Here is a 127926-nt window from a genome sequence, read left to right as displayed (position 1 = left end):
ATCCTGGGATGAATCCAAGCCAAGCACCCCTCCCTCCCTTCGTCCACTCATCTCTGAACTCGTCTTTTTTTCATTTTATTTTTCTAACAAGGAACCCCCCCCCAGCCCATTCGTCTGAAACGCAGGAATCCTACCTGGTGTGCAACAGACACCAGTCTCCTCCACATCCCTTAAGTGCATTGTTTTGATACCTCTTTTCTGAAAGCCGTTTTGTACCGTTTGTTTTTGTTTTTGACGGAAGCACTTTATGTATTTCTATGTGTACGGTTCAAAGTCTGCCTTTCCCCCCTGTAACACAGGGTACAAGGATCACATTTCGCATATCAAATAGCGATAAATTAATCTCCCATAACTTTATTGCGACAGCATAAGCGGTGTGTGATTGTACGAGCAGTTTCCAGAACACAAGCGGAAAACGAAGAAAAGAAAGCTGTCACTTTTGCACCGTGTTCAGTTTTGACCCATCTTGCATGCACATCTGGTCTGTAAACGTATGAATGTGAGAAGAAACATAACTGTGAAGATTTGTATTATTATTTATTCTTTAACCTGTTAGTTGTTTTTTGTTTTTTTTTATTGTGGAATAATTGTCGTATTGTTGCATGAAGCTGGAATCTTTCTACTGATTATCTTATTATCCACTTATGAGTCCCATAAATGACTGTCATTGTGATCTGAAGGGTGCAAACGTGTATTCAGAGGACTTCTGTAGGTCCCGTGTCAGGTGATGGAATTGTAAAAAGCCTTTTTTTATATTGCAGTCACTAACTTTAGATTATTGTAACCCCAGTGCCGGTTTTGAGTGTGTTTTACAGGCCAAATTTACAGTGTGCCTGTTAATGTGTTAGGCTACATCAAATAAGGTTTGGGTTTTCTCAATTGCATCCTGCCAGTGTAACCTCTGTGAAGATGTCTCCTGGCTAAATGAATCTCTCGGGGCTGGTCAGGCTTGTGGTAACAGCAGGTTTATTCCACATCTGCATTTATGACAAAGGACAACATGGAAGAATGGGTCATCTTGCGGACAACTGCGCATGCTCTGTCTTCAGTAAATCCTCCGTCACGTTCAGGATTACCCATAGTTGACATTGATACAGTGATCGTATAGTGGGTTTAATTTCATTTAAATAAAATAGCCGAAATAGAACATAAATTGTCTCTCTTAAATGTATGAGGAGAATTACAAAAGTATATATAACCAAAACTATATTTATACAGATTTCTCACACTGAACTGTTACCTTTTTCATTTTATAATAACAATTGTATAACTGAGTAAACATGTAGACGATAGAACATACTGTAACATACCTGCATTTATGACAAAGGACAACATGGAAGAATGGGTCATCTTGCGGACAACTGCGCATGCTCTGTCTAGAAAGACGGCATCAAGTTAGTATTAGCTAACGTTAGCTGTATTGGCAACCTTTTTACTGGCAATAAAACACATAAAAAACATATAGTTAACTTAATAAAAACATGGCGAATATTATCTAAGACAAATAATATTCAACAAAATAAAGCCAGCTCAACTCTTGTGTACTTTTAAAGTTAGTTAACATTATATTGTCCACGGACATTCACGGACCCGTTACCTTCAGTAAATCCTCCGTCACGTTCAGGATTACCCATAGTCCCTTGCGTCTAGATTACCTCATAGTCCTTTGGGGATATTCAGTGCAGGTACACATTTATAACAGCAGGTGGCGGACTTTTCCCATTTAGCGGGATTTAACCTGAACCTCTTCAACTATGTTACATACACCCCCCTTAAATCCTACTAAATTGGGGCACATTGAATGAGAGAAAAAAAAAAAAAGATACAATTGACAAAACTCCAATTGCGTAGACATAAGAGCATAACCAGTTCAGTCAGTTAGAAACTTTTCACTTGGAATTAAGTCAGCAAGGGATTGGCCAATCCCCCTACCAACATAGACACAAAAAGATGCCGTGTACACCTCTCATTTTGTAAACCCTGCTCTATGACATAGGCAACTGTAAGATACCTCAGTTAAGTGTAAAAAAAACTCAAAATAGTCAGCATTCTAACCAGAAAACATGTTCCTCACAAAAGAAACCAAAGAATCAACTGATGACACTGAGTCATCTACAATCTGTTCATTCACTTCACAAATGAGTCGAACTGGAGGTTTTACAGGTCTACCTGCCCTAGTGCAAAGTGGAGGTGGCTGTGCGCAAACTACATGGTCCTGCGTGAGTGCACCTAGCTGTGTGTCAGTTGCCTGTTTAGGGGAGGGGATATGTAGAGCTTCCTCTGCTGAAGGCTGGGAAGGTACTTCCTGGGACACCACACATCCAGCAGGTGGACCAGGGGAAGGCAACTGTGCAGCTTGAACTGAAGGATCCGAGGTATTCAAAACCTCACACACAGTATGTGGGACCACAGTCACTCCAGTCTCCGAGGGCGGAGCGCTCACAGCCACAACAAGAGAACAATCGGGTTGGCTGGCTGTAGTGTCCCCATCACTTGCATCATCCATTTGTAGGAGCCAGTCAATTGTCTTTGCCACACCGTCCTGTACAGCAACAGGAACCACTGGATCACATTGTCCACTTCCAGCAACTGAAGAGCAGCTTGACTCCAAGGCGTCGTCACCTTCCATCGGGAGAAAACTCACAGGGAGTAGGAGGTTTCTATGAACAACTTTTTCTCTTGATGTCGCAGGATCTTTGATGCTGTACACATTGATTCCAGGCCTCACAGATGCCACTTCATAAACTGTGGACTCCCATTTGTCTGCAATTTTCCTCTTGCCTCTCTCGCCGCGATTTGCAAGCAAGACTCTGTCGCCAACAGTGAGGGGTGACCCTTTTGCTTTGCGGTTGTAGTTCTTCGCCTGTCGAGCCTGTTCTGTCCGACTGTTCAGCCGGGCAATTCGTGCAGCTTCAGACAGGTCATGTTTCAAGCGAGAGACAAACTCATGGTGGTCAACAACAGCACCATGAGGGAGGGCATGCTGGAACACAACATCGACAGGCAGACGCGGAATCCTCCCAAACATGAGAAAGAAAGGCGCAAAACCTGTTGTCTCGTGTTCAGTGCAGTTGTAGCAAAACGTCAGCATCTCAAGCATTTGTGGCCACCTGGCTTTGGACTGGGGCGGTAGAGCCCTTATCATGTTCCCAAGAGTCCTGTTGTATCGCTCGACAACTCCATTCCCCATAGGATGGTACGGGGTGGTATGTGATTTTTGAATGCCAGCCATCTCCAGGAGCTCCTTAATGAGATGACTCTCAAAATTGGCTCCCTGATCCGAATGGATGCGTTTAGGGAAACCATATATGCAGAAAAAGTCATTCCAGAGACGGCGGGCAACCTGCTTCGCTGACTGATTTTTGCATGGGAATGCGTGCGACAGTTTGGTAAAGTGATCCGTGACAACTAAAACATCCACACTCTTCTTGTCAGTCTGTTCAGCAGTCCAGAAGTCAATACACACTAGTTCCATTGGTTCAGAGGTGCAAATGCTTTCAAGAGGAGCACGGCCGTTAGGCTCTGGGGTCTTCCCAACCACACAGCGAAAGCAGTTTTTCACGTGATTGATGATGTCACGTTCCATCCCTATCCAAAAGAACCTCTGCCTGGCGAGAGAAAGTGTGCGTGCCTGCCCCTGATGACCAGATGAGTCGTGGAGGCCATGGAGGACTTGGGTCTTCAGGGAGTCTGGAACAACAACCTGGTGAATTGACATGTTCATTTGTCTGTCTTTCTTTACCTTGTACAACATGCCATCCTTTATGGAGAGCTTGGGCCATTGTCTCAACAGTTTCATCACTGCACGAGACTCACCAGCACGTTCACGCCTAGAGGGTCTCCTGCGACGCCGGACGTAAAAGAATACTCTGCTTAAGACATCATCCTGCTCTTGCAGATTAACCAGTTCACTCTTTGGTAGCGAATCAATCTGGTTGACATCGGCAAGCTGGAGAATAGCTGGTCCTGTGCCTCTCACTTGACTGACACCTCCAGAGTCATGTGCATCCAACACAGCCGAGACATCCTGTGAAGAGAGAGACCCCTGCGGCGGAGGCGGTGGAGTGACAACAGCTCCCTCTTCGGACTGATCAACAACCAACTGGCAGTTAGTAGTACATCTGAATGCATCTTGTACTGTCCTATCCACCATTCCATTTACATTGTTCAGTAATGAGGCATACGGTTCAGTCACAAGACGGTGGCCTATGCATGACTGGACAAATGGCTCCCTACTCAGTGCATCGGCAACCACATTCTTTGTGCCAGGGACATAGTTTAGGTCAAAACTGTATGCTGCAAGCCTTGAAACCCATCTTTGTTCACATGCATCTAACCTAGGCTTAGTTAAGATGTATGTCAATGGATTATTATCCGTCCAGACTGAGAAACATCGCCCTTTTAGCCAATGGCTAAATTTGTCACAGACCGCCCATTTAAGAGCGAGAAACTCCAGCCGATGTGCTGGATAGTTCAGCTGGGAGTGTGACAGTGTCTTGCTGGCAAACGCCACTGGTCTGGCAATCTTTCCATCAGGAGGCAACTGCGAGAGTACAGCTCCTAGGCCATCAAAGGAGGCGTCAACAGCGAGGATGAATGGTGCATCAAAATCTGGATGGGCCAACGCGACACTGTGCACAAGCTCATGTTTCAAAGTTCTGAATGCTTCCCTGCACTCATCAGTCCAGTCAGTCGGGGACAGTTTAACATGGCCTCTTTTGAATTTTGGTTTATGGCCTCTTCCTCTTTTGTGTGGTGTGGGAGGCTCAGCCACAAGGTTGAACAGTGGCTTAGCTTTAGCTGAACATCCCTCAATAAAATGATGGTAGTAGAGAACCATTCCCAAGAAAGATCTGATTTTCTTAGCACAAGGTGTTTTCCCATCAGAGTCCATCAGATCAGCTTCCTGCACATCATTTATAGCCTGTACTTTACTTGGATCCGTCCTAACACCATCTCCACATATGATGTGTCCCAGAAACTTGACAGACCGGCGAAGAAAGTGGCACTTCTTAGGTGCGAGCTTCAGGTTGTTAGCAGCAAGGCGTGAGAAAACCATCTGCAGACGCTCAAGTGCAACCTGTTCAGATGGAGCAAACACCATAAGGTCATCCAGGTAGCATAACAGACTTGTGAAGTTCTCATCGCCAAAGATGGACATCATCATTCGCATAAAAGTGGCAGGACTGTTTGTCAGGCCCTGAGGCATCCTGTTATACTCATGGAGACCGAATGGGGAGGAAAACGCTGTGTATTTCTTGTCGTCCTCGTGCAGCCTGACATTGTAGAACCCTGATGTTAGGTCCATTGTGGAGAAGAACACATTGCCACCAAGTGCAGCAAGGGAGTCTGTCTGATGAGGCAACGGATGTGCGTCCTTCACTGTTCTTGCGTTCAACCACCTGAAGTCATTACAGATGCGAAGATCCTTTGTCGGCTTGACAACCAGGACGAGGGGAGATGAATACTCGCTCTGAGATTTACGAATTATTCCCAATTCCTCCATCTCATTCAGAGCTGTACGAAGCTTGTCATAATGGCACGGTGAGACCCGCCTGAATGGAAGTCTGAAGGGCTTGTCATCCACTAAGCGGATTCTGTGGACAAAATCTGCCGCCTCACCACAGTCCATTTTGTGCCTCGAAAAGGTGGACTCATACTGCTCAATGAGCTGCAGCAGCTTATCCTTCCATTCGAGGGAAACTTCACAAGATGAGAGGTCCACGTCCTGCAGGCCCATGTCATTTAGGATGCGCGATATCTCCTCTTCCGACCTTGGTGCAGGTGGTGCGCTCTGTGTGTATTGCGCACTGCATTGGATGCGATCGGGTTCAGGTAAGTCCTGCACAGAAAGACAGGGGGACACATCTGCAACCTTTGCATTTCTTTTAATGGTGAGAGGCTTGTCAGTGGGATTTACTATTTTGACTGGAACCCAACCATCTCCCCATAAGAGAGTAACAACCCTCCCCACCATAATTTGAGCAGGCCTGGCTTTGGACTGGGTGGGTTCGATGATGACCGTACTCCCCACTCCAGTGATGTCAGATGCAGGCAATTTAGCCCACACTAAATGTTCAGACATCGGCTGTAGAGTGACACATCTTTTGAGTTTAGCTGTGCCGATTCTGTTTGGCATTGCACCGCCTTCCCATTCATCCGAGTAGGACAGCAGGGATGCCAAATGGGGCAACTTATCATTTGGAGCACTGTTCACTGGAGACGTAATGTTTTGGCCACTAACAGCTTCTTTCATCCGTGGTATGAGCCACTTGATGGCATTGCTGCCGAGAATCATTTCATCAGTTTGGCCTGGCACAACTAGAACAGGAATTATCACCTTATAGCCATAAACTGATGCAGTGAGGTCATACATGGCAGAAGGTGTGATGAGGTGACCCCCACAGCCAACAATAACAAAGTCCTCAGCTGATTTCTTTTCAATGTTAGGGATGGACTGTGAAAGTTTTGTGGCAGCTGCCTCACTTACAGTGCATGCCATAGATCCACTGTCTATTAATGCTCTGAGAACATGCTCTCCATCAGTGGTGACATCTGTGTAGAATAGGCTGTCAGTCTTTGAGAGTCTCTGCAAGCCTTGCACAATCAGTGTTTTTTGTGATGGCACTATGCTGCTGTAGGTGTGATACAATGTTTCATAATCATCAATGTCTGTCAAATCCAAGGTGGGAGGTTCACTCACTTGATCTGCGCTGTCCTCCCCTGCACGCAGATCATTCAGTTTCCCTGCTGACCATAGTCAGAAGGACGTCTTCCCTCTGGGCAGTTGCGTCTTGGGTGGCCAGGTAAGTGGCACAGGAAACAGAGCCTGTTCTCTCGACAGTGTGTGAGGGCAGAGTGAGAACCGTCTTTACAAATGGAACATGGTGTCTCATTTAATCCCTCAACTCTCGGAAGCCTGTTGTTGGAATGTGGCTTTTTGTTGGCTTGAGCATAACCCGGGCCCTGGAGCAACACTTTCTCTAGCATTCCAATTAACCTCTCCAGAGTGGAGGTCTCTTGACTCACAGCCTTTTTCTGTTCGGGGATGTCTGAAACTGAAGTAGCATTAGCACTAACCTCAACTTTATTCATGTTGATTTTGCTACCCCTCTCTGTAGAAGACCTGAGTCCCTTCTCTAGATGGTATTCATCTAACACTTCCTGAACTTCACGAGCCGACCATTTATCCATTGTCTTGGACCTAAAGGTAAGAGCTAGATCTTTACTGGGGCAGTGTCTGATGAACATCCGTGTAACTTCAACACTGGGGTTGTCAAACATTTTACCCTGCTCTTCAAGACCACTTGCAGCAACATCAGCTGCTCGGTTCAGTCTAAGCCAATACTCATATGGATCCTCCTGTTCTTTTGCCGTGGTGGAATAAAAGTCAGCCAGAGGCACAGAGGAGCAGTGGCTCGTACTGAAATGTCTGCGCAGGAGTCCATAGATGGCCTGTGGGTTATGCCGGACATCAACTTCACCGTTTCTTATTCCAAATCTCACAACGTCCTTTGCTCTGCCTCTCAGGTGGCTGAGAATTTCCTCAGCCTGATTCTCAAGCTGAACACCACTCTTTCTGATGTAATTCTTCATTGATTCTTCCCATTCGTTAACAGCCAGCGTATCCGAACTCTCCCCTCGGAATACAGGTGGGTCCTTGACTCCTCTCTGAGTTACCAGCTGGACTTGGGAGAGATCCAGTGTGCGGCTGGAGTCTCTCTTTTGGAATGTTTCTTCAGGACTTGTATGCACAGAAGCTGCAGGGCTTGATGTGTTGAGGTGTGACATAATGCTATCAGCTAGCTGCTGCCCTATCTGCTGCACAATAGTGCTCATTTGGTCAACTAGTCTCACATCATCAAGGGGAGGGTCTGGAACTGATGTACTAGTGCACTGTGGTGGATGTAACGCAACTATTGGCTGACTCTGAGGTGTCACTACTTCCCTACGTCTGAAAGGACTGTGCACCAAATCCTCACCATAAGCTGTTCTATCCCCCACCTGACGGTCACCTAGTGAAAATGGAACAGGTGTGGTACGCAGCCCCCTACCCCTGCCAAAACTGATAGGAGTCATATCGGAGGTACCAAATTCATTGAGACTCATACTTAATAGCAAAATACTCACTCAGTCTCACACAGTCTCAAGGGAATATGGCTGTAGTTAGCTACATAAACCTGACAGTTAGATACAGTGAAGAAAGAATTGCAGCCCCAACATGATGCAGTGGTGAGAAGACATCTGCCCGGTCCGGCGTAGTCATGGACGGGTCACGGCACCAATGTAACCTCTGTGAAGATGTCTCCTGGCTAAATGAATCTCTCGGGGCTGGTCAGGCTTGTGGTAACAGCAGGTTTATTCCACATCTGCATTTATGACAAAGGACAACATGGAAGAATGGGTCATCTTGCGGACAACTGCGCATGCTCTGTCTTCAGTAAATCCTCCGTCACGTTCAGGATTACCCATAGTTGACATTGATACAGTGATCGTATAGTGGGTTTAATTTCATTTAAATAAAATAGCCGAAATAGAACATAAATTGTCTCTCTTAAATGTATGAGGAGAATTACAAAAGTATATATAACCAAAACTATATTTATACAGATTTCTCACACTGAACTGTTACCTTTTTCATTTTATAATAACAATTGTATAACTGAGTAAACATGTAGACGATAGAACATACTGTAACATACCTGCATTTATGACAAAGGACAACATGGAAGAATGGGTCATCTTGCGGACAACTGCGCATGCTCTGTCTAGAAAGACGGCATCAAGTTAGTATTAGCTAACGTTAGCTGTATTGGCAACCTTTTTACTGGCAATAAAACACATAAAAAACATATAGTTAACTTAATAAAAACATGGCGAATATTATCTAAGACAAATAATATTCAACAAAATAAAGCCAGCTCAACTCTTGTGTACTTTTAAAGTTAGTTAACATTATATTGTCCACGGACATTCACGGACCCGTTACCTTCAGTAAATCCTCCGTCACGTTCAGGATTACCCATAGTCCCTTGCGTCTAGATTACCTCATAGTCCTTTGGGGATATTCAGTGCAGGTACACATTTATAACAGCAGGTGGCGGACTTTTCCCATTTAGCGGGATTTAACCTGAACCTCTTCAACTATGTTACACCAGCAAGAAGGTGCCCTGAGCTTCTCTATTGCCAGTCAATGGAATGTTGTTGGTCCTGAAGTGTTGGTAAACCCATCCTAGATTTGACAAGTGACCTTATGACAGCTCAGCCTTTTTTGCGATGTGTTTACTCCCCCCCCCCCCCTCCCCTCCCCACCTTCTACATGTGTTCATCATCCTGCTCACTAGAAAGATACAACAGCCTTTTTGTACATGTCATCGTCGCATTATTTAAAAACCAAAAGTTAAACTCCCTCCTGCTTCTGTCTTGTTGAGTCGTGTGCGGCGACTGCAGCCGTCACGGAGGAAGAACAACATTTCTGAAATATAGCTCTTGTGGTGTCTTGTTTCTGAAAGTGTTGTGATGCAAAGACGCGTCTGTTTTGCATCCTATGCCAATTCCCGTCGCTGGATGTTGAGTTGCTGCAGAAATTTGAAATCATGAAAAATGGCACAAAGTGGAAGTGAATATTAAAAATCAATTTTGACCATGAGTCCATGTCTTTGCTGTGTGTATGTGTGTGTTCATGGGGGAAAAAACACAGAGGAAATGTTTTACTAAAAAGATAAGTTTGTAACTGGAAGATATCTTCCATATTTTAAAAACTTTTAAACATTTGAATACTCTTTTGCACAAAACTGGATTTTTCGCCCTCGTGATTTACATTGAAAATTAATTTCATGGCCAGTATGAACATAATTTATTTTTTAAGTGTCCATATGGGCACCGTACTATTATTTTATGAACAGACTTCAAACAAATGTGAACCTATCCTTCGTGTATTTTCAGAGAGAAAAAAGTAGTAAATCCTACCGTGAGCATTTAAACGTTGACTAATTCTCAAGGCAAGGCAAGTTTATTTGTATACTCGCTCAGTGAGTTTGCCTTGGTTCCGTACACGCAGCACAGCCAATCACATAATTCCACTGACTCAAACTGAAAGTGAAAGTAAGAAGTAACTAGACACTCCATGTCCAGCCGAGAGTCAAATATTTCTTCCAACACTGGAGAGACGTCGCCTTGTCGAGGAGCGTGTACGGTGAGTTTGACATGACACATTATTGTGGTGTGGGCAGCGTGGCGTGACACGTTGGCAGTCTACGTGTTGCGTGTTTGTGTTAGTGAGCGGTGACACAGGGCAGATGTACGGTGGCTCAAACTGACCTACATGCGGTATGTCCAGTTTAATATGGCGTTATGTGCGTCTATTTTATCTTGTTACAGTTACTGAAGCGGCAGTGGAAGGAGGCGAACTTTCAATGTATCTAATTGTCGAACTTTCAATGTATCTCATTCTCGAACTTTCAATGTATCTCATTATTTTTTTGTTAAGTCACGAAGAGGAAATGGCTCGACTCGCGTTTATTAAAATAACGTCGCGAGCTCGACCTCGCTCCAAATATAGCTCCAGAAGTGTCGTGAAGGGAGTTTTTTCAGCGCCTTCTCTTTCGAAACGCTGGGCTTGAGGTGTGTGCAGATAAAGTGTACACGACAGTATCTGGGGCATAGATCATCGACAAGACAATAACACTGACTGTGTGGTTGTAGAGTTCTGACTGAGTGGAAGTTGCACAAGGGCATCATGATGAAAGTGAGGACATGACTCACTTGACCGACATGTTGATATCTTTTTTCATGACTTTAAAACACTCCTCAGCCAGAAGAGGAAAAGAGTTCGTTGGAAAAAGACAAGAGACCGACTTTATGTTGATGCCAACGTTCCCAAAGGCTCTCCACCAACTCCTCTGTCAGATTCAGGGATTCCTAAAAGTGGATGGGGTTGTCAGCTAGTGTCATGTCAGCCGGGCCGCTGTATCAGCTCATATTATTTTATCACAGTTAGACTGGTATTGTCATGTTTTTTGGGCTAATAAGCAACAAGAAATAGCAACAACAAAAAAAGAAAAGCCAAAGATATATTTGAGGTATTTTACAAGCAGTGACGATATTGCATTGACAGGTTTACTCTGTAGCCTACATGTCTTGGTCACAATTCTTTAAGAGATTTCTAAATATAATTGTGCAGGGAGTCCTGGTGGTTATGTGCTTCAGATTTATGTCATATAGCCGGTTTGTCATACTCCTGTCTTTCCCCTCGTAATAATACATAACATATATATATATATATATATATATATATATATATATATATATATATATATATATATATGTTTAATTAAGTCAGATTCTGATACTGTTCATTAGAAATCAAGGTCGGAAGCTGATAACCGGTATTTGGAAGTGAAAAAATGTAAATGTTGGTGTTAATATAAAATTTTGAATGTCACAAACTCCAACACAACACTTTGTGTAAATGGAGATAGACGCACACTAAGTATGCATTCTTTTCCTCGCGGCAAACTGACATCCTGAAACTTCTCCATTTTCTTGGCCCATCCTCGTCTGCATAGTCAGAAAACGTTGGATGTGCACGTACAGGTGAAAATCTGCACACAACGCACATAATTGCAATGGATGGCGGCATGTGACCGGTCCCCCATGTGTATCCACAACCCCAGGGTTTGATGAGATGATCTGTTCAGTCTGTTAACAATTCCTGGCGTGGTTTTGTGGGGGAGTGCAGATGTTTACTCGACTGTGTCCCAAGAGTTTCAGACACGCATCCGCCACCCCCACAGCTGCAGTGGCTCGATTATCCTTTTGGGGAAAGCACTTGCGTGTGATATATACTCGTACTGTGCTCCTCTTTTCAACTCATTGTCCAGGTGGAATGTCGGAATTCCCCAATCACGTCCACAAAGACAAGTTTTTCAGGCAGAAGGAGTGAGTTCACACAGGTGAGGGGAAGGGATCAAAATAAACTGAAGTAAAGTCAGCAAATAGTTTAGAAACGGCAGTGTGTGTGTGTGTGTGTGTGGGAGTGTGCTACAATCATTCTGAAAGGAAAGAAAAAGGAGTGCCGGGGATTCTCAGAAGTATTTGAAAATCCGGAGGACATTGCCAAATCTCTGGCGATCTCAGAAACTCTTCAAGCGGTTAGACAAAACAATCTCTCTGCTTTCTCTTTCAGTATGACCCCTTGTCTGTTTTAATGTGCGGGCTGAAGCGTCAGTTCAAGTGCAAGTAAATACACACACACACTTTAAACACGCAGGGTTCATGTCAGACCGCCAGTTACAATATGAGAAACGACGAGCAGTAAAGTGTGATCAGAGGTTTTAACTGAGGCTCTCGTTTCCTTTTATTTGATTCGGTATCAAACCACCTTCAGGATCAAATGTTTCAAATAAGCATATAGGCGTTGTTGCCAGGTGTGGGCAACGCATACTCTCTCTCTCTCTCTCGACGCATGCATGCAAAGTCTTCACCGGGTCGGCACGATGAGGTCAAGTTACAAAAAGGAACAAAAGTGAAAATGAAGATCTCGAGATCAAATTAGGAGAAGCTTTCCAAACTGCCGGAGGGTATAAGGAAACCGTAATCCAATTTGAACTAGAAACCCTAATCTCGGTGCTGTGATAAAGTATCCCAGTGTTTCCGTTGTAGACATTTTGCCGACAGAGTGAAAGCCAGGCTTAATGCTGATGGTGTCATTATTCTTTAGAGACGAAAGTGACAACGAGGGCTGCACTTTGCCTCCGTCCTTTGTTTGCTCTGGTCCGAATCAGCTGGTGAGTTTGTAAACCCCTTTTGTTTCGGTTCCATTTCACACAGAGAAAGATCCAACTGAACCAAAATGCATCACTACAAACCACTTGAGAACAGTGAACGAGTCCTGTTTTAATCACTTTCAATACTTGAAGGCCAACAAGTAACACAAATCCCCTTTTTTCATGCACATTTAGCTTATTTGTTCTACCTTTATCGTACCTTCTTCAACAAGTAGACATTTGCAATCGCATTGAAAAAAATGCAATCTCTCAGCATCTCTCACAACAAAACAGCTAAAGGCCACACAGTCATAATAAGGGCGGCAGTTAAAGGTTCCTGATGCAGAGTTACCCGCATTGTAAAACCACCACAGCGCCTGTAAAATCCTCTGGTAAACGTAATCAATCTTGTGCAACCAGCACAGGATTGTTGCAAAACAAATATGTAAGTAAGGCAAGGCAAGGCAAGTTTATTTGTATAGCACATTTCAACAACAAGGTAATTCAAAGTGCTTCACATAAAACCATTAAAAGCATCAAAACATAAGGCAAAAGAAAAGGAGATTTTAAAACAATTAAAGAAACAGTGTAAGAAATAAAATTCAGTAGTAAAAAGTAAAGGAGATTTAAAGCATACATTGAAACAATAATCGATGTCTCCCTGAGACATTACGCTGCACGCAATCAACCATACACTGCCGCAATTCTGCAATTACTCGCACACAAACCACGTCTGGAAAAGATCTCTGCCGATCTGCGTTTTATAGTGTACGCCTTGCACGAACTCGGTCCCGGAGGAAATGGCGATATATTGTGCAGTCCTTTTAAAACCATTAAAAGCATCAAAACATAAGGCAAAAGAAAAGGAGATTTAACAGCAATTAAGAACAGTGTAAGAAATTAAATACAGTAGTAAAATGCAGAAATGCAGGAAATTGATTAATATATTAATTGAATGTGGTTCAACAAACGTTGTTCCAGATATGTGGAGCAGAAAAACTGAACTGAACGCTGTGTAAGTAAGTACATCCTGGAGCAGCACACTTTTAAATTGCTATTATCATTGATGTGATGAATGTACTAATCAGACGTCTTTGGTGGTTACATTTGTCTTGATCAACGCATAAAGAACTGTTTATTCTGTCATTTCAGGGAAATGAACATGGCCTCAATGGGTATCCTCCTTATTTTCACTGTCATCTCAATCGGCGTAGGAAACGCAAAGACAGGTAAATTCTGCCTAAATCAGAGAATTTGAATTATGAAAGACTGCTTCCTACTGATGTAACTTCTCATCCTCATATTTTCTTCTACAGACGGATTTATAAGTCTGAAATGCAAGGCTGAAATGCTGGGACAGTATGGCCAGCAGTCGCTGCTGGAGTGTGTCATCGACCCCCCAGACGAGAACACGGATATCCGGGTGGTCACCTGGAAGAAAGCCTCGACGCGAGGCTTTCTTCCAGCCTTACTGGTCTTTCACGATGGGGAGTTTCCAGGGGAGCAGCCAGGCTATTCATTTGCTGAGCCGGCCTGGAATAACAGAAACATGAACGTGTCCCTGCTCATCAGCAACACTGCAGTGGAGCACGATGGACTTTATGAATGCATGGTGACGACAACCAGCGGTATTCAAACTCAAACCACCAGCCTTAAAGTCACAGGTGAGCGCCTCCAGCCTCGTGGTCGAAACATTTCGAAGTATTCGGCACGGAGAGGTGACCGATTTGAGTGTCGTGTTCATCTTCAAAACTAATCCCGACTCATTTCACAGTAAACCGTGAGTCAAGTTGATTCTGTGAACATTAAAACAGAAAATGTGCTTGAAGAATTGTAATTGAGATCCAGGGGACTTTCCTGACCTATCACATTGGTATTTCACTTTCTGTCTTTATGTACTTTTAGTTTCAGTTTTACAAATAATCACAGCCAGTGCAGGGGCCAGTTTCTTTATTTGTCTTTCTTCACACATAATGGTCAACTTCATTTTGTGACACTTAATCGGTGTCGTTTGTTTGACGTCCCGGTGCAACGTTCAGCTTAATGATCGCGTGTTTTTTTCTCGTTTACTCTTTGCAGCCAAATACAGCAAGCCAGCTATCCTCTCCAACCCTGAGGCAATAACTCTGGATACAGGCGGTACCCTGACGTGCGAGTCTGATCGCGGCTACCCAGAAGGAAAACTTCGCTGGTTCGATGAGCTCGACAGGGAGCTGACAAAGGACTCTCAAATGGAGGCGAAGGCGACCAAAAGCGGTCTGTTTCAGCTCTCCAGCAAGCTGGTTTTGGAGCAAGGATCCAACGTCTCCGATTACACCTGCGGTGTGTTCAATGCCAGCGGAGGCAAAGAGCAAGAGGCCACATTCAAAGTGCTAAACACACCAAAATCTGCAGGTATTTGCTTCACGCAATAAAAATGTCACACAGCGATTTCGGCCACTGTCACATGTGAGGTCATGCTTTACCTGAAATTTAAATGATAATAAACTGACCGAGCGCGTGTACGGAAGCGCATGTTTTGTGTTGGCGCAGGAGGTCGTTCCCGGCAGAAACAAAAGAGAAAAAATTGTAGTTGAATGGAGCTTGTTGGTCATGAAAGAAGAAAGAAAAGAAACATCTCGGCATGTCTGTTTACAAGCCGTGTAAATAGTGAACGCTGAGAAACCGAGAGGAAACAGGCTATAAATACTAAAGACGTGGAAACCAGTGATAACATCAACAAGCAAGACTGCAAGGAAAGTTCTGCCGATCGCTCGTTTGAAGGTCCTGTCTGGTGCATGATATTATATAATGTACCGTCAATATAATTTAACTTCAAGACTCTACAACAAGACAGCAAGTTGTGTAGTGTGGGCAGCACAGCGATCTTTGACAGTGGGAACTTGGCTTGAATCTGAAATCTTTTTCAAAACAATGCTCCTCACAAGGGAAGAAGGCTACGCAGCCCTGATGAGATGTCTTCAGTTCCTTGCGTTCTCGTTGACGGGAAAACTTTGTCAACAGTGCACACCTCATTTGAATCAAGTGCACTTCCATCTTTACTCTTTTTGGTCTCGACCTGAAGTACGAGAGCGTTGAAACGATCTGTTTTTGTTCAATTTGATTCATTCAGAAACGGCGTTTCGGAAGGAGTTGGATCCAGCCACCAAAATAGCGGCTCCCGTGGTGGTCATCGGATCGCTGATCGCAGGGTTGCTGCTTGCGCTGCTGGTTTACAGAAGGCGATCTCAACGTGAGTACCTACACAGACCCTCGTTGGGCTCAAAATGAACCCGACACATATATTATTGAGTATTAGCACAAACTACGAAAGGTAGAAAGGAGATTCACAAACTGTGCTGATTTCATTTATTACAAGATTGCATCACAGTCACCGTTTCAGACTTACAGACACATCATTAGCTGCAGTTTTCTTAATACTTTAAAAAAAAAATAAAATCACTGAGATATTCCAGAAGGGACGGTTTAAGTCCGTCTTAAAACAATAATCAGGTTCTCTCTAACATTGAAAGAGGTTTCGGGTTATTCTTCCTGTTCATACTTCCTTTAAACTCCGATAAACAGTGGTGCGTAGTGACTCGCAGCATTACTGATGTACAACTGCAGACATACTCTCGCACTATTGCTATGATACTCTCGCACTATTGCTATGATACTCTCGCACTATTGCTATGATACTCTCGCACTATTGCTATGATACTCTCGCACTATTGCTATGATATCTGATCGGGAAATTTGAAGACTAACGCTCTCAAATGTTGCGTGGGATTTCATCAGTTAGGGGTGCAACCCATCACTGAACTTGTGGTTCCGATCTTTTCGGGGTTTTGAGTCACGGATCGGACCAGCAGAGGAAAGAAAGGCAAAAAAAGGAGCAAATATAACTTGAAGAGATGCCGCAGGCTGAGAGCTAATGTTAGGAGGTTTAGCAGCTCATAATTCCCTCTTAAATATCTATTTCATGTCGCTGTGAGAACATACCCAACTGCATGTATTCCGGTGTCTTTCCAACAAACAACAACGTACTGGATTACACTTGACGTCACAATAGTAGGAAGTGGACAAACCTGTAGAACACCTGGCAAGTAGCCAATACTATTCAGGACGGGAAAGTACATGCTGCTACGTTGTTCAGTCAAATCAAGTAGTGTGGGTGCTATAAACCTATCATGAGGCCAAAACACAAAATGGATGACAAAGATTGGTTTGGTAGGACACGAGTAGATGTCTGATTTTCATTCTCCCGTCGTTTTCTTCACAGAGGCCCGAAGACACTCCACAACACCCCTTATGGGTACGTCCACCTTTGGACAGACTATTGCTGCTGTTTTTGTTCCACATGTGTCTCTTTTGAGAGGTGTAAATGAAAGGTTCTACCTGTTGATTCTTCTACCTATCGACTCGTTTTAGCTGCCTGAAACACTACATATCTACGACAGACCTTCTGACGCAATAATGAGTGGTTTAATCAGCTAAAATGAATCGTCAAAACTACTTTGACTCAGTCGCCTCCGGGACAACATGAAAGCAGACTCACTCCCCGCGTACACACACATTTCCGACACATATATTATTGAGTATTAGCACAAACTACGAAAGGTAGAAGGGAGATTAACAAACTGTGCTGATTTCATTTATTACAAGATTGCATCACAGTCACCGTTTCAGACTTACAGACACATCATTAGCTGCAGTTTTCTTAATACTTTAAAAAAAAAAAAAAATCACTGAGATATTCCAGAAGGGACGGTTTAAGTCCGTCTTAAAACAATAATCAGGTTCTCCCTAACATTGAAAGAGGTTTCGGGTTATTCTTCCTGTTCATACTTCCTTTAAACTCCGATAAACAGTGGTGCGTAGTGACTCGCAGCATTACTGATGTACAACTGCAGACATACTCTCGCACTATTGCTATGATACTCTCGCACTATTGCTATGATACTCTCGCACTATTGCTATGATACTCTCGCACTATTGCTATGATACTCTCGCACTATTGCTATGATACTCTCGCACTATTGCTATGATATCTGATCGGGAAATTTGAAGACTAACGCTCTCAAATGTTGCGTGGGATTTCATCAGTTAGGGGTGCAACCCATCACTGAACTTGTGGTTCCGATCTTTTCGGGGTTTTGAGTCACGGATCGGACCAGCAGAGGAAAGAAAGGCAAAAAAAGGAGCAAATATAACTTGAAGAGATGCCGCAGGCTGAGAGCTAATGTTAGGAGGTTTAGCAGCTCATAATTCCCTCTTAAATATCTATTTCATGTCGCTGTGTGAACATACCCAACTGCATGTATTCCGTTGTCTTTCCAACAAACAACAACGTACTGGATTACACTTGACGTCACAATAGTAGGAAGTGGACAAACCTGTAGAACACCTGGCAAGTAGCCAATACTATTCAGGACGGGAAAGTACATGCTGCTACGTTGTTCAGTCAAATCAAGTAGTGTGGGTGCTATAAACCTATCATGAGGCCAAAACACAAAATGGATGACAAAGATTGGTTTGGTAGGACACGAGTAGATGTCTGATTTTCATTCTCCCGTCGTTTTCTTCACAGAGGCCCGAAGACACTCCACAACACCCCTTATGGGTACGTCCACCTTTGGACAGACTATTGCTGCTGTTTTTGTTCCACATGTGTCTCTTTTGAGAGGTGTAAATGAAAGGTTCTACCTGTTGATTCTTCTACCTATCGACTCGTTTTAGCTGCCTGAAACACTACATATCTACGACAGACCTTCTGACGCAATAATGAGTGGTTTAATCAGCTAAAATGAATCGTCAAAACTACTTTGACTCAGTCGCCTCCGGGACAACATGAAAGCAGACTCACTCCCCGTGTACACACACATTTCTGATCTCATTCCAAGCCTGTTGAGGCATGTACTCCCGCTGTGTTTTAAACGTCAACTCAGTGGGAGCACATGTTGATCACTGACCAAAGAACTTGACTGTTCCTGCACTGACTGGGTATCAACACATCTAAACTTCTCACTGGGCTTCCTCTGACTTTAAAGATGTCTGGGGAAGCACAGTGATAATAACTAGGATATAGATTACAGCCTTTTTTCCGTGGCTTGTGGGGAAACATGGTGCTCGGTCACGAATCACTTTTTAGAATCTAACCTGACTCTTGTTTCGGACGCTCTCACCGTACGGGACCTGCCTCTGCTTGCTTGTCACAAACTTTCTCAATGTGGTGATGGTTTGACGCCCTCCCATTGGAAACCACGTTAACACCTTCTGATTTCTTCCAGGTGAGCATCACAAGATCGGCACATCAGATGGCGAGGAAGGTATGTCAGAATGGCAGTATTTTGACTCAGTGTGTCTCACTAATAAAACTTCAAATACACTCGATAACAACTTTGATGTTAAATCTTTTTGCAGGTGATGAGAAATGCTAAAGAAACTTGCCGATAAAGAAACTTGGCCTGAGGTAATTATAATGCTCTCTATAATATTTGCAGTCTTCAATACAATATCAGACATCTGAAAGCTCTCTCTCTCTCTCTCTCTCTCTCCCACACACACAGAGTCAGATCACATGTGCAAATTTACTGGCAGCCTCCGAAATCAACACTTCCTTGTATGCTAATCTCCACCCTATCGTTGTACTTTGCCGATTGCAAACAGCTCCGTATATATAACCAGGGATAACTTGTATTACTGTGATTCATCAGAGGAATTGTAAGTGCTTCATTCATATAAACGTACTAAGAAAACACTCTTAAATCAATTGAAAGAAGGATCTCGACGGACTTAAAACTCTTGACAACCACATCGGGAGCAATGTGTAACATCACCGAAAACCAACCTGATAGTTTGGATGGCGTTGGATCTCGTTTTGGTTGTTGGAGGAAGTGTTTTGTTTTATTGTGCCCATGCATTAACTGTAGCCGTTGGCAGCTTGGCAGAAGTGGCCCTCCCTCTTACTTCCTCTTGTCATGTCAATGTTACGAGGAAAACTTTGAATCATGTTAATGTGATGGGGCAGGGGGGTGTGTGTGTGTGTGTGTGTGTGTGTGTGGTGTGTGTGTGTGTGTGTGTTCTGGGGAAATGTAACCGAAGTTGCTAGTTTAGTAGTCTGATTTTACAGATTTTTTATTTTTTGCCTTTTTCACGTTCCACAACTTGACAAGTAGCCCTAGTTTTGTGATTGTGCTAAAAGAAGAGAGTTCAACGATATTTTTCTTACTGTCAACAAATCCCATGAAGAAAACGACAACAGTGGCATTGACTCAAAGTATACACTGTTAGAAATAAAGGTGCTAATTAGAACCTGAAAGGATCTTCAGCGTGTCCTCATAAAAGCACTGTTTTGGGTTGCTGGAAGAACCTTTTATACCTGTGTCGGCTCTGGTTTCGACAATCCTTGAAGAACTCTTTATTTGAATAAAGGGTTCTTTGCATGAAAAGGGTTCTTGGAGAATATCACCAGCCTTTTCCTTTTTAAGAGTCCTTGTTCAGAAGTGCCTCATTGTTTGTGTCCTGCTTAAAGACTTACAAGATCAACTGGCCAACTTTGAGTGCGGTGTTGCCCCTCACTGCCTGAGAACAGTCAACCCCAGCAAATCTCATATCCTTATTCTAACCACTGAGGAAGTACACAAGATAGAAGCTGGACGCACGTCACATGATCTTCACTTACTTTCTGTTGGAAAATAGCGTGAGGTGGAAGAAAACCAAAAACACATGTTTATGTTCCTCTGGCTCTCTCAGACAAAACTGTTTATGTAACTTTTGGCAGCAGCGAGCAACTTTATTGACAAATCAACCCTTGTCTTCAGGCAGGTTTCTTGTTTCATTCTTCTTTTCATCTGACACCAGCTCTCATAGAAATGTAAAGTTGGCAAAAGTTGAGAGTTAACAACAGAAAAGCACCTTATCAGGTACAAAGTGGAGAAGTAATCGTGTTCCCTGACAGAGTTAATCATTGACTTTTTGGATCGAGAAAAATGCCATTAAGCTTTTCATTTGAAAGATCATTCTGGAAATTAAAAAAAAAACTGAACAGAAGAGCATTGTTGTCTTTGTTTTTTGTATATAACTGTTTTTATAAATCTGTGAAATTGTAATGCTGTGTGTTTGTAATGACTTTTCACTGCTGTGTTTTAATGATTAACATTCACCGTCACAACTGATCTGTGATTTATTTCCGTGTAATTAAACACATTTTGAATTGAAAAAGAGATCCGTGTGAATGATTTTTTTGTTTGTTGCTGTGCACTCATGTAGATTATATTTCAGACATGGCTGTACTTGTCAACAATGTATTGATATGATGAAAACCAACGGCACTTTTCTGGTAATTCTCCTCCCGCCGTTTCATGTGAACACAGATATTATGACATCATTTCTGATGTCAAATGTTAACACGTTGACATGTCCAGATGCATTGGCTGGTATTCAAGTTCATCTTAATGATTTGATAACGGTGCCGTATTCTCATCCTCGTATCTCCTTCTCTTCTTCTATTAAAAATAATCTGTTGCATCTTTGCATGTCTACGAAAAGAAATGAAGAAATTCTGGCACACGTTCAAAAATGTTTTTATTCCAGCCTTATTGTTCTCTCTCTGCTGATGAATGTTGTGTCTTTTGTATCATTTTTGGAACAGAACTAAAAAATGGCTTATTGTGATACTTTATTCTGAAAGCCTTTGACTCTATAGTCATTTTCACCCACATTTAAGGCGAATATTGGAGAATTTGTTCCATCTCAATCCTGCCATCTATTGGACAAATAGCATTACAACATGTTTGGGGCAGAGCAGCACAGATGAACGGCATTTCCACATTTGACTTTTTCAAATCACAGCCAACACATTAGAAAAAATGGATAAAATGCTGAACAAACAAACAAAAACATTGCACTGACACAGAACAAACTGGCAATGAAATATTACATTGTATTTTTATAGAGGCTGCAGTTTACGGTGCTGTTGAATTCCATTCTTTATACATACATGTATATATATATATATATGTTTTCATAAGAAGATATTCCAAGTTGAGTTGTTATAGTTGGGGGCTGACTGTAGAGGGAGTTTGATGAGCCCTAGATCTGAAAATGAAATCTGTTTCTGCTGCTTTTCTGAATAAGTGCCAGATAAGCTCTCTTGTACACTGAGAGGAACGCACTTTCAATGAGTTCCTCATTGTGAATCGGATTGCAGTGCAATAGGCAGAAGCAAGATGTTTTTAATGGGTTGTTCCATGCAGATGACATCAGGGCCCAGAGAGAGTCTACTTCTGCTTGTCTATAGGCCCACAGCCTTCAGTGTTTTTGGCCTGGGTTTTAATGTGGATGTGCAGATTGTCCATCCAAACCCACGTACATCACATGTAAGTCCACGACGGCTTTCAAATCTGCAGGCTACATCCAGCCAAGATCACTTCTGACCGTCACTATAGGCTCAGCACAGGGTCAGAATTCTGTTATCTTTTCAAGGCAACATTTAAAAAGTCCGCCCAGTGAACGTATGACCGTAGACTTCCAAGTGTGGTCTGGAGAAAGATGTTTGTCGAAGGCCACTGCTGACCATTTGTGGGAGTTCAGAGCAGAGTCGGGGGCGTTGATTACAGGTTGAGCAATAGATTAGTCGTTGATTGTTGTTTATTTTTTAATGTAACGGGGTTGGGTTCTGTCAGTGGCTACAGAACTTAATTCTGTTGGAATTGTGATGTATTGCAGTATACTGTAAGGTGTTCCTGTTATTTTGTCCACCACCATTATGTTGAAAGATTTTGTTGACGTTGCTGTTTTTTTACATTTTTTTAAAGTTGTAAACCCTCCACCAGGGGGTGATCTCACCTCATTCCTTTAAATCAGGGGTGCCCAATACGTCGATCGCGATCGACCGGTCGATCGCGGAGGTAGTGCGGGTAGATCGCATGCCATTCAAAAAAAATTTGATTTCCTCATGGCATTTGCCACTTGATTTTCTAACACATGGGTCACCACGTATGCGTGGTCAACCGCAAAACTCCGGTGAGCTCATTCGTTAGCCTTCCAATTTATTTCTACTAAAGAATCTAAAGCTGCAGCGCCATGATTTGGGAAACTTCCAAAACCTGGCGTCAGAACTGGAGACTCAGCGGAAGGCGTGTGCGTAACTCGACAGCGCGCGCTACACAGAGCAGGTTGACAAGTGTCTGTCAGAGTTTGACAAACGCTTTCCAGACTTTGCTTTACTCGAGCCAGTTGCTACACTTATGTGCTGCACATTTGGGGAAGATATTGAGGTTGATTCACTCGCATCAAAAATGTCAACGCTGTTTCACCTGAACTCGTCTGGAGTGGAGGATGAGATCCTGACACTGCAAGCTGACATTCAGCTGAAGTCCAGGGCTCATTCAATTCATATATTAATCAATTTCCTGCATTTCTGCATTTTACTACTGTATTTTATTTCTTACACTGTTTAAAAAAAAAATGTTTAATGCAATGAATGTTCTTAATTGTTCTTAAATCTCCTTTTTCACCTTATGTTTTGATGCTTTTAATGGTTTTATGTGAAGCACTTTGAATTCCCTTGTTGAAATGTGCTATACAAATAAACTTGCCTTGCCTATATATATATATATATATATAAATAGATATTCAGCATTTTTAATGTAGGTAGATCATTTTGACTTCGTCATTTTAAAAGTAGCTCGCAAGCCGAAAAAGTGTGGGCACCCCTGCTTTAAATCAACGAGACAGATGCATGCCATATTATGACTGGCAGTCAGTAGCAGCATAAAAACAGGCAATAAAAGGTGTTTTAAGAAAGCGGGTGTCACCGCAACCACGAGAGGTCCTTGAGCAGAACTGGCCACCCAAAAATATTATGCAGTTTGCTGCAGCAGAATGTGAGTTTAGCCATGGACAGACACACGGAAACACGCACACATGCTACCGACCGCATGATCCTCTGGACGGAGAAAATAATCTCTATATCTATCGATATCAATGTTCAAATAATACGAGTTACCGGTAAGGTAGATATACTGTGGGGTTAATGAGGCAATGGGCCTTTTTTCACAGCAGACATCTTGACTTGTCACTGCGGGAGAAGCACAGATTGATAATAGTGTCTCAGTAGCATCAAGTATCCCAGTACTCCTGTCCTATTACCAAAGTAGCGCAACACATGCCTTTGCTATCATAGCCCAGAATTCTGACTGTAACAATATGGACATTTCCCCAGAACTGTTTCAGGACACGACCAAAGTACCTGTGAATGGTCTACATTGACCACCCCACATTCCCTCCAACATTGAACAACAGACAGATATTTGCTTCTAATTTGGGAGGTAATAAAGAATCATATTAAATTCTTCTAACAATGTTCTCTCAAAGTACGCGAGGAGGTTGAAGACTGTTGTGTTCTCCAAATATACAACCATTCATCTTCTGTCATATTCACACCTAGTTCTTTTTCCCATTTCAGTTTTGCATGAAATGTTTGTGTTTCCAAATGTTCCATTCGGCGGTTGTTTTCAATGCTTTTCCTGCTCTGAAAAGCCTAAATGCCTGCTGTGACAAAGGTCTGTGGACAGTGGGAGGAGTAGGTGACTGGGAACGGCAGGAAGACTGTGAGGACCACTGGTGGGGAGGAATGGATCTAAAATGAGAGCAAAGTTAATGCACTGGTAGGGGTAATTCATCAGAGGCAGGTGACGTCGATATTTATCTACAGTCAAAATATACCCAATTAAAAGACCCTTTTCCACAGCAGACATTTTGACTTAAGTGTTGACTGACACATGTGTCAACCAGTGTGACACATCACACCACATCAAGCAGGAAAGGAAGCACTGTTTGCCGCACTTTCTATATGTGAGAGACAAAAACAGCGTGCAGTCAGTGCTGCAAGATGAAGCTCCTCCGTTGGTGCTCTCTGTTGCTCTGTGTTTGTGCCAATGCAGGTACACGACCATTTCATTCCCTTAAAACATTTAAAGAATTATTTTAAAGCTGTAAAAGTTTATGTGCCGGCTTCCGACAGTTTGTCTCCCTTTTTTTTTTACGACAGAGAACAACGGAGTGTGGCGAGAGTCTGGCGAGAAGGTCACCTTGAGCTGTTCCTCCGCGGGATGTTCCAGCAGCATCGAAGGGTATGACGGGATGTATCTGTATCACAACCGCCCGAAGCGGAGACAGGTGCTTTACTACTACCTCATTCGAGGGGCAACTGATAAAATCACACTGGCTCCAAGCTTCAGAGACAGGATTCAGACGGAGGGATCTCTGAAGAACCTCACCGTCACCATCAGCAAGCTGACTGTGAAGGACTCTGGCTTCTACAGCTGTGTCTTCGTCAAGTTTAAAGGCCCTGAGGTGCAATGCAGCGTCTGCACACTTTTTGTTAGAGGTGCGTCTTTTTCTTTCATCTTCTTAAAAACTAAACGAAATTAACTTTTTACTCCACCAACAGCCAAGTGTGATGGCTCATGAAGATACATACAAAACATATATTTATAAAATATGATAAGTTCATAAAGATATTAAACTGGATGGGTGTTGTATTTGGGTTTTGTTGACCCCACTTCTGTATGTGTGAAAATATTGATATTTGCCAATCTTGTTCCGTTTTTATTCAATGTTTTCTCTCCTTTTCTTTGGAGCTGATAAATAGCCAAGACGTAGAAAAGTATGGCAGTGGTAACCCTTCCCTTTTCCACAAACTCAGCTTTGCACGTTGGAGGAAGGGGATGAAATACAGAAATGTACCGTATATTATCCTACAACCCCCTCAATAGTCCTCTAAGCCAAAAGAATACACATAATGAGAGACTATTTAAAATAGAGAGCATATGAAAAAACTTTATATTATTCATGTAGATACATATTGCTGATATTTCCATTGTGTTATCATTGAGTAAAGGATCTGAATTCTAAATACTTCTGAATACGCAACCACTGGAGACCATGTATGTTGTTGTCCTGAGCTGTTTCCCACGTGCTCGTCTATCTATACAAGTAGAATATCGATCTACTTTTAGTTTCAGAGGCCCACCCACGCCCAGCTAGCACAACACCTTTTCCTCCTTTTCACACAGGAGCAGGACAGTGTTCCAATTCAACAGAAGCGCCTTGCGCCCTCGCCGATGAGAGAAGTCCACCGCTGGTGTTGATCATCCTCGCCGCCTGCACCATCGGTACGCTGACCATCATCTTCCTCCTGCTGGTCGTCCCGAGGGTGAGTTCAGGTCTCTCACATAAAAACATAAAAAATCGAGCGTAATTTGTAAGACAATTTTTAATTCGAGTAATTTTGTATTCAAAATACTCAAAATACTTTCTCCACGAATCAATAAACAGTTCACGAGTTCAGTCTTCAGATATTCAAGTTCAACGGATTGTCTGGCAACGTAAATATTTGATCTGAGTTTGACAGATGTCAACTCGCTTGATGTATAATTTATGTCTGGGTCTGGCTACATAGCCTATTGTACATGTGATGGTTATAATATCAAGCTAGCGACAAGTTATGCTGTATCTTCTCAATGTGAATGTCATAATGCCATATCAATTACTGGCAGATAATATAGTTCACAGTTAGCCAGGCTATGACAGTAGATGTCCATTTGTTAAAAAACAACAAAAAAACATTAAATATCCAATTTATTTTATTTAAAAGGCATATTATGAAAGCATTCTTAGTTTTATTACTTCAGACATTTTACAGTTGGCCAGGTGGACAGCATGTCTCAGCAAGATGATGTTCAAGAAGGACCATCAACAAGCACAGATGTGCTGAGTTACACTGACGTGTCTGTGACTGTTCTTCCTTTCTGTGGGCTTCACCAGAGCTTTGTGTACATTATATATAATTATATTACATTATATAGCCCAAACCTGAATGCTCATACCAAATTGTGAGAAAAAGGAAAATCCAGAAAAAAAAGTGTTTCCTATATTTTAAATACAGAATACATGTATTGTATTTTGTTACATTTTCTGGCACCAGTATTTTGTATTTTAGATACTTTGATTTGAGGGGTATTTTGTCTCAAAATACATTTTGATGTATTTTTGCCCATCTCTGCTGATGGCGACGTCCAGAGCCGCCCACTTTGACCCGGTTACTCAGACCTTGTGTGTTGTGTAGAAACTAGTACCGCTAATCTCGAGCGACCGAGTCATGATTTCTGGAAAGACACATGGCTGTTGAGCTTTTCAAATTTTTATTTATTTTTTTCAAATTCCGAGCACCACATATAGTCCCATAGTATTAGAGAGAGGGCAGACATCTCTACTGCCGATTCCTCCAGAACGAGGCAACTCACACCAAAACAATCTCGATTGATAAATAGCACTGCAGGTAAAAGGAAAAATATAGGTTTTTCATTTTAGGTGGAACTATCCACTATAAAAATTGAACATTTTAATTCAGGAGACCTGTAAGCTGTAATTTCAAAATGAAACGTTTCTCTGATCCGATTGCATTTTATTACTTTTTTCAAACAACATACATATAAGGACAAGTTTTATACACATTTACATGACAGCACATTTTCACCAGTGACACAGTGACACAGCCAGAGCCCTTGAGTTGGTTCCTTTTAACTCATTTCAGTCTGTAAAGCAGGATTTCTTGTATTGTTAACATTTGCACAAAAAAAGTTCAGTCTTCAGTTTCCCAAAATGTGGTCTTCAGAAGGTCTTTAAAATAATGACTGTAATTCTCTGTTATCTGTACATACCGTCACACTATCAGACAATTTCAACAGTGATATTTGACCACCAACAGGTGAGACGACGGACTGGCAGCAGCAGAAGCACGACAGGTGTCCCGCAGCAGGTCCCCAATGATAATGTGTATGAAGTTATGACCAACAACGCCGCTTGATTGTTCTTAGCATTGCTTACCTTGCCCATCTTCTTCTCGAGGGCTGGTTTATTTTTTTGGACTGATTTCATCAACACACGTGAGACAAAATGTGAAATACATGTTTAAACAATGGATCAATATTCAACCATTTATATTTGTGTGTTTATTTTCTTTAATAGCATTCTGATTAAATGCTTTAATGAGGTTATTCATGGTCTCATACCTTTTGTATGCAAAACAGTTTATTCACTGAAATGATACAAACCGAGCGAGCGCTATAACAGTAAACGATGGACACGTAAGAGAGGCAAAAGGAAGTATGAGTGATAGTGAGAGCAAATGTAGCTTCTGAAAAACAAATTTGGGCAGATATGTTTGAAGGTTGTGTTCGAAGGCTGTGCGAAAGCACACGTGGGCACAAACCACGTACTTGGGGGTGGCGGGGGGGATGTTTGTGTGGTTGGTTTGCAGGTGTCGAGTTCTCACATAAGTTATGAATACATATCTAATGTAATCCACATATTCATAATGGGGTAAATAAGACACAGATATGATATAGTGTTATTATAAAAAGGAGAATGATGATGGTAAAGATGGTGATGATGCTAATGGTTGTTGTAAATCAGTTTTAATGTTAATTTGAATTGTATATCACCATCAGAATGGTAATGAATAACGTGATTTTCATAAATTGTGATAAATCTGGTTTCTGGTTGTTTCTGTTGGTGGGTTTTGTATTTTTTTTTTATCTTGCTTTATCTCATTTCTAACTTACGGAGACTCACGTGTTTGTCAGTAGAGGGCAGGAAGTGCATGTCAAACGAAACCACAGGCATCAAAGAAACAAGATCTGACAGATATACTTACAATACAGTTCCACAGCTTAAAGTTGAGCAAATGAATAAAGACAAACTTGTTCCACTGTACAGTTGGTAACCTCTACAAAGCACTCGTCGTGCTCACCTCTTATCGTTGACGTGGATTCAGTTAGTCAGTTAGCCTGTGTACCTTCAGCTTGTTTAGCCTCTGCCTTTGTTGGATTACAAAAAGAAGCATTGCTTTGATAAAGTTGCAAAAATTGAATAAATCACAATATAACAAAGCAACTAGAAAAGTAGCTGGAAAACAAAAACTAAAAACGAATGAAACTAAAACTTCAGCATAATGAAACTTACAAATGACACACAAACATGGACGAGCCCTTCACAGAGACGAGGGGAAACTTGACCGACAACAACATTAAACATCCAACACACTTAAAGATATTGTAAGAAATGATCTACGCAGAAAGTACTAGTTTCCAGCTTATGTAAACAAATCCAAACAAAAAGAGACTCTTTTGATATTTCTAAACTCAAGTGTAGACACAGGTATAAAAGGTTCTTCCAGCAAGTCCCCCTCTTTTCCGTCTCCACTTCCTGTGGGCGGTCCTTAAAAGGCCTTCTCGCAGTATTCAAACCTTTTGCCAGATGAGTTCGATAAACTACAAAACAAAAGTAAATTAAAGAAGCATGTGACAATGTTAACCAACGTGTGTGCACCCTTAATAGAAAACAAAGCAAGTTGAAATTGAATAAAGTGTGTAACATATCAACACAAAGGACTGTGTGTAGTGTAGTTTCTTTGGGAAATTTTCTGTGTTAAAATGTGACCAAATTTAAAGAAACACTGCTGCCACCGCCACACACAAATCACAGTAACACCAGATAAATGCTCATAAATGCCAAAGCTGACATTTTTCAAGCTCGCTTCATCATATAAACGGGCTCAGAATGACAAAATGAAATCATTAAATCAAATAATTAAAGGTGCAGTGTGTAGGATCTGGTGACATCTAGCGGTGAGATAGCAGATTGCAACCAACTGAAATTTAGAATGTAGAATGTAGATATAGACGATGCATTAAGGTAAGAAAAACACGAATCTTATATTCAGGTGATTATACACAAGAGAAAACATACTCATTCATATTATATTCCTTTTCTGCCAATAGATCCCTCTAAATGATACACAATGTTCCACTTTGAGGTTGCTTTCTGACGTGGTTAATGTCACACTTGTCTAAAGATGGCACCATTTCACGAAAATAAATCTGATTTGTAGCCATCAAACTCTTGGATATGATGCTTGTGGCATCGGACGCAGTTGTAAAATCACCCCCCATCAATTTTCTTTTGCCTTTTGCAACTTATTATGAAGAGCTCGTGCTTCATACCAGAAGGTGGCAGCAATAGCCCAACTGACTCTGGACCAAAGGGTCTACAAGACTATGAGGAGTTGGATTATCTAAAATATAGCTGATCCATCGGGGTAAGAAATGTATTCTGTTTTATCTTTTAAAACCATTTACTCCGGGCATTTATGCTGTGTGCTCGCTGTGACTGCTCACTTGTTACAGCCTATTATTTGACCAGCTAAAGCTTGTTTTAGCCTGATTTGAATCCTTTACTAAATTACCTTTTGAACCTGAACGCATCATTCGTGTTATCAGTTCCATGCGTGCGTTTCCTGCTACAACAGATGGCCTGAGTGTTAGCCTAACATTGCTGTAGCACGACATCCATGTCCCCCCCCCCCTTTCTTGCCTCAGAGTGAAACATATTGAAAGTATTGCCAGTCTCACTTTTAACCAGAAGAGGGCAGCATCGGACAGTCGTTTTACTGCAACATACTAGAAACAACGTGTCACTGATCATCTGATAGTCATTGCATTCAATCACAGGTGTGCACGGTTACAATTAGCAACAAAGTCCATCTGTCCACTGTCCACATCTGACCACAGAGAATATTAGCATGTGCTGAGCTGAATGCGAGTCTGCTTAGGTGTGTGTATCAAAGTAATGATGAAGGATGAACGACCATACGGAGTGGAGGTCTCTGACCGATACTCATGAATTTGGAGCGGTTTCCATCGTTATTCGGTGCTTGAGTCCTCCCCCACATCACATCATCAAAGTCGCTAGCACACTTATTTATAACAAGTTTACCACAGACATATTGAATAATCCAGAGTTAGGGATGTTATTGCAAAATATTCCTCTGATCAGTCGATAGCAATTCATTCTTATTTCAAGGCAGTGGCTGAATAAAACTTGTTTTTAATAGTTATTGTTTTTCTTTGCCTAAAACACTGTGCCCCAACACTGGTTATAATCTGTGCGATCTCCAATTGGTATCCGTGCGTAAAAGCGCGTCAGGGAACTCCCCCCTCCACCACCCCCCTGTGCGCACACATGGTCGTGCGGTCTCGGGACACACAACTTAAGTGCACATCGTTAAACTGAGCGGATCACACGGCATTTCTGCATCTGCTCTGCCCGCAGTCGCACAGTGTCGTCACGCACTGGGAGAGGGCCGCGCAAAAAACAAGTGCAGGGGAAAACCGACACAACAGAGTCGACTCCGGCTTCCTGGGACGACGGAACCGCACGAGTGAATAAGACAGTTGCAGGTTTCCTCTGAGGACCAAAGCGCTGCGCTTGACTGACGACCGAGAGAACTGGACCAGCAGCAAACCCGGAGCATGAAGAAGACTCCAAATTCAGGTACAGAGGTTTAAAAAAAAAAAAAAAAAAACTATGCTAGAATACACTTAATTATGGGAACTAATTTAGTCAGATATCAAGTGATCTAAACTCCACAGAAGAATAATTGTAATCAATTGTGCATAAACATGTGACCTACTTTCGATACAGGCTTAAATCTAATTTTTAAAATACTTTTGATATGTTTGCATGTCAAAGTATCGCACACAAGCTTTGTCACAAAATGTCTTTCTGTGTCAAAAAAAAAAGCACTGCTGAATTTTTTTTTTATCTCAACTTTATTTATCTGTTTTCTTTTTTTTATATCACTTTCCAACTTGCCAAACTCTGTCACTTAGTCGTCGCCCCCTCTGTTGTTTTGGGCCAGTTTTTTTGGCTGAGTGTGCAGCACCCAGGGGAGCACCTCGGGGTCCCCTGGCTATTAAAGTCTGATGTGCATCATCATCTGTCCTTCTCAGCCTGACCTTCTGTATGGATGCACTGGCCCCTTCAGGCTGTGCTCTCTGCATGGACTCATAGTGCTGAGAGTGCTTTAACAAACGTTTTTGTCCGTTTGCTCGCTCACAATATCATTGTGAATGCTTTTTGCCTGCTCGTGTGTGCTTCTGCCTTGTACATGCGTGGCACAACATGCAAGTGGGTGTCATACAACACACATCTCTGGCTTTGCTCAGGCCCCATCTGTGCGTGCCCTCCCCCTCAACATTTGGAAACACTGGATGGGCTCTGGGGAGAAAAATAAAAGTGCTCGAGATTAAACAGACACAAAAATGTGGCACAAGCCGATGCTACCGGCCTGTGCTATTATCATGCAAGGTTTGGGCCACGGGCTACAAGGTGGCGTTCACCATGCAGTTTCGGCAGGACGGGAAATGCCAGGGCCGGCGCTCAGTGACTGCCATGGGCGTCGGTTGGGAAGGCAGGCTGCTGTTCATCCGGGACGACGTTTCCGGGCGGCGCTTTCTCTGCGACACGGGGGCGCAGAGGAGCGTTGTGCCTGCATCGCGGGTGGACATGCTGACGAACGGGCAGGGCCCCCCGCTGGAAGCCGCGAACGGTACCCCCATACGCACTTTTGGGACACGGTGCCTGGAGCTATGTTTTATGGGGCAGCGTTTCAGCTGGGACTTTGTTACTGCCAAAATTGCCATTCCCCTGCTTGGCGCGGATTTCCTATGCGCTTATGGACTATTGGTGGACGTCAAGGGCCGCCGCCTGATAAATGCTGTGACTTTTTGCTCTTACCCATGTACACTAAGTGGAGCGGGCTCTACCAGGTTGACTAACATGCTTGCAGCGGCTGATGAGTTTCTGCATCTGCTGGCCGAGTTCCCAGACCTCTCGCAGCCCACCTTCTCCTCCTCCACGGTCAAGCATGGGGTGGAGCATCACATCTCTACCACCGGCCCACCGGTACATGCCCGGGCCCGGCGCCTAGATCCGGCAAAGCTCACCATCGATCGATAGAGTTTGAAAACATGGAGCACCTGGGCATCATTCGCCGCTCCGACAGTCCATGGGCTTCACCCCTGCACATGGCCCCGAAGCCTGGGGGCGGGTGGCGCCCGTGTGGAGATTATCGCCGGCTCAACGAGGCAACAATCCCGGACCGCTATCCGGTTCCACATATCCAAGACTTTTCTACCCACTTGTCGGAGAGCGTGGTGTTTTCGAAAGTGGACCTGGTACGAGGTTACCATCAAGTGCCCGTTCACCTGCTGGACATTCCCAAGACTGCGCTGATCACTCCGTTCGGCCTGTTTGAGTTCTTGAGGATGCCGTTTGGCCTAAAAAACGCAGCGCAGACGTTCCAGCGTCTAATGGACACGGTGCTGAGGGACCTGCCTTTCCTGTTCGTCTACCTGGATGACATCCTGGTTCAGGGAATAGAAATATGGGAAAGATCATATAGAGGCCAGAGACCGGCCTGTTGAAGAAGTCTTATCACTAACTGACAGTTTCTATATCTGGAGATCCTCACGCAGCACCCTCAATCTATTTGCTGCTGTCTTTATAAAGTGGTAGATTAGTAGCTTAGCAGATGGACAGACTGCTGGGGAGACTGGCAGAGGGCAACGACAGTGGCCTCGTCCCTTTTAGGTGAGTGATGAGAACAGTTTTCAGGGAACAAAGAAAGTCCAAATGCGACTAGAAAGGTGCAGTCTGCAGATCTTTACCGGGTGTGCCTGCAAAGACCACTGCTGTATTGTTTGATTGAATAAATACAACCTGCATTCAGTAATCCCTGTCTAGACATAGACTGTAAGCGTTGTAAAACACTCTTCATTCAAACACAAAAACAAGCAGCGATGTGTGCAGACAGACACACAGGTGCACACTCACTCACGGTCACAGTTGTGCAGAGGTGTAATCGAGAGCAGCTATCATCTGCTTATAAAGAGCTGGAGCCGTGGTGTGAAAAACCCTTTTCAAATTAAATCCCTATCAGCTTATGTTGTTGTAATGTCCTACTATCTGAATTGTTAAAGATATACCGTAAAAGCAGCACAATACCTCAATGTGTCAAAAAAAACCTACAACTTCAAAGCTCTGTTTTTACCCCAAATGCTTTTTGGGAAGAATGCATTCGATTCATCTTCTCTCCAGTCGCACGCGCTTGATTTCACTCTCCCGAGTGGGAGCATTGTGTCGTCCCTCGGATCACTGACAAAAAAATATGTTGGAAAGTCCAGTGAGACCTGGAGCTTGTTGGGCTTAATGAACTAGACGTACCCACGTTGTTCTGTAGTTTCAAGTAATGTGACCCTGAATGAACAGGGAGAGCCAGTGGAGTAAATGCACTGTTCCTTTTTCTCTCTCTGTCTTCCCACGCATGAGAGATCCCAGTCCGCTCTGCTATATATTCTCATGGCTGGGTCATTTTTCAAAACAGGCTCGTCCTCAGCTTGAATAGACTCCTTTGTGGTGAACACTTGCTGGAGGCTGGTTAATAAGTGGCTTTGTTGGATTCATTTTTTTAATAGACTATTTGATAAAAACTCAGGGAAGCGTTCTTGATGTTGACTCCGCGGAGGGAGTTGACGGATGTGCTATTTTTAGGGTGGCCATGTTAGAACCGTTGACTTCACATAGAACATGGACTGACTACCACAATGTCTTTGGGAAACATACTCATCTCTGTCAGCTTTACAAGGAAATGGCTAATTATTACAATGACTCAACGTCTCAGCGCTGTGCAGCACACTAGAGGGGGCGATGGCCAGGATTTAGCCTGCCGGATTAGATGTGCTGTAGTGGGGGACATGTGCAGACTTTGGCCCACATACTACGATATTTGACTCGACTGAATTTTGTTCGGGCACGTTAAACTGGGAATGTACTTCTCATGAGAACATGTCACTTATATAATACAGGTCTGGAACTGAAAAGTGAAGCCAATGCTAAAGTGCCTTGAACTTGCATTCTTTCTAATGGCCATCAGGGGGCGACTCTTGACCCACCTTCGTTGTGTGGACTTTTAGGAATTTGTATGCATTGGGAGTAAGTACGAGTTGAAAGGCTTCAGCGTGGGCCAAAGAAGAACCCACAACATTTTAGAGTTTTGGAGGAATCTTCTCGTTGATTTTTCAAATTGTTGTCAATCAGTTTCTATCTACAGACTAACTGTGCGATGGATTCATTGCTTCACAGCTTAATTCAAGCAGGTCATAAGAGTAGAAATACTAATCGATGCCCACTGCCCATCACTGTAAAAGTTACAACAACACATGACTGAGCTCCAGCTGGTCACAGATCAGCGCAGTCATTCAGTTGGACGAGCTACCTCTGGGTCATCATGTCATCCATCCTCCCACTGAAACACACCAGTAAGGTCCCACAGAGAACGAGCAGATGAGGGGAGTCAATGCAGCTCTTTCTTTCCCTCCAACAATGGCTCTTCAGTGACAGCTGAGGTAGATTCCCCTCAGTCATGAGTCATATATTGGCCCCGGACTGCCACCACATTCATCACGACTCCCTGGGATGATACAGCGTTGCTATTCATCGGTGAGCGTCTCATTTAATTCACTACCTTAAGAGTCAAGCTGCCAAGCACTCCGGTTCATATAATCCTCATCACATTAAAACCCCTGCTCGAAAGCCTCCATGAGTATAATACTACCTTTTTATCAGACTTCTTTCGTGAGTGCCAAGTACAAAAGCTCCCCGTCTGAGCCCCCGAGGGCTGCCTTGGATACCGGTTACTCTGCAGAAGTTTCTCTCATTGAAAGGACTGAACTTCTTTCCCCTTTGATCAACTTTCCTGCAGCTATCAGCCAAATCTTTTTCTCTCCAACTACAGGAAGTGACACATCCGTCTCACGTGGTTTTATCTCTCTCCTCGCAGCTGTAATTCCTATCTGATTAAAACTTTGGGCTCTGAACAGCTGACCCATGCTTCATCGATGCAGGCGTGCCATGCAGGAGACCTCTCTCCCTGCTGAATAGTCCCGTAGACCCCTCGTGCTGCACACAAATGCAAGTATGGCATCATCTGCCACTGTGTCAGAGTCTGGCTATAAATAGAGATGGCCGATGATGACTTCAGCCGAACAAAGCCCCTTGTGAGTAACATAAGGATGAAAACGGGCACATGTCACTGCTGCTCAGCGTGATGAGCAGCAGGCCAGCCGTGAATGATTGCGCCCCGTGTTCATGAAGAGAAAACACCTGATGTTACAAGCAGACGCCATTAGTAAAGCATCGGCTGATCACAGCGAGAGCGTTTGTGTGTCAGTGATGACATGATGTCGTAAAAAGAATAACATGTGTGCGTTCTGTCTCGTGTCAGAGAGGTTTTGTTTGTGTATGGATATGGATGTACAAAGATGGAAAAGGATCCAGAGCAAAATAAAGCTTTCTAACTCTTTTCCCAACCTTAACACTGAAGCCACTCGTACCATTTCAATTCTAGACGTTAGTTCACTGTACTCTTCCAACAATTTTGCCGAGGATTTCTACTTGAGCTTTTTGCATTCATTAAAGTGACTCACTTACTGGACTCCTTCAAAGTCATCCAGAGCGAAGCTGAGGGAAAATCCAGAGTCCTGGAGATACTGTAACGACAAAAGATTATGAAAATATGAAATTCATCGTCGGTGAGGATTCGCCATCTTCTCCTAGTTTGTACATTTCGAGTGATGCTCCCAGTGAACGTATACGTTTCGGTTAACTGAGGGCTGCAGCGACATATCAGATATTGTCTCGCCGGCTTATTAACCAGGTGGAGAATTATGCTCAGAAATGGGGGAAATACCTGGACTTAGTGGAAGGTCACATAACAAAGGCCGTGAGCTCGACCCCTCTCAGATGCCGGACCGTCTGTGATGACCCAATCGTTATGATGTATTTGGATGTATGACCACGGCCAGTGTGACCTTATGTATGTTTCCTTTATTATAAAATCAGGATCTATTATTGTCATATTGAATATTAGTTATGTATCTATCATAATAAATCAAATTGGTCTGTATTATTGGCTGGTATTAACTTTATCTCAGATTTTATCTCAGATTTTTTCTCAGATGTCAATATCTGTATTTGCTGTAAAATAAAAAAAAAAGCCAGTGTTAGTCGGGCCCTGCCAACAAGTTATCTGTTTGTTTTTTAACACTACAAGAGAATAAAGCTCATAAAATAGAAAAGAAACATTCTGTCCCCCATTCATTTTCTATGGAGCAGCTCCGGACTTTATACTCTCTTCTCTGATTTTTGGCTTTTGGAGAGTGAGTAGCTCATCTTCACAAATATTGAGCTAAGATTCCCAGGGCATGGAAATAACATGTTCTTCAGCTCAGTCGTCTAATTAGGAAATCAGTTGCTCGTGAATTATTCACGCTATTGCGTCATGGATCAGTGTAACGCTGCATAGAGGCAGCATGTTTTTCCACACTCGGCCGTCCATTTATTTGGGACGTGCACTCCGTCGCCAAACTCCACATGCACAGAGATCACCGCAGAGCTCATGCGTGTATTTGCATGTGCATGTGTGTCTTGTGCGTATGTAGAGTGTGTGTGTGTGTGTGTAGACTGTCTGGGTCCGACTTGTGGATTTAGACATCAGGAGCATGGCACGCTGATTACAGAGGTCCAAAGCCATCAGGAAACCACAGGAACTCTCTTCCCGTTCTCCCTCCTTTCTCCTCTTTTCTCTCTTGCTCCGGCATCATCCCTCCGTCAGTTTCGGGCTAATTTGCGGAGATGGAGGTGAAACAGCGGGCCTCGGGCTAATGCTCTGCCTAATGATAATCAGCCAAATCGCATAGCTCTGCTTCTCTCGTCCGTGCTCCGTCCAAGCTTACGTTCACTCAATTACCCCAAGCAGTGTGTGCTGTAACAGCACACAGGCCAATGAGGTACATTACACACTGTAGCAAACGCTAAGCGCTGCAGACAGGCTGTTATTCTTCCAGCTTAACTCATTTCATATGGATTTGTGAAGGCAACATTTCTTATTCTTGATTCTATGCCACTCAAAAAGGGGAGTTTTTACGCAAAATCCTGCAGAATAGATAAAAGAATTTGCAAATGTCCACATACGTACTTATCAATTGCTACAGCAGACTCCTTCTTTCCTGCAAGGGATCTGGAAATTTGAGGGTATCCCATTTGTACGTATCCTGCAGCCAGCTCCCACTCACGTCTAATGATTACCTTATGGTGAGGAGGAAATAGCCAGCAGTGTTACCACAGCCATGCTGGGACAGACAGACTGCACTACTAGCACTTCTACACCCTCTGACCGTCCACATGACCTGAGAGCGGGATTGAAATAGTCAGAGACCTGGAAGAGAGGAGCCGTCGTGACTTCTAGGTTAAAGGCATGGGGTATTTCTGTGAACTGTGAGTGTGTTTCTCCGTGTGTGTGTGTGTGTGTGTGTCATGAGTACCAGGGTCATGTATTGGTTGTCGTCATGATTTCTTTTCTTCTTTTCTGGTTCTCGAAGGGGATTGGCTGAGTGCATCGCAGCGTTAACTGCTGACTCAACATCGGTAATGAGTTTTTTTTGCACTTTGTTTTGACTGCCGATTTTATGAGCTGTGAAACATCTTCAGCGGTTGTGAATTTGTGATAAGCTCTTCGTAATTATAGAGGTCAGAGTTTCTGTGTGGGGCTTTCGCTTTTCAGTGGATTATTCATGCCGCTCGAGGACATTTAGTTCAGCCTCATTTTAGATTTAGTTGTGTTTTTAACCATGCTCGTGGCAAGGTCTTCTATACACTAGGAGGTCTAACCAATGAAGATCAGATCATTCATGCTAATTATCTGATCTTAGCATGCTAATATGCTAAGCCTAAGATGGTGAGACTGGTAAATACATAGACTGTATATATGAAATGGACGTAGTCACCGTGACGTCACTAATTGGGTTTGTCGACTGCTGTTTTGAAGCCTCGTATTTGGCATGTTGGCAGTCGCCATCTTGTTTTTCTGCAACCAGATGTGACACCAGAGCGCGGAGCTATGTACAACCAAAACGCTGAGTAAGACATTTGTATGCGACCCAAAAGGTTCAAATTGTCATGAACTGAAAACACACTGTCAACCTGTCTATCATAAGGTAACCACGCCCTAAAGCATACCCTGCTTTATGGTCTATTTTCCTCTAAATGGACCATAATTTACAAAATGAACATCCTGCTTTATTGAAGAAGACTTGAAACCATCGTGATTGAGACCATAAACTCATCTTTATAATGTTTACTGAGGTAATAAATCTAGTGAGCGGTAGGGTCATTTTCTCATAGACCTCTATACAATCAGACTTCCTCCGGACGTAGGAGGGTAGGTAAGCAGGGAAGGGGCCATTGGCCCGCCCTACTCCAAGTCCCTGGCCCGATTTGGCGTTGCGGATGCTGTAATCCCATCGCATTACGGTCTCTAGAATTACTTTATATTGTTAAATTTCCCGGTATATGTTAATGAGTACATGGGAACCGCAAGTGGGTTTCCCGAAAAAGATTTAGAAATTGCATACAAATGATATGTTTACAATTCCCAGACGATCACTCATACCTTTTTATTGACTCCAGGCTCACTTTGTTCACTTAACCCAGCAGTTCTGAAAATACCACACTCGTGACTGGGAAGCAGACTCAGAGATACGGCTTTCATCTTTTGACCTGACATGCATTGAATATGTTTGATGCAATGTAAAACACACAAATGACATCAAGTCACTGAGTTTACATTGAAGAACAGCAGGCAAGCGTCTCTCTCCTCCGTTTCTCTCCCCTACACTTCCATTCAGGGGGAACCGTTTGTGGGACCATGTGGCTGCCATCAGGCCAGACTGGGAAGTCTGTTTGGAAAATAGAGATACAGTCAGAGCTTCAGTCAGCATTGATGTCTACTCACGATCTTAAAATGTCTGAATAACTGCTGGACTTATTCTGGGTGGTGCATTGCTTTTAAGAGGTCTGCTGGACAAAAACCTCACAGCTGTAAAAAACTAAAAAACACATCATCTTCATCATTGCGGTTCCTCCAGATCACTCGGATGACGATGGCTCTCGGTGATGTTTAGAAAATGGGTTGCCAGTTATTTGGTATTTCCCCCAATTAGGTAGAAAAGCACTTAGAAAATGAAAAGTGAAATCCTTCTGGAACAAGCAATGGGAGCTCCCCTGTGTTTACAAAAAAAAGAATGCATTCCCTCACGTTTGCATGAGAACGTGGGGTCCGCTTTTCAATTTGGCTTGTGCGGATGAGTGATGTGAAGAGTTGTGTACATGCCCCATGTTGGACGTGTAGGCTGGAGCTGCAGCAGCAGGGGACACAAATGAGGACAGCGCCTCTCTGTCTCTCTCTCTCTGTCTCTCTCTCTCTGTCTCTCTCTCTCTGTGTGCATGTGTGCATGTTGCTGATGAGGCATTGCATGGGGAAGATGAGTGCCGCGTAGCGCTCTGGTGAGGTCATGAGACTGTGGCTAGCAGCTCCAACCACTCTCTTTTTCATTCTCCACCGTCTCCTCGAAGCTGTTATGTTTTGGAGAAAGGAGCTTTGTTGTGGACTTGAGGGGATAAAGTGTGCAGTGTGTGCGTGTCGTTAATGCCTGTTAGGCCTCTTAGAGTGCGCTAGCATTTGATAATGTGCAACACATCGACCTAGTGGTGGTGTGAGAGATTTAATTTGACACCGAACCACAAATCAATACACCGAAGGCGTCTCCCGCAGCGCCATGGCACCCTTTCCAGTTCAGTTTGTGTAGATCCGCCTCGACATGCGTTTATTTCACGCCCGATGACACAAGCGGCTCCTCTTCCTCATCTCCTTCCTCACCTTATCTCCTTTCTTCTTCCCCTCCATTTACCTCTTTCACTACTTCCCCCTGCTCTCTCCTCCTCCTCTCCTTTCATGTTTTATCGTGGTCCCACTGTTCTTTCTCCTTCATTGTGCATCGCTGCCCCGCAGGCATCCCTTTAGTGTTGGCTGGCATGCTGGTGAGTTTTTTTTCTTTGCTTTGCTTGACTGTTATATAACTGAATTTAGCATGTTTGAGTCACGCGTTCGGCCATAGGTCGTGCTCTAAAGTGACGGCTTACATTAATGTGCACCCCAAGGCTCACCATCCACCCGTAGTCAATGTGTGATACACTGTTTTTTTGTGGATGGGGGGGGGGGGGGGGGGGGGGTTGTGTAAGTGTGTGTGTGTTGGAGTTTTTCTCGCATGAGTGAAGAAGCACACGTGTCCGTCTGTGCCTCATGACCATCTGCGTTGTTGGCTGCAAATATAGGTTATATACGTTTGGTCCCTGGGGGACCGCGGAGGTCCACGAAATCTTTGGTTGATTAGAAAATTAAAAAAAAAAAAAAATTCTCTAAACATGAATCTGTCCATTATTTTAATAGTTCAGCAGTGTATGAAAGATAACCGGTATCTTTATGCATGGCAGTGGTACTAATAGGCCATCACTCATTTTTTGTTTCCACGTTTAAAATGAAAACATCAATTTGAATCGCTTGTCTGCATGATTATCATGCAATTGACAGACAATGTTGATGTTGGCATTGGTATCAGCTGACACGGTATGTTTATAAAAGGCAGTGGCACGGCCTCCCTCCTCACTGTACCTGTTTAAAATGAAAACATGAATATATGAACCTGAATAGCTTAGTAATGAATGCAAAATAAAGAGGTATACACGGTACCAGGCCCAGTTTACTATAAAACACAATTTTATACAATATATATAGACGGGGGTCCCTGCTCCATCTCTCTGTTTGGGGGTCCTTGGCCTGAAAGACGTTGAAGACCCCTGCTTGTTTACAGGGTGTACTGTCATGCGAGAGGAATCTGCTCAGATAACCCATTGAGTTTGTGTGTGTGTCTGGTTTTAAGTGGCTGTTCGAGTGTACGTATGCGTTTGTTTTCAGTTTGAGATGGTACGCGCGTGTGTGTGTGTGTGTGTGTGTGTGTGTGTGTGTGTGCCCAGGTCACTGTTCTGAGACCAGAGGAGCACACTGCAGGTTGGACCCGGGGTTCAGGTTTGAGTGTGCGGCGGAGATGTAATTTGGCTTCATCCAACAAAAAAAAAAAGAGAAAAGAACCTTTTCACCAACAACTTTAAATAAGTCATGCTACAGTGCCACATGTGTCCTGAAACACATGGTGTACATGTGCTTACGTGTTTGTCGGAACAGTGAGTCAACAAATGCATCAGCACATGTTGTGTGTTTTTTTGACCCCGACCCTGTGATTAACTGCAGCGTTTTAAGTCTGGAAAATGATCGCGAGACGGCAGAACGAGCCAAAAAAGACACGTCTCTATTTTTAAAACCACTCTTTTGTCACAGCACCGGCATCCAGCTTCACAGATGGCTTCAGCATCTAAATGCTCATTTGGAATTGTTTCTGATTTTATCATCTTATCACCTTGATCAGAATTTAGATGCTGGTTCCATGTGTGCCCTTTGATTTACTTCAGCTGATTTTATTTTACAGGAATACAGTACAGAATATGGACAACGTATACCAGAATACACTTGTGAGCAGTTTTGTTATCTTTCTTTGCCCTTCAAAATAAAACAATCTGGATTTGACTGTTGTATGACTATATATAGACGTATAAATAGGCACCATAATGGCAATTATCGTAGCACTATTACATGTTTAACATGACATAAAATCAACCCAATTTCATCTTGACTCGCACCCTCAAATAGCCATTAAGACCAAAACGTTAACGTTCCGACTCAAACATTTAAAGAGATGGATAAATCTCGATGCATAGGCTTATATAAATCCTGTTTTATTCTGATCTTTAGAACTAGTCAGACTAAATCTACTCACTGTGCAGCCACACTTGAATATCCTTAATCTGCCTCCTCTGCTCTGCTTCTCCTCACTTTTGCATTACGGATGTCAGAAAAGGCCTCAGGACTGCAGGGTATAGTGTGTGTGTGTGTGTGTGTGTGTGTGGGGTGGCTTGTATCTCTCAGAATGCTCCACCCATCTACCATTTGTGTTTGTATTATAAATGTATATTTTGAAATGTAAAATAGAGCTGACTTCATACCAGAGCAGGTGAGACAGAGAGAGGCGTTTGTTATGCATGAAGAAATACCAGGTCATAGCCTGATCCATGTTACAAGATACATGTTCCTACGGGGTCCAACTGCCTGGGTGTGCTGCTGTGTGTACATTTAAAAGACAAAGGTCGAGGAGGGATGCTCCTTGTAAGAAAGAGGAAGAGGAAGCGAGCTGTTGGGCTGTGCCTTCTCTCCCCGACACAAAAACAAAAGATGGGTGTGTGTGTGTGTGTGTGTCAGATTGTGTCTGTGTGTTGTGTTTTCTTGGGAGTTTCTCACCAAGACGACGGCTCGCTGATCAACCTGACCTCACTCTCATCTCGCCCAAATACCAGCGAGGCTTGGTCAGTGTCCCCTGACATCCATAGCGTCCTCGTTTGTGACTCCTGACTTTGTCAAACTGCAAGTTTAGGGTTAGAGTCGTGTTGGATGACGTATGTATGTGTGTGTGTGTGTGCTGCTCCTGTAACGATGGTGATTTTTGCCGTGGACGTGAATTCTCTGAAATAATGATACACTTACTCTGAGCATCATGACGAACATCAGATGTCCAGTCATTTCCTGCAGAAATGAAACTGGGAGACGATCAGCTGATGTGCGGGAGGGTCAACAAAGTTATTTGCTGATATCGTGTAACACTTATTATTATTACTATTATTTTATAAACAGTACTTATTAAGAAGCACTATATGCACGAGGACCCTGGACTGAGAATACTCTTCATTTCACTCAGCACTTATAACTGTATGTGGGTTTCTACACCCCGATTAGAATGGTGATGATGACGTGTGTTGTTGGTATAGTGCAGGATGTCTTGGTGGACTGCTGGAGTTTTTCTCTGTTTTAAGTGGACTGAGTTTGTTTTCAGATTAGGAACTTTGGTCAAAGGGCCAAGGATCCATTTCAAAGACACAATAGGACTGTGTTTGTTTGTGAGGGAGACTAGCTTCAGTATCAAGGGAGTCGTAAGAAAAGCATCGGAGAAAGCGGAAAGAGAAAAAAGGTAAAAAAGTGTCAGCTTGTGTGTTTCTGGGATAAAAAGGCTGCATCGTGTGTGTGTGTGCGTGTGTGTGTGAGTGTGTGTGTGGGAACGAGAGCGAGAGAGACGGCAAAGAAAGCAACTCCATATGACTCGCACACGGCTGCGGACGTCTGCTTCGTTCACTTGTTATCCTGACAGACTGAAGACATTATATCTTGGAGGAAGTAAGAGCAACGGAGACGGGGGGGGGGGGAGGAAAGAGGGAGGGTTTGAAAGAGGGGGACAGGGTGACTAAGTCAGGAGAAAGGGGAAGTCTTTCATGAAGAAGAAGAAAAAAGCAGGGGAGAGAAAAAGGAGAGGTTACATGTGGCTATTTGAGGTAGCCGTTGAGTTATGGAGAGAGACAGAATAGCTGGTAAGTTGTGGCTTTTTCCAACTCATTTCAATACTTTAACGCTGAGAAGGCTTTCTTCTTCTTTCTTACTCGTTTCTTTGTCAGACTGCAGAGGAAGCAGCTTCTTAGCAGTGCATGGCAACTAGACGCCACCCTGGTAGTGTTTTCTTTACAGTTTGGGTGGGAGACATCTGTCTGTGTGTGTGTGTGTGTGTGTGCGTGTGCGTGTGTGTGTGTGTGTGTCTCCATGTTAACTTCACCCCTCCAATCTATTTATCATATACATATGTTGTCTGAGCCACACAAACTGAGCTCTCCACACACGTTCTCTCTCATTCTCATTGAAAGGACAGCCACAGCTTAGCTGGCGGAGCAAACAGTGAGTAGACCTCATGTGACGGGCTGTCAAAGACGACTTCCCAGAGTCAGGAAACGTAATCTCCCGGATGCAAAGTGGCTGCTGTACCGTAATTGGCAGCCTCGGGGGGGTTCGGATACCCCGACTGAACAGCGTACGCGACCACGATCCGACTACAGACGGATGAAGTTCAATCTTCAAGCCGTCATCACGTGATGATGCACTTTAAGCCGAGGAGTCCGATTAATTCTCACTGACACAGATGGTTTATTTCAGGTCGCGGGGAGTGAAGGCAGAGCTCATATCTCAGCTAATATTGTTTTTGACAGACGGCAGACTCTTTTGAGGAATGCTCAGCATGCATCAGAGTCCGTTTACTGTCTTGCATCTGTGTCTGTCTCTGTCCTCTTCTCAACAGAGGTCCTTGTTTCCTTTAACCAGTTGCTCTTTGTTGATTTTATTTGTTAAGTGCTACTGGAGATTCAGAGGACCTTCTGGTGGCTGAGTTCAGCGAGCCGTGTGATGCATGCAGACGCGCCGTGCACCCGTTTTTTATTACCACTTGGTGGCAGCGTTGTCATTTTTGTCCTCTTTAGTGCAGCCACCGTTTCCCCCTGTGAAGTCCTGTGAAATGTTCCATCTGGATGATTCATATTTTTGCAGACAGAGGGATTTTTTTTTTTTTGTTCATGGGAGAGGTGGAGGAATTTTGTGGAACTGTGTGGTTCTGTTTGGACCCTGTTGCCTCTACCACAGTCGCAGCCCCCCCCCCCCCCCCCCCATCCCTGATCCCCCCCCCAGACTTTAGATTGAGAAGTGTGGTGCACAGGTGGCATTCCTAACCTCTAGATTCTGGGTCCCTCTTGACTCGGAGTGCCTCCCTACTTGCACGCTCGGGCCTCAAATAATACGTTCAATGTGACATGTCGTCCACCATGTATGGCCACCACATTTTGACGCACAGCTGTGGCAATAAAACAAAGGGAAAGGAAAACAAAGGGTTCAGTCTGGAAATTAGAGAAGCGAGAGGTTGTGTCACGATGCTTTATGCTCTGCCAATTAAACAGGAAGGAAATCACTGTCTTGTGTGACACTAATTGCAGTATTTGCGCGGCCTGCTTCGCATCAAACCGACAACAATAAAAGATTCAGTAGTTTGAGTTGAGGACATGCTGTATCTGAACACTCCCTTAGGTAAATAAGTCGATCGAAACCAGTTTTGCATTCGTTAACATGAAGGAGTCGAGGCCAGGAGGCATACATACATTTTGCCTAAAATGCATAATATTGTGATTCATTATGTATCACTTTTTCTATGAAGGGGTCGACACTTATTTTGGTTCCTCTTGGTCTCCATGTCCAGTGCACATGTAAGTGAGCAGGCTGTTGCACATGATGTTCAATGTTCCTTTTGAATCGGCCTTTAATTTAACGGTATACTTTCATGGTTTGTGAGCTCTCTCTCTCTCTTTGTGTTTTTCCCTCTTTCCGCACGTGAATCCACGGTTTAAGAAGTGCTGATGTATCCACCCAGAGCCCTGCATGCCCTCACCTTAAAACGCACGAGCACAAACTCGGGGGTTAAAGGGACTGAAGGAAATCACCCAGCTCACCATGTTCCATAAATGAAGTGCACAGGATATCCTCTATGAGTGAACGCCCCGTAGTCCTCCTCCCACTACCCTCCCCGTATCTCACCTCATATTGTTCCTCGGATTATTGTTTCATATTGATAAGCGAGGGCGACCGTGAAAACAGCCATGCGACAGGGAGTTCAGGGCTCCGACTGCACGTTCAGTCCGCCCAACGGAGGATTTGTGACGGGGGGAAATTATGCAACATGATGGAGAGACGGGTCGAGCCAAAGGTGGTGTAACAGAAATACATCCTCCGCGAAAGCTCATTCAGGTGATTGTTTACATGCAGCTGTATTCATGGTCTGCAAGGTGCAAAGAGGAAATCAGTAAGTGTCACAAACTATACAGAGGCCAGCTGAGTGCGGGAACTTGCATTTCATGCACACAAGTGTTACTTTTAATGCCTCAATTTATGTCCATTATTATGCTATCATCACCATATAAACGTTTGATGAACGCCTATCACAGACTCCACAGATCCCGGATACACATGACATTAGGGCTGAGTATGGACAATTCCCTGCACAGCAAGTCAAATCCAAGTATTAAACCACTGCAGCGATATTGCTGTCCACACAGCTATTAGGCCAATTTAAAAAGCTTACCATGGAGGAGTAGAGGATAATAGTTTTTCCAAAGAACTGTGAGTAGTGGCATCGATTGAATTGAGTTCAAGTGAGGCCTTATGTGCTGCTCTCAATGAGCTGCCCCTCTGCCTCCCTCAGTCTCACTGTTCTGTCTTCAAACTATATGTTGTTCGTGTTGTCCCTTTATTCTTTCTTTGCATTTTTTGCAGCGGCTTCACTGCCCCGTCTAATTGCCCAATATTTCTGCAGTGACGGCGTGTTATTTGGCCTCTGCTACAATGAATGAGTTTACCCCGCTAACATTCAGAGGGGTAGTTTGGCCTCCTGCCTAGATATGTAGGTCAAACTGATCATCTCTAAAAGGTGACATTTGAATAAACGCTGAAACCACACACATGAGCGCGTTTGGGCAAACAAGCAACACTCAAATCGAGAGGTTGGTTTTGTGCAACTTCCTGTCAATAGATGTTTGTGGTTTTGCTGAATTCCTGTTTATCGTAAACTGACCGAGCAACGAAGACGAGAATCACAGGTACATAGTAATGTCTCCTGTGTAAACTTCACATCTATACACTAAAACAAAGTGATATGTGCAACTAATAAATTGCAAAAGCAATTCCAGGGACACATTAAAACAACGTTGGAGCTATTTATACAGTGGAAATGGAAAGAAAAGAATTTAAACAAGCTACAAAGTGAATCGCTTAATCTGACGGCCTCGTTGATGAAAACATGAAATGACTTAGGAAACAACAGCTTGTGTGTTCGTGAGTAGATTGCACACTTTCACGCCCCGAATTGTTGCAATCGCGAGGTGTACACAACAAGCGCAACTCTGTCAGCAACACAGAGATATGGGGCTGAAAGATTTTGGTAAAGCAGATGTATCCCACTATGCGAAGGCCTCTGTGTTTACGCTGCTATTTAAAGGGACACCGAGACACGCAAACGCACCCGCGTCCCCAGTCAAGTAACCACATGTACACACACACACACACACACACACACACACACACACAAACACGCGCTTCTCCAGATGTTGTTTTGGAGCCTTTCCTCATTCTGTCGCTCAGCTTTGCCGTGCTGAGCCACCGGCCCAGAGTGTGTATCCATGTTTAGATAAAAACACACGGTGTGTTTCACACACCGTGTGTTTTGGTCTAATTGAGTACTACAGAGGCTTGCGGCATATGGTTTCCAGTGCAGCCTGCAACTTGGGGCTGCACAGGCGCAGAGAGGCCACACACTTTGTTACGTATAGAGCAGTAGTGTGTATATATACTGTATATAGTTAACTTTGTGAATTATTTAGGTTTGGTTAGGTTTAGGATTAGTTTATGGTTGGGCTTAAAATAACTATGTACAATGTAAACAACTAATGTTTCTTGAAAATAACTCAACGTCATCATATTCCCGGAGCAATTTCTCTGAAAGTCGAATAATGACGTGGATGGACTTACATCGTAGTCACTTGAAAGCCTGTTGCGTAGGTGCACCAAGGGGCCGTGACAAGGTGCTGGGAAATGAGGAACGGGCCGATGCAGGATGTGAAAGTGCACCAACTCACATGAGCGTATGCGTTTTCAAATGCTTTTTGAGGGGCACCATGAACACGCATTGCACCCACAAACTCATTCAGTATAAATGATAGTCTACTCAGTAAAGTTGTGATTGATAGATTTAGGATAGAGTGAATGCAAATACAGCGCGTATACATAGGGGCCGCTGGGCATCGCATTAGTGCCCCTCAGAATGGAGCTTTTCATTCAAGTGGGATATTTCACAAATGCTCACATGGCTGTAAAAGTGCCAGGCACTGGCACTGGCGCCGCACCTTATTGCGATCACCAAGGGTGAAATACTTAACGCGAGCTTCCTGTGGCCCTTGCTTTAGTTTTAAGTTTCCTTTGAGGGCTGATTGTGGACCGGCTTCTATTCACGCTTATGACCTTTCATCGACAATTCATCACAAATCTCATCCCTGGTCACGGCTGGCTCCAAACAGGAAGCCTGTGAAAAGCCGCTCACTCATGACCAATCAGTAATTACAGCGATAGCATCACTACTTGTTCCTATGGGAGATTCAGGGACAAGGAATACTGTAGCACGTCCCACAGGGAGACAGTGGATGCGGTTAAATGAATGCAAATACCAACTTTGACATTTCATCAGTTTTATATACATATATATATTGTTTCTCCGTCGCCACCCCGAAAGAACACGAGAACTCTAAATTGGCCACAGCAGCTCCAAGGACAAGAAGTGTAACCATACCCGTCACATCAAACGCTGGCCTGTCGTCACGTCCACCCCCGAAAGAAGAAGCGTGTGCCGGACTCGCCGGTCAGCTGTGTCCACCGAGCTCCAGTTCCCATGTTTCTCCTGATAATGCAACATCACAGAGGGCGGGGTTGGTGCACGAATCAACCCTGTGATTGCCCAGAAGCGCCGTCGTGTATATATATATCCCGCATGTCAACTTTCTCCAAGAAATCTCTCAGTTGGTTTTTTTTCTGTCACAGAAAAGCAGCTCCCACAGAAGTGACTGCACTTTAATCAACATGTCAGCCGCTTTTTAGAGGTTGTTTACTCAAAAAGCTGAAGCCTCAAACTCTCACTTAAACTGCAGCCCCTCTGCGGCTGTGACAGAGTGAGACGGGCCTCTCTCGTGAGGGCCGTTTGAAGAGCCACAGCTGTATCAGAAGATCCTGTCTGATTGCAGGTTAACTCGTTTAAAGTCACTGTGTGACAGACTGTCCACTTTCACCGGCTGAAATCAGACCCCGGGAGCCACTTAGGTCGAAAAAAGGGGAATGACGGGGTCTGTTGTCTGCGTGAATGCCTGCGCATGCATGTTGGGGGGGGGGGGGGGGACACACACACTCACACGCAGACACACGAGGGAGAAGGGGGAGTGTGTCTCTCGCTGCAGGGAGGGGAGGAGAAGGGAGGAGGCTTGCCTTTTTTCGCACTCTCTGAAGTCTGAATGCAGCAATATAGCAAAGTTAGTGGGCAGTCAGAGCAAATAAGTTACTCCTTTTTAAGAACAAGAGAGTTGTGAGCTCGGCCTCTGTTTCTCATTCACTCTATTTTGGAATTCCTTCAGCATTAACAGGGAGCCCACTATAAGGTTTTGTGAAATTTCATGCCTGGAAAGATGTCCGATTCTGCAGTCAATCCACACTTGGAAGGGATTATTTCAGATTTTGAAGGTTTGTAGTTTGTTTTCTACAAATTCTTTCACTTTCGTTGTTGTTGAGAGATTATAGTGAACAGCAACATCTGTCAGAAGCTTGTGAATGGTATTAATATTGAGCAACATCTGTCAGAAGCTTGTGAATGGTATTAATATTGACCAACATCTGTCAGAAGCTTGTGAATGGTATTAATATTGCGCAACATCTGTCAGAAGCTTGTGAATGGTATTAATATTGAGAAACATCTGTCAGAAGCTTGTGAATGGTATTAATATTGAGAAACATCTGTCAGAAGCTTGTGAATGGTATTAATATTGAGCAACATCTGTCAGAAGCTTGTGAATGGTATTAATATTGAGAAACATCTGTCAGAAGCTTGTGAATGGTATTAATATTGAGAAACATCTGTCAGAAGCTTGTGAATGGTATTAATATTGAGCAACATCTGTCAGAAGCTTGTGAATGGTATTACTATTGAACAATATCTTTCCACTTTGCGTGTGTATGCCTGTGTACTGCGTATGTATGCTTGTTACAGTTAAAAACAGGGTGTTGAGCTTGACAAGTCCCTGTAGCCTTTAGTCTGCTATTGATTATACCCAAGTTATGTCAATAATAGAAACAAACAGCACTGACACCAAACTATTCCAACCCCGGAAAGCCATCAGCAGAAAGCACTACCAGGGAGACAGTGGGAACCTCAGCGTTAAGAGACAACATCTGTCCCACCTCCTCGTACAACATTCACAACTTTGTCTCTCTTTTGTTGGCTAAGCCGGTGTGGAGCTGGCATTGATTCCCTTTGTCCCCCTCTTCCTCTTCCTTCCCCTGTTCTTTCCTGTTCCTCCTCCGGTCAAACCGCGTCCCTCCAGCTGGTCTTTGGCCTGTTGCTCACTGTGAGAAGTCATGGACATCAGAACAAATATAGATCCTCATCAATACCCCGATTACTTAAAGTACTCTTTAAGCCTTCTAGCAGGGTTTGACCAGTTCAGGTAGCAACAACATCTGTTGATTCATTTAATAATCAGTTGACTGCTTGCTCATTCAGTGAATTCATCTGCGTTGCCGTCATCTCTGTCTCATGTCTTAGTGACGTGCAAAGTTTCGACAAGCTAAATTATACCTTCCTGGGTTTTTAAATGCTACAAAATTGAATTGAAAAACCCTAATAATTAAAAAATTATCATCTGGTCTTACCTTGTTTACATCATTAGAACATCTCCACCTGTACTTCATTATGAACTGGTCAACTTGCCTGACTATTCCCACATTCATTTACACTGTTACTGTGGATATGTCTGTGTAAAATCGTAGTTACCGTTATCCTCATGTGATCGCTTGTCCTGCCTTACCTCTCCCTATGATGGTTGGCTTTTAGCCCCGCCTTTGAGTGAGGCAGTCTAGAAAGGCTATAAACACTTTAGCCTTCAGTCGTGGTCGTATAGCTAACCATACACACGACTTCATCTCAAGCACACCCCGGCATTTACTGGTTTATTTTGTAAGCAGAAAACATGGCAGAGCCTTTATTTTTGAATTGATGATTATATAAGATCATATGCAGCATATGGGAACCAAGTCCAGTATCCTTAAAGGCTGATGTGCAACCCAAAACAATGGTTCACAATCACATTTTTTGTGGATGGGGCTGGGAGGATCTTTTCATACCAATGCTTTCAACAAGAACTCTTTCTTCCAAAAAGGGACCGTTGGATGAAAAGGGTTCTTAATGGAACCCTTAGTCTTACAAAGAACCCTTAAAAAAGCCATTCCTCTAAAAGGAGTTCTTCAGAAGTATATGGTTTTGGAACCCTTATTTCTAAGAGTGTATAGTACTCAGTCAGTGGTGGCCAAGCATTGTCATGTGCTGTGCAAATGGGATATTGCAGGTGTCGGGAATTTATCTTAGCTTATTCAAAATGACATTGAAAGGCAATAAATCCAAATGTTAGTCCGAGTAAGGTCAATACCAGGTTCCTCCCCATATGTGCTCTTATAATGTCGTGTCAAAGATAGCATTAAGTACGTATGCCTACGATCTACACACAGAAAGCACCTGCTGTATCCAGTACCGAATAGTGACCACCACAGTCTGCCCCACCAGTAGATTATACTGGTCATTACGAACCATTCTAGTGTTTGCATTCGGAGCAGAAACAGCTATAAAGAGAGGCGCATGGCAAACACTTGATGGAGTAAATCCCCTTAAGCACGCTTAAGATGTAATAATGCCTCTTGGATGGACTCGCGTGTGGGACTATTATGGAACTATTATGGATGATAGAAACCACCATAACAACTACACGCTGAAACAATATTAGGATTTTCTGAAGGGTAGAAAATGTCTCTGTCTGCTGAATCTGAACGAGTGAGTCACCAGAGAATAAGTCCAGAATAAACCCATATTTGTATATGCACAGAGACTTTGAAGAGTCGTACATGGGCTCCCGGTATGGTTGCCAACCTAAACTGAGCTTTGAGTCCAATCCAAGGTGTTTTGCACTGATTATCTGCCTTAGGGTGCCATGTTGTTGCGGCGGAGTGGCACTTGGACGCGGACGGGAAATGAACCTTAAAAATGGAAGAGAGTGCATGTGTGTGGTACAATTTGCAAACTTGGCAGAAAGGCCAGTGTGTTATTAGGTTATATGTTCGTAAATACAACACTTTCCTAACAGGCCTCAGCGGTCCTGTTTGTTCTAAGAAGTATGTTAAACCAGAAAAAGCATGCAGGGCGTTTCTAGTATGACTGTGTCAAGCCAGTTGTGTAAAAGTTGGATTTTTGCAGACCGTTTTGTCACACGCAAACAAACACGCTGACTGACTCACCAGATGTCGACTGAGGATATAAGCCTTCCGTTTTAGCGGACACTCTCCTTCCCTTCCGCTACCAGTCTTGCAAGGGCACCGTCGCCGCACCGTGGGCTGAGCGCAGCCGTTTGTTAACAAGTGTCAAGTCACTGTCTTTACACCTTCACTGGTCACTGTCGTAAATCAATCTGTTGATGAAGTGGATCGTTAACCAGTGCGTGATCAAAGGGACAGAACAAGGCTTTGCCTGTCAAAGCTTGAGGCCTAAAGTGCCTGAAGCTATAAGCACCAGGACGGCTCTTCTGCAGCTGCCTGAATGACGTTGTGAATGTGTGCGTGCAACAATCCTCAATCATGGGTGAAATTGTCTCTTGCTTCTGCCGCTTTAACATCACAGATTATAATGGAGGATTTTACCTGCACCAATTTTACCTTTTGTACCAAACACCTCCAACATCCCCCAGAATTCCTTTGTGCTGGACACAGGGTGTCGGCCAGACCAGCAGGGAACCGCGCAGTAAATCTGAAACGGTGAGCTGTGCCGCTGCCGGTCAGCATGCCAACAACATGAGTGGGCAGCAAAGGGAAATGTGTGTTTGGCAGTGTAGTTTTAAGGTTTGGTCTGACCAAGCAAAAATACCAGAGTGTGGAATTATATCGCTCGTTGTTTGGCCTTGTCTTGTCAAATAGGATGTTTTTCCTGGTTTGACCACATCGACTTGTATTCTACGGCTACTGACATCTCATAAACTACACTGTGCTCAAACTGGTTTTATGTAACCCATGTTTGACAGAGTCTTAATTACTTGACTTATTGCCTGAGGCTAGAATTACCAGACCGATTAGGAGTTCAGGGCTGTGGCCAGTACAGTACATATTTTATTGATTCAATTCCTGGTTCAGTGGGTTTGTTACTGTAATGTATGTGCAGAGTTCACCTTCTAACAAAAATAATGAGGTTCAATTATTTGTGTTTACAATTGTGAAGTAGACAGAAAACAGAACCCTGATTGTATTGTTTTAGAAAGACCTTTATTTTCAAGTGTTCCCTGTTTTATAATGTTAATGCAAAGTTGACACTTTGTTCATCTGTTTCACATTAAAAGCTTTTATTGTGACACATCTGCAGGAAGCGTAGGGATTCATTCTCTGCAGCTTCACGTCAATCATCGCAATCAATTCATCGATAAACAGTATGTGATCGCGACGCATCTAAAGTGTTGAGCTCAGATTATTTCCTTGCTTTTATTTTAATGTTTTTTTGACAGTGACATCATTGTGTAGGATGAATCATTTGGGTTATGATTATTAATATTGTATTATTATGGTGTAATATAACTTTGCGCTGGCCCGATCTTAAGTTCTTTTGAGCTTGTCAGCCTGTCCCAGATGTTTTGATGAAATAACAGTGCATACATGTCTGTCTGGTCAAGTCCACACTGCTGGTGCTTGTCCCTCTCAGAAACAGATGTATATTCGGAAGAAGGAAAGACATATTTTTACAGCGCATGTAGAGTAAGGTATTTGGTCAAAAGACCATCGGAGAACACTATCACATAACTTGAAACGTATCAGTAGTGGAACGTCAGCATAACTAATCTTTGATAACTGCTGTCCGTCCCATTTTTACTTCCCCATTTCTCACTGTGCACCCTCTTTGCCTCTCTATCTCCAGTCTCTTTTCCCTCCTCTCCCTCCTGTCTCTCTGTTTGTTTTCCTCCCCCTAACTCTCGACTATCTCTCCGTCGTGCATCTGGGCTGAGATGATACAGAATGTTTTGCGTTGGTCGGTCGGGGCGTCCTTGAGAGAAAAGTGATGACACTGATGATAAAGAGTCGGCCTAGCCTAACACCTGGGCCGCATTATGGGACGAAGGACTGTGAACCAAAGCGAGGAGACAGCTGCCTCCATCTTTGTTTTTGTTGCGCCAATAACCCTTTGCTACATTGCGCTGTGCTGCATTATCTTCCCAAATGGGACGGCGTGAGATACCGGACACTGGGCGGTGATAGGTAGCGGTGGGACGTGGGGAGACGAGACTCCTGTTAATGAGAATCCTCCGAGGTGGACTTGACCTCTCACTTCCAGCTCATAGTCTGGGAATGCTGTTTCACTGGGAACACTTATTCATCTATCTGTCAGTACCACACTCCTTCCTTCTTCTTCCTAATGCACTGCGACCCCTATATACTTACGATATTCATGCAAAGAATATCCTGGATGGACTTAAAAGACATGAAGAAGAAAGACCCAGGAGACGGGAAGAAGCGTGATCCTTAGAAACATGGAGATCATCTGAGTGAGAGATGCCCCGAATGCCTTTCTCTATATTCCCAGACAAACATTAAAGCAGAGAAAGATAAAAAAAAAATGCATCTCTGCTCTTAAATCATGTACACTTGGCTGCACGGTCTCTAAATACAAACAAACGGCTTGAGAGGAAAGCACTCGAGTCCTCTGCTGTGGTCCCGCGCCTGTGGCCATATGATCACAAAGCAGCCAAGAACAGAAATACTAATCTAAGATCATCTTAACAGGTCACTGGCGAACCAGCGCCTTGGCTCAGCTGTCTTATTTGGGCCTGATAACCCCCCCGCCCCTAGCTTTGGTTCTCACAGCTCCTCTACAACGTAGCAAAGGTCTACAGCAAGTGTCAGGAAGTGTTCCGGCTTTCAGAGGAGACTAGAATGAGCATCTCGCTCGTTACATAATACAGTCTTAAAGGGCGCTTCCTCAGCTCCCTTATGAAATCTGCAGACCAATTTTTGTCGACTCGACTTATTCGCTGGCCGGAGTTGAAAGTGGCCACGGCCTTGGACTCCCTCTCAGCAATCGTAAAAACACAAGACCGAGGACAGCGGCGGTGAGAAGGACACAGTCCAGTGGCTATGTGGGTTCCGGCGCCAGCCTACAAATTGCAAGTTTATTGTGTATAATTCTTTCATGTGTATCCCGATCAAAGGATTGGATTTTAAAGCTGGTGCCTCACTAGATAATGAACTCTGTCCGCATCACAAGAAAATATGCGATGGGAGTGTGAGAAAATGATGTTCAAGTTGGTTTCTGACACAAAGACTTTTTTTTGTGGTGTGTTTTGTGCTGGTGTGTGTGTGGCGATGGCTTTGATATGATTGTGTTGAGCTCTGCATCCCCTGACAGAGTGCAGTGGGGCCCCCAGTCCCCTCCCTGTGGGTGTAGTCGCTTAAAAATAAACACGAATACATTCCCGTGACACACTTGTCCTTTTTCTTTTCTTTTTTTTTTACGAGCACTTTGAACAAAACTACATACAGTTACACGAAGACGCGTGCACATGCAGACGCACCGCAAGCCGCAAGCAGATCAAATAACTACTGCGTTCCAGATTTCAGGAAACAGGAGATGCTCTTAAGGGTGTGCTTGAGCGGACCGGTCGAACTAGTGTGTCATTATGATACCAGCTCCTGGCCATTCGCTTGGCACAGCAACTCCAAATTCAAGTTGACTTTGAGCCAGTGCACTCTTCCCGGGGGGTGATCCCATCCCGCAGTGTCTTCATCTTGGACGGTGCAGCTATTTTCCTCACGTCACGACTAACCGAGGGGAAGGATGTGCCTCTATCTCTGTGCTCGTGTTGCTCATAAACAAGACGACTTGGGACTTTTTTGGATTTCTTTTTTTGCCTAAACGCTTGCAGGGAACAATGCTTGGCTGATTGCGTGCATTGTAACATGTGAAGCTCTTCGAATGGCTCTGCGTGAAACCCTAGAATTTTAGTTGCTGCACCACAGACACACACATGACAAAACAACACATACATCAACTGAAACATGAAGGCTTCTACAGTGCAGGGAAAACCCTACTGATGGTGAGGGGGATGTAATAAAGTCACATAAGTATGGCTTAATGGCGAGTGCACGCTGTTTCCTTTGTGTTGCCAAACAAAATTGCCTCATAACCCCACCCTCAAACTCCAGGCGCTTTACTACAGTACTTGGATACTGTTCATAATGAGTTTTAGAAAAACAAACCACTTTGTTGCAACCTCTTTGATGACTGTTTTATGATATTGTTGTCAAGTCTTTTTGGGCGCCCTTACCATGATTCATAAGTCCAGCAGTTCCACCGAAGATCCTTTTAACAAACCAATAATGCAATTCATAATAACATATCAGTCGCAGCGGGAATTTTTCTGTCGAACTACTTTTACGTTTAATACTTGCATGAAGGACATTTATTTGTAATTGAGAACTTGTTGTTGGTACGTTCACCACTGTTTTTAACCTAGATAACAATTAAGTCATTTTCATTGGCCAATATTTTTTACGATTAATCAGTCTATGGCCCAAAGTCCCAAAGGTATTCAATGCGCAACAATATAAATACAGAAAATCAGAAAATCCTGAGACTGGAGAAGCTGGAACCAGAGTATGTTTGGGATGTTTGTTTTAAAATGACTCACCTGATAAATAAATTATCAAAATAGTTGCTGATCCATTTTCTGTCAGTGACTCAACTAAGTTGTTTTCAACGGTCAAATGACGCCACGACTATGTTGTGTTTGTCCCTCACATGCAGCTCTGAAGAGGTCCTTTGAGGTGGAGGATGTCGACACCTCATCTCACTTGTCCCCCGGCTCCCGTCGGACAACCAGCTCCCCTCACCGCAACGCCATGTCTCCCACCAGCATCTACTACCGTGACCTGGGCACTCCCGCCCCGGCCACCACCACCAACAACAACAACGTCAACTTCACCCAACCCCGCTCCATCAAGGGCGGAGGGGGCTCCAAGACCCCCGAGCCTGTGTCGCGGCGCTCCGAACTCTCCATCGACATCTCCTCGTCCTCCAGCAAGCAGGTGGATAACGTCACCAGCCCTGCTTCTATGCGCTTCGCGGCCAACAGCGCCCTGAAGCGCCCCGAAGTCCTGGGCCACTCCAAGACCCCCGAGATGAGCCACAAGAGGGAGGTCACTTTTGCCAAGACGCCCACCGATTCCCCGGTGATCCGCCGCAATGAGGGCAACTACAACAACAACGGCACCAGCCGGACCCCTGAGCAGAATCACGCTCGCAAGTTTGAGTCTCCTTGTCCCGGAGACGTCCGTAAGCCCGATATCGGCATCACCAGAGCTCCCCCAGAAAACAATGGCCACCACCTACCAGTGCACCACCCGCACCACCCTAATCCTCACCACAACACCATTGTTACCACCTTCCGCTGCTCCTCGCCTAGTCATGGACGTAAATCCCCCAACCCTGACAGTAAGTCTGTTTCAACATAATATACTAACCCATACTCCTTCCAGTCACATCCTCACCCTGAAATATTGTCCTTTTTTGAGAACCTCAAAGTTTCCATGTGGAAACAAAAGTTATGATTGCATTCAGTGTACTTAAACACATTCTGTGTGGCCTTGAGTACGAACAAATGCATTGAATGCAATTCCTTCCTCATAGAACATGTGAAAAGCGTTTTTATATCCAGCGTTGTTTACATCTATGTCGACTAAGTAGCAATGCCGTGTATCTCGACGCATTACCGCCACCTGTCGATCAGTGAAATAACGTGAAATAACGTGAAACAAGGGGCGGGAATGTGCATCGTGTCAAGCTCGCATGTATCCTCTTGTAACAATACTCGTAGAAAAACATCCTTATCATAAATAGTCACTTTCTGTACTTGGGTACACTGCGGCTATCTCAAGTTCATACCGTACATTTCTATAGTGTAGCTCGGTTGTTTTGCTATTTAGTTGTGTACTTTCTGGGACATTGGTTTTTGATGATGAAGCATTAGCTTGTGTTTGTAGAATGTTTAGCTGCGATCCGGTCTGTTCATTCATTATTTCGTTTGGATCTCTTGTAGAATCTCAGGAGGTTGTTGGCTTGTTGTGTATTAGCTAAATCAGGGCTTTGGTGCTGTGATTTAGCTCTCCAGCCTGTATGATTGCGTCAGCACAGACTACACCAGTTCGATGTGACACTGTCATCAGTGGGAAAGCTTTCTTAAACTCAATAAAACAACTAATTACATTTCATTTTGTGTGAAGGAAGGGGAAACGTTTCACTCGCGACTGCATGTTATTCCACATTCAAACCCCACTGGGTTAAAAAACAATGTCACATTTTCCAGATTACATTTCATTTTGACTCAGATTCATTGTTTTTTTTCTCTTCTGGCTTTTTTTCCTCTCTTCTGACTCCTTCTCCCCTCACACTGAGGTAACAGACTAACCCCAGTATCAGACCTCTCACTAAGAGAAAGGTCAGTTACAGGAGCAGCCTTTTGATTATCTGCCTGTCTGTCGGTAGAAACAGCAGACTGTATGTCTGTATTTGTGGTTATCCACGTCTGTTCTTAATACAGCATTGGAGCCGACGTGGTTTTTCGTGATGTGATGAAAGCCTGACCTTGGCAGCACAGGAACAGTAGTATGGTAGTTAATAGTAAGTGGTGCTACAGTTACAGTAAAGCCATATGGGAAGATTTTTGAACACAGGGTTGCAGCAGTTTCTCTGACGCCGCTTGTGACATGCTACAACATACAGAAGACGTAAAGAGAATATTTAGTAGTGCAATATACAGTATTCAGAGCATTAATATAGCAGCAAACTACTTTTTGCTGTGTAACAATATAGCGTAGTAATGTCTACCTGAGCAGAGAATGAAGCTGCTCTCCCTTCAGCGTGTGTGTTGTAATCCGAGCTTCTCCTTGCTTTGTTGACACAGCCGGGCCGGCCGTGCATGCTTTTAGTGCATGCTCGTGCCTGTGAGCGTGCCCCACTGGCTAGATGCTCAGCACTGAATTCATATGGCAGTTACAGCTGACAACGTACTTAGCACTATTAGTACTGTTAGCACCGTTAGCTGTGAGCCGCCGGCTCAACCGTCGCCATTCTTTTTTACGTTGACATGGTGAACTGGTTAGCAAACGGTTGCGAATTTACACGTCCAGCAGTTAAAGAGTGACATCATGGTCCATTTTGAGTTGTGTTTTTTGCCACCATACAAATCTAACTCCAATATTCGCTCTCTTTTAGCTTTGTTTTTGGTCTAAACCAACTCCTGAGGGAAACATCTGTCTCTTTAGCTGCTAAATGCTCCACTGTGTCCACCAGCTACTGTCTAACTGTGTCTGTTTGCTGTGTGGGGCTGAGCACGTAGTGTACACGGGGTCTTTCACTGAAAACAGCTGACTATTGCGACCAAAGATGACGCTATGAGAGCGGTTAGAGTGAACCTAAACAGTAAAGTTGCAGATCGGAAAGTTAAACAATGGGCAGAAATTGATCATAAAGCTGCCGAGGGGAGCTGATTGTATAAATCAGCATCCCATATCACTATTAACCATCTTGTCAAGTATAATCCATATAATTACATATAATATAATTAGCTCTCGATGTAATCTAATGATGGTGCTGTCTTGTTGATTTTGCCCATTTTATGTGATATGTTCCTGGTTTGTTCTTTATACCGATAAAATACTTCACTTTGTCACCATGCTTGTAGTCACATTTCCCACATTATATTCACTGTGTTTGTCTCTGTGTGTCTGTGCTTCAGCGTTTCACGTTGTACCCATAATGTTTCCATGTCAAATAACTATAAATATCCGGTCTAATTCTGTGCTGAAGGTTGAACACGGTTATTTTCTAGCTCATGGGGGTGGTCGCCACTTATTTGTCCACAGAGAGAGGCCCTGGTAGGGGTCTTAATGAAGGGTGACCTGCCTGGAGGGCCCCAGGGGCTCTGACTGGGCCCACCCTGCTCTGCCCCAACAAATCCTCAAGACAGCTGAAACAAACCGAAAACTTATAGTAGTACTGCAACCACAGATTTGAAATCAATGTTCATTAATAATGATTAATAATTTGCCCTATTGCTCCATTGTAAGTGCTTTCAGTTGATTTTCTTCAGTGGCATGAATTAGAAAAAATGTACGCATGTTTTTATTATTTTTCAATATCGCCATATTTTTCCATATTTGTGTCATTTGGAGTCTATTAAAGGCGCTGCTTTCCTGGCCATTTGGTTTTTCCAGGAGGAAATGACATCACACGTCATCCGTGCACACACACAAAGGCACACAGAGTATCCTGTGCTTCCTTCAGTGTTCTGTCAGCGGGATTGTTTCCCATGCTGAGTGACCTCACCGCAGCGTGCTTCCTCTCTCGGGGGTCATGTGATCTAAGTCGGTCAGCTTCCTAGCAAATATCCCCCCTGTACTTTGATCACAGCATCGCAGAGAGCGAGTTACACGGGGGTGTTTGTGCAAAAGGTCAACATGAAAAGGATTGTGGACACACACACACACACACACATGCTGTAGAGCAAACTGCAGTAAGATCACTGACAGACGAGCAAATACGTCATATTCGGAAAAAAGAGGATTACGTTTGCGTATAAAAACTATGCGGAGGTCAACAACAAAAAACTAAATTCGGTATGCAAAACGTGTGAGTTAGTTTCCTTGACTTGGGACTTGACTCATGACTTGAGTGACTTGACAAAGACTTGGTCCCACCTCTGGTATACAGTATAACCCCTTTAATCTGATGTATGGTTTGGTGGATACATCATTGTAAGCTTGTGTTTTATAGACCAGTATTGCCCAAAGCATTTGACATGTCATGGACTCATTCTGATTGGTTTCGGGTCTGCTCTGCTGTGTTCAGCAGCTAACGCAGTCCTTGTTTTTAGACATATGTCTATTTCGGTTCACACTTACTTGGTCATTAAAGTTGATTCTGATTCGACGAGGAATGTTATCTTGACAGGCAGGTCTGCTGTTCATCAATCCATCGAACACCACAGAAAGAACTCTATCTGACTTCTAAGCGTAGACCAACTGTGGTCAGAAATAGCCTTTTCTTATCACTTTTCAGACCAGATTTCACATTTGAGAATCTTTGTCCAACCTTTGTGTTGTTCTTCACGTGTAGGAACTTAGCCGCTGTTAGGACATAGATTAATATAAGGCTGGAACAAACAATTATTTATATCATCTCTTGATTGATTACTTTGTCTATAAAACGTGAGTAAACAGTGAAAAATGTTGGCTGTTATCCTTTCAAACAACTCAAGTGTTTTCAAATTTCTTCTTTTATCCATCCAACCATGAGTCAAACCCCAAAGACTTTCAGTTTACTATCATATATGGCAAGAAAAACATAAAATGCTCACATTTGAGAAGCTGGAACCGAGTGAATTGGCATTAAAACGATTTCAGAATCTCAGAATAGTTCTACATTCTATCTCTCAACCAATAGACTCTGTCTCGATTAATATCGGCCACTGACAAAATAACCAGGCGCTTATCGGTTTTGACATTGCAAAGACAAATACTTGTTTTGATTTTAACACCAAAGATGGACTTCTTCTCTTTTACTGTTACCAGACTTAGACAGAGAGCTTGACCATTAATGGCGTAGCTATCACCGGACTGGTGGGTCATCATTGGGGTCACATAACCTCATTCAGCAACTCCTTCAATGTCTTTTGGGGAGATGGGGAAGAAAAAGATGTCCATCTCAGCTGGACTACTGTTACAGCACTAAAGAAAATAGAAAGGAAGTCAGGGCTACAGTAAAGGCAGAGCCACTTTCTGCTATAGAGAAGAAATGTGCATTTAAAGGGATTCACTTCTTGTGGTGCCATTGTGTCCCGTGTTCCTGTTGTGTGATGGTAAAGAACAAAAGAGAAATCCTGACCTCAATAAAGCCAGATTATGTACGCTAAACTGGAATCTGTCTTCATATTGCCTCAATGAACAGATTATCTTGCAGCACATTTGTTTTCCTAATTGAGGTGTAGTCATTATGGAGGAAAGAGCAAGTGAAGCCATTTGTCTTATTTGGATTGACCTTCTGAAAGTGGGGACAGCGGACGGCGGTGGGCGATTTGTCTCTGCCTGTCCCATAGGTCAGGAAAGGGCACACACACACACACACACACACCTCTTCTTCATCTCAAATTTTTAATCTTACTTTTGTTGTCTCTCATCGACACACAGGCACGCACACACACACACATACAGGCAGCCTCAGGCGAAGGCATGTCTGAGGTCAATCCTCACTCGGTGTAATTAATCTGCACTGATCCCAGATCATTACTCAGCGTGACCTGTCGGCTAATTACCCAGAGTGGTCTCACAATACAAAGTCTCCCTACAACAGAAATCAATTCAATCAACCATAATCAATCTCAAACTTTGGAGCAGTCTCTATTCTGGCTGGGAAATAATTATGTATCTATACAGTATATATATCTTATCATCTTTCAGTGGAATCATTCTGATGATGCAGTCAGATCATGTAACTGGTCAACAAGTTCATTTTTCCAAATTAATAATTCGGAGTAAGCTGTAATTAAATGCATCAAAATTGATTATTAAAGCTTTTGTTTTACAGTAAAACCAGAACCACTAGATTCTTTTTATCTTTGCCTTAACATGATTATGTTACACTCGGGCACATATTGTCCCTGACTGTGTCTTTGACTAAGCTGCCAAAAAGAGCTCAGTTCTGCTCACTTGAAGTATGTGAGCCCTGATACTGTTACGTCCGTCTGTTCAGTTCAGAAGTGTCCCACGGTGATAACAGTGACAAGCGTCACTCCTCATTATTGTGAATGTGACTTTCACTGTTGTTGTACTTCCTAAACAGGCCACCAGGAGGCAGTGTATGACAGGTGGAAATCTATTGAGACAGTGAACCTGGTTTGCAGGTTAAATAGAGCTGTGTTACCTATTTCTTTCAAGCCAGTGTCATTCACAAGGGAAACTCCAAATTAGTTTCGTTTTTCTGTCCTCTAAATTGATACAGTTTCCTCGAAACAACTTCAAGGTCAGAAGCTCGGACCAGACTGGTGTTCTGTTGCAGAAAAAACATCGAGCACACAGATGGCAGCCTTTTTATACATCACTAGGAAACTCATTCACAACATTACAGCAGCTCTTTGAAGTGTGGACACTAAAAAGAACTGGACGTGAAAGTTTTTTTTCATTTTTATATTGGAGGAGGAAGAGGAGCTGAGAGAAATGGGAAAGGATCAGCCCTTTAGTCCCAGATAAACACACACACACACACACACACACACACAGTTCCTCTCTCCCCCAGATAAGGCTTTCGGAAGTTAAAGTTTACATTGAGCATCTGGGGGAAGTCAAGGGTTAAAGAAGTTTCCCACCACTGCAGAAAGACCTTTGTCCTCTTCCGTCATCTTGCCAAATCACACAACTTCAGAAAACAGTTCATTCACTTTCTCCTGCGTGCACTAAAACCAACACACTCCCGCATTTCAGCTCAACATAACATGTAAAAGCACATAGATGTTCAAACACACACACACACACAAACACACACTTCCTGATATGAGTTTGACAAAACAGCGTAACTTTAGACACACTCGCACAAAACGCCTTTGTCGACCTTTTAATTCACCATAAGATAAAAGACAAATCGTAGGATGTGGGCCATCAGCGCCCGATGGAGCCAACTGAGATAACTTTTTGTCTCGGCTGACGTTATCTTCGTTTTCGGGGTGAATCCTCCCTCTTGTTTATCCAGATGTAAGACTCCGCTGTGGTTCCTTTGTCCAAGTAACTGATGGGAAAATCATGTCCCTTGTCTTGGCAATGGGAATGAAGAAACGAAGCCACAGGGCCTTGAAATGGGAAAAAAACAAACACCATGCCAGCATCAGCCATACAGTGTTTGTTTTTTCACCGGTATCAATCAAACAATTAATGCAGCAGACCTGAAATGCAAATGTCTTCTTTAAGGATAAACGCAATGAAATAAGTGAATTTGGTCTTTCTGATCATCGGCAAACTGTTTATATTCACGCCTAGAGTTGTTTTAATGAAGAAGAAATGTTCATATGAGGTGAGTTGTTCTCCACATTCTCTGCTCATTATGTTTGGCCCACTTGTTGGCTGATAGAGGACATACTGGAATAACATGAATTGTTTGTGTAATGTGTGTGTGTGTGTGTGTGGACAGACAGATGGCCATTTGTGCCACAGTCCTACTGTACCATCTGCTGCTGAAAGGAGTCGATGAGAGTCGATGAGGGGGCAGAGGGATTCTTGTGCGGGGGTGTGAGTCTGTCTGCAGTGAGCATGTGTGGAAATTGAAAACTGAGACGGTGCAGTCTTGTCCCTTATGTTACGCCAACTGCAACCGATTACGCAGTTGAGTTTGTCCACCAACATCACGTTGAAGCTTGTTTTTTTTTGACTCACCATGATATAGTCTCTATACGTTTGGTCACATAGACCAGTGCAACAGATCCGATATGTGACACTGCTGTTCCTCCATGCTCCCAGTAAGCTAACAGAGATGGATTTCATAGCATGTGCAGATTTTGCAGCAATAGACAAAGCAGGGGGCGACTCCTCTGGTTGCATAAAGAAGTCTTCTTGTATAGACGTTTATGGGAAAATGACCCTACTTCTCACTTTGATTTATTTCCTCAGTAAACATTGTAAACATGAGTTTATGGTCTCAGTGCTACTGTCAAGTCTTCTTCAATAAAGCAGGATGTTCATTTAGTAAATGATGGTCCCGTTTAGAGTTGAACAGATGATACAACAGAGTATGCTTCAGGGCGGGGCTACCTTCTGATTGGCAGTTCAGGAAGTTGCCCATAATAATAAAACGTAATACTTTACTGACGGTCTATTTTCAGTTGATGAAATTTATTTGCAACATGTTTGGTCGCTTAAACATGTCTTAGTCTTGTTCAGTGTTCAGTTGTACTTTCTACCCTCGTGTGTCACTTAAATGCTGAAATGCTGAACTTCAAAACGTCATTCACCGTGACGTCACCCATTGATTTGTGGACCCATTCAAGTACAAACTGTGCACAGAGGCAGGTCTGCTTTAACTGTGTTGACTAGATCAGGGGTCTTCAACGTTTTTCAGGCCAAGGACCCCCAAACTGACAGAGAGATGGAGCAGGGACCCCCGACTATATATATTGTATAAAATTGTGTTTTATATTAAATGGGCCTAGTACCATGTATAAACATACCTCTTTATTGTGCATTCAAAACTAAGCTATTCAAATAATACACAGGTTCATATATTCATGTTTTCATTTTAAACAGGTACAGTGAGTAGGGAGGCCGTGCCACTGCCTTTTATAAACATACCGTGTCAGCTGATACCAATGCCAACGTCAACATTGTCTGTCAACTGCATGATAATCATGCAGACAAGCGATTCAAATTGATGTTTTCATTTTAAACGTGGAAACGAAAAATGAGTGATGGCCTATTAGTACCACTGCCATGCATAAAGATACCTGTTATCTTTCATACAATGCTGAACTATTAAAATAATGGACAGATTCATGTTTAGAGAAATAAAATATATTTTTTTAAATTTTCTAATCAACCAAAGATTTCGCAGACCCCCTGTTGAAGACCTCACTAGATTATCTAAAAAAATGTAATCACAATTGTACTCCAGCAGGACAGTTAGTGTAAAAACATCACGGCCCACTGAGTAGTGACTGTGATGCTGGAGTGTGTAGTTTCAGTGCTATTTACTCTGTTTCCAGCCTGTCGGCTTCGTAGAAATTCAACTGTGCAAGCTCTCATCGCTCTCTCAGCTGGGAAGCTGTCAGATCATGGGGAGCGCAGTGTAAAGATAAACCCAAAGAATAAAAAAAGCAGCTGTACTGTTTAACCCTGCAGCAGCATTGGTTCGATGCAGTCGTACAAAACGTATTTGGTCATAATGCCCTTACCTTTCTCACCCCACAGATTAATGTTTCAGATGAGCCAAGTAATTATTGTGCTGCTGAGCTGATTGGTCCCTCAGTTGCGAGTTCACAGGCAGCTTTTATTGAATATTTAAGGTCACTCATGTCTGAACTTTTAACACCTAAACACACTGAAAACAGAGACGGGATCTTCTGAGGTTTGCAGTGATATTTTAAGGGTTAAGAGAATATAACGGCGGCTTTGTGGTTTACGGGCAATTAGCTTCTTCAAGGACTACCATCATCGGCAGTGGAGCCCGGAGGACCTTTGGGTGAACTTTCCACCCCAAGCCTCTATGGCGTGAAGTGCTTCGTGATGCCATGCAGCAGACTGCAAACGTCACTCAGTGGAAGAGGAGCCAGATGGAGGAAGCACACTTGCAAGTGAAGATTCGGGGCAAGTTGCCACAGATGAGTTCCTCTGCGTTACGCTGCTGGCAAACTAAAATCCATTTCTGTTGAGTCCTGGCAAACACATTGACTCAAAAAGATGCTGCTTCGTGATCTCTACAAGTCTGCTTCCCTGTCCCTGCACAAGGTTTATATTATGGATAATCAGCAGCATAACTGGGCTGTAGATGTTTCTGGGAGACGTGCAGCGGCCGCACAGAGTTTAATCACAGAGCTCCTTCCTGTCTTCTCTGAGTTTTTGTTGCATTGAGTCATCCCTGTCCCTCGCCCCCCCCCCCCCACCCCCCCCCCCCCCCCCTCATGTAGCGAGGGGCCAGGGATTCCCCAGAAGGCCGATCCGCTTGGAGTCGCCGTGTTTATTGTTCATCAGGGAAGGCTTTGACTCCGGAACATCAACAGAAATAGAGAGTACATGTTGGTGTGTGTGTGTGTGTGCAGTTTGTGAGATTAGCTCTTGTTCATTTTCAGAATATTAAAGAATTTAACAGCAGCCACCACAGGCTGGGAAAGATTCAGAGGATTTTTATTGTTTTCGTCTTATTGGAGTTTTTCCTTGTTAATTACTGGAAGTAAGAGAGGAACAGGTTCTCACAGAGGAGATGGCTTCCACTTGCAGTGAGACGCACAACAACCACGAGATGGAAAGCCTTTGTGAGTATCTGTTTGGTTGTCTTTTGTGTCTTCAGGGGAGCTCAGCTGTTTTAGACTATCACGCTGCAGAGGCAAGAGGGACAACTGGTTTCCATTAAGGCCAATCAAGTCGAGGCACGATGTGCCCTCTTTTTCTTTTCATTTCATTGCAAACATTTTTTTCTGAGTCGAAACAAATCTTCTTACTGAACGCTGTTTTACACTTCCTCATGAAATCGTTGTGAGTTGAAGAAACAAGTTGTCGTCCCAGTGTCGCTGTGGTTTGATGCTAAAGAAACAATGCTTTCATTGCAGTCTAAAAAGCAGTGAGGGCTACTCGTCCTCGCCGTCCTTTTCAGTCCTTGACGCTGCTGTAGCGCTCGGTATAAAGCAGTCCAGCTGGGAAAGCTTTGGTGGCTTAAAAGAGAGAAAAAACAAAAAACACTTCCCCATAAACAAACTCTCTAGGCCTCAAACATCTACCCAGTATATCCTCTTTGCAGTCATCACTATATGCAAAAAGCACTGAGTTGTTACTCGGTACGGTAAAAAGATGATGAAAAAGCAAACTGGGGCCTGAGTTATTATTGTAAACTTCAGGGGAAATTTGCAAGCTGCAGCGGAATAAACCTGGAGGAGTGAAGTATTTACTGGGGCGATCGTGGCTCACTGGATTAAGAGGGTCGTCTGGGAACCGGAAGGTCAACGGTTCGATCCCAGACTGGGACGTGTCACGTGTCGAAGTGTACCTGAGCAATACACTGAACCCCCGGCTCCCCGGGTGCCGATCAATGGCAGCCCACTGCTTCCTATATACAGGGATCGGTCAAATGCAGTCAAATTTCGTGTAAATGTATATGACAATAAAAATGGTTTCTTCTTCTTTCTTCGTCATATACAGATTCATACATTTGTACTGTTAATGTATGTGCAGTGGTTCCAGTCAAAGGGGGGGAGGAGGTTCAGTCCGGGAGGCCACTTTAGGGTGCTGAGATAAACCTCGTCCTCACTCATCACACACATGCTGTCTCCATTTGCACAACAGGGGAGTAGAGCAAGCACTGCAAAAAAAAACACAACAGGAAGTCTCCAACAGACCCAGCTATCTCCCTGTAGACACCCAGGCCAAGCCAGATGTTCTTCCTCTTTGCCTCGTCTCTCTTGCTTGTCTCTTCTGACCCCTCCCCCCCCCCCTCCTTCATCTCTATTTTTCTTTGCCTCCTCCCTTCCTTCTTCCACACTGAGGATGTTTCAGTCCCTCGGTCAGCTGAGTCACGGAGGCAACTCTTTTAATCGGCTCCATATGTGCGCTCTGCCCTGACGATTCGGTGGCCTTGCAGCAATTGGCCCCGGCCTCTGGGCCAATCACAGAGCTCCCCGACGGGGATCACGGCGCGCCATTCACTGCCGCATTTTCTGTCTTCGGTTTCCCCTCCAGCCCACGTGATATCATGCTGCCAAATGTGAGTGGTGTGAGCCCAAATGGCCGCTGTGTTTAAAAAAAAATAAAAAATGACGAAACACAGCTAGAATCTCTTGAATTAGGTTTTGCAGAGCCGAAGTAAACGAATGACTTCACTGCGAGAGAATCGAACTCAATCAGCCTTTGGTAGTTCGAATGTGGAGGGACATTTTGATATTTCACTCGTACACTGGTTTTCTGAAATCAGTTGGTGAAGAAGTTCCTGTAAAACGAATGCATACACATCACAAATACGCATATTGTGTGTCCTCCTGCCTTTGACTCACCATACTTGGATTATAATTGAAGTATTTTCCCATGAATCTTTTTGCTGAAAGCTGCTTTTTAGGCTCTCGGGAAGACTAATAAAATAACAGGCAGCAGACATCTCCTTTAATCTTTGGTTCCCACAAGACGAAACGATAACTTCAGTCACTGGTGGGTCATGAATGTCACTGACAACATTGTTTATTGTTTCGTGAGAGCTATATGAAAAATGTCGTCTTTGCTGAAAAGAGATATACAGCGGGAATGTGTCTGATTTTTTACTGATTTTTGTTTTTCACCCAGAACCACTAAAAGGGTTTCCACACTGGAGACGGCAGCTTTAATGTCCTGATCTTAAGAAGTGAAAAAAGAAGCGTTTCCTCAGGAATTCTATGGATAAACCTACTAGCTGATAAAATATTGACAAGCCGGAGCAGTGATAGAAACTGAACCAAGGCCCATCAAAATGTTTAACTTATGAAGCCAAGAGGCTGTGGATGAAAAATGTATGTCTCGCAGACCAGAATATATTTGCTAGATACTGACATGAGATCAGTTTATCAATCTGGACATGGGAAATTATTCTACACCGAGAGTCAGTTGTGCTAAAATGATTCTATATTTCTAACATTTTTCTGTGTTGAATCAAGCCAATGAAAACTGACAACATTGAATGTGTTTCAATAGTGTGCAGCACCGATTACCTGACACAAGCGCATACATTGGATGTATTCTCGCTTTCGTACATTTACATTCACCACAAAGCGTGTGTGTGTGAGATTCAGCTGCAGCTTTGACAGGAAGGAAGAAATTCTGCTGAATGTTGTGAAAATCTCTCTCAGTCAGTATATGCTGATGGCAAAACAAAGGCACAAATAAAGCACTCTCTCTCTCTTTCCAGTCAGTCGAGATCAAATCTATTTTACAACCAGAATGGTAGGAGCAAGGGCAGCTATTTACCCTGCTTCCAGTATTCATGCTAAGCTAAGCTATTTGCCTGCTGGCTATAGCTTCATGTCCAGCGCAAAGACACAAATGTGGTATCAATCCTCTGATCCAACATATTTCCAAAAATGTCAAGTCATACCTTTTTAAAGTTTTTTTTTTGTTGTCTACACTTAGCGATGTTCGGTTTTAGTCACGACTTTATTCATGAATCAACCACAGTTTTGAGGGTTGGAGACTTCTGTGTGTTTGTCAGAGAGAGAAAGAGAGCACCCTGGATTGAAGGAGGGAGATGACCAAATGCTTTCAGTGCACACACACACACACACACACACACACACAATCCAATGCTCTCCTCTGTGAAACAAGGCAGTGGGAGGGGGCGAGCAGATGGACACACACAATGGCTGGGAAATGAGAAGCATTATTACCTCTTGTGCAAACACACACACACACTGAGAAAATAATGAAAATAAATGTTCCTGTATTCTGACACTAACACACTCTCCCGCTGTCTTTCATTTTGATCAAACTGCACACACACAAACACGCAGCGTGTATCTCCAGTGGGTTTACCTAGTCGCACGTGGTCTGAGATAGCCGTGCTGGATCCACAATGTTCCCCATTCGCTTTCTCTTGAATGAGGGGTGTGGCTCCCCAGCCTCTTGGAAAATGGCGGTCACGTGACTGAGCTGTGGGGGGTGGGGGGCGTGGCCAGGGGGGAGCAGCAGCAATGCTGCCTCACCAGCTGGAGCTGTGATTGAGAGAGGAAAGGGAGCGCAGGAGAGGAAGAGAAGGAGAGAAAAAGGGTTGGGTGAGTTGTTGATTTTCATGTTTGCCGTGTGCTTTCCTGTCTTACAAGCAGAGCTGCGAATGATTTTGGCGGGGAGGAGATAAAGGGGGGGGGAGAGAAGCAGAAGAGGTGATCTCTCGCCCTGAGGCCATTGGTGTCAGAGTCAGTTAGGTGTCTCGTGTATGCTGTGTGAAGTTTTGAGGCCATGAGGTTGAGTGTGTTTCTGGCAGGAGATCTGTAGAAAACCTTTTATACCATTTATTTTATTTTATTCTCTCTCTATCCTTTCCCATTGTTCAGCCGTTGGGAAGAGTTTTTTTGGGGGGGGGGGTCAGCACAACCACTCTTTAGTCTCCTCCCTCCCTCCCTCCCTCCCCTTCCCTTCCCCATTGTGTCTTCAACTCTGGAGCACGCATGACTAATCAATCGGCCATAATGGGACGGAGTGTTGGCCAGTAAGGGTAGCCCGCCATCACTCTTTAAGGTCTCAGGTCTCTGGGTCTCTCTCTGTCTGTCTCTGGTCATGTTTTCTCCATCAGCGTCACATCAGACGGAGTTTTCCAGCCCTCACTTTGATCCGGTGCAGTGGATTAGCCAGGCACTGATGGAGCCAAGCTGTTTTGACATGATTTTAGTTTTGACAATCCCCCCGTGTCTGCCTCTCCGTGCAGAGTTTGATGCCAAGTTCAAGGAGAGTTGAGGAGTCTTGTTTTCAGTTTGGGTCTTTCTCTCCCACAGGGGAATAGCAAGAACTGCTCTCATGCTCTTAACTCTTGTCAGTTGCTTCTGCTGGGATGGAAATTAGGTTGGCCAGGTTAGATTTAATCTTCATTTTCCTCACATGGTCTTCTTTTACCCAGTTTGCATTGCGGTGGCTGAATAGCATGCTTTGTTGGATGCTGCAGCCAGAAGACCCAGTGAAGTCTTGGCTCAAGTAACTTTGTCGGACATGTTGTGGACGTACTCACTTTGCACCTATCAGCCACCTTGCATCTTCAAAAAACACACTTGGGGTGCTTCCATCAAGTCCCCGCAGCAGCGTCCAGCAGAGCATTAATGAATTAAGAAATGAATTCCCGTATTTATTTCCCCCGACAGTAGTCACCCTGCAGTGTCAGTGTGCTGGAGTTTAGCACACACTATACCAGACAAATTCCCTCATGCTGCCTCATATCTGATCTACATAAATCATTATTACAATATGCTTCACAATAGGTGCCATGTTAAAACCACTCAGCCATTGTTTGCGTGTTGCTAATCAGATTAGCTCGTTGATTATGAGTAATTCAATCACCGAAAGATAAACACTTCATTAGGATTGTTTGGGACCAGCGGTGTGAAATGAATTCTCTTCTTTCCGTCATTGAATTCTTGATAACCTATCAGTCAAGTCCTGATATCATTTTCATGAAATGCGAAAAAAGAGATTTTTGTGCCGCGGGTGCAAAGTTTTCAAACCCGCTTCTTCAAAGGGAAATCCACCCCTGCGTGGATTGAACCTGTTGCTGTTGTTCAGTACACTCCCCCCAAAGAATTTGCCCTGAAGGCAGCGGAGTTGAGAGGAGAGGCGTGAACATGTTTGACAGTAAAGATCCAGACTGTCTGTAAATATCCGTCCCCACATCGCAGTATGTCTTCATCGTCCTCCGGCTGATTGTATCCATGTGTATGTAATCTCATGTGGTCTTCACTTCCTGTTCCCATCAGCGAGTGTAGAATGTAGTTCTCATGTAATGTCGCCTCGTTTTGGTTTCAACTCATCAGCACATTGAAGTAGACAATGACTAGAAAACGACCTTTTTGTCAAATGCAGAAGTTGGTCAGACACCTCTGCCACTGTGTGTCACTCTAGCTGCCCACAGTGGGAGGTTTTTTTTCTGTTCTACATGTATGCCGCAGAGGGGAGGAAGTCATACGTGTCACATCCTGTTAGAGGGGACAGGTTGTGAGCCTGCCAGCTCTGGGGGAGGTGGAGGGGAGAGGGTGGGAAATGCCTGTCTGTGGTGTCCTCAACTGCAGTGCTGTGGCAGTATTATGCCTCAAGCAAGGCATTGTGGGTCGTCCGTCACAGGGTCTTTTGATTCTGGGACGATAATGTGATGTTACAGAAATTGGCCTCTGGCTTGCACAAACACAGTTATTTACTTTACACTTGGTTGTTTGTCCCTCAGAAAGAGAACTTTCATAGTTTGTCGCTCTTGCATCCTCTGCTCCTCTTCGCGGTGCATCTAGCCGGAACCAGCCGGACCCCGCTTCATACTTGGTGGTTGTGTGATTCGCTGCACCGAGGGTTTGTGCTTGGTACCCTGTAGTTCCTCTGCTGCAGCTGTGGATGGGTCTGCGGCTGGACTCTCCCGTTTCCCCAACCTCGTTGAACAGCAGGCTCTTACGGTTGTACTCGGCACCTCAATGACCGCTCCCGCTGTGTTGGGCTTTGCTTTCCCCACTCTGTCTCTGCTGACAGCTATCGATCCAAACCGTGCTCACTCGTGTTGTTTTTTTGTTTTTGTAGCATTTATCTCATCTCTCCCCGGTCATGCCCTTTACCTCAATGACCCCTCCCTCCACAGCTCTCTCTACCTCTCTTCTCACTCTTTCAGTCTTTTTTTTTTTAAGGCTCTTTGGGACAGGTCATTATCAACACCACCAGAAGAGAGCTGTATTTCAACACCGAGCAGGCACCATCTGCTTTGCTCCGCGTTGGGGGCCAGGGGTCGCATTCTCAGTGGGCCGACGTGAGTGACGAGGCTGAAAGATGATGTGGTCCAGTAGCATTCTTCAGACCTTTTTTTTTTTTTGTCTGTTTGTGTCGGCTGCAGCCGTCATCGACCTCACCGAACCTCATCGTCTTACACTGCGGTGGGGAGAAACACGTCTTTTTTTTTAAAAACCGCAGCATTCCTTTGGTTTCTAAGTATGGATGGGGGACTGAGTGAGAGGGATTTCCCCTTAGATGTTAATGACAGCCCAGTGCGACCCTCCTCCATCCTCCCAGCCCCCTTATGTTGACCTCCCTCTGTCACCTACCTACTGTAAACACACCGCGTCGTCTCCCTCAAACACATTGCTGCATTAAGCTAGTGGCCTCTGCCCCCTTTTTAAAAATGTGCATACACTTGGACTTGTGTTTTTATTTTATTTTTTAAATGCTGCAGAATTGTGCTTGGCCCAATAACAGATCATTAAAAAAGTAGACGTAATATTAACGCTTGTTGGAGAGGGGACAGGAAGATTTTAAGCCGGCAGAGTAAATCTCATTTGTAAGCGCTGCCACAGTATAGTATGTGTTTACGGTTCCTGTGTTTGGCCGATGCTGTCGTTGTTTTGACTGTACTCCCCGACATGAATACTTTCGCTCTTCTTCGATCACCTGATTTGGACACAGATGAGTCATCGTGTCTTGTGTTTCTCCTGCGCACCAAAGGGCGATTGCCACGTCTCAATGTACGGGGGAGCAAACAAATGCTGCTGCTTGGCGTCAAACCCAATATTTAAGTCTGCAAAGCCTTTATATCAAAATGTTAAAAGAAAAAAACTGACTGACATGACTTGGATATCACGAGTCTGTTTTCATGACTATTTTTAAATCGAGCTCTTCCTGTGAAACACATACGTATTGCTTTTGGCATCTGAACCTTTGTTTGAGTAGATTACAGCTAGATATGCACTGTGGGTTTAAGCCATCTATCCACTCTGCATAACAGATTGTGTGTCTTACTGTCACAGTTGGGGGTAAGTTCCATTAGTTGGTTGGTGTCGGTACTCATTATCAGGAAAACAAGCAATTAAAGTCGGACTGGAAATAGTGGGGACGTGCTTTACATTTAAATGGATGTGTTTAAAGTGCTTGTGTCCCAAGAGGGTGTAGTTCTCATACCTGACTGTGAAACTACTCCATGACATTGTTCGATGGTATTAAATTGGGCATATGTTAAGCCTGTATTCCTGTGACACACTTATAACTGTCAGTCAACTCTAGTGCACTGTCAGTCAACTTCTTTCTGGACCTTCCATCAGGCTCAGCAGGCGTACAACTTAACAATCTCTTCCTCTTTAGAGGGAGCCACCAAAGCACCAGTGGAAATGTCATCTCCGGTTTAGAGAGAGAGAGAGAGAGAGATCTACTTGCATAGACACACATGCAGGAAATATGCAACTGAACTGCACCAGGGCAGAGACTCGCCTCATGGGAGCCATGTTTTTCTTCTTTTTTGTTGTTGTTGAAATAACAGAACTTTCAAGCAGCAGACAGGGTTTAAGAGCTGTCAGTAACGATGTGTGAGTAGAAGAGCAGACACGATGCCTTCTTCTCCCAAACACACAACCCCCTAAGGAGTGACTGGAGAGCTTTTGAACATATGATTAAGACGGATGAAGACAGGAGGGGGAGGGGAGAAGAAAACCAAGTCGCAAACAAAAATGCACTTTTACAATCCATCAACAACAATACAAAATATAAAGTGTTGGGTATATTTAGGTGTCCGACAAAACCTTTCATCAAAGGACATAATGTGAAGTTTGGTAGATTTCCTTTTATAAATTTGAAAGACTGAATCTCTCTATTTGGTTCCTGATTTGGCATTCTGAAGTGCGTCAATGCAACAAAGATCCACTCCAGGTTCCAGCTACAGAGAACACAAACTATTTGATGATCGGGGAGGTCTCATTTCTTATTCTGCATGACAGCGGCGAGATTTTCCAAATGTTTTATTGTAGAGGTCGAGACAATCTGCGAGAGGAACGGTTTGAATCCAGAACTGAAAATAATTTATGGTCAACTATAAAGTAGACCAGTTCCACATGTAGAGTGTCAGTCATCAACCACACTCATTTAAACAGTTTGACTCATCTGCACTAATTACAAGTTGTGCATGCCATTCATTTTACTTTTTGTCTCCTTCACCCCCTATATTATCCTTATTGTCAGAACAATAACGTACAAAAACCTACTTTCTCATGAAATCTAGAGCCGGGCTGAAAAGTGGTGAACTTTGGTTTTTAAGAGGCCACTCAAGAAGACAATGAAGGCTTTGTTCCAGGCATCGGCGCATTCAAGTTTCACTCTGCGAATATTAAATGTGGAATTGGATGAGATGTGCCTGATGGGAATTTAATGAAAGGCTTGAGAGGGGAGTGTTGAGTTATGCGCGGGGCTCGAGTGGGAAGGGGATTCTCTGTTACAGCAAAATACAAAACTATCTGATCGGAGGGGAACACTTTGTGTTGGTTTTCCAGGAGGATTACATTACAGGTCAGTTTTAAGGAAGTGGGTTCGATGCTTCGGGATGGTGGTTATTGATATCAGTCAGCTAAATATTTACATGTTGCATACCTCTAGAAGTATTAACATGATGTATGACTTCTCTGTGAGGGCTAAGGCCAGACAAGAATGCTGCCTGAAAGCAGTTTTCTGGTCTGCACTCGGCTATGCTGGCGTTCAGGATTAACAAGAATAAAACGTCGGACTGTAATGTTTTCCAGGGAATCTGTTGAGCATGCTCTAACTTTAAGAGTGTACACTTTGTCACTTTTGTCCTGCCTACAATAATGCAATTACAAGAGTTTTTATTGTCACATGATTTTGAAGCACATTTAGAAGCAAATGAAAGCCACCGTAGTTGTCCTTGGCACACGGCATAAATTTCAGTTGGTTGCAGTCCGCAACCTCACCGCTAGATGGCGACGGATCCTACACACTGCTCCTTTTATAGCAACAAACGTTTTGAATGTGGATGTTGTCTCGCGTAGCCCGACCACACTGTTATAGCGCTTGAGAAAGGTCCTTCGGGGCCCTTAAAAATTCCGGGATTAAAGGGAGGCGTTGAGCCTAGGATGCAGTGGCAGTGCCCTTGCAAGATAGATAGCGCAAGAAGCGGAAGTGGGCAATGGCAGGCTTATAAGCACAGTGTGTACATCTTGTGAGTCAGACTGACGCGGATGTAAATACTGTGGTTTTGTCTGCTGTGAAGTTCTCGGTGACAAACAGGAAACTACCATATTGCAGATAAAACAACCAACAGAAACACATTTTTTTTCGTTACTGTTTGAGTGAAACACAAGCGCTTTTCACCGGCATGACAACCACCAATGGTCTTGTCTTTCAGACAGTGTTAATACACTGCAGACCCTGAATAAACAGCGCAGTGTCATCTTCAGAAATCTAAAGATGAATATAAAAAAATGCCAATGAGGAAACTTGAAACAGCCCTCAGTGTTAAGTGCCCTCATTTGAAGATGAACGAGTCTTCTCTTTGATGGGATCTATCCATTCATGCAAAGGAAAACCCTGAACATGTCTCCATTCGTTAAACAAAGCTCTAATCCTAAAATACTGCTTTTGCATGTCACAAGGCCAAAGAAAGCAATCTTCATCCGTCTGCCGTTTAATAGTTATTTTCATTCGGGTCAAATGTGTTTTCTCAATGGGGGGTCAGTTGAGGTTCATCGATGCACCTGTTTGTTCCTCTGCACGGGTCCGATTCCCACATCATTCATTTGAATGAAATGTGCACCCCACCGACTCACCGTGTCTCTCCCGTTCAGGCTTCAGTTCGCTCTTCAAAGGGAGTTTATTCCAGGGAAGTCTCACATGTCTTGTTCTATTTTTAAGGCGCCCGGTCTATCTGGTTGGAGAACAGTTCGGATCCAACGGTCGAGGCCACTGATCTGAGTCATACTGTACTGTCTGTAATGAGGTTACTCATCCAGAAACGTAGCGAAGGTTATCAACGCTGTCTTTGTGGAACATCATAACGCTCGAATGCGGATCTGACTCACGAGGAGACACTTTGTTGTGGATGCAAATGGAAAAACTGTCGCTCTGATACACACGGGGCATAAATAACGATGGCTACTGGGCGGCTCACCTTTACCCCCGAGAATGAAATCATTGGGAAATAATGCCGATGAAAGTGAGAATGCTCAGCTGGACGATTCAAGAAAGAGAAGTGAACGTCACAGCAACAGGGTGGTTGTCAGGCTGGGTAACATTTCGGACTCCGACTTGTTCTTCCGCTTGCCGTTGCATGTGTGTCGCCAGTTGTTGTTGCTACGCCCGTGTGGTTGCTTCTGCTACAGTGTGACTGTTTGTCTACTCTTAGAGAGCAGCAGATGGCTCGTAGCGTGGCATTGTCACAGGGCCCGGGAGACATTTTTGGCTGCAGACCTGGAAGTATATCATTAGAGCTAATCTGCATTCTGTCATTCAAGAGGCTACTGATGCAATCAGGGCTCAATGTAATACGAGTTGAGACTATGCAACCATTTGCAAACATCTCACGGGCGAAAGATGAATCGATCCAAATGCCGGGGGATTATTGTATCGCTTTCCGAGACGCGGTGTTTCTGTGTCGGGTTTCTTGAGGACGGCGACGCTGCACAGGATCAGCTTTCGTCCACCGGGATGAGGCATTAACAGGAGGTTCACGTTACAGCGTGGATTAAACCATGCCATTGTTTTGTGCTGATGGTGGGGGGGGGGAGTTTCTTATTTCTCCAAGATTTTAGCAATGAATTTGTTGAGTTATAGCAAAGCCACATGTGGCGTGACATCCCAGTTCATCTATGACTGTTGAAGGCGTGGTTCCCTCCTCATGGTCCAAAATTGTAGCTTGGAGAAGGAAAAAAAGGGTATTGAGGTCAGAGAGGTTCAGCTGACTGTTTCTTTCTGTTTTTTTTTTTTAAGGTGCAACATACAGGATTCAGAGCATTAGGCCTGGGCGATGTGGCCAATATCCTCTATCACGCTATAGGTCGTTTCATAGTCGTTTCAAGTCGATAACAATATATATCAGTGTATAGCATGTTTTCTGGTAATTCGATAAATAAATAGTTTATATGAAATGACCACATTCACACGTTATAGTTTTGATTTTGTGTCTCATTTAATTAAACCTTTCGTGCAAAATAATCAGATTTTTGTCAGTGCTTGCTTTTGTCACTTTAAGAGACAAAATTGTGTGTTGCGATATCCTGATATATGATTTTGTCCCGATATGATTCCATTAAAAGACTATCAATTTTCATATTGAATCATCGCCTAGCCCTATTTAGCAGCTGTTAGCGTCGTTAGCTGTGAGCCGGTGGATCAACCGACACGACGTTGAGAGCCAATCGAAATGCACCCAATCTGGTATTTACGCATTTAATTTAATTAATGTGTGCAGGTGTGTTAGGACGGTGAGATTGTGCTCCAACACGTGTGATGTCTGAGGTAGAAAAGGCTGTGATTCTGGTGTACACTCATTCACAGTGTTTCATTAAGAGGTGGTTGAACTGCATCTTTTGATACCATCAACTGTCAACCTCCCCCATGGTGTAAATGTGTGTTTCTGCTTCCTGTGAGACAGGTGGTCCCAGTTGTGCCCTCAAATTAAAAGCACCCACAGTGATTATTAGCAACACCTTTCCCAGGACAAAGTCACAGAGAGCCAAAGAGGGCCTTTTCTTTGTGGACAGTCTGTGCTTCATAGCTGCAGGAAAAGCTGGAAAAGGTATCCTCTTAGCGAGATCACATGCCTCTCTACCTCCGTCTCGCACTGTCCGTCTTATCTGAGGGCCCAGGAAAAAGCTGTCGTCTGTACTGCATTCAAATCCTTACCAAAAACATATTACAGGCAGGCTGTCTCTGCGATACGACAGACAAATCAAAAGCACAAAGGCTTCTATATTCTTCAGCAAAAATAGCTTTCAGATGCTGGAGCCTTGAACTCTCACTGTTATATGAGAAAACATAATCGGCCCAAAGCAGAGCCTGAATCCATCACAGCTGCAGTATACCGTACCAGTAGTCAGGACGACTGTCAGCTTCAGGTGTGTGTGTGTGTGTTTGTAGTGTCTGTGACTGCAAACCTCACACAGACAGTACCACAAGTTTCTGAAATGCGGGACAGGAAATGTTGTCTCCTCCTACATTGAGAGAAGAGTGCGCTGCTGCGAGCACATACTAGCACATTTGGCAGAGCGGAGTTGTGTTGCAGAGGTGCCTTGGCACACACGGCCTTCGTCTTCTACGCAACCATCTCCTCCTTAAAGCGAGGTATGAGCCGCGATTTGTTAGTTGGCAGCGCTTTCGCCCCACAAGGTCTGTTCATTTTGTCTTCCTAATTCTTTCAAAAGCTCCAACTCTAATTTCCAGATGTTCTGTTTCACTTTGGTCACAACTTCTACATCATGTATTTCTAAAAAAAAAAGAAGAAGAAAAGCAAGAATTACTGTTGAAGGCTTGTGCTACTAGGTAGTTGCTAATCGAAAAAGGTATGCAACATTAGTGAGCAGATGTGTGTCTCTTCCCATGTGATTTACTGGTGAGTTTTACAGTGGGAAAACAATTCTCAGCTGAAGCGTGATGGGAAAGTTTATCTTGTTATGTTATGTGTGCATGCACATCTGCACATGTGTCTCCCTGCTGTTGGGTTTTTGACGGACAGTGCAAATGACAGATTAACAACTTCTCAATGTTGTCTGGTACAAAGGCGGGCACTCATGAATGTGAAGTTAAAGCCTGGCGTATCCTGTTTCACACAGGAAATGAACTGCTCAGATCAGTATCCTCGCACCGAGCTTTTTGTACTCTGCAGTGCATGATTTCACATGCGGTATCTTTTTTCAGTCCCTTCTGTACACTTCACTGCTTAAAAATCGAACTTCATCCATGTGCATTGTATAGATACGATGTAAATCTATCTCATTAATTCATATATTTTTTATTTCCCTGTCTTTTCCCTTCAACCTGCATTCCTCAGGGTCAGAGGTCAGTCTGAGCCACAGCAACATGTCGGAGTCCGCCAAGCCCCACCACCCTAACCCGCAAGAAAAGGGGGAGAAGAGCCATGGCAGCGACTTCAGCTACGTGGGCATCGATGCCATCCTGGAGCAGATGAGGAGGAAGGCCATGAAGCAGGGCTTCGAGCTCAACATCATGGTTGTGGGTGAGTCCGACGTTTCGAGTCCCAGTGAGGCGGAAGTTAGAGCGTCTTCAGCACACGCACACCTCCCATTGAGGCTAGAATTTGCACATTGATGGATGGATGGATGTCATGATATTATTGGTTGGTTCTCTCTTACGTGAGCCCTCGTCATATTTTGAAAGATGATTGGATTTTGATATAATACAAATAATTTGATTATTTTAGTAAAAACAAAAATGTTTCATATATTGTTAAATATTTGAAATGTGATCTTGCAAGGTGAGAAAAACATTTTTCATTTCATCTCGACTTACGAAAACAGTCTAAAAGTTTCATTGTTCACCTGCAACTTGGGGAACATATACACTCTTAACACACACAAAGAACCACCCAGAACAATAGCCACATGGGCAGGATATCTGCTCTCGTGTTCCAATTTGGAAAAAGAAAATCTCAATCTCGAGTCACTTCAGAGAGCGTGCAATCCCCTTGACTTCTCCTTCCTTTTGGGGTGTTATTTTGTGTTGTTAACCCTGACCTTGTCTCCCTCAAATTACGATCATATGCTGCTAATTTGCAGTTTCAGATCACTTATTTATGCTTTAGTTGCAATGAGTAATTCTTCAACTTTAATTTGAAAACATGTGCTATTAATGCTAAACAATGGCATATAAAAGATATTTTCTATGAGAATTATGGTCCCCATAATGTATGACTGTACTGTGGTATGATGTCGAGATTAGCTTAACTGCTCCCATCCAGCCTGGCCTTGAGCTTGATTCATGTTAGATTTAAAGTCTAAACTGACACAGATGTATCCGAGAAGACTCGAGGCTGTAATTCCTTCCAAATGTTTACAACAGTTATTGACTCTGTACCGAATTCAGAGAAAAAGATAAGAAGGTAACCATCTCAAACATTTTCAACGTCTGCAGTATCGAGTCGACACAAAATGCAAAACGCCGCACATAAACAGGATGTTATACACGGCATGCTTAGTTTGCAGATTCTCTGACATGGAAAACACATTTCCATTCGGTTTCTTCATTACATTCATCATAACAATTCTCCTCAGCTGTTGTCTGATGAAGTGAAAAAAGAAAGAAAAGAAATCAAAAACACGTGTGTGGTTCTACTGCAGTCTGTTTTCTTCTTACAACTTCAACCCTTTCACAGCCTGTTTTCAGTCCATGATTTTTGGTCACCTAAAAATGTCTTATTCAGGCGTTCGGTTGTACTTAGCTCCACCCTCTCGTGTCACTTATGGTCGCAAAAGAACAAGATGGCTACATGCCAAAAACCAAGATGGCGAGGTCCAAAATGCCGAACTCAAGGCTTCAAAACATCAGTCCACAAACCAATGGGCAACGTCACCGTGACTCCTTATGCACGTGCAGTCTCTACGGCATGCAGGCAGGACCGAATGTTGCCGTCAGAGAAAGGAATGTCGGAATGTTATCACACACTGAGATGCAGATTACTCAACAAGAATAAGTGTTGAAAAGCGTCAGTTATAAGCCTTGGTCTTTGTGTTTGGATCATATTGGCATGGTGGTAGTTATAGGGTGCAGTTAGTCTGATTTCATGCCCCGCGGCGCAGAGTTTTGTGCACGGGCGATGTGACTCAGTGAATGTTCCATCTAAGATACGCACTTTATGTTGCTGCACATTTCTACAGAACGCCGACATGTATCCACTTGTAGGGCTCCGACACCTCGAGGATGAATTCAATTTGTGTCGTGAGATGATCTAATAATGTGTGTAATGATACCCTCACACTCTGCACCCCGGAGGAGAATGCATAAAAAAGTTGACAATAGAAAAGAACAGCAGACATTCGTGAAGGGATCTTTGTTTGCAGGACGGAGCTTTGACATTTAGAACGACAGCAACGTATCGAGTTCTGCTGGGTAATGCGTTGGCAGATACTTGACTAACACCTCATTGGAGTCCGGTTTCTCACTGTAAGGCCAGTATTGAGCTGCTTTTTAGTGCTGGGTCTATGAAATCCTGAGAAAAATGTCTCAGTCCGTTTAGCTTATTAGATGTTTGACTTTCTTTTTGCCACATTCTAAGCCGCTGGGGTTGCATTGTGCACTAAGAATAAAGAATGCCAGGGCAACGGGATGGAAATCAAAAAAACTAGGGCATCGTTCGGAGTCTAACAAAGTTTCCGTTAGTCAACCGAGTTGTCCCTCTGGTGTCGAGCGAGTTGCGTGAAAGGTTACAGCAGCCGTGGTCGATTGTGGTCTCCTCTATGAGATGCATTTGCCTAATCCCTGCCCTTCAGCCAGCTGACCTTTACGATTTCCACCACGCAGAGAGGGCAGCCAAAGTGTGTGTGTGTGGGTGAGAGAAAGAGAGAGAGAGAGCGAGCGAGAGAGAGAGCACTCTGCGGCTAATGTTACCGCAGTTTCACACGCGTGTAGGAGAACTTAAGTGGCCTTCGAGTAATGTAGAAACGCGAAAGGCTCCCTTTAGAGCCGCTGTTTGGTTTGTCCGTTCCGGGCTACTGTAGAAACATGGCGGTAAGACATGGCAGACTCTGTGAGGAGGACCTGCTCCCGATATAGATATAAAGGGCGAATTTGAAGCGAACGAAAACACTTTGATTCTTGGCTCTTCGCTAATAAGACATGGCAGGAATTTACTCCCTGCAGACTTGTCTTACTTGTTTAGTGTCGTCATGCATCTTGAAATAGTTAAAAATGCCCTTTTACTATTTGCTCACGATCGTAGACATTTTTGCACGTGTGTGTGTGTGTGTGTGTGTGTGTGGTCTATACAATACATCTGTCCTCTTGGCCTCCACAGCTTGCCTGTCTGACCCTGCAGCTGTCCTGCTATGCTCAGGGTCTATTGACATGAACACACACACAATGCACAATCCATGCATGCGAGATGATGTCATGTGCATCCTCAATCTCACTGGGTTTTTGAGGGGAAAACCCAAAAAGAAAAGTAGTTGAGTTGAATGAGGCTCTTGTCCTTGTGACCGTCCGAGGTTAAAACCACTCTGGAATGTGTTCACAGTTTCTCTAACAGTGCGTTTGTGTGTGTTTTCCTGATCAGGGCAAAGCGGCCTGGGGAAGTCCACTCTGATGAACACCCTGTTCAAATCCAAGGTGAGCCGTAAGTCGGTGCAGCCGAATCCGGAGGAGAGGATCCCCAAGACCATCGAGATCAAGTCCGTCAGTCACGGTTGGCCAGTGTTCATGTCCAGTAGCCTACAGCCCAAAATATTAATAGTATTGTTCACGTGTGTTATTAGGATACTTATTGTTTTTTTTTCTGTGTATGCGTGTCCAAAAGAAATACAAATTTAAATAGCCTTTCTTTTGTCTAGACATCGAGGAGAAAGGAGTGAGAATGAAGCTGACGGTAATCGACACTCCGGGCTTCGGGGATCAGATCAACAATGAAAACTGGTGAGTGGAGGACACTTTATCTGAAGTAGCTGTTACGGAGGGCATCTCCATCACTGCATTCATATGGTTTCTCCTTCATGCTGACCCAGTTATCAAAGCCAAAGTTCAAAGTTTGGTCCGTTTTATTATGTCATATAGAATATGAAAGCAATATAAAATGCTTGGTCAGCTTGAGTAACTGTAAGCAGGTTTGGACGGTGGGCTGACCCAAACTCAGCTTCTCATTCCTGTTTCCTTTGCCAGCTGGCAGCCCATTATGAAGTTCATCAATGACCAGTATGAAGCCTACCTGCAGGAGGAAATCCACATCAACAGGAAGAAGAAGATCCTGGACTCCAGGGTGCACTGCTGCATGTACTTCATTCCTCCCACAGGCCACTGGTAAGATCCCATGTTGACCTTTCTGCCCCTTGTTCCACCGATTTCTCCCACAGCTTCGGTGACTAATCGGGCCTTCTGGGAATGTCCCGCTGGACCCCGTTGTCCGTCCACAGCTCTTTAACCACATTCCTCTTCAGCGCTTCTTTTATCATCGCTCTCTTTTTAGTTTCCCCAGAGACACTTAATATCCCTCAAAGAGTCGGATTTCACAACGAAATTGGACTCTACAGTTCTCGTAGTTGAGAGAGGTAGAGAGACATGGGAAACAATTATCAGGATGTAAAAGTGAGAAGATGTTGTTAAACAGAGAGATGGGACACCGAGTGGTTCACAGATCCATCCCAGGTGGAGTCCGACATGGTCCTCAATTTGGCACAAGATTTTCCCGAGTGAGAGACGCTTGTGCAGAAATAAAACGGGTCTCGGCAGAGCACACGTCTCTTTTAAAACAACCAGGCTTTGATTCGTGTTGACACACTCTGCTGCTGCAGAGATGACGCAAAAGCACATTTCTCCTTCTGCTTTTTGTCAGTGATTAGGGTCTTTTTCTCCAAGTCCACTCTGTAATTTGTTCCATTTGACGGCGATGATTGGTCTGTCCGTACGTGCACCAAGGGTCAAGGAGGGAGCACAGCAGGGCTCGCTGCTCACACAGAGGATTTACTGTTGATGGAGGAACCTTGGAAGGAGCGTTGTATTGTACACATGTGGATAAAAGCGCACAAAACACCCACGCGCACCAACTGTCTTAAGTATCTCCGTGAAGACTGAATACTTCTGTGCACCAGCAGCTCAACAGTTGTCCACTTAAGCGTTCCATCCGCAACGTGTGTGTGTGTGTGTGTGTCCCACTGTTTGACAGACCCCCTCATCATCTGCTCACGTCGCCGCAGCTGCAGCTTCTGAGAGTGTGTGTGTGTGTGTGTTAGTGTGTCCCTGTTCATGTAAAGAAGTGCATGTCCATATATCGACGTATATCGACGTCCCCGGCCATGCACTGAAACGTGTCCATGAAAGCATGAAAATAAGCACTCATTTTGAAAAACAAAGATGCAAACATCTGTCAGGAAGTGCTGTCTTCCTCGCAGCCAACCAGAGAGTTGTAGGCGGCAGGACGAAGGAGACATGTGTTGGGGCAACTGGTGTGACCTGGCACAGAGATGAAGTATGTCAAAAGATGTAGTGTTGTTGTATGAGACTTAGAAAAGGCATCATATGGTACATACATGCAATCACATCTTCTATGTACCCAGAAATGGGTTTGAACATTAAATAAACGACATAATAATAATAATAACACTTTGATTTGTGCTATTTTAGCCCGTTTCATGAGGAAAAAAGTGCTGGAACAAATCTCAAAAAAATGTATTCTCTGGTATTCTCTTTTTCACAAAGTAATGCCAGTTGAAGTTTTAAATTATGCCTGTAACCAATGACGGAGACGCAGCGCCAGAAGCCTCTTAAACGCCTCTGCCATGTGACCACAGGCCTCTTATCATTGCAGATAGCTTTTGGATTGTTTTTTTTTTTTTGAGGCGTCCTAAGCAGCAGTTTGTATTTATCGAGGCTCGAACACAATTTTGCGCGTCAGCAATTTGCTTTTAAGTTGCTTCTGTGGGTTTACCGACAGATGAACGGCGCTCGGTGAAGCGGAACACGCTCACGGCACCGGCAGCCATTTCCGACGATGGCAGAGTCAGCCACGCTGTTTCCCCTTCTGGGCCATCTTGTTGTTACCTTATTTAAGCATGCCCTCCTGAGAAAAGGAACGTCCTCACTTTGACTCCCATTGACCCAGAGCTGCTTTCTGATCCATTCTATGAAAGAGGGAAAGGAGAGGGATCTGCGCTTGTGGTTGGCTGTTCTCGCACGCAAAAAAATGAATGTGCAAACTCTGCAGTTTCCTGAAATCACACCTAGGAGAGTGTAACAATAAAATGGTTTCAACGAGTAAAGGAAAAATAAACGGCAGCTCATGTTTGAGTGTCGACGTGAGAAACGGAACAGACCGTGATTGCCCTCTAGTGGTTTATGTTGTTCATTACGTTACGAATTCACATGCTGTTACTTCCTGTAGCAGAAGGGTTTTTTTCTCTGTGCCACAGAGGAACAAAAAAGGAAAAAATAAAAATGTTTCACAAATGGGCAGTGCTGTGTAACCCCATAGTTGCAGTGTATGAGAGTGAAATGAAGCTGTACTGTCATCTCTCTCTTCCCTTTCAGCCTGAGGCCTCTGGATGTGGAGTTCATGAGGCGTCTGAGCAAGGTGGTCAACATCGTCCCCGTCATCGCCAAGGCCGACACACTCACCCTGGAGGAGAGGGACTACTTTAAGCAGACGGTGAGAGGAGTGTGCGTGTTTAGATGAGAGCACTGCTTTTTTTTTTTTTACGAGGCTGGTTTTCACATGTGGGTCTGGTTGAGCTCACACCCTCGCCATCACACCTGCAATAACCTGTAGCGGGTCTTTAAACCTCGAAATACACGGATGATGAGTAGGTTAAACCCCCCCCCCCCCCCCCCCTCACAGTTACGTGTTTATGCACATCCACAACCACAGGTCGGTAACACGTGAAGAGCTGCCAGGCATCACAAACAAAAGCCATCTGGGCAAACCCACATTGTGCACCCATCCCGGGGATTCGTCTGCCGTGTCATCTCTATAACTGCAGCGCTTCCAAAGTCCTGCTCAGCCCAGAAGGAAACATTTAGGAAGTCTTCATTTGAAGCATTTATTTACTGAGCAGCGCTCTTCGGCTCTTAAGTCTGGCTCTTTGTCAGATGACCAACGTCTGCCCAGCAGGCAGGCCTTTCATTACCAGGGAATTACTTGGCGAGGTCTGAAAGTTCAGAGAGCTCTCCGCCTTCTGGTGCATGAAAAAGAAATAAACATGACCTCTGTGAAACGTTCGCAGATTCGAAAGAGCTGGAGAGAAACATTTTGGTAACAATGAATGTCATCAGTTCCTCCAAGTAAATCCAAGGTCATTTATCTGTTTGTGATACTTTGGTGATAGTCAAAGCTCTTTACTTTAAACTACTGTACGTGGTCAAAGTCGTCACATGTATACAGGCTAAACATTGGAGAGCTGTGAAGGTTTTCACTTAAAAGGCAGGTTTTTAAGCAGAAGGCCTAGTTTAGCAACGCATGATAATATCCTGTTAATAATCCAATGCCTCTTAAAGGACGAGTGTGTGCAATCTGGCGCCATCTAGTGGTGAGCTTTCAGATTGCAGCCACATGGAACTCCTGCGTGCCAAGCGTGTTGAACTATTTTACACGAAAGAAAACATACTTATTAACATTATCTTCCATTGCTGCCAATAGATTCTCCTAACTGCTACACACTGTTCCATAAATCATGCTTTTTTTCGTCTCTCTCTCTCTAATAATAATCCCCCCCCCCCCCCACTGTAACCTCTCCTCCTTATCGTGGCTTTCCCTGCTACAACACATTCCCGCTCCACCTGGCTTGAGTCTTATACGGTCTGCGCTGCATCCCTCCCTCTGTGTTTCTGTTGGCTAATTCACAATCCACAGGAGGCAGACAGCCACCTGCCTTCCTCCACCATTTCCTTTAAATCTCCATCCCTCCTTCCAAGCCTTCAGTCTTCCCTAAAAAGCTTTATTCATTTGAGAGAAGCACGATGGGTGTCTTGGCTACCGTTTCCTCCCCTTGATGCCCGTGACACCGTCCAATGAGAACAAAGCAGGGATTGGACCGGGCCCTGGCAGAGAATGGAAGCCGCAGGGCTTGTAGCTGGATTGTTTTGGTTGGCCGCACATGCTCTGTGTGACCCTGAAGATTATTGACTAAAAGCCTCCCGTGCCAAGTGGTTTTTTTTCACTTCCCCTGCAGCATCTCGCAAACAGAATAAAACGTTTTTTACTGTTGAATGTTCAGCCTCACAGCGTGTCCAGCTGCGAGTGTCTGTTTGCATTTCTTCTAACCGACAGTTGATGTGGCTTTTTCACTTTTGCGTCCTGTAATGTGAGCCTGAGAAGAAGCTTCCAAGGATAAACAATGGGGTGTTTGATCACGGACCAAGTGGAAATTGTCGGAGTAGTAATTGTGGGAGTGAAGAGTCATTCATTAGAAGGACGTTTCTCCCAGAAGCTTGTCTATTTTTCTGTTTGCGTCATTATAAAGACATATAAAGAAAATGAGGGGCCATTCAATAATACCGCTGTCTGGATGTCTTTTTTTTCCCTTAGAGTGGTTAACCTCCATGTTAACTCCTCCGTGTCAAGGATACTAGGAGTCATTTCATGACAACACCAGACGGTATAACATAAGCAATTATTTATTTAAGTCCTAGTGAGTTCAGAGCAGCTTGTATTCAAGTCTCCGGCCCAGACCTAAATACCGACATGTAAACAGGATTCAGTCCAGGCATCACGTGGTGTTTGCATGTTACGGTGACTGATTGATTTCACATGTTGGCCGGCATTGAGAGATGATTGATGAATGATTTGGTGCGGTTTGGTTTCTATGCCAGTCGGTCCTTCCTTCGGTGTCCGTTTCAGCTCTCGTAACAAAAACCCTTTTTGGATTCAGCAATTGTGAGAAATGTGAGATGACCAAGACTCTGTTGATTATATGCTACGACGTTAGATAACTTTGTTCAGCCAATTGTATTTCATGTTTTCCCGTGTCATTGTGCTTGGCTCTGTGCAGATTAGGGAAGAGCTGCGAGCCAAAGGAATCTACGTTTACCCCCAGAAAGAGTTTGACGAGGACGCAGACGACAGGATGATCAATGACAAAATCAGGGTGAGTTCAGTGGAGGGCGTCCTCCCGTGGCTCCGGACACCACGGCACTCACAAATGTGTAATTTGCAGGTTTTAAATTAGGTTGTCATGTGTCATTCTTTTTCTTTTTGAATCCTGGTTTCTTTTCTTTTTTTAAATTGCGATTGTCACAAAAACATAGAAAAAACAAGTCAATAACAGCATGTTGTTCTGGTAATGGTGAACAACCAGAAGCATGACCTGAAAACAAATCGTGTGTGTGTGTGTGCGTGTGCGTGTGTGTGTGCATCAACAGGAGATGATCCCTTTTGCTGTTGTGGGCAGTGACCAGGAGTACCAGGTGAACGGAAAGAGGATTCTGGGAAGGAAGACAAAATGGGGCACCATAGAGGGTAAACACACACACATAAAATTGCACAGTTACTCATCCTGTCAAACAGACAACAGAAAATGATTCACCAGAGAAGTCTCGTGAAGGTCTGAAGACCGACCAGTCACAGATCAGCATCAGTTAAAGCTGAAATCCATTGAGGTTTTTAAAATAACTCGTACATTTATATAGCACAGATTGGCCTTATCGTATATTATTCTGTTCAAACACGAAAAATGTCTCATTTACCGAACTCGCACCTGGATTCCCACCTGTTCAGCGCGGAGGCCTTTTAGCTTCATCCCTCTGATAGATAATCCCATTCACACGACGTACCAGCAGCAACAGCTTCGCAAGACAACAGACTCTCATTTTTGGTGTATTTTCAACATGTGAGAATTTACAAACTGCAGATTCTAAAGTCCGGCCAGCTGGTTCAACCATCTGTTGTTTGACTACCAGGCGTGTGTGTGCATACGTCTCTCTAAGTCTGTAACTAGGGACACGATCGAGACAGGAGGAAGAGATTTGCACGGACTTCCTGTGTCCTCTGGGATAACGCGGACGCACTGCCTCGCACTCACTTGCGACTGTGATACAGTTTACGTTTTTGTTGGCCCGTGCTGCATGCTCACACTGCCAAGGAGGTTCTTAGCAAGCGAATGTCCTCACCTCACCCGTGAGGTGAGGTATTATGTTACTTATAATGAATGATTACATTGGTCCTACTTGAACCTCATGCATTTAGTTCAAGCTGAAACAAAGCACTTGTACTCCCTGAAAAGATGACATTTCCGAGGTAGTACCGTGAGCCCTTTTAGGGGCTACGCCACTCTCTCAGCAGGCATTGTGAAATGAACTCCGCAGGGCGAGAAAAGGTGAAGTACACAGAGTGTCTTGTTCGGCTAAAAGAACAATGGCTCCACTCTAGTAAAGCCAGGCGGTGGGAGAGAGAGAGCGAGAGGTTGCTCGGGCTGCTGAGTGGAGAGTTTTCAGGGGTTTCGGGGACAAGTAGAGATGAAAGGAGGAGTGGAGATACCAGCAGTGCAGCTCGCTACAAGTAAGTAGTGCCTTCCCTCAACGCCACTAATCAGCGCTCCCAGACCCAGCCGTTATTCCACTCTCCTCCGTTCAAAGAGAATTTAATTTCCTGCCCATGGATTTCAAAGCTTTACATAAATAGCACCCTCCTCTTTTCGTTTTTTCATTTACTCTCTTGACATAATCTATAATTCAAACGTGTGTTCGCTCTACCGGAGGCACCAGCTGCTTGTCACGGGGAGTTTGTTAAAACGTCTCACTTAAAGTTCTCCAATATAGAGGAGAGCCGAGATGTATTAAATTACTCAAAGTGTGTTATCTTGGCTCAAGAGAATTGCCGGAGATGTCATGTTGGAGGACGCCCTTCAGGCGACAACACTGCCGTTCTGTGGCGCTTTGAGGAATGGCAAGTGCAATCACTGCATCGCTTCAAACTATTTCCCAGAGTGTGTAAAGTCGAGCCTAAATGATCTTGACTTGCTGCATAAAAAGCAGTCGAGATTGTTTTCGTGAATCTTTCTCAAGTGATGTGATTCCACTAATGTTTCCTCTTTTTTTTTCTCTCCTCTCTCTGCAGTTGAGAATATTGCACACTGCGAGTTTGCTTACCTGCGAGACCTCCTCATCAGGTGAGCGTCCATAAGTTGATTGATATCAGTTCCTGCGTATCTTTAAATCCGTTCAAAGACCTGTTGTGGACCGAGTCTTCAGGCTAGATTGGAAGCAACTCACTTTATTTGCTGAAATGAATTGGGAACGGCACAGAGACTCGACACTTCCCCACTGAAATCAATACTGATGAAATTGTTTTCGATGGCTTGAGTGCTTCCCCAGACGGTATTACAACAGGCGTGTCAAGAAAAGCTTCTCCATCTGATGTTGGCGTTTGAGCTCGTGAGTGCAGGAGTCTCATCCGTAGACCGTGGAAGTCTGACATGAAATTCTATGAATACAACAACTCAAAACCCAAATGAGCCAAACTGATTGGTATTAGGTCGTCACCGGCACCCACTCGTGTCTGTAATCCTGAACCACAGCGGAGGAGACAGACGCACAGAACGCATCACTTAGTTCGGTTTCTGAGCTCGCTTGCTTTACAGAGAAAATTAACAACATTTTGAATATATTAAATAATATAGGCCTTTTCTCCGTCTCAAGGGTACTTTTTTAACTTTTTAGTTTTTTCAGGGACACCACACACACACAACATTCTGCATTGATTGTGCTTCTTTATTTGGCTCTCTTACATGCTTACAGAGCTCACCTGGTACCAGTGGCGCAGTGTACTGTGTGCTCACCTTGCATTCCTGTGTGGCAGCTAGCTTGCCTTAATGGCCTGCGCCATGCCACTCACTTTGGGAGCCACTGGGATAAACCATGTCAAATAACACAAGAGCTTGTAGGCATCTGCTGTAAAGCTATTCTTATTGCTCTTTCAGGACACACATGCAGAACATCAAGGACATCACAGGCAGCATCCACTACGAGACGTATCGTGTCCGCCGGTTAAATGAGTCCAACGGCCACTTCGGCGCTCACCTGTCCGACCATCCAGATGTTCAGCCGAAGGCCAACGGTCAGCCCGAGGAGCAGCCCAGCGGCGCCCCGCAGGCCAACGGAGTGGCCGCTCAGCACGAAGTCCGGTCCCACGAGATGTAGAGTGAATATATAATGTCAGGATTTACATGAACACGCCCACATGCACGCACACACACACACACACACTCATGCTGTGAAGCCTATCTTTTTGTTACCTAGAAGGACTAACTACCTAACCACAGGATGTTCCACGACACATGATTCAGAGTAAAGCCAAACATTTTCCCACCTTTTTTTCCCCCCTTCATTACAATTCTTTAGCAAAATAATTTCTTTCCTTTGCTGGGTTTAGTTGTAGAGCAGATTTTGATCAGAATCAATGAGTATGATGGAAAAGGGGTGCCCATAACAAAGAGTTGTGTTCAGAATACCTTTGCAGGATCTTGGGTTCACAGGTTTAGCCATTCAGGGTTGTCCAGATGAGGATAAATGGCATAATTCCACAAAAGTACAGCATATCCGATACACATTAGCTCTGAACTGGGATTGACCGTCAGTGCCGATGGCCTGGTCTGCTTTGTGTTGTGGTGTATAGTTTTGTATATGAACTGAGGTTAAGTAGGGATATTTAGATTAGGTTCATAGTATCATAGAGAAAGTAAAGATGTTGTTGACATCTCCGCACTGCAAAATAATAATAAAAAACGAAAGCAGTGGCAGTGTGGAGCAGCTTTCGGAAGAATTAGTCCCCATTGTCATTTTTCCGTCTTATGATGTTTTTAAACCCCCCCCCCCCCTTTTGCCAAACCACCCTGTCTCTTTCTATATAATGCCAATGTTGTGTAACAGTCATACCTTCTGCCTTTTACATTTCTTGTTGTATTTGTATTGCTGTTCATGTTCTAATGTTATTGTATACAATGGGAGTTGTGGAGGAATCTGTGCGACTGTTGTCCCATGCATTCGTTTTTGTCCATTTTTATCCTGACCAAATAAAAGTCATTTTTTTCTGTTCTAAAGAGAAGCACATACAGTATATAGAGTTGATTTATGAATAGATATTTATGTTGTATGTTAAGTGTAATCAGTTTAATTCAACTTTCATTCCAGCTGTTGGCTTCCAGAGGTTTGTTGCAGTGATTATCTTTTAGCTTTAGACGGTGTTTGTTTTTTGTGGCCTGCATTCACACTCTCTGTTGTACCCTGTTGGCTCGGCTGCACTATAACTAGCACCAGAGTGCAGAAGCAGTCTATATTTGTTCATTGATTATTCATGATGACAAACCAATCCTGCCAATAGATAAAGGTTAGAACAGTGATATTTACAGTGCAAGATTAAGTGGACATATTACCACCACTGAGGGCAAGAATTTGTGCCAAAATAACCCAACATTACAGAGAGTTTGTTAATATTTGGGATAAATGTGCACATTGATACAAACTCATGGGATATTTTATAGAGGCTACATCTAAATTTTAAACATATTTTCTAACAAAAATAAAGTGTTTTCTCTTACGTCCCAACTAAAATATGTTCCATACAAACATACAGAAGAGAGAATACATTCAGACACCAAGAGAACTGTTGTCTTTTGTCCAGAGAAAGTTATTGGGTTACACCTTGTTTACTGTTGTAAAGTTCTTGTGTAATTTGTTATGGTATCATAGATTAAGGTTCTATCTTTGATATGCTATCTTAAAGAATAAAGATTGATATTTTTATTGTTAAACGTTGATTGTCTTGATTGTCGAAACTTAATTCAGTGAAAGACGGGCAGCTTTGAGCTGATGCTCCTCTGTGCCGACGATTCCCAAAAGTTTAATTAATTAGGGCAATTTTTTAAATGTCAAACCCATAAAAAAACATGCCAATATTTAGTACATCAATGTCAGTTTGGTGACGAAGTTAAACATTACATTTTTTTATTTGTTCAAATATTGTTCGTGTATCCTATTTTCAAATATATTCTTTTAGATGTCACCTCAGATATAATTGACGGAACTAAATATTTTTCATCCATATTTAATAATAATTGTCTATGGAAGTATCACCCTCTAATTAAGGGATAAGCCAATAAGCACATTGCTTACTGCAGTAAATGTAGAACATCTTAAAGAAGTCCTTCAATGTCTTTTAGCCGTCGAAAGACCTACATTACTCGCTTTTCCCTTTCGTCAAACATTTGTCAATTTGGGGAAAAAAATCCTAAACTAGAATCACCGCCTTCGCCAACCAGTGACCTCCCAAAATTGAATCGGGTCAGCGGGCGTTTGTGCCAAATTCACTTGAGGTGTTTTCCGGGATATCACGAGAATGGGACAGACGTGAGGTCGCAGTGGCCCTGACCTTTGACCTTTCACCACCAAACTCGAATCAGTTCATCCTCGAGTCCTAATTTGAGATATCACGTTCACCAGAATGAACCGGACATACGTTCATAACGGAGGCATACAAATAACTGGCAACGGGTGTAGTTGTTGAATGGCACGCAGCGAAACACGGTGAAGACATTCAATCTTTATTTTTTCATTGGTCGGTATAGATATTACGGTATAAGCTCGAGGCATATATTATGGAGACTTTGGCCAACTGTGTCAACAATATGCTCAGCTGTGAATTTGTTGAGGGACATTATTTTCAATGTGATGACACCTGCTCATTAAAACTAAGAGAGCAGCTCACTTTACTTGAGCTCAGGTCATAACAGCTTTGCATACATGTATATATATATACAGTATATATAAACAGGCAGCCTATATACACAATACAGCCCCAAGAGAGAGGAAGTGTGCACTTGCAGCTCTGCGGTGGCATCACACCTAGCTCACACAGCCGTGGCTTAATAGGGCTTCTCATTTACGCCTCCTGTCATACTCTTTCTCAACTGCCCTGCTGATCGTAATGTGTTGACAGTGTTGTTTGTCAGTCAGCCTTTCACACGTCGGGGCTCACGCTGTGGCTTTTCTTGCCGTCTCTGTGTCGGACTCATCGGTTTGAAACTCCTCTGTGCCGAGGATGCCGCCGCGCCAGGGTGACAAATGACAAACGTGAAGGTGAGAGACAATGAAAGTTACAGAAAAATGAGTATATATCCAGCACTCACCGAACGCTGACACTATACAAACAGTTTCCCAGGCAGCCACCCCGAAAACATGAAGGGGAGTGATAATGACAACTGTGACACTGCTATGACAGGTCCACTGGTGGCACAGGTATACTAAACCAATTTGGTGTTGCATATGAACTGACAGCTGAACTTTCTCACTGACACGGCATGTTTTCCCCTAATTTTATGACTTGGTCCAATGGAAATGCATGTCATAGTGCAGCTAATGAGTAAGTAAAATGTGCTTCAAATATTTAAACCTATTAGTGTCTCTTGAGTGTAATCAAGAAAGTCTACACAGCATTTCACAGTGCAAGACACCAGGACAGATTTGTTCAGAAACCAGACGGATTACCTTGTGGCACAAGAAGAGACTGTCTGAGCCAGACTGAGCTTTCAGAGCTTCCTCTTGAAGTGGCAGATTGCGGAAAAAAAGAAACAACTGTGGGGAAATAAATCTTTTCCAACATGTGTAATCTCCTCAGAAGAGACAAATAGAAATCCTTTGATCAAAGACGCAAAGATTATGTTAGACTTATGGGAAATGTGGTCTAAATGTTGACGGGCACGAACGATATTCCTGGTGGTGCAATAGATACAATGAACTCACCTGTGACCTCATTTAATGAGAACTAATCCAGTCTAATACATCAGGAAAAACCTACAAAAAAATATCAGAAAACTACAATCCATTCTGCAGAATCAAACTTTTATTTTGAAAATCTTCTTTGGAGGCGTAGCATCTTTCCGAGGCCGGCCTTCTGTGTGTCCAGTCCTCATTGGATAATTGAACCGATCACATGTGACATTTAAAAAGGCTGTGCTTCTGCTTTTTCTGTAAATCCCTGTCAAAAACCCTGAACAGCACTGTGCTAATGTTACTTCTATACGGTCTCCTAGGCGCAGTCCCCGGCCTTCGAAAAGTAGCAGTTTTTTAGTATTTGCATTGTTAAGTTAGTTTGCTGTCAGTTGAAACATTTCAGACACAAGAGCAATGGAGCCTTCATGACATAAAGGTGAGTGTGAATTAGCAGCAATTGAAGCTTTGGGTTTTTATCATTTTTATTTTGAACGTGCAATCATGTTGGAATTGCAGAAGGATAGAAGTGGACAACTGACTTGACAGACACACTGCACATATTAGTCATTGTTAAGTTCAATTCAAACCATATTTTATGTCAATCTTATGTCAATCAAAATGTTTAGCCACTAGCTAGCCACCAACAGGCTGGATAGCTTCCTTATTTAGCCACTAGCTAGCCACCAACAGGCTGGCTAGCTTCCTTATTTAGCCACTAGCTAGCCACCAACAGGCTGGCTAGCTTCCTTATTTAGCTACTAGCTAGCCACCAACAGGCTGGCTAGCTTCCTTATTTAGCCACTAGCTAGCCACCAACAGGCTGGCTAGCTTCCTTATTTAGCCACTAGCTAGCCACCAACAGGCTGGCTAGCTTCCTTATTTAGCTACTAGCTAGCCATTCACAGGATGGCTCACTGTGAGAGCTCGTGTCGGCCTGCTCAGCAGTGCAGAATCAGTGGACTTTTGACAAATGAAAGCCTTTATTTTTCACAAATATAGAAGTCACAACAAGAACAGAAGAAAGAAACCTCCCCCAGGCATTGGCTTTAAACATGTTTCGCAGCGTAGTGGCAGATGCAACTACGTGCAACATGTGGCAGCACACTGCGAAACACTGGGGGGGGGTCTGAATCAATTAGCTTATTCAACAACTCCCAACGACACGTCGAGATTTAAAGTTGTACCAGCTCAAGTGAGGTGGATCTGACGAGCTTTCAAACGTGACGCCGAGGTGAAATGTGTTTCACTTCCTCTCAGATGGTCTCAGAGCCGTCTGTCTGCAGGTGGCTGGCTGGGCTCTGTGATGATGCGGCTGCTGGATTGACAGCATTGCCGGGGAAGTTGGAGATTGACAAGGTGTGTGTGTGTTTTTATTTTTTTTTTACCCCAGTTGATCCTTATAATAATTCACAGGGCCAATAGCTATTTCAATGGGTAACTGTACTGATTAATCTTCAGGAAGAAAGGGCGGCTCGCCTCCTCCCTCCACCACAGAGGCTGCATCAGAAATATAAAAATCCATGCCAAATCTAACAGCAGCTACGTTATGTGTCTCAGCTGGATCATACCGCCTCGTATATCATTGCACTTCACCCAGCACCATATTGCTCCACGGCGGCACGTTACCAGTGTCTGCTGGCAGGGAAATAGTGATTCACCTTGCGTTTGTAGGAATGAAGCCAGTATAACACAGTACACGCTACAGTACCGTACTATCCGCCTGTGCAGGAATTAACCCCCGAATGCAAAAGGAAAGATCAGTCAGGTTTTAAGAAAAGAGAGAGAGAGAGACTGAGCCTCACGGTGTTGGAAAAACACAGCTTTGCTTGTTCCTTCACTGGCTCTGTCGTTACCAGGCAGAGTTCCTCCATCCAGACAGCCAATGAGCCACCGGGCCAGCCAGCCAGACAGCCAGCAAAGCCAACCAGTCGGCCAGTTCACCATCTGGCTGGCAAGCCTATCGTGGAGAGAGCCAACGCCTGTCTGTACTGGTGTGGCACCAGTGGCTAGTGGTCTTGCTTCTCTCTGTCTTAAACATATACACACATACACACACACACACACACACACACACACACACACACATGTTTTCGTCTGCCTCTGTGTCCTTCAGAGCTGCTTAACATGAGAGAACGACCCAAAACAAAAGACTGCTACCCGTTGCCCAGCTCACCCACGCCCCGCCTCGCTGCACATGTGCCTCCGCAGTAATTGACGGCAAGGTAATTTGGGAATTAACCGCCATTCGTTAATGCGTTTATTAAAGCCGCGCATGCTGACAATTGTGTTCCGTGTCGTCCCGTTCCCTCCGGAATAATAAGCACCATTTTGTTTTTTTTCAAATCACCAACTTATTTACACAAATGCAAATATGTGCATTTGTGTAAATAACACACACACGGACCACTAGTACTCTCTAATCCTCTGCCCGATTTACCCTTGAGCCCTGCCAACTTACTCTCCTGGAAGCGAAAGCATAGGCGCCGGGTTGTTGTTGATGTATGCTAATGGCCAACATCCATCTGCTCGTGTGCTTAATTTGGATTTTGCTTGTTTGCAGCCATGTTCCCGCCCCTCCTACTCCACCGTTCCCTCGCCCCCATCCACACCACATCCTCCCTCTACTATGCCACCTCTCCATCTCCCTCCTGCTGCCCCGCCATCAGCGGGCGGCTCGTCTGCCTGGATGGCGGCCAGCTCTCGTGCGGCCAGGGCGTGGAGGGGGAGGAGGGTCCACCCCGCCCCTTCCTGTCCATATGAAAATGAACCTTGTTTTGATTAAAAGACAGCTGCATATTTCATTAAAGTCACAGGCGAAGGTGGCAGGAGAGCAGGCGCACCTCTGGGGAGGCGAAGGTTGTTTAGCTGGAGTGAATGTTGCTGTTTCGTGCCGCTGAGGGGAACAAATAGCGAAGACAAAAGAGCTGCCCGGGGACTGCTTTGGGGTTTAATGGGGCTGACTCACTGGCACATCAGTTAAAGCTCACGCTGATGCGGAGCGTGAGTGAATGTGCGTTGCAATGATAACCAGATCAATTGACAATGAAATATACCCCCCCCCCCACACACCTCATCAGCCATCAAGGTGCGTCGGCATGCCAAGGCAGTTGCTTTGAGACCCACCGCTGCCAGGCTGCTGAGGCAAACACAGTAACCGCTGTTTCTGCGTAATAAAATGGGAAATGGGTTCTCGTGTGGCCATCTTTTACTCCGTGGCTGCTCCCATGTGGGCCGGGGGAAAAGGAAAAAACGTTGCATCCCCCCCCCCCGATACATTTTCAACTCTTCAATGAAATAAGTTGCTTCTCTCAAAGTTTTCACCTCGTCTTCTGCCTTTTCACTGCCTCAGCAACGGCACAAATGTATCATCTCTTTTTTTGCGTTTTTTTTTGTGTTTTTTACCGTGAATTGGGGACTTTAAAAAGGCTCCTTTTTTTCTGGTTGAGGGTGGCAGTCGCCCTGCAAGAGGTGGTCGAGGGCGACCTGAAGGGTGGCCGGGCGCCCTATGAGGTCAGAGGTTAAGGAATGGAAAGGGTGGAAGGGGAGGATCTCTTGGCTCGGAGCCAACTCCAGTGGCAATCGAAGACGTGGGGAGGGACCAGAAGGACGCAGTGTGCTGGTCGCTCTGCATAATCAATGAGAAACAATAGAGGAAGAGAGCAAGTGGTTCTGCCTTTCTTGACAGGGCTGATTGTATTTATGCAGGGACGGAAGCGAGGGGGGGGGGGGGCATTAAAAGGGATTGCGTAGCGAGATGTGGGCAGGTGCAGTGGAGCGCTGTAATGGGTGGCCCCCGCCGCAAAGCCAAGGACATATACCCAAGAGGAACTGATTGAATGCCATGCCAATAAAAGGAGGCAGTTTCATGCACCATTGACCGAGTTGGCATCCTCGCAGTCACACTGCGATGAAACCCTCCCCTTCGAGGTCATGATAATGTGAATCACATTTCGTACCCCTGTGGGCTTGTACCGCTCTGAGGAAGAATTAAACCGCTCCCTTAGAAAGCGCCGATTTGTGTTATTCTTCTGTTTGTCTTACGGTTTTGTGGCGTGTATCTGGTTGTATTCGTTGTGCGTCAAAACGTCGGGGGGGGGGGGGGGGAAGCATGATTGAGTTTTTGTTTTGACAGAAAGGAAAAAGATCAAATTCAGTCACGATAGGTGGGGGAAATACGCAGCCAAATACAGCGCTTTAGCCGAAAGCGAGGCAGTCAAACGCTTACTTTGAACTCGACAAGGACGCTCGTTCATACACCTCTACATTAGACCTGATCTCAGCCGAAAAGGTGCAGCGCTATAGCTTAATGTTTATATCATGAGTTGTGCTGGAAAACAATAACGAAGAATGCAGTTTTATTTCCTCAGCGCTGTGTGCAACTCTCAAATCCACTGCTCATTTCCTGATATAAAATATATATGAGACAAAGGTCGTAACGGTTAGTGATCAAAGCCTTTATTCATGACATTAAAATGTTTTTATATTCTACGTACTCCTGGCAGTAGGGTAAGCCACTATAAGCCTGTATAAAAATCCAGTCAAGGAAGAAATACAGCGATATACCGTGAAACCGCCAGATTCGTAAAAAATACCGTGACCGGATACACCACAGAGGAATGTTTGATCGACCAGTGAGGTGTTGCAGGCAGTGTCCATTTTGTTTGTAATTTATATGAATGTGTTTGCGATATTTCTTTTCATTATTATATTTTCTATTTTGCATCCGGCATAAGGTACGCATGGCACGTGAAGAGTGAGAATGTTGTATGCCGTCTGTCATATACTGACGCAGTAGATATCTTCCTGTTTTATTCAAGCAATGATGAATGTCTGCAACAGTGTTTAAGAAATCAAGAAAAATCTGTAAGACGACAAATCATGAAAAATAAAGGCGGGCAGCAGATGGGAGCAGACAGTGAGCAGAAGAAGCATGTGTTTGCGTCTGTGCTGCTGACGCTGCACCACTGCCTCCTGCTGTTTGTCTGCAGCAGTAACATGTTGAGCCCGTGCCAGCATGTGCATAAAAAGAAAAGCTAATTCTTCCATTGTCGGGCCCTGACATTAATGCGTATACTGATCCACCAGCCCCCTTTGGAGCCCTCTCCACTCCATCCAGCTGGCCTCCTCTGCCCGCTGCTCACTGTTGTCAATTCTCTGTTTTCTCAGGGAGAATATAAGTTAAGCTCACCTTATTTACATTTATATGATCAGATTTTCTTCCTTATGGAAGGTATGCAAATTTGCCATTTTCTCGAGTCTCAGCCACTGAGTGTGTAGATTTGTTGCAGGGATGGGGGGGTGGAAAAAAACAATAACATTGCCCTCCAGGAGGAAAGATACCCAAGTTAGGATTTCTGGACCTCATGAATTTTGTAATTTTGTTTACCGTATCCCCTCTGAGCTCGGGATATATAACATGAGATTGATTTACACTTGGGATGTCTGTGTTTCTTTTTACTCTGTATATACCCGTGGTTGACGTCGCTGCAGTGCTTTTTTCCCCATTTTCTTCATCTGATGGCCTCTGAATTCCACTATCAGTGAGAGAGATGTGGGGAGGGGTTTGTGCAGGGTGCATTCAGGCATCGGTCACGTCTCAAATCCTCTGTGTGTTGGAGCAGAGGGGAAATGAGAGCCAAATCAAAAGGGCTGGCTGGATGAATGCAGTGAGCTTGTGCTTATTTGAAAATAAATAAATAAATAAATAAAACCCCAATCTTCTACGTGTGAGTGAGAGCGAGACAGAAAGAGTGCGTGTGTGTGCTGGTGAGCGCTTTACCCGAGTGAAACTCCTGCACCCGTTGTGAATCGAATGGCCGGGCATTGCACTGCTTTGGTGTGTGTGTGTGTGTGTGTGCGCGTGAGCAAATTGCTTTCTGCCAGCATATTGCCAGCGCCAGTCTTTATTCCTCGGGATGGGGAGTGCACGTCTCAGACGATTACAGCCCCCACGATTCAGGCTCACGCCGCTGGCCTGCCCCGGCTCAACCCGTGGCCCGTGCTTTACAAGTGCGCCACGCCAGGCTATGCCCTGCTCCGTGAAATGCTGATGTGGAATATTCAAGTGACACTCCAAGTGAAACCTAATAATCGAATCAGGTAATAAGAAATTCATTTTCTCCCTGGCTACACTTTGACTGGGGTGTTGATACAGGGAAGGGGAAGAGAAATCACGAGGCAAATGTTGGTGAGGGAACGCCGTGGGTAGCCTGCCCCCCCCTTCTCGTCTCATGATGCACTCAGGGCGATTCGATATCGAATCATTTTTTTTCTCTCTGCATGCATCTCTCTCTCTCGCTCAATCTTGGGGCCTGTCCTTATGTAGTTAATTAGAAGGCAGGAGTCCATCGATAGTGGTGCTCTGGTGTTTTATTGCCCCCCCGCTCTGGCCCCCAACGGGGTGACATGAATAATCCTCCCCCACAACGCACGGACACACACACACACACACACAGACTACGTGCCTGACTTTCCACGGCCCTGCCTGCTCCTGCCTGGCACAGCCATCCATCTCCCCCCTTCCACCTCAATTCACCACCCACCCGACCGCTGCTCTCTCCTCCTCTTCCATCAACCCCCACCCTCCCTCCTCCCCTCTCTCCATCCCCTGCCATCGCCTCTCTACCTGAGAGCATTTGTCATCCCGTCGCTCTGCGAGCCGCGGCCAACGCAAATGGAGAAAAAAAAGAGAAACAGGAGAAAAAGAAGAAAAAAAACTCAGCGGCAATATGCAAAAATGCAAAAAGGTAGATGCGGGTTGCCCTGGCAACGGCTCCGAGGTTATTTCCAAGTGCTGATGGAAATCAATGTCATGTGCCAGGCAGGCAGGAACCTTCGTCTTCAGGAAAATTAGAAGAGGAGGAAGAGGAGGAGGAGGAGGACAAAGAAAAATGCAGAAGCACAGAAATCCGTTTTCCCCCTCTCTAAACCTTAAGGGCTCCTTACTCTTCTTCAAAGAGGCTCTGGGTGTGCAGCATGTATATGTTGGGCGCAAGTAGGTCACTTTTCTTTTGCTTTTGTTCCTGCCTCTGCACTTACCATAGATGTCTGCCCCTCCTCTGCACACGTAAGGCCGCCAGCGGCCTTTTCCCATCTATTTGTGTAGAAAGAGGAAAAACAAACTCTCTGGCAGCAAGGGCGCCAAATCACAAAAGATAAGGCTGCTGGAAGAAGAAGGGTAAGGGGAGCGGCGGTGGAGGGAGTAATCTGTTCTGTGATAGCAACCAGCGGCCTTGCACAACTAGAAGAAGAAATGGGGGCGTCTGATATGCTATGCCAGGATTAGCTGTGCTGGGCAAACCAAGGGTAATTTGCTTCCTGACCTCTGAATGGCCGCCCACATCTCTGATTTCTTTTGAGTGAAAGTAAAATGACGATCCTGTCTGATTGTCGGGGTAGACAAGGGATGGAAGTTACACTGATCGTTGCCCAAATCGGCAAACTCCAGTGCCAAAGGGGCTGCAGTGACAGGTGGAACATTGTGAAGTAAGAATAAGTTGTCCTCAGGTTGTGATGCAGTATAGGTGACGTTAATGACCTCATACTTATCGTTCATCCACTGCTCAGATGTAGTCTAAGCTGCAGGTCTGGACTCCAGTCTAGGTGTCGTTGCGAACAGAGGTGCGAATACACCTGAAACACACTGAGGATGCACTGATTTAGGTAGCCAGGGACACATAATATCTATCAACATATACAGTGCACTTTCAGTGCGCATATTCCATGACGAACTACCAATTATTATTTCATTGATTCGTTTATTCTAAGTCGACAGTATTGTATTATTATCTTGAATGATACCAACAAGTTACTGGTATTAATGCTGGAAAATTTCTGAAAACATTTGCTGCCGGTGAGAGATGCGTATAATTAATTTCCCTCGGTTGGAATCAATAACCCATTTACTGTAATTTATAGTATAAACGTGCTGCGACCACCACAGGCCATCTCTGACGAGCCTTGCACCGCTGTGGCAGGCTGCTGTGGAATAGATGCCCCGTGCACGCCGAGCCAAGAGGTTCTCCTCTTCATTTGCATACCTAACATGGCGTTCACGCTCCAGTTGACGCATTTGCAAGCCGCCACTTATCCCATTACCGTCTGTCCCCGGTCGCCGCATTGTTTGCTGTGTCGGCACTCTTTCTTGCTGGCTGGCCAGCTCATTTCCCACTGTGTTGAGGCACTCGCAGGTTGTTTGGACGCAGCTGAACTCGACACAACTCTGCCAACAGGCACGTGTGTGCAGACACACACGCCAGCACACATGCATGTATTGCATGCACAGTATGTGCACAGCATTCACTAATTCAAGCTTACCCCACATTTATAGACTTAAGTTGTTTGATATTACTTAGAGTTGCCATGGACAGACATTAAGGTGCACACTCACTCACGGAGGCTCGCACGCACACGCCACCGATCCTCCTGGCAGAGATTACAGGAACACAAATAGGCTCGGGGCAGATCACTTTAAAGGTTTATCACGATTATATCTTTTTTCGGTTTAATGGTGGCATACGAGCTATGAAGCTGATCAGACTACATTATCTCCCATAAACACGCACACACACATATAAGGTCTCCCAAGCCCCCCTCCCTTTGTGTCTTTTGTGAGTTGCTAACAAGGGGGTAATAATTTGTCATTAAAGGTTTAATTTTTGTTGGCGCCTTTGCTCTGGATGTTTAATTTGAGTCTTAAATAAACTCCCTAGACCCGACAGCTATTTCTTTCCCATCCCTACCCTCCTCTCCCTCCCTCCCTCCCTCCCTCCCGCACTGACTCCCGCCCCCTTTCGCCTCCTCATTCCCTTTCTTTTCGGAGGGCAGAATTACAGTATAAGTACAACTGATTCCCACAGGCAACAAAGAGAAACACCGCTCCCTCGCTCACCTTCGACATCGCTGCAGGATAGTCCGTTACCGTCTCAGAGCCTGCAGTGACATTTTGCCTCTTCGCTTACAGGAAGGGTTAAAGTATGTTGTTGTGCAGTAAGTCTTTCAGAGTTTCCTTTCACAGCAGGGGGGTCCTGGTATCTTTCACACTCGACTTACATGATATTGTGGAGCGCTCTTATCAAATGGCTGCGTGTAAACCGGCTTACACCAAGACTCTGAACTCAATGAACTTAAAATCACTGAGCAGACTCTCCACGGGGAGGCTGCAGCTGAATGCTGGAGGCTGCAGCTGAATGCTGCATGTTGCCCGTGGATTTTCTGATAAGATCATTTTCTGCCATTGTAGCACATCTATTTGTGATGTGCTGCGTTGGTGGCGCGCTGAATTGATGAATATTCATGAATGTGTGTAGTGATTTCCACCCGTGTCATCAAGCTATGCAAATGACAACCTCACATCTCCATAAAACCATCCCGCCCCCTCTTTAATTAATTAATGACGCTGAGAAAACGCTTTTTGTTTTTCTTCCAAGGAAAACTCACTCCTTCAAGATAGAATCTGTGCCGATATTAACGAGAAGTGATAATCCTGAAATGGTTTTGACTTGATGACATAAGGAAGTACATATTCCCCATCAGATGGTCACACCTCTTTATGTGACTGTCGTACAAATTAAGGCAGCAAATACTTGAAGATGCGAATTTATCCACAATTTTACCCTGCAGAGGATGATACACCTGCTGTGCAATCTGACTGGAGAGACTTGCCCATTTGTTGTCCTATTGTTACATCCAGAGCATAACATTTAAATTAAAACCATGCATTCATCTTGCATTATTCATTGACACACTAAAGTCAGCACAAAACCACAGACTGTATGTTAAAAATGGACGTAGTCATTTTCTCATAGACTTCTATACAATCAGACTTCTTTTTGCAACCAGAGGAGTCGCCCCCTGCTGCCCATTAGAAAGAATGCAAGCTTAAGACGTTTAAGTTTTGGCTCCACTTTTCATACCTGGAGGCAGCCACATAACTGGAATACAACGCTGTCTCCTCGTAATTTATTTGATGTACTGATAAATTCCAACAGCCACCTGAATTGTGTTTTATTTATCTTTACAATCAGTAAACACTTTTAATGAGCATATATGATGATTTAATTGGTAATTAAAATACCACATCCAATTTTTTGGAATATTTTTATATTTTCCTCTCTACAGAAATGGCATATTTTTGTGACTAACATGTCATTGATAAAGAAAGTTTTGTCTCCTGATTCTTGTATGTTGTACATTGCTATTATGATGGTAGTGTTTTTAACTGAGCTATACTGTGTGTTATACCTGCAAAGACCCACCCACCCTGCACTATCGCAACATAGAACATACCTGACAGCGGGAAGATTTGCTGAATTACAAGTCGTGCGCTCCACTCATCATCTACGGCCAATGTGGGTGACGAATATCGTCTTCATCTTCAGAGATGAAATAGATGAGAGGGGGGGGACAAATGGTGAAGAAAAGAACAAAGTGCAGAAGTGAAGATAAGCGGCACAGCTGACAGCAGGGTCAAGTGCTGATCTGGCATCACATTTCCCTTTCAAACCCATCTATATGCATATGGTCACATGCACACATATGGTCACATGCACACGCGTCGCTGCGCTCCCACACGCTCAGCCGGGAAACCCGCCAGAGAGAGGTTAAGTCACACGGCGACAAAAAGCAGATTGAAGGAATCAAATGAGTAAAGGGGAATATCGCAAATTATTTAAGTGTGTGCACACGTGCCACACAGAGAGAAGGCACTGTGTGTTGGTGAGGAGAGGTATAGAGGCACAATGTATTCAGGATGGAGTTAGTAGCTCACTGACAGACTGCGCTGCCATGCTCAGCCAGTTCATTGCTGTCATTCCTTACATCTTTTGACATTTTCAATTATGTCTTTCACACATGGCTGGGCGCTTGCTTTTTCTTCTTCCCGCTGTGGTCCTCTCATCATCATCCTCTGTTCGTTCTGCCTGCTTTCCTATTCTATTCCTCCACCTTCACTTAATTTCCTTTTTAAGTGGCCGCTCCCGTCTTGCTTTGTGCGTCGGTCCTTTTCATATGTGGGGGGTCAGGTAGCCCACGGATCCCATTACCCCCCCTCACTCACCCCCTCGGCTCTGTGGCGGATGGAGGGATCAGGCGACACGGTGGGGTGAGCGGGGGATACAGGACATGCCGAGGAGTGAAAAGGCTGCTGTCAGATATGTCAAGGACTCCTGTTCAATTTATCCGGTGATCCTGAGGGGGACCTCACAGGGCGAGGTGCACAAAGTGGTAGATTTTTGGACGGCCACAGCCAACCTGACAATAATGGAGAGATTTATATTTGACGGTGAGCTCTGTTCTGAATGTGTTTCCACTCTGCCATTTATTCCTAGTTTATTTTCCTGTCCTTCCTGTATTCTTCGCTTGTGTGTCAAAGCTGGACTTTGATCATAAAAATATGTATTATTGCAGACAGCACGGCTATGCAGTTACTGGACTTTTGAGGGACAGTTTTTGGGGTCCTAAACCCACGGCACACTCCCTGCTCAGCACCAAACAGACAACGTTGTCTTGTTCAATATGATTTACCACAAAGTAGAAGTTGAGCTGCTTACACATCAATGATAGAGCCCATTATGCCTGCATAATGTATTTTATAACTTTAGATTTAATACGCATATTTAGCTGTTAGTACAGTAGCATGGACCAATAAAGTATCACATTTATAGACTTAAGTTGTTTGATATTACTTAGAGTTAGACATTTTACATTGTGGTATTACTGCTTAAAAGTTATTAGGAATGTTATTGACATGGAGATAGGATCACGATAAAACACAGCAATTTATGAGGAAAAAACAGAAAAGATGTCACCACGTCAGTTACTGTAGAAGGCATTCCATACTGTAAACACGCCAAATACTGATGGATGGATTGCCTCTGTGATTGATTATCTGACTGACTAATTGATTGAGTCATAATGAGGACATGATGTTTTTCACCGCTAAGAGCATCAGAGGACGCACAACATCCATAATGCAGATCCTATGAGGGGGAGCAGGGATCCTTTTCCTACCACACCAACTGATGGATGACTGATTGATTGATTGATTAGCTGACTAATTTATTGGTTTTGTGATGAGGGGAAAACACATTGTTCTCCATGAAAGTGAAGCAGGGCTGGCGGGCGGCCGTGATGTAATGTGTATAGGTTCCTTATGACTTCAGTATAATCAGCACCGTTATGAAACAGGCGCTCAGCTCTCAAAACCACTTCATCATCAGAGTGTTGCCTACTCATGCCTACAGTACAGCCATCGCTCATTCACTCCTCGCTCCTCTCTCTGTCTGCCGAACAGATCACCGGCGCTGCTGCCAGATCACAGCGGAAACGACGTGGCATGCCGCCAACAGAAGCTGAGTTCGGATGAGAGAGAGAGAGCAAGCGAGAGAGAGGCCAGGTTGCTATTGTTCCAGGCTAATCACAGGAGTAAGGTTGCCAGGTCTCCCCCCTCCCCCCCCCCCCCCCACTCCTGCTGAGTCTTAACCCTCCTGACCCTCCAGCAGGAGATCCTTCTCTTTTGCAAGAGGGAGGTAGAAAAGCGAGAAAGAAAAAAAAAATGGGGGGAAATCAGTGGTGTGAACTGAACAAGAGAGACGGGGGGGGGGGGGGGTGGGCGGGAGTGATGGTCACGGGCTGATTAATGAGCCTTTAATTTAATCAGCAATTCCCATCTCGCCACGGCCTCTCCACACGGCTCTGGATGCCTTATTATTTTTAACAAATCTGTGATCTCCTGCTTTTCCTTTGCTCTTTTTTCCTCCCTTTTTCTGTCTTTCCCAGTTCCTCGATTATACTAAGCTCTTATCTGTGTCAGTGTCGGGGATGTGAACAGAGAGGCAATGATTAATGAAGATTTAAGACCTATGAAGGATGTCTAATCACTCTCTCTCTCTCTTCTTTCTCTCCATCTCCCTCTTTCTCACATGCTTAAACAAAACTGACTGCTGTGGAGTGACTTTCAGACCGGGCAGCTGCTGTTATGTAGCCAATTACAGTGATGAATGCTCAAAGAGGGCCCGTGACACTCGTTTTATATCGTGAGATCAGAGGTGCGATAAAAAGTGTGTCTGTGTGACGCCGTCTCTGTACGTTTGTGTCGGCTGGGTGTCTTCTTCTGTCCAAAGTTTGTTTCCTCACACGGAGCAACGTTCGTTTCACACTTTGCCCTCACATTTCCAAAAACAGACGATAACGATTTAGTTATGTTGCACATTAGCTTTTCTTCCACACAGTCTTTTCTACAGTGCCTGGGTCAGTCACTGTTATTTCTGCACTTAACCACAAGCCATGAATTTTCAGACGTCAGCATTTTTTTAAATTGTATTAAACAATTTAGCAAGGATTTAAAGGATTAAAGGGCCAGTGTTTAGCATTTAGGGGGATATTTCAGCAGTAATGGAATGTAATATTAATTCATCATATCCATAACTATGTTTTCATCAATGTTTAATCACCTGAAACAAAGTTGTGTTTTAATTGGCGAGTCCTCTTCACACAGTCCCCCATGTGGCATTGTCGGGCTTCTACAGGAGCCCAGAAGGGACAAAGCAAACACTAACCAGATTGGTTCAGGGTTTTACGGTACCTGATGTCATCTTGTAAAGGGAGGGGTGAGCGGAGGAATATTCAGTTGGTTGCAATCTGCAACCTCACCACTAGATGCCACTAAATCCTACACACTGCTCATTTTGAATGATATTGCAGCTTATTACAACATGGCTCTCATATTCGTAATTACGAAGCTTGGCCAAAGTTCAGTCAGGACTACCTTCATGCTCAACCCTTTTATTCAGATTTTCTTTTTTTTTAATCCTTCTCCGCTTTCAAAACAACCAGCTGACTGAAGGTGTTGACACGTTTACCAGATTTTTGCTACAGGCTCCGTGAGCCAATCCTTTCTTTCCTGTCAAATTTCAATGACACTGATTCTCTGCTGCTTTCAGCTGTTATTTCAGTGTCAGGTCGACGCAACCCTCCACAACACAATTCACCTGAAGTTGTATCAAGACCACCTGTCAACCTGTCCGAGTCCACATTACTTCCACCCAGACCTTCAGCTATAGGCTGCTCTTCACTCCCTCATCCACACCTTCACTGTTTCCTTTTGCAAAATGCATATCAAATTAATTAATTTCTGAATAGCTCTTTCAGCCCTCATTTCACTTCAGCAATTGACTTGTTGACTATAATGTTATTTTAATCAGGAGAGAGTGAGATCTGGGAACATACATAGAGACATCGCTAAAAAATCAGGTTGGGCAAGAAGTAAGAGTGGTCACATGATCCATGGAACCAACAGATTGGTCCAATCTACAATAAAAAAAACGACATTTATTCTTTAACAATTTTACTGTGAAAGTACCGTCTCTGCAGCCCTCCGTTGACAGCCAGCTGAAGAAACCTTTTACCCCTCCAGTCGCTCTGCGTGCTGTACATTTTGGCTGGATAAAACAGCACACACAGCACCTTTCCTTTCATATTCAAAAGTAATTCATTTATTTCTAGACAATTAGAAATGATGGCAGCTTTAAAAAAACAAAAAAGGAATAAGAAGTGATGGAATAAGAAAGGCTTTGTAGTCAGAATGGAGATGAGAGAAGCTCTTTAATTCTACCTCTGATTACTAAGTGGCTCTGTCCATTATCTTTACACAGTGAATAGCAGAACACCATAAAGGTAAAATGTGACTCATCCATCCCCACCGGTTATCACTCTCAATGGATTATGGGAGCCCCCCCTCCTCCTCCTCCCCCCCACCACATCCTTCCCCACACAGATTGACACAGCCCTTCAGAAAGTGCTTTTATATCGTTTGTCCAGAGGATGCTTACACAGACAAGCATTTTGCACTGGATGCATGGATATGTTTTCGAGAGACTTATGTGTGTGTGAGTGTTTGTGCATGCATGAAAATGTGTCTTTTGTGAGGCTGTCAGGTCACTTCGTATGTGTCTTCTGTCAGCCGGAGACAAGGGGAGGAATATGTGGGTCCCCTGTCTATCTCCCATCCTCTGCCATGGGGCTGTGAGAGGTATTGCCTCCCTTATTGCTGTTGAAAAGCCCCATCAGTGCCAGGCGTGCTGATTTATGTCTCTGAACCCCTTCCACCTCCAGCTCCTTTCCATTAAGCTTTACAATATTCCCCCCATTGTTCAGCTCCCGGCGTTATCGGCCCGGCCCAGGCCTGTCAGCAAGTCCTGCCCTGCACACAATCACACCGGGGAGCACAGGAGAAAGAAAAGACAGGGGGGGGGCTCAGGCTGATAGGATGGAGGAGAGATCGAGGAGGTGGGGTATGACAGATAGGAGGAGGAGGAGGAAGAGTGCCAGGATGAAGAGGGAGATAGAGAAGTGGCAGCGATGGGAGGAGGAAGAGGAAGGTGAGGTGGAGGGAAGCATGTTGAGGGAAGTGCAGAAATGGGAGATGTCCATCTAAGCCTTGGTTTTATTGTTCCTGAAAGGGTGGAGGTGGAGTTGGCAACGGTGGCTCAGGGTGAAGGGAGGGGAGACATAAGTTAGGCAAAATGCGAGAGGGTTGACTCTAATGACGAGGGGCGGGGACGCCATTTGGTTGCATCACCGTGGGACATTCTGTGAGTGCTCGTCCATTACGATATAGATTTCATTGCCTCAGAATGGGTCGGGGTCGCCGAGTGTTCGGCTCAGTGTCGCTGAGATAAGGTGATGGCGGCGGTGCCGTGCACGCGAAGGCTTCCCTTTGATATGGAGCCCACTCTGTCAATTACAGTCAGTTTTATCACCCAGAATGAAAGGTTGGATGAAGCAGGAGTGCGTTGAGGGGCTCTAATTCCTTGAAGAGATGGCTCGCTCCTGTGAAAGATCTTTCCCTACATTTACCTTTAAGAGGAGGAAGATGAGGAGAAAAGAAGAAGGGGAGGGTGGGCTGGGGCGGCAGATAAGCTTGCTTGCTTTCAACTCTGTGGAGGATGAGGGAGAAGAAGTTTTAATATCTCTAAATCAGCGGCTCGATATTGAAAGTGTCACCTAATTGAAAATGATTTAGGACACCGGGCCCTCCTGGCAATCATATATAAATCCACTCCTGACACCGGCTCCAAAGTCTCTCTATTTCTACTTTGAGTCATTTGCATGGTGGGGGCCTTGGAGGGTATAAACCATGCAAATGATATGGAGCGCTGCACAAGATGTATCCCCTCCCCGCTCCCTCCCCCTCCATCTCTCCATCTCTCTCTCGTTTCTCGCTCTTAGCCTCAGGAGAAATGCTTTCTGCTTTGCCGCTGCCTTTGTCCAGAAAGTCATTTATTTCTCTTGTTGTTCGCTCGCTTGCTACTTTACATCTTGCCGCATAGGTTGGGGGGGGGGGGCTAGAGCTGGCTGCCACCCCGGTTCGGCTAAATAACTGTCGTCTCCCATTTGCGAGCCCGTATGCAGGAGTCATTTCCTTATTCTGTAGGAAAAAGACAGATGGAGATACCCACAATAGAAATGGTACTGTGTATCCCCATATAACAATAAATAAAACCGTGCTTTCATGTGACACCGAAAGCCAGAGTACACCTTTGCACTCTATGAAGTAATACCTGTGCCCGTCTATGACTTGAGGCAGTGTGAAACGTTTTGTTTTTTGCTTTTTTTGAGCTTTCGTCGCCTAAGCAAAAGCTGTTAACACGAGCGTAAGGCCGACGTCACTGAACACGGACTTGGCGGGCAGAATCAACACGAAGGGCATCACAAAACCAGAAGCCCTGAAACAGTGCCGCTATAAACTGGAACGCAGAAACAGTTCAAAAAAAAATAAAACCTGCACGCTGAAAAGAAAGGTCTTTGCTATTACCGTAGATCTCTCCTCTCGGATGGATATAAAGAGCAGGGAGTGAGAGTTCAGAGGGGCAGACTGTACATGCTTACCCTTTACGGCTCCTATAAAACCTTTATGACTTGAACGTCCTCTGTTTCTCTCTCTAACACAGAGATTGAAGGATGAAAGGATGATGGAGAAATGGAGACAGATGGAAAAGAAAACAAGAGGAGCATATCTGTTGCTCCTCCCCTATACTGGGAAATTAAACAGAAATTTGTAGACAAACTCCTCTCGGCCCCGTGTCCCACCGACGCGGCTGTTGTTGAGGCGTTGGGGGAATATAGCCGTGCGCACATTATCTTCTCACACCGTGTGGCCCTTTTGTCGTAGAAACGGCGCTAAGTTATCCCACAGGGTGTAATTTGTGTGTAAACATGTGTGCCATTGTCCCCCCCCAGATCTGTGGTTTTGGTCCATTTACCAAGAAAAACAGGGCTGCGCTATAATCCTCTGTGTGTGTGTGTTTGTGTGCATGGGTTATGGTTTTGTGTGTGTGAATCTTACACAAACGTGTGTGTGTGCATCTGCATCTCTGCATGCATCATAATTAACTAGTGTACGCGTATGTTTGTGTTTGCGACTATATGCATCAGTAAGTTTATGCAAGATTGAGATGTAGGGACTGCACGTGTGTGTGTGTGTGTGTGTGTGTGTGTGTGTGTGTGTGTGTGTGTGTGTGTGTGTGTGTGTGTGTGTGTGTGTGTGTGTGTGTGTGTGTGTGTGTGTGTGTGTGTGTGTGTGTGTGTGTGTGTGTGTGTGTGTGTGTGTGTGTGTGTGTGTGTGCGTTGAGGAGCTGGTGAGTGAGTGACTGCAGCACTCTCAAGTGTTGCCCAGGGAGCTCCTGCGTGTGGTGGCAGTCTTGTTTGTCTTCCGCTGCTGCTCAAACAATGGCTCCCCACGGGCCCGCTCTCCGCCTAATTGAGAGACTACAGAGAGTGAGAGAGGGGAGTGATAGGGCCGCGCTTACACCAGCTCAATGACACACACATCCACTCACACAAGTAAACACCAACACACACACACACACACACACACACACACACACAGCCACGTGAAGAAAGCATTGCAACCTGGTAATAGAGCACACTGTACATGCCCTATTATGTGTCTAAACACACACACACACACACACACACATCACATCTGATGAAGAGGCAGCTGCACTTCATATATCAGCACTGCAAGGCCTCTCAGCGCAGAGCAAAGGTAAACCAAATAGTCGATACAGCGATGTCGCTGCCAGAAATGTCTCCGACGCTCTCCTTGAAATGGGACTCTTCACTCTGCACTCGGATCACATGAACAGTCACAATAACCTGTTACTCACTGCACCAAGAGCAGTGACAGAGCACACTGTACATGTAATTATGAATCTGGATTCAGAGATATATCTATATTTTGTATGTTACAATGTTACGTGGCCGCTTAATGGACTAGGATGAAAAAGATAAAACATATATATATATATATATATATATATATATATATATATATAGATATAGATATATATATAGCAGTTTGTGAGTAGGTAGCATGTTCACGTTGGAAAACTGACAAGATTGAACAAAGAAAATGAGCTTTCTGCTTCAGTTTTTTTTTCGAGTGTTAAATCTTTCAAAGGTCGTTGTTGCTTTCTGTTTGTGAAGTCTAACTGGCAGCGGCGTTCCAAAGTCACAGTGTCATTTACGTTCCTTGCCACAAGTCCTGCATAAAATGTCCTGCTGGTAGTGAACAATCTTTTTTTGTGTACAAACTACAAAAGCAGGCTGACAATTTGTATTGCGTACATAACGTTTACATGTTCACGGTTCACAACACTGAATCAGCTATATGTCAAATCACAGAAGAACTGTTTGGGTATATTTTATGTTTCGTTCTGAGGACACACACGCACACACACACACACACACGCACACACACAGAGTATGCAGCGAGCTCTGTGGGCCCATGAGAGTGTATAGTGCAGGGTAACTACCAGGGAAATAGACTGCAGAAACAAGTGGATTAGGACTTTCTAACGAGGACAGGCAATACCTCCTGATGGATGACAGCCTTCACACTGTGCTGCTGTGCTTATAGGATGTGTGTGCCTGGAGGAGGAGGGGGGGGGGGGCGGTGTACATGTGCCTGTTCGTGCGTGATTAGGTTTGAGTGTGCATGGCTGTGTGTATTCCGGTTGGAATGTGTGTGCCATTACTGTCAACGCTCTCCACTCCCAGAAGAAAACTGTGAAAATGATGTCCTTGAATTTCACATCCTTATAATCAGGTTTCTTCCTTCCATTCATGTATTCATTTTTTGCATCAAAGCCGAGGCATAAAAGACCAGCTCACGGGTGTCAATAGAAATATTTGCCACGCACTCGCGCTCCAAGCCTATTGAAAATAAATAAAAAAAATTTAAAAAACCTCACAGGATATTGTTGGAACAGGGCGCCTGTGTTCGTCCGGTATCGTTGACACATTCACTTGGTAGCACAATAGAGGCAAAAGCGAGGAGGCCTGGAAGTGCCGGGTGCTTGTGTAGTCAATGGGACCCTTTTACAAGCTATTTAAGGGGATAAAAAGCATGTCCTTTTCAGCGTGACACTGGTGTCAGTGTGTTTCAAAGGCGCTCCAGGGCCATTTAGGAGCGGTGGCAGCGCCGCCCGCTTTGATTAAAGCGCTACAGTGCAGAGAGAGAGAGAGAGAGAGAGAGAGCCAACACTCTGCTAAGTGAAAATGGAAATGACCTCCGCCATCCTCCTTTTTTTTTTCTTTTTTTTTTGCTCCCACGCCAACCTCTCAAAACGCACAGAACAGCGTGATATGGATGAGCATGTCACGTTTCTGTTCGTGTCTCAGCGACAAAGCGTTAAAGGAGCATGTCTGCACGTTTCTGGTTAAGATGTAGCACACGGGGAGGAGTGTGTGTGTGTGTGTGTGTGTGTGTGTGTGTGTGTGTGTGTGTGTGTGTGTGTGTGTGTGTGTGTGTGTGTGTGTGTGTGTGTGTGTGTGTGTGTGTGTGTGTGTGTGTGTGTGTGTGTGTGTGTGTGTGTGTGTGTGTGTGTGTGTGTGTGAGAAATGCTGGGGAGAGAGAGAGGGACAAAGTGTGATGACATGATGGGACCAAGGTGTGGTTGCGACCGGCTCAAGTGTCCCGGTATTGATTGAATAATATGCTTCCAGTGACAGCAGCCTCCTGACAGACTGAGACTGACCTCTCCTCCTGGTGGAGCTACCAGCATTACACACCAGAGACTCGTATAACTACCACTGAGAATGCATGCAAACATAAATTATCTCTCCTACTCCCCTTTTTTCTCTCCATCAATATTTACTTTGGCGGCAATATATTCACGCGTGGACAGGACAGGCCAGGAACGCGCATTCGACCCCAACCTCTACACCTATGACTTGTTAATGAATTCCCGTGAAAGAAATAGTCCCTTTATCTACCGCTGCAAAAAACTAAAAGCATACCCATACACACCAGCATACTGATACCTCATCCATAACACAGATCAGATATTCTAGCATGGCTGTGTCCTGTACTGTAGCTAGGTGAGCTCATTTGCATGTGCGCTCTGTTACGTGCCATTGGCCCTTTAAATGGATGTGTCCCGCCACAGAAGATTCCAGTAATTAACCCAACACAACATGCTTGTCATCCGCTAATTGACCTAATTGTTTGGCTTGTCGGCTCCCGTTCTACGCATTAAGCATTAAATATGCTGGGTGTCATTAATCAAAGGATTATCACGTATCCGGGGGAGGGCCAATGCACATGTGTCTCGTCCTTGTTTAGCAGTGTGAGGTGTTACAGAGGGGCTGCAACGTGTTGTGTAACCCCCACTTTTCTCTGTGTGTTTTAATCACCATAACGTTTTTTTTACAAGCTTTAAGCCTTTAATAGCTTGTAAAACTCCTTGTTTTTTACAGCGCAGCAACACTCCATCAAATTATCCACAGCTTTTACAGTGTGCCGTCTCTACTGGGCAAAGTGGGCTTCTTTGAAAATTGTGTAAAATTTAATTTTATTTAGCCTGGGTAAATCACAAATCAAAATCTGTTATTCCCAACACTCTCATCCCATTAATGTAAAGCTCCCCACTCCTAGCCTTAATGTACTCTCTGAGTGCCAACATCAGCTTACCAGCCCTGATACTTTTCTATAGGCCCTGTATGGAGGTGTGTGTGTGTGTGTGTGTGTGTGCGTGTGTGTGCCTGTAGGTGTGTTTGTATATGTGCAAGCAGGCAGATGGCTCAGGTCCAATTCGCACCTGATTCACGGCTGAGGCTTATGTATTTAGAAGCAGATTGCCTCCAGGTTGCTATAAAAGGTGTTGAGCTGCCACTTTTATTGGATTTTTAAAGTGAGCAGATTACATCCCGTATATGTCGAATGGTTCCCCACACACTGCTTATTCACTTTTGTCTCTCTCCTCTGGTCAGGTTTTTGTGTCGTCTAGAGCGAAAAGGAGGAGGGGTGTGCTCCCTCATACCCCCATGCATGCGCACACCCAGTGCATTAATAACAATAACAATAAAAAGGTAATAAAATCTTTAAAAACGATATGTACTTAATGTTGGCCCAGGATCCACTGCTAAAAGCCCACCTCATCAAACTGCAAATTAGTCTCGGCCGTAACTTTATTACGGCGTGGCCCGGAGACGGGCAGCCATAAATAATTCAACTGCACCTTCTCTGGAAGCGGGGAGATTTAATTCTACTGAAGGGAAAGTGTGTGTGTGTGTGTGTGTGTGTGTGTGTGTGTGAGAATATGTGTGGGCTTGCTTAGATGCATGCATGCCTGCAAGGTTTTGTTTGAGCTGGTGTGTGTATGTATTTGTGAAATTAGACAACCCCTCCTCCATGCACACACACACACACACACACACCGCCAACACCACCCTCCTCTTTCCCTCTGTTCTCCCATTGGCAGGCGGCTGGCTTTAGCCTCCTATTGCAGAATATTCCCCACCAGGTAGCACCATGGCAACGTGCTCGGCCTCATCCATCAGCCAGCCAGCGCCCCAACCCTCTCAGCTACAACCACCGAGAGAGAGAGACACACACACACACACACACACACACACACAGGGAGAGATGGAGAAGTAAATGGGTGGAGAAAGAAATAAACAGGAGAAGAGACAGACAAAAACAACAGACGATGTGATAATAGTTGCGAATCAGACAGAGACAGCAGAGGGTCAATCGTGTCCAATATTCTTATTGTCTACCATTCCTATTTCAAGAACGTTTAGAACGCAAGTAGAAAACAACACTGCTGCACCATGGCGAAATACAGTCATTGTAAAAGTTTTAACAAAAAGTCAGTCACGGCTGTGCCTGTTGAAGCACCCTAAACTTGCATTCTTTCTAATGGCCATCAGGGGGCGACTCCAAAAATAAGTCTGATTGTATAGAAGTCGATGAGAAAGTGCCTCAGTAAACATGAGTTTATGGTTTCAATCGCACGTTTCAAATCTATTTCAATACAGCATGATGTTCATTTGGTAAATTATGGTCAATTTAGAGTAAAATTGACCATAAAGAAGGGTGCGCTTTAGGGCGTGGCTATCTTGTGATTGACAGGTCGCTACCATGACGTTGTCGTCCCTGTTTTCATCTTACAGCTTTAACCCTTTCAGAGTGTTTTCAGTTCAAATGGAATTGTTACATTTTTGTCTTATTCAGTGTTCAGTTGTAGTTAGCCACCCTCTCATGTCTCTTTAAAAGTATATATAAACAAATAAATAACCAAGATGACAAATGTCGAACTCGAGGCTTCAAAAAACGTGGTCCACAGACCAGTGGGTGATGTCACGGTGACTTCGTCCACTTCTTACATACAGTCTGGTATGAACACACCAATTGTTGACGGTGCACGCACACTGACAGATGAGATGGTTCGCAGGTAGCCGCACAAAGCATGCCGTGAGCTGAAAGGGAGGTCTGACTTTGCTGATGCAGTGTAATGTTGCTGCCTTTACGTTTCTCAACTTTGGTGAGCACATGTTCTTCTAACACCATTGCCAAAACTACAAAAATATAGCCAAGTTGTAACAAACGGAATTCTCCTTCAATAACTTATTGAAGGAGTTTTATTTCGAGCCATGCGATCCTTAAGTCACCGAGCAGACAGCCGTGGTGTGAACCGATGCCTCGGGACAGATGGGAGCTGCCTGCTGCTCATGGAGATGCCATTACTCCACCTGCGCCATATGTCTTCATTGACACAGCTCAGATAGGCATTGGGGAAAATGCCCTCAGTTTGATGGGAATGCTCAAGTCTCCCCAGAAGTGTGTGTGTGTGTGTCCTAGTAATTGTTTGCATGGTTTAGCGACACATCACCCGAACGTGGTGATGTGTGGGGCCGTACAGCAGTGTTGCACATTACCAGGCTCCTGTATTCTCTGACATCTGCACATTGTTTACTGAGTTAGAGAGAGGGACTCTCTGGGTGGGGGTGATGGGTGATGGGGGAGGGGGGAAGAAGAGGGGCACAAGGGGAGCCCCGGGTCTCACTTGTAATTGAAGAAATGAGAAAATGTGGATGGGGAAAAGTGAAAATAGTCATAGAGGGACAAAGGGTGTTGGGGAGAAATATGAAATGTTTTGTTCCCGTGTGTGTGTGTGTGTGTGTGTGTGTGTGTGTGTGTGTGTGTGTGTGTGTGTGTGCTGCTCGCCTCGCTGGAGCAGAGGTTGTGCGTGCCTTGATATGGCTGGATGGCAAGTGACAGCAGTGGCCACATTGAGGGGAATGCAGGACGTTCAGAGATGTGTGTAAGTACGTGTGTGTGTGTGTACGTAATGTATGTGTGTACTATGCGTGCATGTGACACTTGAAGGATGTAACACCAAGGCAATATCAGTGGCAATATTGGTGGCCTAAGTAGGGGCTTGGGTTGAGCAGGACCTTGGGGAGTTTGCTTCCCTCTGTTTGTGTGTGCGTGTGTGTGTGTGTAACACCTCGGTGGCCGCAATCAGTTCCGCCAAGCTGACATTCCACCAGCACCTGCCTCGCCTTTCTCCCCATCCCCCCCCCCCCCCCCCCACCCCCCTCCTCCTCCGCCGCCACCACAGCCCCCTCCCCGTGGCTCGCTGAGTCTCGGCTTGGATGCAGCGGCGTGAGCGATAAGGCCATTATTACTCTGGGATAAGAGTGGAATTAGCTACCCGCAGTGGAAAACGGGCACCGCGAGCCGTGATGGAGAGCCAGGGGGTTTTAGGTGGGTTGGGGGAACAGGGTGTGGGAAAGTGTGTGTTGGGGAAGGGTTAGGGGGAGGGGGGCGTTCTGATAATATTGGATCGCTGTGAGAAAAATGGCTTGATAACGTCCCTTCATCTTGTAGGCTCTCAGATGCTGACCCTCTCTGCTGCACTCTGATGATTTCATCATCCCCTTATGTTTTGTGTTGTGGGTTCTTTTTTTTACCTTTCACACTATCAAACAATATTAAAAGAATTTAAAAAAAAAACACTATTAGCCGTTTCAGCAAATGCCACTAAATGACATATGTTAGTGTTGAGGAGACGAAGCCCTTTAGTGGCCGTAGTGACCACGATCGGTACATAACCTTAACCACATGCCTATTGTTGTAACCAGGCGACAACGGTCCCCGAACACTTCTTATATACAGTGTCTGAGCCGAACAAAGTACACATTTTAAACTTGCAGTGTGTAGTATTTGGCGGCATCTAGCGTTGAAGTTGCAGATTGCACCCAACTGAAACTTCTCCCGTGTGTCAAGCATGTAGGGGAACAATGGTGGCCGACACAAAAGCGTGAACACCTCTATCTGGATTCAGTGTTCGGTTTGTCCCTTCTGGGCTACTATAGAAACATGGCTGCTAGCTCCGTGAAGACAACCCGCTCCGTATGTCGATATAAACGACTCATTCGGTGATGAAAACACAATGATTCTTATTTTCAGGTGATTAAAGAAAACATACTTATTATTTGATATTCTATTTCTGTCAATAGATCCCCTAAATGTTTCCCGAACCACAATGTTTTCCTAACCCTGACATATAACAATTTTACTATTACTGACAAATATGGTGGCCCAAACAAAACAAAAAAAGCCTCAAGTTGTAATAAATTGGAATTATTCTTTAGCTGAGAAGAAGAAGAATGATGATAAGGACAAATTGGAACACGAAGGAGAAGAAGAAAAGGATTTGTACTTGTGAAACAAGTCGGGCTGCTGGAATCCAAAGTCGACAGCCTGAGGGTCCTTTTTCGTGGCTCAGCAGCAAAATTCCCCAGAGATGGACTTGTCCTCACTTATTGGACATACTTAAACATGTCGCTGAATTCAGGCTCAGTTTGAGACAGTATAGCCATGGCTCCCCCCTAAAACACATAGAACGCATCAACACACTCACACACTTCAGTGAAACCCCATCTGTGCCGTTTTGCTGTTGCCCTCATTCAGGTGTAAGCAGCTCATTTCCTAACACGACCCGTTGCCTGAGGGAAGGGAGGTTGGAGGTGTGATGTGGCCTATCATTGTACTGATAAGGGTAAATACAGTATAAAGGAAGGGAGCTGAAATATTGATGAGGGCCCGACATGGAGCCTGCAGCTCCGTCGCCCGGCTACTATATGAGGTGCTTTATCATTCACGGCAGTAAATGAGCAGAAGGAGGGAGAGAGAGAGAGAGAGAGAGAGAGCAGGCCCTCAGGGCAGCTTGCCAGACTCCTGCTCCAACCATGGACCTCCCTCAATGCCTCACAGACTGAAACAGAGAATTGTGGGGAATCTACTTTCCGATCTCGCATTAATTGGACCTCATTTATCCTTCTAGTGCTCCGAAGTCCATCTCCACCGGGAGCCATTGCAGCATTACGTCTGGATTGCCCCCCACCACCACCACCACCCTCTCTACGTGACGACTGTCAAATATGTAGGATCATTCTGATCAAATTTATCCAGTGAGTGAAGTTGCAATTTCCACATCATTTCCCAAAAATATGTGGCAGCCAAAGGGGGTTAATTCATTTTGTGCAAAAACAAAGAAGCTGCCTGTGCTGAAACTGCTGGAGGCAGGACTGTCTATGAAACAGAAATTGTCACTCAGACAGATTTTGTTACATTTCGTTTTATGGAAATGAGATTTAATTTTCGCAGTTCCCCCAGTATCCCGTGGCTGTTTACTCAGTCTGATGCTGAGATGTCCCCCACACTCTTCAAATTGTAATTTTGCACTTTTACCAACATCAGACGCTTTGACATCAGGACACAGCTCTCTCTCTCTCTCTCTCTCCTAACACTCCCTTCTCGTTCGTGCTCTATGACACTTTTAACATTGCTGACATTTGCATATTTAGCGTAATCCCTCCCCGTGGAGCTGCCCATGATAACGGCCATGTTGTGAAATGAGCGGCTGCGCCAAGGAGCCATGTGGGCACGGGGGGCATGGTGGCTTGCCAGTTGGCGGGGCGAAGAGGCTGCCTGGGTCGATGGCTGTAATCAAATAAGTCAGCCGTTGTGTTGGAGGGTAGGAGAGAAGAAGAAGAAAAGCAGGTATAAGGAGAGCTTGAGTGATAGAGAAAGTTAGCAAGCGTGAGATTGAGATGGTTTTGATCGGGTAACTGGTGGGTTGGAGGGTTTTTGGAGGAAATGGGGGGCGGAGACTAGAACCCTGTGTTACTCCGCTATGCACTCCCATTCAATTCGGTTAATTAGTACAAGGCTATATTGAGGGGAGATTGACGAGTGCGTTGCCATGAGACGACTTAGCTGCTAATTAAGACGAGCTCTGGGAGGGCGGGGGATGACTCTGTGAGTGTGAGTGAACGCATGAGTAACCTTTTGCATGAATCGGCATGCATTTATTTGTGCTTGTGTACTCCGTGCGCTTGTGTTTTCAGGGGGGGTTAACAGAGCAGAGGAGGGCCTGATGGGAGTTGTTGTAATCTGCGGGGGTACCCCCCCCCCCCCCGTGAAACAAGCGTGGAAGGTTGAGAGGGAAAATCTGTTATTTTGCGTAATTGCCTCATAATTGTGTCACTGACTGTTGGTGATTGCTTTGTTTATTGGAGGGAGAGGGGTAAATGAACTCCTGGTGGTTTGACTCATACCGTCTCTGCTATTCCTGGTGTCTGTATTTGTCATTAGACGTGTGCGCCTCGTGCTCCTGTTTGTTAACGTGCAGCAGACGGCTGGTGTATTCGGGAAGCGGTGAGAGAATGTAACCTCAGTCGGCTTGACAGTGTGTGGCAAAGTAGAGGACATTTGTGGCTCTGTGGTGAGGCTGTCATTGCCTCATAACAATTCAGTTCAGGTCCGCCTCCAGTTGTTGCCTGAACTGAAAATACAAGCACGGTTGTGCAGCAGGTGTTCAGTCCGATTTTGTTTTTGGATCGCCTACTTGATCAGTATCCTCTCGAGGTAAACAAAATATACTCACTGAATATAGTCCAGTGGACTGCAAACGCAGCTGTAATCTATACAATTGAACTCCACTGAAAATACCATTTCAGTGGAGTGGTCCTCTGGTTGATAAAAGAAGTCAGATTGTATCGAAGTCCATAAGAAAATGATCCTACTTTTAGCTTAAACCTCAGTAAACATGAGTTTATGGTCTCAATCACTAGTTTCAGGTCTTACAGCATGATGCTCATTTAGTAAGTTGTTGTCCCATTCAGAGTCAAATAGACCATAAAGCAGGGTATGCTTTAGGGCGGGGCTACCTTGTGATTGACAGGTCACCACCAAATGGTGCCTCTACGTCACGCCACCACAGTCCAAATATGGTCACATCAGTTCACTGGTTGCAAAAAAAACAAAATAGCAAAGGCCAAAATCGAGGCTTAAGAACCGCAGTCCACAAACCAATGGGTGACGTCACGATCATTACATCAACTCTTTACATCTATGGATAATACTTGGTATTTACCTCAATAGTTTCTTCATTTTCTCGGCCCACAGTGTTTTTCTCATTTGTCGATTTTTTTTTTCTTGACAGAAGGGCAAGACCTTCCATATTCCCAGCTTTTGTATAAGAAATGACAAATTTTTTCTGAGCAGCATTGAATTGTGGGACATCATAAATGCGTAGCATAAAATTGGATTGCTGAAAAAAAAAAAAAAGTCTCAGGACCGAGATCTGTCCTTGTTCAAGGCATTTCACCGGCTGAAACGATTAAGTGCTTCAGCAATCTGCCCCCTGATGGACCCACTGAAATGCTTCTGTCGCGCTGTCAGAAACTACAACAATGGAGCCCCATTTGGTTGCTCAGGCAATTGAACAAAGCACCTCACGTGTCGATGTGGATTTTCAGTGTGGGCGGCTTACCTGTGAACGAGCCGTGGCGTCATTGCCACATTATCTGTTACAGTGTGCGCGCAGAGCTCTCAAAGGCTCATTGGAGAGATGAATTCACCATGACACACAACGGGCTGTTGCTTCAACATGTGGCATAGCGAGGGGCCCACAAAGCAGTATTCTTTTCTGTTGTTTTTTACTATTATGTAAAATCATCTTCTTTTCCAGTTCTTCCCCTGTAAAATGCCGTTCAGTCTATTGCAAGAACAGCGCACATAATTTAGTCTTAAATGATTGAATCCGCATGTAAGGCTTTTGCATTTGCTTCACTCTCCATCTCGCGCTCTCCCTTTTTCCGTTACTTTCACACATTCTGTTATCGGCTCGAAGTGAAAGTACCAAATGACCTTCAGCTGTCTCTCTCCCACTCGCCGCTTCTCCTCTTTCTGTTGTCTTCTAAAAATAGAGCCCCCCCCCCCCCCCCAATCATCAGAGTGCTACGACTGGCCCTGTGGGCACAGGATTCGGCAAGAGGGTCTCAGAGATGAGCCTAATTAACTCATTGAGAGGGAGATAGTAAGGAAGAGGAGAGGAGGAGGAAGAGAGGGACAGAGGAGGTGTAGGTAATAATGACAGAGAGGTGAGGGAGGGTGAAAGATGGAGTGGTGCAAAAGAGGAAGACGGGGAGGAAGAGGAGGAGATAATGAGAGGGAGGGGGTCAGCGACGGAGAGAGGAGAGGAGAGGGGGAGGCGAGGGTCTCTGGGGTGAGGATATAGGAGTGAACAAGGCAGGGGGAGAGTGATGGAGAGGAGCACTAATTAGACATAGTACCAAAGCCCCCTTCTCACTTTACATGGCGGTAGAGGGGGAACGGAAGAATGGAGGGATGGAGATGGATGGCTCGGGCGGCTGCAGCACCGAGATATGAAAAGGAAATATGTAATCTTCAATATAGAGAGAGCGAGCCGAGTGACGGCAATCTAGCCAACTCAATTAGCCCACATCCATAAAACAAACTGCTCTGTCAGACACTCATAGGCAGATGAACAGGCTGCTTCCTGGATGGAGGTGGAGGAGAGATAACGGCAAAAGATGGAAGCACTGCCGCTCCACCTCTCCTAGCGCTTATCTGGTGGCCGTTCAAGGTGCTCAAAAAAACCCAAACATGTTTTATCCATTCTTGCCTGCTTCTTCGCTCAGCGTGTTCATGTTTTTCTACACATATTATCTCTGTCTTTGTCACCTCATTTATTCCCCCTGTGTATCGTCTTTAAGTTAAACAGTCACGGTGAATAACATATTAAGCCTTTTATGTTTTATCTTTCAGTGCAGTGTTGTATTCTGTTAATGCTTGAATAAAAAGTTTTTTCTCATGCTCTTTATTTACATATTCCGCCAACTACTTTCATTGTTGTCAGTGTGAAAATTGACAGTTTGTCCTGTTTATATACCTCTTTTGCTATTTCTTTTACATTCTGAATACATGCCCATTGTCAATTAGCTGCCACAATTCAATTTCCCTTAAAGCACCTTCGCGGTATTGCATGTTTTATTCAATTTACTACAAATACAGAAAAATACATTACAACTTAAAGTACCATTTCATGGTTTCCATTCATTCCCATCTAAAATATATCAACACGTTAATGTTTTTCTTAGTTACATTATTGCAGCGATGTAATGCAGTCGAGACTTTTGAAATGAATGTACTCAAACTGCAGTACCACTCAATAATAATGTAATGTTGATATGAGGTATTGCAGACTGGATGTTGATGCTAATTGAAGTCAATGGCTTCCTTCAAAATGCAGAAAAAACACATTAAAGAATCGAATGCATTTGACTGGAATGTCACCGATGTTTGATCGTCGAAATGATGAGATAGAAAGTCATAATTATGAGATAGAAAGTCAAAATGATGAGATACTTAAACACACAGTCACAGAAGCAGCTCTTTGGCTGGTTACTGTACACGTTACATAGAAATGTATTGTGAGTACATTGAAGACTACTTTAAACGTGGCTTTACAACAGACACACACTTCACGTGGGATTGTGCAAACGCACCCCTGAAATGATTTTAAGCATTGAACAAAGTTATTGCATTAACTTGTCTTTGATATTTTCTTTAATAGTTTGATCTTTGAGAGAGTAATGTGGGCTTCTTAACCCTGAATTAAAAGGATTTAAGTTATTATAACAGAAATGTGCTTAAATATATTTTTACATTTATATACCGGTAACTGCATGTACATTATTGTTACACTTGAATAAACAATAATCAAATGCAGAGACAGTTATTTACCAATATGTTAGGAGTCGTTACATTTACACGTCTTACATTTACATCCGGCCCTTTGTGGGCGACCGTGATGCTGATGTGGCCCGGAGTGAAAATGAGTTTGACACCCCTGCATTTGATGGTTCATCTGGACTGGTCCCTACACGACTCACTTTTGGTACTTTTGGTAAGTGCTTAGCTCAATTTGTTTTCTACTGCAGAGTACCCCTGTCGGAGTAGTTGGGTTTTGTAGCTGATCATCATGGCGGCGCCTCGTGAAACCGCTGTGATGTCGTCTTCGACGCGACACAGTGCGCGTTGCTCGCTTCATCCGGCTCTCACTGGATCCATCTGCGAACAAAAGAAATCTGGGTCGAGTGAATAAAAACATTGCGACCACTATTGACGCTAGCTTGGCTTTTTATAAGATGGCGGATTTGTGCGGGATGTCCCGAGCTGCACACGTGACGCTTCTCTGACCAGTCGGTGGCCTAACTTCTCGTATCGGCTCAGCTCGACTGAGGCGGTACCAAAGAATCCCCGGTACTATCCACAACTTTTGCCAATGGAAAACCAAAAAAACAACGGTCCCAGACCAGTTGATCTCTGTCATACCATGCAGTGGAAAAGATCACATTAGTTTGGACAGTTAGTTATGTCCCCTGCCTGCCCTGATGTCTTGCGATCAGTGGCCCTTGATGAGTGTCCTGGCCCAGGCTGACCCTAATTACCCAACAGGAGGAACAAGTAGGCTAATTAACACGTTAAGGAGCAGCAGCCAGCCAACAAGGGCCTATAGCACTGCCAAGTGTGGGTCTGACAACTTCATCCCCCATCTGTCACCAGGCACACACACGCAGACATGTACCTTTGTGTGTGTGCCGCACAGCATACGACAGGGGTCCACCCCTTCTGCACAGAGGAGGTGACCAGAGATGCTGATGGAGTGCGATGAAGTTAAGTGCCTTTTGTTCGTCAGACTGGTGGTACCCCCTCGATGCCCCTGAGCAGAGGGGGTCCTGCCGAGGCAGCGCCATACATCACAATTGGCATCAGCCAGGTGGCATGGCTCTCCGTGCCAAGCTGAGGAGAGGCAGATCATTTCTTGAAAGTGTTTTTCTGTGTTTGGTTTTTGACCAAAATAGGATTTTGAGGGGAATATTATATATATATATATATATATATATATATATATATGACACGAAATAGCGCGAGTTAGATATTATTGTAATGTTTCGGACCTTTGCCCGAGGAGATTTTCTCAATCTGGACCTTTTGGCATTTTAGTTGAATACCCCTGATGTAGGTAGTCTGATCAGGATATAACTGCAATGAAGGATAATGGGCAACTTTTTGGTGAATTGCCCATCCCTCATTTAGCATTCTGGGAGAGGCAGCTGGGATAACATCATGGGGTGTATGAGCGGTTTTGAAATAGCCGGTCTCCATCGCTTCACGCTGCCTGTGTGCCCTTGCCTGGTGGAAAGAGAGTGAGTGCTGGATGGATTTATTTGGGTTTACAC

General features: G+C 44.4%; 3 protein-coding genes across 13 annotated transcripts; all 3 read left to right on the top strand.

Annotated features, from left to right (window-relative positions):
* Positions 1–10094: 10094 nt before the first annotated feature.
* LOC306784978 (CD276 antigen) lies at positions 10095–20945 on the top strand. 3 transcript variants are annotated; one of them, XM_079279190.1, is made up of 9 exons: positions 10095–10195; positions 13920–13996; positions 14084–14431; positions 14847–15161; positions 15880–15999; positions 17029–17061; positions 19037–19075; positions 19170–19218; positions 19316–20945. In XM_079279190.1, exons 2-8 carry the CDS (start codon positions 13924–13926, stop codon positions 19184–19186), a joined length of 945 nt encoding a protein of 314 aa, XP_079135316.1. In that variant the 5' UTR covers positions 10095–10195; positions 13920–13923; the 3' UTR covers positions 19187–19218; positions 19316–20945. The 3 variants fall into 3 exon arrangements, with proteins under 3 accessions (XP_079135316.1, XP_079135315.1, XP_079135317.1); XM_079279189.1 differs by lacking the exon at positions 10095–10195 and adding an exon at positions 10277–10329; XM_079279191.1 differs by lacking the exons at positions 10095–10195; positions 17029–17061 and adding an exon at positions 10279–10329.
* A 3616-nt stretch (positions 20946–24561) lies between these two features.
* Positions 24562–28129, top strand: LOC306785193 (uncharacterized protein). Its single transcript, XM_079279436.1, has 4 exons — positions 24562–24694; positions 24802–25140; positions 25829–25968; positions 27523–28129. Exons 1-4 carry the CDS (start codon positions 24643–24645, stop codon positions 27619–27621), a joined length of 630 nt encoding a protein of 209 aa, XP_079135562.1. The 5' UTR covers positions 24562–24642; the 3' UTR covers positions 27622–28129.
* A 2929-nt stretch (positions 28130–31058) lies between these two features.
* septin9b (septin 9b) lies at positions 31059–94064 on the top strand (the record flags this gene model as incomplete). Of its 9 annotated transcripts, none has more annotated exons than XM_079277885.1 (11): positions 31059–31148; positions 57209–57895; positions 80657–80842; positions 83894–84022; positions 84168–84249; positions 84493–84630; positions 86854–86971; positions 89310–89405; positions 89680–89776; positions 91373–91424; positions 92235–94064. In XM_079277885.1, the coding sequence occupies 11 exons, from the start codon at positions 31127–31129 to the stop codon at positions 92452–92454; spliced, it is 1827 nt and encodes a 608-aa protein (XP_079134011.1). In that variant the 3' UTR covers positions 92455–94064. The 9 variants fall into 9 exon arrangements, with proteins under 9 accessions (XP_079134011.1, XP_079134010.1, XP_079134009.1 ...); XM_079277884.1 differs by lacking the exon at positions 31059–31148 and adding an exon at positions 43965–44078; XM_079277883.1 differs by lacking the exon at positions 31059–31148 and adding an exon at positions 49785–49851.
* Positions 94065–127926: the final 33862 nt, after the last annotated feature.

The sequence above is a fragment of the Melanostigma gelatinosum genome (genome assembly GCF_949748355.1).
Source record: "Melanostigma gelatinosum genome assembly, chromosome: 11".
Classification (NCBI taxonomy): domain Eukaryota; kingdom Metazoa; phylum Chordata; class Actinopteri; order Perciformes; family Zoarcidae; genus Melanostigma; species Melanostigma gelatinosum.
This window is presented reverse-complemented; position numbering and strand designations above follow the sequence as displayed.

Bases quoted from the DNA above. Each gene is read 5' to 3' on its own strand.
- LOC306785193 (XM_079279436.1), top strand. From the start codon at position 24,643: ATGAAGCTCCTCCGTTGGTGCTCTCTGTTGCTCTGTGTTTGTGCCAAT. The intron at 24,695-24,801 runs GTACACGACCAT...TTTTTACGACAG, and splicing joins CTGTGTTTGTGCCAATGCAG to AGAACAACGGAGTGTGGCGA. The intron at 25,969-27,522 runs GTGAGTTCAGGT...GACCACCAACAG, and splicing joins TCCTGCTGGTCGTCCCGAGG to GTGAGACGACGGACTGGCAG.
- LOC306784978 (XM_079279189.1), top strand. The intron at 15,162-15,879 runs GTATTTGCTTCA...TGATTCATTCAG, and splicing joins AAACACACCAAAATCTGCAG to AAACGGCGTTTCGGAAGGAG. The intron at 16,000-17,028 runs GTGAGTACCTAC...TTTTCTTCACAG, and splicing joins TTACAGAAGGCGATCTCAAC to AGGCCCGAAGACACTCCACA.